The sequence below is a fragment of the Diplotaxodon limnothrissa genome, linkage group LG15 (assembly GCF_057381915.1).
Source record: "Diplotaxodon limnothrissa isolate DT_005_m linkage group LG15, D_limnothrissa_male_GT1.1, whole genome shotgun sequence".
Classification (NCBI taxonomy): Eukaryota; Metazoa; Chordata; class Actinopteri; order Cichliformes; family Cichlidae; genus Diplotaxodon; species Diplotaxodon limnothrissa.
The window spans coordinates 36,271,101-36,392,996 of NC_140610.1; the positions used below are offsets into that span (position 1 = coordinate 36,271,101).

The 121,896-nt window shown below is 41.0% G+C and overlaps 8 protein-coding genes across 8 annotated transcripts; 3 read left to right on the forward strand and 5 right to left on the reverse strand.

Moving 5' to 3' along the window:
• Nucleotides 1-1,895: 1,895 nt before the first annotated feature.
• Nucleotides 1,896-19,090, reverse strand: LOC146617905 (uncharacterized). Its single transcript, XM_085373371.1, has 9 exons — nt 19,021-19,090; nt 13,888-14,027; nt 10,853-10,951; nt 10,429-10,560; nt 3,501-3,587; nt 3,367-3,408; nt 3,202-3,264; nt 2,416-2,494; nt 1,896-2,302 (listed from the first exon to the last, which is right to left on the reverse strand). Exons 1-9 carry the CDS (start codon nt 19,088-19,090, stop codon nt 1,896-1,898), a joined length of 1,119 nt encoding a protein of 372 aa, XP_085229497.1.
• Nucleotides 19,091-38,738: 19,648 nt separating this feature from the next.
• On the forward strand, nt 38,739-41,730 carry LOC146617906 (prostaglandin E2 receptor EP4 subtype-like). Its single transcript, XM_085373625.1, has 2 exons — nt 38,739-39,709; nt 40,967-41,730. Exons 1-2 carry the CDS (start codon nt 38,897-38,899, stop codon nt 41,312-41,314), a joined length of 1,161 nt encoding a protein of 386 aa, XP_085229751.1. The 5' UTR covers nt 38,739-38,896; the 3' UTR covers nt 41,315-41,730.
• Nucleotides 41,731-45,727: 3,997 nt separating this feature from the next.
• On the reverse strand, nt 45,728-58,445 carry slc35e1 (solute carrier family 35 member E1). The gene is made up of 6 exons (XM_085372378.1): nt 58,103-58,445; nt 56,097-56,167; nt 49,002-49,139; nt 48,119-48,244; nt 47,790-48,035; nt 45,728-47,300 (listed from the first exon to the last, which is right to left on the reverse strand). Exons 1-6 carry the CDS (start codon nt 58,428-58,430, stop codon nt 47,061-47,063), a joined length of 1,149 nt encoding a protein of 382 aa, XP_085228504.1. The 5' UTR covers nt 58,431-58,445; the 3' UTR covers nt 45,728-47,060.
• A 2,980-nt stretch (nt 58,446-61,425) lies between these two features.
• On the reverse strand, nt 61,426-66,246 carry LOC146617908 (mediator of RNA polymerase II transcription subunit 26). The gene is made up of 3 exons (XM_085372787.1): nt 65,950-66,246; nt 63,111-63,185; nt 61,426-63,003 (listed from the first exon to the last, which is right to left on the reverse strand). The coding sequence occupies exons 1-3, from the start codon at nt 66,019-66,021 to the stop codon at nt 61,426-61,428; spliced, it is 1,725 nt and encodes a 574-aa protein (XP_085228913.1). The 5' UTR covers nt 66,022-66,246.
• A 2,949-nt stretch (nt 66,247-69,195) lies between these two features.
• Nucleotides 69,196-74,600, reverse strand: smim7 (small integral membrane protein 7). The gene is made up of 5 exons (XM_085373116.1): nt 74,538-74,600; nt 74,275-74,316; nt 74,141-74,193; nt 73,923-74,013; nt 69,196-69,539 (listed from the first exon to the last, which is right to left on the reverse strand). Exons 1-5 carry the CDS (start codon nt 74,561-74,563, stop codon nt 69,524-69,526), a joined length of 228 nt encoding a protein of 75 aa, XP_085229242.1. The 5' UTR covers nt 74,564-74,600; the 3' UTR covers nt 69,196-69,523.
• A 1,090-nt stretch (nt 74,601-75,690) lies between these two features.
• Nucleotides 75,691-82,514, forward strand: tmem38a (transmembrane protein 38A). Its single transcript, XM_085372903.1, has 6 exons — nt 75,691-75,953; nt 78,974-79,130; nt 79,395-79,579; nt 80,458-80,545; nt 81,095-81,212; nt 81,805-82,514. The coding sequence occupies exons 1-6, from the start codon at nt 75,830-75,832 to the stop codon at nt 82,009-82,011; spliced, it is 879 nt and encodes a 292-aa protein (XP_085229029.1). The 5' UTR covers nt 75,691-75,829; the 3' UTR covers nt 82,012-82,514.
• A 2,406-nt stretch (nt 82,515-84,920) lies between these two features.
• On the forward strand, nt 84,921-98,205 carry comp (cartilage oligomeric matrix protein). Its single transcript, XM_085373195.1, has 19 exons — nt 84,921-85,185; nt 88,942-89,015; nt 89,132-89,183; nt 89,414-89,562; nt 89,783-89,920; nt 90,106-90,183; nt 90,968-91,120; nt 91,335-91,439; nt 91,664-91,771; nt 91,860-92,019; nt 92,819-92,937; nt 93,224-93,276; nt 93,379-93,572; nt 93,647-93,825; nt 93,930-93,978; nt 94,190-94,386; nt 96,110-96,282; nt 97,270-97,409; nt 97,842-98,205. The coding sequence occupies exons 1-19, from the start codon at nt 85,119-85,121 to the stop codon at nt 97,898-97,900; spliced, it is 2,247 nt and encodes a 748-aa protein (XP_085229321.1). The 5' UTR covers nt 84,921-85,118; the 3' UTR covers nt 97,901-98,205.
• Nucleotides 98,206-98,968: 763 nt separating this feature from the next.
• On the reverse strand, nt 98,969-121,222 carry crtc1b (CREB regulated transcription coactivator 1b). Its single transcript, XM_085372057.1, has 14 exons — nt 121,088-121,222; nt 119,317-119,433; nt 118,616-118,741; nt 117,443-117,504; nt 117,117-117,211; nt 116,539-116,624; nt 116,414-116,457; nt 110,753-110,976; nt 110,011-110,162; nt 108,681-108,917; nt 107,431-107,517; nt 105,589-105,675; nt 105,331-105,505; nt 98,969-104,743 (listed from the first exon to the last, which is right to left on the reverse strand). Exons 1-14 carry the CDS (start codon nt 121,211-121,213, stop codon nt 104,532-104,534), a joined length of 1,830 nt encoding a protein of 609 aa, XP_085228183.1. The 5' UTR covers nt 121,214-121,222; the 3' UTR covers nt 98,969-104,531.
• Between the last annotated feature and the right edge of the window lie 674 nt (nt 121,223-121,896).

Genomic DNA, 121,896 nt, shown 5'->3' on the forward strand with positions numbered 1-121,896 from the left:
CACAAGTTTCTTAAAAAGATTTTATATTGTGTAAATTAGACTTCCTCAAACTCTGATTTAGAAGGAGAAAAAACTTCCCCAAAATCCCTTTCAACAAGACAGAAAGTCGGAATTCATTTGATATCAGCAAATTTCACAAATCAAATGGTTAAACAGTCCATTTCAAAAAGTCCTGTTTAAAAAACTGAACATAGTAAGTGATCAACATCAAGTCCTCATAAATTTACAGACTACAGGATTTGTATGAAAAAATAAAGTTGGAAGTTCTGAGCATTTATTGACAGATTTCACTGTTCAGCACAAACATTTTATTACATATTCATTAGAAATAAAAATTGTACAGTTTGTCTGTTAGTCTGTTTAAGCTTTTATTAATGTTAGTAATAGTATTGTAATATTTATTTCTTTATTTGCTGTTGCCATGTTGAGCTACAAGAGTTCAAAGATCTGGATTTTAAGAGTAGTCCATAACTTTTCAAGACGTTTAAAGTCGGGGCTTTCTGAAGGCTATTCCAGACGTTTAATGGGGCATTTCTAACTTCTTTAGACCTTCACAAAGGGATGATCCCAGGATCATCCCTTTGTGAAGGTCTAAAGAAGACCCAAACTGTCACCCTCAGATGAAAGGAAAAGGCTCAAGCCTGCCATGAACTGCAAACGTCTGGAACAGCAGCATCACTGTCCACAGTAAAGTGAGTATTGCTGTCTGAGAGGGTATTGATCAAGAAAGAAGCTCCTGCTGCAAAACTGGCAACTTCAACCTCAACTGAAATTTGCAGTTGCCCACATGGACAAGTCAAACAGTTTCTGGAGAAAAGTTTTATGGTCAAATGAGACAAAGATTGAGCTTTTTTGCCTAATGACACTGTACCAGCTGTCAAGCATGGTGGTGGTAGCATCATGCTCTGGGGCTGTTTTGCTGCAAATGGTACTGGTACATTACACAAAGTGGATTGAATAATGAAGGAGAAGCACTACCTCTGAGCTCATCAAATTAATCTCTAATCAACAGTTAGATGCTTGAAACTTGGACACAACTGGATGTTCCAACAGGACAATGATCCTAATGGATAAAGCAGGCTAGCTAAATGACCTTCCCAAAGCCCTGACCTCAACCCTATTGAAAATATGTGGACTACACTCAACAGGTGGATTCATGCCAGGAAACGAACAAAATTAACTGAACTCTGAAGTCTATAAATTCTGCCAAGAAGAATGGTTAAATGTCCAGTCAGAATTATGCCAAATGCTTGATGATGGCTACCAAAAGGGTCTGATTGAGGTGCAACCTGCTAAGGAACGTTTCACCAAATATTAATGGTTGTGTATGTATATTTTTGAAACCCACCCCCAAAATAAATTCAAACTTGTGCACGCAATTCTTGTTCAAATAAATGATTAAAACCTCCAAATTACCACGATATTCATGCCCATGCTGAGTGGATGTAAACTTTGTACCATAACTGTACTTCAGTTTACAATATTGGCGAATGAGTCAACACTGTTGGCTCACAGCAAGAGGATTCAGGCTCAGTCTGGGGGCTTTCTGAGTAGCGTTTGCGTGCTCATGGTCGTGCCTGTGTGGTTCTCTATGGGCTCTCTGGCTTCTAGAGTCGGTTTAGGTTTACAGGTGACTCTAAATCAGCCGTAGGTGTGGATATGAGCACGAACTGTTGTCTGTCTATCTCTGTTAGCCCCTGTGAAGGACTTGAAACCTCTCCACCTCTCATCTCATGGCAGCCCTTGAAGTAGTTAAATATATAAGAAAATGAATGATATAAGAATATTGGTGCTATAATTTAGAGCTTCATTGTAGGTGTGTAGTGGTGTTTTCTTTTACTAAAAATTCTAAAAACAAAACATGAACTCAATAAATTCATATTTCTACACTCATTTCAAAGGAGGGAGGGGTTCTCCAAGGGTGAGGACACTGACAGTGGCGCTGCTGTTGTTCCTATAGGGGTGGAGTTTAAGGAGTTTAAAGGGGTGGAGTAGCTGTTAACACCAGAGGGCGTAGGGGCTGCGTTTCCTCCCATCATGAAACCGGGCACAGGGTTGGCCATGCTGGGAGCCTGGCTTAATGTAGGGGCTACTGTGACACCTGGTGGTGCCCATGGTGAAATGTTGCCAGGCGCAGTGGGCCACGGGGCCGCCCACTGGTTTCCTGGAAGCGCCTGCTGGCCCCAAGGCATGCTGGCTGGAGGGTATGTGGGAGATGAGTATGGAGAGCCACCTACAGGATGTGTGGGGAACATAGAGAGAATCTGCGAGCTGGAGAGCACTTGCTGTTGCTGTGGAGGCTCTGACGGAGGAGAAAAATAGTTTTTGTTTTTCAAATAGCGCTACACTATGAGGTGTACTGTTATTACAAATCTGCTGTTTTTAAGAGGAACGCGTCCTTATGTTTACTGATACCTGGGATCTGAGTTTGTGCCAGAGGCTCCCCCAGTGGGGTCGAAAACACTTCCATCAGCTCATTGGTGGATGAGGGCTGCTGGCAGAAACAAGGAGAGAATAAAATATAAATTCTCACCTACATGTTACCTAAAAGTGAGGAGACAGAAGTGTAGTTGTATTACAATCGTCTTATTTTGCGAGATTCCATAATGCTGCACCAAAGCTATTATAATGAGCTACAACTAAACTAATAAGTGACACTGGGGGTGAAAAAAATTATTAATTAGGATCAAAGCTAGACTTTAGTTAAAAAGTTAAACTTAAACACACTGAGCACCTGTAAAAGTATAATATACAAATAATATCATATACAAGTATACAAGAAAGATGTATACATATAGCACTATAAAATCACAATTTATTAAAGAAACTAACTGTGAAAATAATATAAACTAAACTAAAAATAGTCACGAATAACTAAAAGAGTAAGGTCATGAACCCAAGTGTCTAAAATGACTTTCCTCCTCAGGCAGGCCGCGCTCAGCCTGAGAGAGGGGACGAGGAGTTCGGACAAGCCTCCCTTTGGAGGTTTGGAGACCCCAGGGTAAAACCACAATCAACTGGAGAGATCGCATATCTAATCTGGGACAACTTCAGGATCCCCTGGGAAAAATCAGAAACTGGGAGACACTGCTGCTTAGCCTCCTACCATTTCAACCCAACTTTGGACACTTGCTTTTGTCAGCTATTTCATGTGAAATATGGCTGTTATCTCACATAAAAACTTGTATTGTTGTTTTATACCTGCTTTGTCTGCTGTGATGAAACATCTGGCCGTGGGCTGAACAGATCTTCAAGAGCTGGTTCCTGTAAAGTAAGCAAGTCCATGTATAAAAACACAGAAATATTTTGTTTAAATTTGGGATCACCTTCATTTAGAAAAAGTGAAGATGATTAAAAATAATGAACCTCTGCTGCTGAGCTCTTGTGTAGAACCAGTAAAGAAGCGCCCTGAAACAGAAAAAAAAACCAACAGTGGTGAGTGAAAGCTAACAAATAAACCAACCAAAAGCACAGGGACAAAAAAAAAACTTCTTTCTGACTTGTGTTGGTGTCTCTGCAGGCTGCTGCGAGATCTCTCGGTCCACATGCTGACAAACTTCCTGGATGTCGAGGAACACTGGATGTGCCTGAGAGACACAGATAAAACATCTTACTGCTGTGCAAACTCTTAACAGGCCAATGCAGCCACATGCAAAACAAACTATAGTGACAATCATTCTCGTTCACGATGAGCTGGCTTTTTAAAGTTTGCTTTGCATGCCTGTTTTGAGGAGAATGTAAGTAAGTAAGTAAAATGTATTTATATAGCGCTTTTCACAGATAAAAATCACAAAGTGCTTTACAACACAAGAAATGGAAATATAAAACAATGTAACAGTAAATAAAACAGCAATGTAATACAATAAAACAATAAAAAAACAAAGGAGGAAATTATTCAAATGCTTTTCTAAATAAAAATGTCTTAAGCTTTTTTTTTTAAAAGAATCAATGGAGTACGTGCAGCGTAGAGACAGTGGAAGAGAATTCCACAACCGTGGTGCCACAGTCTGAAAGGCACGATCACCACGAGTTTTAACCCTCTCAGGCTCAAATTAAACTTTTTGTTGCTAATGCACAACCAAGTCCTGCAGTGGTACTTCTGAGTAAAAAAACCTCATAAAATATGTTTGTGGGGTAATCAGGTTGTTAGTTTTTAACTGTTGCAAATCGGCAACGCCTGCCTCAAGAGGGTTAAAACGAGTGCGCGGTACCACCAGCAGTCTCTCATCTAATGAGCTTAAAGCTCGAGAAGATGAATGTGGTTTCAGCAGGTCAGATAAATATTGGGGAGCTTGACCATGTAGGGCCCTAAAGGTTAGAACTAAAATTTTAAAATGAAACCTAAAACTTACAGGCAACCAGTGAAGGGAGGCTAAAACTGGAGTAATATGAGATCTTCTCTTGGTGCCTGTTAAGAGACGGGCTGCAGCATTCTGCACAGTCTGAAGACGATTTAAGGCTGATTTGTTAAAACAAGTAAAAAGAATTGATTGAATTGATAAACTCTTTTGCAAGAATATCAGATTACTCAATTAACTGGTCAAAATCTACAGTCCTACCGATTAATTGCTCCTTCCATAATTCCTCTTCTACACCACTGCAATCAGGAAATATAAAATATTTAGGTATTAATGTTTCTCCCAAGCTTGCAGATCTAACTAAATTAAACCATATCCCACTTTTAAAGAAGGTAGAAGATGATCTGGCTAGATGGAAATGTCTACCCATATCACTCATGGGAAGGGTTGCCGCTATAAAAATGATGGTCTTACCAAAAATAAATTATTTATTCTCAATGATCCCAACTAAACCGCCACAAGATTGGTTCAGATCGCTAGATTCATGTATGTCCAAATTCCTTTGGAAAAATAAAACCCCACGTATAAGCTTAAAAACACTACAAAAGACCAAGGATAGAGGAGGATTAGAACTACCTAACTTTCAGCACTACTTCTTAGCCAACAGGCTTCAGTTTATCTCAGGATGGCTAAAACATACCCTCTTAGATGAACCTTGGCTAGATGTAGAACAAGCACTTTGCAATAATCTAGAGATCTCAGACCTACCATTTATCAGCTCAAACATCCAACGACATGAATGCTTTAAAAGCATCAACATCAGCTCTTCTCTGACAGCATGGTGGGAGTTTCTAAAATTGACGGCGTCTTCATTAATCCCATGCAAACGTACACCTATCTGGAACAACCCTGACATATTACAAAACAATAATATGATAAACTTTTCAGATTGGAGTGATAAAGGAATCAAATATTTAGAACATATACTAGAAGGAACAGAATTTATTTCATTTGACGGACTAGTTACAAAATATGGGATCAACAAGAAAAGATTTTTAGAATATCAACAAATTAAATCCATAGTAAAAAAGAAATTTAAACCGGGTCAAGTTGAACTACAAACACCACTAAGTGTGGTTCAATTTCTTACTCTTAAAACCCCCAAATTACTATCCAAAATATACAGAATGCTTTCTAAAACAGATGAATCAATATCACTTCCTATTGCAAAATGGGAAGCGGATTTATCAGTTAACTTAGACCAAAACTTCTGGTCTCAGATTTGCTTAAAAACCTTTCATCTAATTAGAAATCCCAGTCTTCAATTAATTCAATACAAAATATTACATAGAGTGCACTATACAGGTCATCGGATGTTCAAGATGGGCTTTACGTCTACCAACAACTGCTCACACTGCCAAACCAATTCACCGGACAATTATATCCACGCTCTTTGGTTCTGTCCACCAGTTCAGAAGTTTTGGCGCGAGATATGTGAAGACTTATCGAAGTGTCTGAAATGTAACATTCCAACTTCCCCCTTAGTGTGTTTGTTGGGCAGCTTAGATAATGTCACTTCAGAAAAGAATATCGCCCATATGGTTTTCACTGCCCTATGCATAGCCAAGAAAACAGTCCTCATGAACTGGAAAAATAAAAATAATCTTAATTCTAACCAATATAGAAATTATCTATTAGATTACATTAGTCTTGATACAGCCTCTGCCACCACATCAGATCAATTGCTCTGGGCTCCTTTGATCAGCTCCATCACCTAGTGGGGGTGGGGGGTCATAGTTTGGTCCCGCCTTCACTGTTGTGATTGGTGTGGGGGTAGGGACAGGCTTAGGGCGTCGGGGGGTTCCCCGGAGGCATCTTCCTTGGGGGGCTCAACCCGGGGTAGCGGTCATGTCCGGTTAGGGGCTCTGTTGGCTCTCAGGTGACTGTTTCCTCGCGGCTGCGTGCAGCGGGGCTAGGGGAGGGTCTGTGCTGACGGACGTGGGTTACTGACCTGGTAGCCTGGCTGCCCCTGGGTGGGTCCGGGATGGGCGTGAGGTTCTGGGGGCGCTCCGTCTCTGGGCTGGGACCCGGACCGGGCCTCGAGGGCTTGGGTCCTGGTTGGTGTGTTGCCGGGGTTGTGGGCGGGTGGGTGCATGGGGGCCCAGCCCTGGAGCAGGGTGCCGCCGGTGCATCGAGCCACCTGGGGGGCTCTTCAACTGGTGGGGGAGATTGTCACATCTTGCAGGAGCTTTCCTCTCCTCAGGAGCTCCCTCTGCAGGAGGGGGAGATACAGGAGAGGTGGAGGAAGATCTCAGCCTGGGTGTTTATTGTCTTATGTAGTCTGGAAGATGAGTGGATGGTGGGGTGGGTGCAGTTTTCTCTGTGGTGGGGTTGGGTGGACTGTCCCAGGCTCTGTGGGGCCGGGAGGCGCTGCTGCACTGGGCCCGGTCTGGATGGGCCTGGGCCCCCTTTCCCTGGCGGGTCGCGGAGTATGGGGGTGCCTACTGGGGTCAGCGGGGGAGCTGGCCCCAGGGAGGGGTCACTTGCCCCTCCCTTCCTTCCCTCCCCATCTCCAGCTGCCTCCCTCTTCCCGCTCCACCACAACCACCCACACATGCAGGACCTTGGAGTAGGGGTATGTCACCAGGGTGCAGAGGAGGCTACCCCCCCCCCCCCCCCCCCCCGTCCCCTTCTGGCTGCCTCTGCCTCAATTTTATCCCACAACTTAGACATTCACATTACTCACACTCTCATTACACATACATATAGGATCTTGGGGGTGGGCACGATACACGGAATCCAAAGTACCATCAGGGTGTACACCCCACCCCTGGCGTCGTTGCCCACCTCTCAATTTTAAATACACGTAGACATTGAGGGCTATCAGGAGGGACCATGCGCTTACCTGCTGCTCCTTGGCAGGTAGCTCCAAGCCCTCCTGGGTTTTAATTGCACCTTAGAACACAAATGCATCAACACTACAATGAGCGGGTGGAGGGAGGTTTGGAGTCTTCTCTCACCCCCATTCTCTGCGACCTGCTGGAGCGGGGGGGCTAGGAGGAGGAGTTGGCCGTCCGACTGCGGTCTGGAGTGTGGGGCCTTCCTGCTGCTGCGGAGTCGGGGCGGTCTGCCTCCCCCCACCGCAGGGAAAAGGGTAACACCACCTGGGTCTGGGTGCAGTTCCCCCCTCCAGGGGCAAGGGTACCTAGACCCGGTTTGTAGAGTACGCTTGGGGAGTGTGATCGTGTGTACAGCGTCTCTTTATGTCTGTCTCCACGTTGGTTGAGTGTGGAGTAAGTGCATATGAGAGCATGAGGGTGGGAATGGATGTTTGTATCTGTGTGTGCCTGTATGTCTGTGTCTATATGTCAGGTTGGGTGTCAGGCGCCACCTCTCTGGGGACATCTCAGGCCCTCCAAGGTTTGGAGGCCTATCTCCCCCTACCACCACTTCCCCTGCCAGTGGCGGACCCCCTCAGACATCGGTGCGTTGGTGGTTCTCTGTGTCCGGGGATGGGCGTCCAGGTACACACCGGCTCACTCCTTGGCGGCCGCTTATCGGGGCCTGGAGCCTGGGGCTCGCTCGGGCCACTTCGGAGGTGGGGTGCCCCCGGCCTCTCGGCCTGGGGCTCGGTCACTCAGGCGCGGCTGGCTGCCGGCGGAGCTCACGGGCGCGTCACTGCAACTCCCCCTGGCTTCTGCTCCGCAGCTGCTGGGTGAGCCCTCATCTGGGACTCTCCTCAGCTCTTTCTGGGACAGTGGCGCGGCTGCCCCTCTGTTGGTCTTCCTTGGTCTCTTGTGTTCTGGGGGCCTCTGGATGTCTGGAGTTTTGATCTCCTCCATACCTGCTTCATGCCCTGGAGGACGGGGCTGTGGACCCCCCACACCCTCTAGCAGATTATTACAAGAAGGAACCTTTTAAAAAACAAAAAACAAGCGCGTCCATGCTCACAGGTGTACACACGGGTGATCACACCCACAAACTACACCCTTTTTGGCTCCTACCTCAAAGCACACTGTGTTCTGTTGATCTTATGTGCTGCACAATGATGTTTAATATTTGGTATTTGCTGTCATATTCCCATATATCATTGTGATGTTGTTTGTTCTGTTGCTCTTGTTCTCTTCTGCTTGTTTTCTTTTTTCTTTCTCAGCAAGTGATCCAGGTGATTGATATATGCATTTTTTTCTTCTCTGCCCATTCTGTTGGTTTTTGTCTTTTGCCCTTCTCCCCCGTCCCTCTTCTCAGCTGTTTCTCTTTCCCTCTTTCTTTCTCCCCTTCTTTCCCCCAGTCAAGTCTGTCCCGTATTCAGTAAGTGAAAATAAAAGAAACAATAAAAGGTGAATCAAATGGACCATTACGGCAAGGCTGGGATGGTCAATTTGGTAAAGTAAATCCGTTGGGCATCTTTCTTTGCCTTTAGACAATAATTCTGATGGCAAAAGAGCCAAACAGGACAGGCAAAAAAAAAAAAAAAAAAAAAAAAATTAAAATCGGTACTTTCTATATTGTTTGCTGTGTGTAGACATAAGTTCTATAACTTATGATCAAACAAACAAACAGAATAAATCATCTGACATTGTTCAGGCACACAGGCTGGACTGCAAATAAGTGGAAAAGCAGCCAATGTCCAAAGAAAATCTTTAAAAGACTTTTCTACAGCCTGAGGAGCTATTGCCCCAAACCACCCTTGATTTCTTCAACAAAATATGAAGAAATCAAGGGTGGCTCAAGAGTTTTTCACAGTATTACATATGTATATGTATCAGTAAATTATCTCTTTTCCCTGCCCTTGAGCACCACAACATGTGAACACAAAGGTTTCTCTGTACTGAAGAAATCACAAGTAGATATGCATGACAATTTCTTTAGTGCTTCTTAACATTTTGTCTTTTAAATTTGAATCCCCCCAAAATGAACTCCCTTAAATTAAAGCATTTCATCATCAACTGACATGTTTTCATACAATACCCAACATTAACATAAACACAACTAGTGGTTAAATTGCTGCACACAATAAAGACTTTGACTGACTGCAGACAGCAGAACAGTAGTCTCAGAGGGCTTACCAAAACAAACCCTATTTGTTTGCATGTCATGGAAAAAACGCCTCTCAGCGTGTGATGCCCCATTGCGAAAAAAAAAAGAGAAAAGAAAAGAGAAGCTAAAAAAGAAAAAAGAAAAAAACAAAACAAGTAAAAAGACACAACTATAGTAGTCTAAACAGGAGGAAATAAAAGCATGAATAATCATCTCAAGTTCAGGCTTTGACACCATTAGTCTGAATTTTGAAATATTCCGTAAATGATAAAAACAGTTTCGGACCAGCTGTTTAGAATGCTGCTCGAGCAAGCTAACTGTATTTATTTAGAATGAACTTTAATGCTACACAGATAAATACACTGCACAGAAATTGAGGTTTCTCTCCTCCGTCCAGACTGAATCTGTCAAACATGCACTGCTACTGTGAGCAGTAAATTGCAAAAAAATGCCTCCTGCATGAAAATGTATATTTTCATTGAGCCTGGCTCTGCTGGAGGTTTCTTCCTGTTTAAAGGCAATTTTTCCTTCCCACTGTCGCCAAAGCGCTTGCTCATAGGAGTCATATGATTCTTGGGTTTTTCTCTGTATGTATTATTGTAGGGTCTACCTTACAATATAAAGCACCTTGAGGCGACTGTTGTTGTGATTTGGCGCTGTATAAATAAAATTGAATTCATTTGAATTTCATCTAATTTTTTTAATATATCAGAAGGTTACTGGTCCATTCTGTACCCCACCTCTCACAGCTGCGATAGGGTCCAGCCCCCCTGTGACCCTGATAAGCTGAAGAGAATGGATGGTTTGATGGTTAAATGAAGTTAAATAATGCTGATAAATCATGTCAGCATTAAATTGCATTGCGGTGGCTCAGTATTTTTTTATGTGCTTAAACAACTATACTTGCTATATGTGCCCACTGGAGGAGTTATAGTAAACATTTTTGCTAATAAATGACTTATTAAATCATTTTTATATAATAATCTATTAAATGTTTATATGTTATGTGGCAGTATTAGCAGTATTAGCATTAATATTAGCAGTATTTAATAACACCACCTGTTTCTGCTTTAGTACTGTGTTTCGTTACCAGGTTAGCCATCTTGATGTAGAAGAGGATGTAGTTGTCTTGATGCTGGTAGATGTAAGCCAGAGCTCTGGGGTCAGACTCATCTTTGGTCAAAGAGCTGATCCTGCTCCTCTCATGGTCGTGAAGAACAGCCTGAAATGAGGATTTATCTTTTATTTATTATACAAGAAACTCTAACCACCAAAATAAGAACAGCTTTATGATACTGATCCTCAGCACTTGTGTAAATATCATCTCCACCTCTTAAGATTTTCCAGTTTTGGAAAATAAACTGCAGTGTAATAAAATACTTTTATTATGCAATCCAAGCATGAACTGTCCACTGAAGAATCACAGTCATTTTAAGACTAACTATCAACCTAAAGGGGGCGCTACAATTTGAGGACAACACAACACATGTTGGGAAATCCCTTGCTTGACTCACCCCGGTCCTTTCATCCAGAATTTTCAAGCCACTGGAGGAAATTTTCAACCAAATTCTCCTCTTGTGGATTCCCTGTTTCCTTCCTGCTACCTCAAAGCCCTTTAGCACACACACATTCACACAACAGCACAGCACAGGTGAGCTGAATAAGAAGTAAACATGAAATGACAGACATATATTCCAATGAGATAAGTCAGAGCACACATAAAAAGCGAGATGAATCTCACATTAAGGAGTAAAGCTAAACGAATTAACCGACAGAGCAGTTCTGACATATTTCACAGTCATTGTGTCTACGATTGATGTAACACCACCAGTAAGCATGCCGGGACAGCCGGAGGGAACATTGTATCTGCAGCCAGAAGTGGTCTGCTGAAAGGACCTCTTACAAACCAGGATGTACAGATCATTGCTGCTAACAAAAAAGCAAGTGCTTTCTTTGATGGTTTACTTTGTGAAATTGTTTTAATCCATGATTTACAGCCACAAAAACATTGGCAGTGGATCTGTTTCAGTCCCAATCGATCTGGGTAGGTTTTCTAAGCACTTTTTCCTACTGAAAGCTGTCTTTGCTATTGCTAAGTGTGTGGTTTGGGTGGTTTTCGCAGGTTGCTTTTTATATTATATTTCATAAAGGTGTCCTCTTCTCAGCATTATACACATTTTATTGATAAATTATTATATTTAAATTGTATAAAATATATAGGTCTCAAAACATGCAACAAGTATACCGTGCAAAAGTCTTGAGTCACACTTCCAAGCAGCCAGATGTTCTCGCGGTTTTTTAAAACTGGTCTTGACAAACATCAGGCATGGCTCGAGACCTTTGCACAGTACTGTACACAGCTTACATTATTCATATGCAAAGCTGCGATTCTGCAGTTGCTATCAAACAATCACCCAGAGACCCTGAATTGGCCTTCACAGCAGTCAGATCTGTGTCAAACACATCCTGAGCTACTCCACAGTTACCTGCACAAAGTTCACTCTTTGATTCTATTTGCTGAGTGATTTGTGGTTTGGCTCCTGCCGTCTGTATTTTTATACTCGTTACTATGATGTCCTTCCTGTGACTGCGATCGGTGACTCACACCAGTGCTGTAGTGTGTTTCTTCTAACTGTGTTGTAATGTATTGTGTATGGTATAAACATTTATATTCAAAGCAGTGTGTGTGTGATCGCTGATTGCAGTTTAAAGTTATTCACACTACATTAGATGCATGCTGACACTGACGGTCTTGACAGATCGCACAAGTGTGATTACAATTTTGAGTGATTGTGACCTCGCTCTGTCCGTTCCCCGTGGACCGTGTCTGTTTATCGTTTATTATTGTTTCCCCCCTTTTTTTGACTTTTTACAAAAGCTGTGGCGCGCTTCTCCAAACAAACTCTCACTGCATCATGCAAAGTCCTTTGAGATTAGAAGAACACGTCAGGAGTCAACAGGATGTCAGAGGCATTACAAGCCATTTTTCCACAGCAGGAATGTTCCCACAACTCATTTTCTTTCTGAAAAAACAAAGACACTGCTCATTCATCAAACATAGAGTTAAAACTGTGTTAAGGAAGAGTTTCTTTTTAAAAAATATTTAATAATAATGCTTTGTCAAATTCAAATGCCATCAGAAAGGTCTACAAAGGTCCAAAAACTACACATCGAGTCTGTTTCTGACAGTTTTCAGTCTGCAGTCTGTGAGTATTTAAAACCTTGTAGTTAGCAAATAAACTCAAACACAAAGAAAAACTTTAAGATCTGAACTCACTGATGCATGCTCTTCCACTGAAACAAACAGCAATCAGGAGCTTTTCCTACGTATGACTCATATCATAGACAGTGCATAAAAAATGTGCATGAAACAATACGTGTTAACTTACATCACAGAGGCTTCCTCTAAAAATAACCATAGATTTAACACTCTGCATGGAGCTGGATTTAAGTGGTTAAAGTTAGTTTTTAGAGCCTGTGCAGCACCGTCACATGCCAGTACAGATGTGTTGCTGCTAAAAGACTTACATTTAGCTAACTAATAACACTGATATCTCAGTGGAAAACAAGGAAACTGAAACTAAAAAGCAGTCTAAGGGAGTCCTTTCTGTACTGCCCCCGGCTTCACAGATGGGTTTTATATTAATAAACAAAAAAATGGATACACTGTCCACTTTCACTCTCTGTCTCTGAAGCACTGAGTGGCTCTTCTTTGTTGGCTAGCTGCCTTTGTTAGCTGTAATGTTATATGTAATGTAATGTAATGTTTGAGTTGTAATTGAACTGCCAGTTTAGTGTCTTTTCTTTCGCTGTGACAGTTTTTTAGAGTAGGGCTCTGAGGTGTAAATTAACCTTAACACATGTGATGTTTTGTTTTCACTTTAAAAGCAAGGCAGATCTTTATAATGACCTGCAGAGCTCAAGTCAAAAACGGAGTCAGTAAACCAAACGGTGTAGTGGCTTTGGCCTTCTTTTATATACAGTCTATGGTTAAAAAACTAAAACAGAAGACAGAAAGTAAGTTCTAACTGTCAACACCACTGAATCTGAATACTTAAGATTGGGATCTTTAAGTACAGTATAGCACATGATTTTCTTTTCTGTTGCTTGTCACCTAACTTACTTTAAAGATTTATTCCTTTCTTTTTAGATGGAAGGGTCACCACAAGACAACAAGGACTTTCTTATTTTTCATTTTTATCTTGGAACCAAAAATGTCTGTGATAACTTTCATGCAAATCCTCCATTAGATATTGAGACATCTGAGCGCTGACCGAAATGGACAGAAGGACAGAAAAAATATATCCTCCCAGATCTTGACGTAGCTTTTAAATACTTTTGCTGTGATGCTTAAAAAAATATTGGTCTGTGAAATACAAGTACCTCCAAATGATAACATTAATCTCAGCAGTCATGAAATATTAAACGTCTGGTGTTTATCTTTGATTTTTTTCTCTGATAAAGTGAAAAAATGAAGATTGATCTTACAGGAAATCAACCAGTTTAATCAAGAGCAGACAGAAGTCAGTTTACTTTGGCGGTGGACTACCTTTAGTTTCATCATGGAGTCTCTGCACATCTTTTCTCCGAGGGCGTCGGGTACTGGGTCCATGCCAATCAGCTTGGCTTTGTAGCGAACTCCTTCCCCGTGGAAGCGAGACATAGTATCCATGGATACCATGGTAGCCCCTGGGAACCACGAAGAGAGGACATAAAGGGTCAAATTATTATGAGGATGAATTTGTGTGAGAGCACAGAAATTCTTACATGTGTATATTTTGGTTAATTAACGGATTTAGGATAATGTTTGTGTCATGGTCCTGGGTCGGTGACCCAGCGCTTTTAGTTATCATTTTCTAGTTTATGATGATGATGATTATTATTGTTTGAGTTCTGTGTGTTATATTTGGTCTGCCTTTGAGTCTGTCTCTGTCTATGGTGTCACCCCATCTGTTTGTGAATCTGTCTGGTTAGGTCAATGTCTTGTCTGGTTCCATGTGTCTGAGTTTCCTGTTTTATTGTGAAGGTTTGTGTCATATGTGAGTGTGCTCAGTTTACGTTTCCCCTGTCTCGTCAGCTGTGATTTCTCCCAGGTGTGTTCCCCTCCTGTCTCTCATCCCTTGATTCTGCCGTCTGTGTATTTAAGCCCTGTGTTTCTCTGTGTCAGTGTTGCGTCGTACCCTCAACTAGCTGTGTGTTCTGCTTCTATGTTCCTAGTGTTTGGTCTCCTGCTCCAGTTTAGTGTTTCTTTCCAGTGTTTCAGTCCTTGGTTCCGCTGTTCTGACTTTTGGTTTTCTTTTGGTGAGTTTAGTTGTACGAGGTTTTTCCCAGCAATAAAGCTGCTCCTTAAGTTTCACTTCCGTGTCTGAGTTCTGCATTTTGGGTCCACCACTCCTGCTTGCCTGCCACACAGCGATTCATGACAGTTTGTGTGTCACAATTTCACTAAAACCTATGTGTATTTGTGTATTTGATGTCCGCACGCCTTCAAATCATGTGTTTACAAAGATTGCAGTATTTGTGGTTTATATGAGTAAATATTTGTGTGTATGTATCTAAAACTATGAGTATGTGTACACAGGGCGTTCCTTGTGTGTAAGCAAACTGCAGAGCAAGCATCTAACTGATGCCGAGTCAGTGTTTCAATCCATTTCCTGACATGAAACAGGTAATTTAGCAATAATGCAAAAGTGTGACTGTAGCAAAGGTCGACTCCTAAACGGCTTCATTTGCGTCACGTAACAGTTTTACGGGATTTTAGTCACTGTTTAGTTCGAAGGTGAACACAAACAGACCGACACAAAGCTACAGACTGGCAACAAATTAAAGGGAAATCAACACAATTCAGCTCATTTCAGTTTTATTTCTATAGTTCCAAATCACAACAACAGTTGCCTCAATGTGTTTTATATGTTAAAGTAAACAATCGACAATAATACAGAGAAAACCCAAAGCAGTTGATGACCCTTCTAACAAGCCCTTGGCGACAGTGGGAAGGAAAAACTCCCTTTTAACCTCTGGCAGAACCAGGCTTAGGGAGCCGCAGCTATCTGATGGCTTGATTTGATGCTGGACTGCAGGATATTTTTCTCAAAAGATCAGCCCAGAAACCTGCCCAGTGTCTAGCTGGGCTGACATTTGGTGACCGTGAAGCCCATAGCACATGACTGACTCTCCACTCAGTCTCCACTCATGCCCTATGGGTGACATAAATTAAGCAATATAAATAAGTAAAATTTTATTTCTATATGACCTTTTGAGACAAAGATCACAAAGTGCATCACAACTAAACAGGAAGCGTGTTAGCAGAATTGTCCAGGTAGCTTTCACTGCCGTTGGTATAGAAATGCCTCACCTCTCTGTTGTTGTCAATGGACTATTTCTGCTGACACGGTCAGATCAACCCCTGCACTGACATGCTCAGGCCTCTAGGAAAGGTGCGTTGGGTTTCTTTACATATCAAATCAATAAGGAGCTTTCACTTCACCAGCTTGTGTGCAAGTCTTCTATATTAATTTTTTATTTCTATGTGTTCATTTGAAGACACACATTCCAGCTATAAACGGCTACAGTGGATGACATTTAGATGTTATAGCTACACTGGCAAATAAAAGTTGAACTACCAATCTGTGTCACACTTCATGAACTCATCAGTTCTGATTTATAGTTTTCTTGTGAGAATTTGGTAGTTTTGGTCCTCTAAAGAAGTCGAAGCTCCTGCAACACTCGTGGTATAAACTTTGCTGCTTGACCAGCCCGTTTCAACTTGTGGCCTTCATCGGGGTGCTTGGTAACAATTTCCCAGCTAACACAGGCTGTCGTACTTTGACTTACACCGTAGGAAAATACCAGTGCTGAGCAGTCATAGCATCGTTAAAAAAAAGAGAACTGGATAAGATCAGAACTTAGAAATATGTTGCTTCTGTTGGCTCAGATAACAGACATCTGTGAATGCTTTGGACTTTACAGCCCATGAAATCCAATATTCAATTCAGGGTCCGACATCTTTTTAATCACACTTGCTCTTCTGCTCTTAGCTGCTTCTGACTTAAGCAGTGTTTGATAACGTAGACCGGAATCTTTTCCCAAGAGCTTTGAATCATGCTTCGAATGAGTGAAAGTCTTGGAATATTTCGCAACTTGGCAGATACTTTAATTTAAGACATAGTTTTCTTCTGATTAAAGTCAGAATCACTGAGACTGCATTTCTCGAAAATCTTAATTGCAAATTTATTCAGAAATTGCTTTTGTTCCAGATCAGCTGCAACTCACACGGCTTTAAAACTTGTGATTTTCTGTGCCTTGTGTTTTATTTGAAACTGTAAAGCACTTTGTCTAGAAAATATTAACTACAAAAGATGCAGAGCTGCTTTAGGTCAGTTGTAGCAATGTTGTGCTGACTGTGGAGCCCATTTGAGTACCAAGAACTCATTGTCGTGTTCAAGAAACCAGTCTAAGATCATAAATCCATCTTTGTACCCTGTAGTTATAAAGGGATGGACATGGTCAGCAGCAATACTCAGGTAAGCTGTGGCTGTTTAACGATGCTCAGTTGGTAATAAGGGGCCCAAAGTGTGCCAAGAAAATACCCCCCCACACCATCACATCAATGAGCTGTTCAGCAGCCTGAACTGTTGATATAAGGCAGGTTTGCCCCATGTTTTCATGTTGTTTATGCAAAATGTTGACCCTATCATGTGAACAACAGAAACTGACACTCATCAAACCAGGCAATGCTTTTCCAGTCTTGTGTTGTCTGTTTTTGGTGAACCTGTGTGAACTGTGGTTCAGTTTCCTGCTCTTGGCTCCAAGGTGTGGTCTGCTACTGTAAGTTCAGAGCTCTTCTGCGTACAGTAGCTTGGTTGTAACAAGCTACTGTATGCAACTATGTAACAAGCTTTCTTTATTTGAGTTTTTTCCCAATGTTGTGATTATTTAGAAGATTTGTTAGTTATTTTCATGCTCTTAGTTAAAAAAAAAAGAGTTTCTTGTGTTTCCTTTAGTGTAAAGTTATTGTGTGTATGCATTTGTCTCCTGTGTCCTTGCGTTTAGTTTCACGTCCTTTGTGTCATTATTCATGTCGGTTTCAGCTGTCTCATTTCCCCCGTTTCTATTTCCTCAAATGAACCCTTTGTGTATTTATTGCGCTGCCTTCCTTTTGCTTTTTGTCTTTGAGTCTCTGTTGTCTTCTCCCATTTATTGGCAGTAAATTGGATTACATTTGTTTTTCTTTCACAGATTTTAATTTTGGATCGCAAACTAGCCATCATTCAAGTGCTTTGTGTTTTATTCCCGCCTGCCTTTGGAGTCTGCTTTTGGCTCCCTTTGCATCTGACCAGTCTCCTCTGACCTCTGTCATCAGCAAGACCCTTTTGCTCAGAACTGCCGCTCTATGGATATTTTCTCCTTTCCAGAGAAAGCCATATGGGAAAAATCCCAGTAGATACGCAGTTTCTGAATTATTCAGACTATCTGGCGCCAACATTCAAAGTCGCATAGGTCACCTTTCTGCTTGATTCTAATGCTCGGTTTGAGTCTCAGCAGTTCATTTTGATCATGTCTACTTGCCAAAATGCACCGAGCTGCTGCCATGTGATTGGCTGAATAGATATGTGTTAATGAACAGTTAAAGAGGTGTACCTTATAAAGTGGCTGTGGGTTTTATTTGAGAGCTACAGTCTAAAGTGATCATATTCTCATAAAATCATGATTGCTCTTGATGGCAGTTAATGTGTCAAAGACGTCTCTAAAAAGGATTATGTAATATCTACTGTCGGAGATTAAAGTTCCTCTGACGGTCCGTCATTTTGCTGACCACACAGCTGCTTTGCAAATGGAAACGCCTAAACTGTTGAAATTTACACCTCATAAACAGACATTTATCCGCTTCACATGAAAGCTTCTTGCAGCTGGAAATGTGCCACATGATTTACAGCCACCGTGTAAGCTCATATTTTTCTCCCACAGCTGGAACAGGACATAACAGAAGAACAAAACAAAGCGTTACCTGCAAAAGCTTTCAGTTCCCATCAAATCTCAACAAACTCACTGTGCTAGGACTAACAGCCAAACATACTGTGATATTGTCAGCGCTGTTTATATTATGCATGGAAAGTGCAATTTAGACCCACTAACTTAAAGTAAATAGTGGCTCTTTGGCAGAACTGCTAGTCTGTTTTTAAAAGCTCATAAGATTTTCATTTTACTTAAAGGTTTATTCCTGGTGCTTAGTTTTAAAATCCCATAAAGATCAGAATCTTGGCAGCTGAGCCCAAAATAGCCCAGCTGGAAATGAGCTCTGTGTGCCACAACATGCAATGCCAGTGGAAAAATAAGCAAGCAGAAGGGAGTTCACCTGGGCAGCTGATGTGAAAGCTGAAGATAACTTCTGAGAACTGAGTTAGTCTCTGAGGCTTTATGTATCTGCTTCAAATGTGCAGCGATTAGAGGAAACAGTTTGAAGAGCCTGGATGAAAATAGATCCAGAGCCAGACTCAGTCAGAGGCGTTTAGCACACACTGCAACTGAACAGCAGTAAAATATGCCTTTGCTTACAGTCTAAGCACATCCACGCTTTGCATTGTTAGCCTTTCATGCAGCTTTGCGTCATTCTGGAGGGAGCACTCTTTACTGACATTATTAACTTTGAACCTTACGGTCAGCTGAGACCAAACACTTGTACCTGTTATACTTGCTGTGACAGTGGTTTGGCTCAGCGCAGGAAAACTTCCAGCCGTTTGCTGTGTCTCCATCACGATGACGTCTGCTTAGAAAATCAACGCAAGCAGGACAGAGGATCCCGTGAAAACAGTGAGCCCGTCACAATTGCTGGCTGCAAAACAGAATTTGAAAACCAAAGGTATTTTGTAAAACAATCCCTCTAGTACTTCTGGTAGTATTGTAGATTTTTTGAATCTAAAAGCAGAAGACTAAAACCTTTGATCCACCTCACCTGCTCAGAGTGTGTTTCTGCTCTCTCCCTGCTGCTTGGCTTGTCTGCAATATCTCAGAGTCAAAGGTCAGGCTGGAGATTCACTGGTGATATATTAACATCCGCTGGGAGGCCCAATTACATTGGAATCCTTGTAGACTGAAGAAGGTCTAATAGGAAGGACAGACAGTTCATGGTAATTTCCCTCTCAGGGGATGAATGTGAGGTCATGCCTTTCCCTCAAGGACAGATTTGGGTGGTATTTTCTTAAAATAACAGCTGAGGTTCTCTGAAAAACTCTGCAGGAAGGGTGGTTGAGAGAAGCCAGAAAAGAGCAAATGCTGAAAACAAAGGAAAGATAAGGATAAAAGTTTACAAACATATCAGACAGATATGTTTTCAGAAATAAGTAGATGAAATATTAATTGCGATGTTATGTAATCCCTCATAATACCACAAAAGGATTCCCTTCGTTTAAAATTGTTATTCTGTTTGTACTCATCGCAATGCAAAAACTACCAACATGAACTTCATGAAAGTCGGTCAACAAAAAGATGGACACATTCAGTTATGCCAAGTGTCTGGACCCCTCATTAAAATGCTTTAATTACAATGTTGGGCTTGGCAGATTAAAGCTTTGTGGTTTAAATGTAGCTTTAATGTGATACCTGGTATCTCAGCGTCCATCCATCTTCATCCGCTTTATCCGAGGCCGGGTCGCGGGGGCAGCAGCCTAAGCAGAGAGGCCCAGACCTCCCTCTCCCCAGCCACCTCCTCCAGCTTATCCAGGGGAACACCAAGGCGTTCCCAGGCCAGCCGAGAGATATAATCTCTCCAGCGTGTCCTGGGTCTGCCCCGGGGCCTCCTCCCGGTGGGACATGCCCTGAACACCTCACCCAGGAGGCGCCCAGGAGGCATCCTTGTCAGATGCCCGAACCACCTCAGCTGGCTCCTTTCGATGTGGAGCAGCAGCTGCTCTACTCTGAGCCCCTCCCGGATGGCCGAACTTCTCACCCTATCTCTAAGGGAGAGGCCAGCCACCCTTCGGAGGAAGCTCATTTCTGCCGCTTGTATCCGCGATCTCGTTCTTTCGGTCACTACCCACAGCTCGTGGCCATAGGTGAGGGTAGGGACGTAGATCGACCGGTAAATTGAGAGCTTCGCGTGCATTTTTTAATTTTAAAGGGGCACTCTGAGCATTTTTATTAGTTTGGGGGAACAGACTACTCACACACGTTCACAAGAGCAATACTAACATGCTGATATTTGTTGTGTTTTTCTATGTTTACCATATGCACAACATTAAGCTAGTGTTTGCTATTTGGGAGGATGCGGGTAGATTTGCAATGATCATTACAACCTTACTGAGAGAGGCATGACAATGTGTACTAGATTTCAACAATATAGAAACAGTATGACTAGGACAAGGAGGCAGACAGGACTATTTATACACACTGGGGTGATTATGGGAGATCAGCAGGAGGGTAGCAGGTGAAGTAAATATTTCTCCAGACTCCTTGGAGGACATTCAAAGCTCTTCTTTCCATGTTGGCTGCCTTTTGCTCAAGATGGATTTTGACAAGATCCCCAACAGCTCCGGCTGAAATGTAGCCCTAAACCAAACAGTCTCACCGTGTCATCGTCCCTCAGTCCTCCTGAGCTGCCTGCTGCAGGCTTTGTTTACTCTCTGTCTCCCTCTCCTCTCTCTGTGGTTGTGTGTCTGTGTTCATGGGTGGGACTCATCACGGGTTCCCACCTCTGGCTGAACACACCTGCAACAGTCAATCACCTGCTCCAGATGAGCTCATCAGGAGGCGAGTGGCTGAGCTTTGTTCTTTGCTAGACTGTTCAACTATGCTGTTAGTAAAGCCTCAGCTCTTTAGTGTGGCGTGTGCTCTTTGACTGCCCCCTGTTCTTTCCTTTGTATACAGACATTCCCTGGAATTCCCCCTCCCTGGATTGCTTGGAGAGAGTGCCTGAGCTGAGTGAGGAGAGTTTGGATTATTTGGATGCCCCTGATCCTTGCATCCCAGGAGCCCCTGTTTCCCCATCACAACTTGTAACATCACCTGGGTGTTTCACTGTAAATAAATGCACTTAAGTTGACCTCTCCGAGCTCTGCCATTGAGTCCTCTTCGCCCACTGCTCTTGACTGTATTTTACAGATACCTGCTGTATGTCTCACCTTACCTTTGCCATACATATTAAAAACCATTCAAATCATAAAATTTCAAATTTGGAGTCGGTGAACTGTTAGCATTAATTTTCAGTCCAGTTCTTGTGTAATTATTTGCTAAGTTGTCTATTATAAGTAGACAGCACAGATTCATCTCTTGAGCTAGGAGCACTTTCTTCTTCTTCTTCTTCTTCTTCTTTCAAATTCAAATTCAAATTCAAATTTTATTTGTCACACACACAAATAAAACTTGTGTCACACACACAAACTTCTTATTTTTTAATTGAATGATTGATGATTTCCACAAATTCTTCTGAAAAAGGTCAGATAGATGGAGTAGACAGAAAATGTATGAAAAAGTGGCCAATGTCCTTCAGAAAGCACAAAGAGCTGTTCCTAAAGACCGCTTTAAAAGAGAAGAGGAAGTCTGGCTTCCTGGAAGCCAAATATAACCCAGCGAGGGGTGACAGTACTATGTAACGTACACTGTGGCACCTCAACTCATTCATTAAGCATTCAGTCTGAAATGTGATGACATCACAATGACATCATCATCATGTTTATTTTGTCAGACTGAGGACCTCCCTTCAGTCACACTCATTACTCAAATGTTGTTAAAGCTGAGTACCGCTCCTGATGAGTAACCTGAATATCCGGTGTCCTACGTTAAAGCCCCTCTGACTGCAGACTCCCTCGTGGGCGAGTTTATCAGGAGATGACACACCGACTTTCACACATGCTTCTGAAATGAAATTTATAAAGAGGAAAATAGTCTGAAAGACTACGGGAATGCGAGTCAGCAGTTCTGGGTATTCTAGTTTTCATTTCATTTTAAAAAGAAACAGGTGCTGACCTGCGAAGGGCGGGGATCATTCCTCAAAATGAAAACATTCCCTCAGTATTAAACATTAATTTGATTTTACTTCAATGCTTTAACAAGTCTGTGTCATCCTGTCAGTTTCATTCTTTAAAAATCATGATGCTTTTTCTTCTAGCGAAAGCTCTGCCTCTTACAAGGGTTCAAAATGCAAGTGATGCACTTTCTTGAATAAATATTTATGAACTAGTGCACTTTTATTATTATATTTAGGTTAGCAAAGAGGTTTTAATCCAACTACAGACATTTTCTCAGGGAGCAAGACTGATTTGTTGAAAACCACCCAAAACAGGATGAGTTTTATATCAGATTAGACATGTCTTTCCCAAGATCTCTTCTAAATGAGAGGGGTTTATTTAAAGCCGAAATCATAAACAAAGGCCAGAATATTCAGATCGGACTGGCAGATCTGGCATCATGTTAGAGACTTTAGTAACCGGAGGATATTCAGTGCCCGATTTAATAGGATTTAGGCTTTCTGCAGAAAGCACCAAAAGCAGGAAAAAGGTCACGTGGACTGCTGTCATCAAAGCACCGAGGGGGTTTCAAGTTTCCTTTTAATAAGAACAAGTGTGGGATAACATATGCTGACATTTCCCAACATTTGTACACACACACATACACACATGCTGGGCTGGGCTCTGCCAAATTCTCAACCTTGGGGTGGGACGGTTTTATTAATGTGTTGGTTTTTTTTGGCCTGATTTGAAGTTAATTTCCTATTTTGCTCTTTATACTCACCTAAACAGAGGAACTTGTTTTAAAGAAGAAGTAGCAATATTTAAGCATACCCAATCTAAAAAAAAAAAACCTAGCAAATTAGTTGATTAAATGTATCATTACTTTAGCTTCCAAAAGTCACATAAAACAGCTAAAATAAAATAAAGAGGACATGATTTCAGTGGCTACCAAAATGCCAAGGTGTTGATGTCATGCCAGACCTGTGAGTCATTAATTTAGGCTAAGTGCTGCTAACTGGAGCTGATTCTCACCCAAACTGAGACCACATGTGATTGTAACTTTATATATAGGCCAAAGTTTCTTGCAGTTGATATCGCTGTGCTAAAAGTGCATCAAACCTCAACAAGAGTCACAGGGGTTAAGAAAGTCAGCTGGGACTTACGTCCTCTTTATTCAGCTTGTCCTCTGAGGTGATGGTCATATGTACAGTGCAAATTCAGGAACATTACATTCCGATTAATGGAGAGTGACGTCATAAGCCAGCAATGATGGTGCAAATACATCAGCAGCTTTGATATCTGGATCTGAATAAGTCTCCATCATATTACTGCGATCAATGCGATCAAGTGTTTCCCACATCCCACAAATCAGCTGTAGTTGTGCGTTTCATGCTTAAGCTTTGAAGGATTACATGTTCTTCTGTGTCTTGTGGAAACAGTGTGACCCTTTGAGCAGATGAAATGGATTCAAAACCTCACCGGATGAACTAAAAAAAAAAAGTCGAGTAATTAGATTAGAGCTTTTTTAGTGGATTATCAGAGGTTTGGTGAAGTTTTAGCCCATACAAGCACAACAAGTATCACAACCTCAATCTGAAAAAAAAAAAACAGCTGGGACGCTGTGTAAAACGTAAATAAAATCAAAATGGAATGATTAGAAAACTCATATTTTATTTGCAATATAACTCTGCAAACAGATTGTATGTTTAAATGTACCATTTTAAGAATAGTATTAGCCCACTTTGAACTTGATGTCAGCAACATGTCTCATAAACGTTGGGAAAGCACATTCTCTCTTCTTGTAGCAACAGTCTGGGAACTGAGGACACCAGCTGCTGAACTTCTAGGAGAGGAATGTTGCCTTATACAGGATTCCAGCTGTTCGACAGTGCTAGGTCTTCTTTTTTGTATTTTTCATGTCATGATCCACCAAGGGTTTCAATTTGTCAAAGGTCTGGACTGCAAGAAGTTCACTTCAGCACCTGGACTCTTCCACTATGGAACCATGCTGCTGTGATAGCTAAATTCTGTGGTTTAGGAGTGTCTTGCTGAAATATGTCAGGTCTTCAATGAAAAAGATTTAATCTAGATGGGACTATATGTTGCTCTAAAACCTGATTATGTGTTTCCAGATGTGTAACGGGTATTACTGCACACCCATACTATCAGAGATGCAGGAATTTGAACTCTCCAAAATCTCAGTTAACAACCTGTGTTTGTCCCTATCCTTTTATAGTCCAGAGGGCAGGGTGTTCATGTTTTTCACAAAGAATTTCAGATTTCAAATTGTCTGACCACAGAACACTTTTCCTCTTTGCTTCAGTCCATTTTAAATGAACTTTGGTCCAGAGACTATAGTGGTGGAATATAGAGCTTTAACCTGTGATCTGTTCACAGAAAGGGAGTTCTGGAAGTGTTTCTGTGCCCACGAATGACAGAATCATGCGTGTTTTTAATGCAGTGCTGCCAGAGGGCCTGAAGGTCACGGACATCCAGTATTGCACAGATTTCTCCAGATTCTCTTGATATCATCAGGTATTATTGTAGATGAGGAGATATTCAGAGTCTTTGCTATTTTACATTTAGGAACATTATTCTGGGTTCTGTTTCCCCCTCTGGGGGCGAGGGTACCTGGACCCGGGGTATAGAGTATGTTTGGGGAGTGTGATTGTGTGTACATGTCCATTTATGTCAATCCTTACGTTGGGTGAGTGCTGAGTGTTTGTATATGTGTGCATGAGGGTGGGAATACATGTGTGTGTCTGTGTGTGCCTGTTTGTCTGTGTCTATATGTCAGGTCGGGTCTTAGACTCCACCTCTCTGGGAACTCCCAGGCCCTCCAAGGCCTATCTCCCCTCACCACACTCCCTGCCGGTGACTGATGCCCTCAGGGGTCGGTGCATTGGTGGTTCTTGGTGTCCAGGGCTGGGCGCTCAGGTATGTACCAGCTCACTCCCGGTGGCTACCTGGCGGGGCTGTTGCTCGGTTAGGCCTCCTCCGGGGTGCGGGGGGCCCTCGGGCCTCCGGCCTCTGGGCCTGTGGCTCGGTTCACTCTGGCACAGCTGGCTGCCGGCAGAGCCGGCGGGCACGCCGGTGCAGCCACCTCTAGCTTCTGCTCGGTGGCTACTGGGTGACGCCTTGTCTGGGGATCCTCAGCCCTTCCCATGAGGGTGGCACGGATGCCCCTCCGGTGGTCCTCCTTGGGCTCTCGCACTCTGGGGCCTCTGGATGTCTGGGGCCTGGATCTCCTCCATGCCTGCTTCATGCCCTGGGGGACGGGGCTATGGCTCGCTACATCCTCTTGCAGACCATTACATGTGGAAACCATTTGAATACAAGCGCGCTGATCCACACAGGTATGCACACGGGTGTTTACTGCTCGTAGACTTAAATTACACCTTTCTTGGCTGCTACTTCAAAGCACATTGTGCGCTGTCTGTCCTGCGTGCTGCACAACAACATTGAATATTTAGTATTTACTGCTGTTTACACTTAGCTAGATTAATGCGATGGTGTTGTGTTTAGTATGTTGCTTTGGGTTTTTTTTTGCTTGTTTTCTATTCTTCTTCTCTCAACAGGTGATCCAGGAGATTTTGTTTTTCTCCCCCCCTTTCTCACTTTCCCTCTCCCCTTCTGTTTTTCTTTTCCTTCCTCTTTCTTTCTCCCTTTCCTATCCCTCACTCATGTCTGTCCCGTCTGTAACATCTGAAAATAAAATATAATAAATAATAAAAACAAAGATCGATCAAATGGACCAATACGGCAATGCCACGATGATCCATTTGGCAAAGTAAATCCATTGGGTATCCTTGTTGGTCTTCAGACAACAATTCTGATGGCTAAAGAACCAAATGGGACAGGCCAAAAAAAAAAAAAGAAAAAAAAAAAGGAACATTATTCTGAAATTGCTCCACAATTTGCAGTTTTTGCAGATCGTTGAACCTCTGCCAATCTTTATTTCAGAGAGACTACCTCTCAAAGATGCTCTTTTATACCCAGTCATGTTACTGCCCTGTTGACAATTAACCTAAAAAGTTACAAAAATGTTCCTCCAGCTGTTTCTTTTTAGTGTTAATCACTGAACTAAACGAGATTTGCAGCCTTTTGTTGCCTCCATTGCAGCTTTTTTGAGGTGTTTTGCTGCCATCAATCTCAAAATTAGCTGATTTTTTTTATGAGAAGGTGCATATTCTCATTTTAAACATTTGATATGTTTTCTGTTTTCTATCGTGACCAAAATATGGGTTTGTGAAATTTGTAAATCATGTATATTTATTTATTTTCATAACTATTTACATTGTAGATTCTCACTGAATGCATCAAAACCATTAATAAACACATTTGGAATTATGTAGTAAACAAAAAGTGAACATGTTTAATGTTTTAGGTTCTTCAAAATAGCCATCCTTTGCTTTGATTACTGCTTTGCTCACTCTTAGCATTCTCTCTCTGAGCTTCATGAGGTTGTCACCTGAAATGGTTTTCCAACAGTCTTGAAGGAGTTCCCAGAGTTCCTGAGCACTTGTTGGACCTTTTGCCTTCACTCTGTGGTCCATCTCATCTCAAACCATCTCCATTGGGTTTAGGTCAGGTGACTGTGGAGGCCAGGCCATGGTACAGCAGTCCATCAGTCTCCTTCTTGGTCAACGAGCCCTTACACAGCCTGGTGGTGTGTTTGGGGTCATTGTCCTGTTGAAAAATAAATGATGTTCCAACTAAACGCAAACAGAATGGGATTACATATTACTGGAGGATGCTGTGGTAGCCATGCTGATTCCGTGTGCCTTCAATTCTGAAGAAATCCCCAACAGTGTCAACAGTAAAGCCCCCCACACCATCACACCTCCTTTTCCATGCTTCACGGTGGGAACCATGCACTGAGAGACCATCCGTTCACCTTTTCTGCATCGCACAAAGACACATTGGGTGGAACCAAAGATCTCAAATTTGGACTCATCAGACCAAAGCACAGATTTCCACTGGTGTAATGTCCATTCCTTGTGTTTCTTGGCCCAAACAAATCTTCTCCGGTTGTTTCTTTTCCTTAGTCATGGCTTCTTAGCAGCTATTTGACCATAAATGCCTGATCAGTCTCCTCTAAACAGTTGATGTAGAGATGTGTCTGCTACTGGAACTCTGTGTGGCATTTGTCTGGGCTCTAATCTGAGGTGCAATTTCTGAGGCTGGTGACTCGGATGAATTTATCCTCAGCAGCAGAGGGGACTCTTGGTGTTCTTTTCCTGGGGTGGTCCTCATGTGAGCCAGCTCAGTGGTTGATGGTTTTTGTGCCTGAACTTGGGAATACATTGAAAGCAATTATCCAGACTGACTGACCTTCAGTTCTTTTTTTTCTTTTTCTTTTTTTGACTGATGGACCGTCAGTACTTAAAGTAATGATGGACTGTCATTTCTCTTTACTTAGCTGGTTGATTCTTGCTATAACATGAATTCTAACAGTCTAATTGGGCTGTCAGGTGTGTGCCAACCTGACTTCTGTACAGCACAACTCATGGTCCCAACCCCATTGAGAAGGCAAGAAATTCCCCAAATGAACCCTGACGAGGCACACCTGTGAAGGGAAAACTACTTTCAATTGACTACATTATGAAGCTCACTGAGAGAAAGCCAGGGGTTTGCAGCGCTGTCACCAAAGCAAAGGGTGGCTACTTTGAGGAATCTAAAATATAAAACATATTTAGATTTATTCATCATTTTTTTCTTTGCTACATAATTCCATACCTCTTGCTTCATATATTTGATGTCTTCAGTTTGTATCTACAATATAGACAGCAGAAAAATTAAGACAATCCATTAAATGAGAAGGTGTGACCAAATTGGTAGTGCGTGCAATTCAAAAAGATTTACACCTCCTGCTGGCTCACAGCCATGGTCTCTCCCAGATTAAAGGTCAGCGGCTGGACTGATGAATATAGGTTAAGTTCCCTTAAACCTTCTATTACTCCATTCTTACCTGGTTTACTTAAGGCATGCACAGAAATACGTCATAATACTGCAGGAGTGTTGCTATTCACACCACCGCAGCCCTATTAAAGTCAGTGTTATTTCCCCAACACTTAATCTTGTTATCACAAAAGTCAGAATAATGAATTCCAGACACAGCACAGTGTTACTCTGTCAGGGAACGGAAAAACAGCAGTTCCAGCATTTTTTCTCCCAACCGATTTGCAAAAATCCAATGAGTTGGGTCTGTATTTTAATAATGGAGTCTTTGATAAAATAACAAAATCAAAATGATGCCATATGACTGAGATTTATCAAAACATCTGTTTAACACCTGTTTGGTGTGGTGAAATTTTAGTCTCTGTAGGCACTTATGCAAAATTATATTTAGGCATAAAGTTTTCAGGGGAGTGGCTGCTTCAGGGAACCAGTTTACTAACACAGGATGCCGATACCTGCACGCTGTGCAGAATTTACATTATACAGTCGTGATTGTAGTCCTCCAAAAATACAACAGCACGTTAAACATCGGTGACACTGTGCATACGAGAAATGATGATAGTTTGAGGGAAATGGCTAACCCTCCTCTGAGCCTGGTTCTGCTGGAGGTTTCCTGTTAAAAAGGAGGTTTTCCTTCCCACTGTCGCCAAGTGTTTGCTCATAGGGAGTTTTCTCTGTATTATTGTAGGTTCTTTACACTTTTGACAGTGCACTATAAAACATACACAACATAACAGTGTAACACCTCAGAGGTTTTTACTCCATTTTTGGGAAGTTAAGTTCTGGTTTTGCTGTTTTGGTTCCAGTAAATTGACATGAGGATGAACTTCAGAATCAAGTCTATACCATGGGTACTAATACAGTGGCTACTGCCACTTTTTATCTACAGTCTATTTCTTGACCAAACGCACTAAGCCGATGTGGAGAACAAGACAAATTCATAACTGCTGAAAGCCAAAGTGTTGCCATGTTGACTTTACCAAGCAGTGCTCTGCTTAACAACACACTTAGTAGTCTGACAGCACAAAAGTTTCTCTAAGTAATTATGTCTTGCAGACTGCATCACTTCATGTTTGTTCGCTACTGGATCACAGTTTTTAATCTCATATATTAAAAGAAGACGTCTAAATTTTTCAACAGACGTAGGAGCTGCCCTCCATTGACAAAAGTGTGTTGGCGCCTAAATTACAAGCCACAGTTACGCATTACATAGCTACAATGCCCAACTGAGCACGGTATGACTTATATACTCTGAATTGTGTCTTGACTTTTATATAAAAATAAAACACAAAAAACGTTTGTTTGGCTCATTGCTGGGAAGTGACACAGTAAAACCTCTGTGGTATTCTTTAAAGTTGATCACATCAGTAGAAATGTGCTGGAAAACTGGCTGGGGTTTTCTGGAGATTGAAAGACAACAGGGATTTGCTTTTTTGATTAAGCTATCATCTCAAAAAATATCTTTCAAACAGCCCAACAAGAATTAAATAGAACCACATTTATGGATTCAGCGGATGTTCTCATCCTCATCTGCTGCTCTATGGTGGATGTTTCCTAACTACATTGTTCATCATGAATGTCTTCATGTGGTGTCGCTCTCATCGGAGCATGCAAAGATTAAGGAAGAAATTAATCATGTTCATTAAATACATCATAGTGGTTATAACTGGATGATGTGTCACAGAGAGGCTGACAGAAATATGAGCTGCAGAGAGATTAAAAGGGAGTTTTCTTTGTTATATAAATGTAAGCGAGATGGAGTAAAGCTACAGAAACAACATGTGGTTTTGCAAAAGTTGTTTTTTTTTTCAGTTGAAATTGCTTCGCATGTGGGTCAAGGTGGTTTTTCATTGGAATTGATGAATAGAGGAGTAATGTTTGCGGTCAGTTTGGTGTCATAAGTCTTTATTTAATGAATAAATAAAGAATTATATGTATATGTCATTAAGTATGTATACTTAATGGCTTGCTTTGATAGACTCCATGTCACGGCAAGGTTACAAAAAACCCAGAAAAACAACTAAACTGAAATCTACACTGGGAAAAACCATGACTATCTATGAAGACAATGAAAAGAGACAAGAACATGAAACTGAACAGGAACGTGCAACAACGTAAAATGAAATAATTCAAACTTGAACAGTGGGAATCAAAAACTCGGACTTGACATGAAAACAAACAGACGACCCGACAAGGAACAGAAGGAGACACAGGACTTAAATACACATCTGAACAAGCCCCTAAAAAAGTCAGTGATCACTCTCAAGCTCTCCTGGTTTTTGTTACCACTATTCATCTGCAGCAAGTTTTAAAGCTTAGTTTTTAAAACCTTATGCTGTAACTACAGCCCAGCCCATGCAGCAGTATATTAATGACTAACCTCATATTGATTAATTGATTGATTGTACATTTACAGCATCCTGCCACGCAATTGCATTTGTTCCTAACCTCCTAACCATCGGGAACCCTCACGTTAACTTTTTTCAAGTGGAAAAAGTTGTCGTTCACCCTCTAGCTTCACTTTGGTTATATTATGGTAACCATAGCTGTGTAGGTAGCCATCATTATATACCAGCTAGCCCAACTGCAGTAACCCGACAAATGTCACTGCTGTTTAGTTTTATGTCTTCATTTATGTCAGAAGTGATAGCAAAGCTGTAGTTAATTTTTATTTTATTTTTTTTTTAGAAATCTCTCAGTCAGAACATGGTATATTATATTTAAATAAAAACTAGCGAGCTAACTCCCTGCTAATTAAACTTCATAAACTCTTTTTCGTGTATGCCTGGATGTTAGACTTAATTGTTACACCTGGTAGAGCAGAAACGCTGATCATTTTATTAAAAATGAAAGAATTTATTCTAGGCATGGCCAAGTGGCAGAAGGCTTTCACTTGGGTGGTCTCAGAATGTCATCTCTGCTTTTTGAGGATGAAGTGGTTCTGTTGGTTTCATCAGATGATGAAGCTCGCACTGGAACGGTTCGCAGCTGAGTGTGAAGCCGAGTGTGAAGCTACCCAGCCCCAGATAAGCGGAAGAAGATGGATGGTTGGAAGGAATTTAGACAGTTTGTAACTCTCATTGATGCTGCAGTGTTCGTTTGAATTTGGGACCCGAAGCCTAGTTTGGACCCGGAAACGGCTAATGATGGAACACATGACAGACTGGGGAGACACGAAACACAAGGAGGGACACATGAGAACAGATAAGGGAAGGCACGGGCATAACTAAAAGAAAAAACACTGAGGACAAGACAAACTACATAGAGGACAGGGAAAAGACTCATAAACCAGGAGACACAGGTGAAAGAAAACTAAAACAAAACTCAACTAAATCCTAACTACTAATAACAACACAAGAACTTAACATATTTTCAATATAATATAAGAAATCACAAATCTAAAATAAACTCAAAAAGCTGGGTCACATACCCAGCCCCTGTCACTGCAGCAATCATGAGCGTTAAGGGGATAAGCTGAATAGATTTGGTGTGCACATATCAGGATAAAGTACACGTTTGGTTGCAATGTTATAGTATTGTGCAAAAGTTCTGAGTTTGCCCTCATTTCTGTGTATTTTGCTTTCAACGAGTCAGACTTTGTAGTATTTTTCAAAAATTGGTCTTTGGAAATAAATAATTAAATTAATTAATAATTAATTAATAATTAATAATTAAGTACATTCTCCGGGATTTCTGAAGATCTGTTTCTGCTTATTTAATCATTTCAGTCCAGTTCTTGTACCTGACCATTCAAGCCACGTAACACTTCTACACTACTATTCAAAGAGCCCATTTTAAGTTATATTTTTAAGCACTTTGTTACTAGCACCTTGTCACAATAGCACATCATGTATGAAGAAGAAATGATGGACTAAATGTTTCTTAATAATAGGGAGAAATTCAGCAAAGACCTGACACAGGAGTTAAGACCTTCATCTGGACCCTCAGTTGATCCATCCACTGTTCACTGTCGCCAAGAGAGGTGCAACGGTGTCCTTACAAGGTAAGGACGTCAAGAGAGGTACAACAGCGAGTGTTTACATCCATCTGTAAAACATGGTGGAGGTTTGGAGCTGTATTTCAGGCACTGCTGTTTCAGAGCTTGTCAAAATTTATGGAATTATAAATGCTGAAAAAGTACCTTCAGATTTTGATCCGCGATGCAATACCATCTGGAAAACAAGTGATTGGCAACAGCTTCATTTTTCAACATGACAAAGATCTCAAACACACTTCCAGTGCAGTGGATTGGCCTCCCCAGACCTCAAACTTCCCCATTGTTGAAGAAGTCTGGAATCATCCTGACAGAGAATGAAACAAAAGACTATATATCAAGAAACACGACCCCCCTATTCTTCTTCTGAAGATTTTTTTCTTTCATAATTTCTTAAAGGTTTTCTTTTTTTTCTTTGAAACTTCACACTAACAAGCAAACAAGTAATAATATAATAGTATAATTGATTAATTGATTAAAAAGAAACAAAAACAGAAAAAACTGCAGTTTCAGGTTTAGCTAAAAAGTAAAAGTGAAGTTAGTTTCAAGCAAACTGTAAAGGTAAAACTGACATTGTGTAAGAGAACAGTGCAAACTGCAGTAATACAAAGTGTGTACACTATAAAGCTAGGAAATAACCTGAAGTAACTGTTTTCTGTATGACTTGAGCAGTCTCTTACATCTATGTGGAGGAATTTTCACCGACTTTATAAAGCCGCTCCAGTTCATGAGAATTGGGGACGTTCATTTATGCACAGCATTTCATTTGAATAGGTTATTACAACGTCTTGATTTGTTTCCCCCCCTCTCCGCTCTGGTGCACTTGTATTGTTGGGATTGTTATCCTATTGCGAGATCTGATTTCAGCTCAGCTTTCAGCTCTGATTTCAGCTCTCAGACTAGAAGGTTAGGTTAATACGTTTTTGGAAAATGTATTTTCTGCACCAGAGGGTGTTTAACTAACAGTTTAGCAGCTACAACCATTCTTATACAAAGTCTGATGTTTTCAGAGGATGAAACGTAATAAGCTAAGATCATTTAAAATATAATGACTGTTCTTAATACTTTGATGAAAATCCTTTGCAGTCAGTGACTCTGCACATGACATCACCCCTGGACATGTTGTGTTTCCTCCCTTGACAAGCTCTGCGAGTCCTCCACTGGAGCTGGTTTCAGTTGCCGCTTGTTTGTGGGTCTCTCTGCCTCCAGCTTTGTATTTAATAACTGAAAATCTGCTCCATTGGATTCAGATCAGGTGACTGACTATTTCTTTGCCCTGAGAAACTCTTATCAGTACTCTTGGGGTCAATATCAGTTTACGGTGTGAAGCGCTGTCTGATCGGACGAATCTGCTCGGGGATGTTCCACCATTGTGCACTCATCTCAGATTGCTGAGGCTCTCCTAAAGTGTTTTCTGTTTCTCTGATACGTTTATTTTGTTTTTCCAGCCTAATATTATCACCATCCTTCAAAATCTCTGTGGACCTTATTTTGGGCAATTTCAGTAAAATGCTATCAAATTCAGGTTCAACACAATGCCAGACCCTCCTTTTTACTCCTTAACTTGTCAGGCAATAACAAAGGAACATGTTTCATGTAGCCGGTCAAGAGTCGAATTTACTTACTGAGCCTCTGAAAACAGGAAAGCGTGTATAAAAACTGGATGTAATGTTCCTAAAAAGGTATTGCAATGCTTTTATTAAACCCTCTAATTAAAGCTGAAAGTCTGCACTTCAGTCACATCTGTATTATTTTTTTCTAATTCACTGAAAATGCACTGCAGCGGTGTACGAAGATGAAAATGAAAAAACTAACTGTAACTATCTGGATAACCACTCTGTCCACGTTATGGGCAGCTTTCCCCCAGTTACAGTCACAGAATTTTATATTATATTAATAAATGCTCTCCTTTTTATCCTACATCCTGTAGAGACTGACAGCCATACCTCGGCGGTCGCTTAAACATCACCACTGCATGAGCTCATATTAGGAGTATGAATGCCTTTGCTTTCCTGTTATTCTTCCATCGTTTATTTAGAACACAATACTTCAGCTAACTTCATATGTCCGTGGGGGCTGTGATTTTGTTTTCCTTGATTCCCTGATATTTATTTTATTTTTTTTATTTTTGTTACCGTGGCTAACTTAATCTAATGCTTATGTTATGCTCATGCTTATGCAAGGCTTGACCTTAACTCTGAATTCCTTTGTGCTTTCGGGGACCCAGGAGATAATCTTGACTCACTTCCAGGAAACAGCAGAGTCCAATTCTCCTCAGTTTCCCTCCCCTATAAAATCCCCAAACGCCTTTTACACCAAATACTTTGTGGGGCTTGATGAAACTATTACTTGGAATTCATTTGTTGCTGTTAGTGAGTTTACCAGCCACAATGTCCCGTGGGTCGTGTTTAGACTCGCTGGCATCTCAAATAATCAGCTGTAACTTTTGCCTTAAATCTACATATTTATAACTGTGGCACAGTGGGGTGAGTGCTGTGTTCTCATGCCTGTTAAACTCCACAAAGGAGTAGGAGTGAGGAGGGTCCAGATTTAGAAAGGGTCAGACTAAACAGATATAAGACAACAACAATTTGAAGCTAGATGCACACTTCCTGTCTGCTCCTAAAGTGAGAAAAAAAGAAAAAAAAACAAAAAAAATTTTAAATAAAGAAAACCTTGGGATAAAACCTTTCTTATGTAAAAAAAAAAAGTTAGTTAGAAGCTAGTTTTGAATCCAACACACAGATTCCGGTAACAGGAAGATCCAAAGAACTCAAAGACGCCTAATTCTGGATTATTCTTTAGTCCGTTGAGTGGACTGAATAAAATTTCAAGACTTTAATACAGACTTTGGAGACATGTTCATACTAAAATCTGATTATTTTGCATATTCAAGGGAGTATTTATTAAAAAAGAAAACACCTGTCCTGTGTGTCTGCGTAGGTCATCGGTCATAGGTAATCTTAGAAGGTGACTGGGATTCTTTAAGTTTGTCCTCGGTGCATCAACACCTGTATTGCTGTAGATGTGCAGATGTCACCAACATGGCAACAAATGACCACCACACAAGTTCAGTGTTTGATAAACTGCTAAAAATCTCATGAAAATGTCTTCATAATGACTTTTATGTACAGTGCAAGTCTTGAACCAACCCTCATTTCTTTATATTTTGCTAGCAAGAATCAATGCAGCGATTTAATGAAACGTGCAAACACACATGAAATTACAGCACCACCTCTATTCTTCAGCACAGCCTGAACTCTCTCAGACAAGCTTTCTCGCAGTTTCTTGTGATGTAGTCTTCAGGAATAGTTCTTTACTTTCAAAGCTGTTCTTTGGATGTTGGCTGCCTTTTGTTCTGTTTTATTGCGTTTGGGGTGTGTTTTTAATCTGGCATACCTGATGAAGTCAAATCTGATGAAGCTTCGGTGAACAGAAGATAACTTTAAGATACTGTTCATCTGTTCTAGCTTTTGGGCATTCTTTTATGGACACACTCCAAAGCTTGCTGAAATATTCCTGAACAACACTGTAGAAATAAAAGTACCATTTTCATTCCTGTCACACTTATCTTTGTTTTTGTAGATTCGACAAAAGAAACAGGCATACGTGACGGACTACTAATAACAAAGTGCCTAAAGATATAATTTCAACTAGTTCTTTGTTAAGTTGTCTGTTATTGTAGACACAACACTGCCTCATGCCAGTGTTGTGTGTAGTGTAGGTGACTTTTTATGCTGGAATGATTCATAGGTCAGTATTAAGTGGCTTAAAAAAACACAGTGATTCCTCTGAAATGGTCATGCTTACCGACTGGACTGAAAATGAGTGAAAAAGCAGCCAATGTCCAAAGAAAAAGCTTGAAGACCCTTCAGAAAGTCTTATTTTTTCTTAAATACAAGAAAGTTGGAAGCAAAATATGAACAAATGTGTGGTGGCTCAAGACTTTTGCACAAGGCTGGATTTTTTTGTGCTGTTTCCTTACACGGTGAAGTCACAGACACTTTTATAGCGCCAGACCACAGCTGAGACCACAGACAGAGATAATACATTTTAAGTGCATTTACAATAAATGCATTAACTTTACAGCATTCGAGAAGTCTATAAACCACTGACGTCTTAAATATCCCGTGATTCACTGTAGACTGAGCAACATTGCATCTGCTCTTGGAGTTTCCAGGCTTTGGCATCTCTTAAGTGTCTTTGTTTTTCCAGTCTGCCAGCTCCTTTCTGTCTGCATGAGCAGGCATGGGCAGCAGCAGTTTACCTCTCAGAGAGGTGTTTTGTTTTGTCTTTTAAGGTCGCCTGCTGACAGAGACCCCCTCTCCGCTGCTCCTCACTGTAAACATAAGTCACACTGTAATGAATGTGTGACGGCTGGAGAGTCGGAGCAGGCTAAGTGCAATGACGTCCCGGGTGTTCTTGCTGTCTGTCGGGGCTCTGCTCTTCCTCACTACCATTTACAATAACTTCTGTTTGGGACAGAGGTGCGTGCTGCACCCAGAGGTTCATCACTGGGAAAACAGCACCCTCAGAAACCCTATGGAACAAATGATAGACAAAAGCTTTTCCACTTGATGTAATGTTCCCGCTCATATAATTTCTTCCACTGCTGAGCAAAGAAAGAGCATCACACACAAACAGAAACGTTATTAATTAGTTTGAGTTAAAAAAGAAAAAAGAAAAATAGGAAGTAGTACAGATGTGTAGTTAATTTGCTTGGGATTTGTAAGTTCTGATGTTGTTTATTACATCTGCAATTTCTGGAATGAATTAGACCACATGTGGAAATCCAAGCCACCCATTTCTAGTTAAGAAATACTCCTCAGAGAAAGATGATGACATTTCATGGAAAACAATTGCAGTCAACGTGCTCTTATTTTAATAGCTTTCTGTGGCTGATAGTAGTTGGTGTCCAAAATGTATGGGACTTTAATCATCACTGAATATGAACCAACAAAATGGCAATGCATTTGTACAGAGTACAGTATTTATGCTTACACTCATGCACTGGACTGTTTTATGTGGTTGGCCACATACGACGCACTTTGATGTTAAGTGAGCCAGACCTGTGAAACTCCCCTTCCTGTCACTCTAAAGACAGTTAACTACACATTTACGATCCCTGAGATATTTTTTATATAAGAAACAAAAAGTGCATTTTCAACAGTAAATCTTTTTCTAAATGACTTAAACAGCATGAAGAAATAAATGTGTAAAATTACAGAGAACATATTTATTTTTTCACGCTGCCACCATTTCTTTCATTTACTACAGAATAACAGAAAAGGGCAACATGGTGCTGCAGCACTATGGCCTCACGGCAACAAGGTCCTGTGTTCGACTCCACCATCTGGCTCGATGGCTCTCCACCATGTTTGAGTGGGTAGTCTGGTTTCCTCCGACAGTCCAAAGACATGCAGTTAGTGGGGTTAGGTTAAGTGAATATGATAAAAATTGCCCATAGGAGGGAATGTGAGTGTCTCTGTGTTGATCTGTCCGGGGTGTACTCCACTTCTTGCCCTGTAAAAGTCCTGATAGGCTCCAGCCAACCTGTGACCCTGATAAGGATAAGTGGAACAAAAAAGGTTCTGTAAAAGAAAGACAAAACAGAAATTTCTATAGTAAATAAAAAGGTAAAGTAAAGAAATAACAGAAACGTTTCTGTCATTTAATTATTGATTCGTTACTTTATTACTTTAGTGTATTATGATTGTCAGTGGGAGAGATATTTATTAAAAGCTGTCAAACGTATGAAAATACTGACAAAAGTTCAAAACTTAAGCCCATCATTCATTTTTAAAGCCATCCATGGGGCCAAATTGGAGTCCTTGCTGGGCCAATTCTGGCCACCAGGCCTCATATTTGACACCCCCACTATAAACGATTTTTAGTATTAAGTTACTTTAGCAAAAGGTTTACAGTAATATGTGTGGATTATTAAAGACAAAAGGTTTGGAGTACCATGCTCGTAAACATATGTTGCATTTCTTTCATTTAAATATCCATCATCCATCCATCCATTATCAATTAACCTCACATTCATAAAAACAAACGTACAGTGTTTGGGTGGGGCACACTTTAAACGTGTAATTGGCATTTAAATTTTATTTTATTCTTCAAACTGAAAACTTTTCAACAGTGTTATTGGAAGCGGCTATAGGCACAGTTATCATATTTAACTTTACTGTTTGTTTTTGCGCGCATCGAACGCACATCACTTAATCTAGCGGTTGCCTCAAACGTTTAGATCTTTGTTTGTAACCAAATGTGACTCATATCTAACACAGAAAATTCCGCTGAAGTCTCATCTGTGACACTGTCGTCTCTTTACCCCCTTGTTCAGTTCACTTCCTGACAGACATCACTGACGGCTCACTGACAAATGAGAAAGGGAACGGAAATCCTATCCATCACTTCTGTCAGACTGCTGGATGCTTCAGTATATTAGAGACAACCCACCACTTTGCCCACAACTGTGCGCCACGACCTCTCGGTAACTTCTGGATTACTGGAAAGCAGAGGGGATGAGACTACCAGAGAACATGCCCCTGCTGAGTCATTATCTTTTCTTGCAGTAGGCTGAAGAGGAACTGCGCTTCCAAACCCACAACACACCACAGGTAGCGTCTGTAACTAAGGCTATCTCGTGGATAGAAATGGAAAGCTCAAACTCTACGCACGGACCTTATTCAATAAACGAGACCACGACTCAGAATTCACAAACAGACCGTGTCGAGAAATCAATCAATTTACCGATTTTTATGTTTGCTGGAGGCGCCGTTGGGAATTTAATTGCAATAATCGTTCTTTCGGTATCAAGACAGCAGCGCAAATCTTCAGCTTTCTACACGCTGGTGTGCGGGCTGGCGGTGACGGACCTGCTGGGCACTTGCCTGGCCAGTCCGATAACTATAGCCAACTACCTTAACCCCAATGTGCTGTTGGACCAACATGTCTGCGAGTTTCAGTCCTTTTTGTTGCTGTTTTTCGGTTTGACCGGACTCAGCATCATATGCACCATGGCAGCAGAGCGATACCTGGCCATATGCTGCCCGTACACCTACCAGCGGTGGGGAGTGGACCGACGCTTCGCGCAGAAGCTTCTGCTCTTCATCTACATCAGTCACATCTTCTTTTGCTGCCTCCCAATGATGGGCATGGCGAATAGCACACTGCAGCCGTCCGAAACCTGGTGCTTCATCGACTGGAGGAAACACGACCCCGTGTCCACCACCTACTTCGTCCTGTACAGCGTCGTTAGCCTGCTGCTGATCCTCGGCACCATCCTGCTGAACCTGGCGGTGTGCGGCGCGCTGCTGATGATGCGCCAGAGGGTCGTGCAGCTGCCCGTCACCAGAGGCAGCGTCCGCGAAAGGTGGAGAGCTCTGTCCTCGGCCGCAGAGACTCAAATGATCGCGGTGCTGGTGATGACTTCTGTGGTGGTCCTGGCCTGCTCAGCCCCACTAGTGGTAAGAGAAGTCTTTAATTAACGAGTGGTGCGCAGAGAAACTTTGTTGTAACACTGCCTGGCACTTATAAACACGAGGATTACCAGTATTGTACTGATTAGTATCGACACAGCAGTGCGAAACATGCATTTTGACGCCGTTAGCTTTAATTAAAACTGGCCAAAAATAATTTTACCCACTTTCCATCTTATTTTTCCTCTAAAGCGATGCACGCAGTTAGCCTGAATTTCACAGGCAACAACTGCCTGTGAAATAACGAGGAACTACTTAAATCTGTAAAAGGACCTAAAAGTGGACGAACGTAGTGCTTGATTTGCTCAGTTTGCTTGATTCCAGCAAATATGTTCAGTACGTTCAGCATCAGATACTCCAGAAGTTCAACCTAATATAATTGGATAAATATATATCCCACACACACACAACAATATGTATCATTAAAATGACTACAACTGAAAACTTCTGGTGACAGTTTAGCAGGGCTACCTTCACATTTTAGGCATTTAACTTGCATGCCAGTTCATTAAATATTCTTGTATATTTGATGAATATAATCTATATTGTTTTCTAAAGTCCAGTCATTACCTGGTCACAGTGGTTAGCACTGTTCCCTCACACCAATAAAGTTTGAGTTTGAAGTTTGAAGCCTTTCTGTGTGGAGTTTGCTTATTTTGCCTGTGTACTGTGGTATTAAGGCTTCCTCTCACAGTCCAAAGACAGGAGGTTAGGTTCATTCTAAACTGCCTATAGGTGTGATTGTGAATGGTTGTCTGCAACAGGCTGGTTACTGGTGCAGGGTGTAATCTGCCTTTAATTGGATAAAATTTGATCATTTCTCTTCACCTCATACAGGAACTTTATATTTTGGCTTTTCAGAAAAGCCATGAAGTGTTTACACTGTGTTAAACAATGTGGATTTTATTGTGTTAGAAAATAAAGTCCCTGTCTCCAGAACAGACTTTATTAGTCATTTTCTGCTCAAAGCTAACGTTTATTTTTTATACTTACAATGTCCAGCTAAACCCAAATAGCAGAAATTAATAATGCAACAGCTTGCAAAATATTTGTAACCAGAGGTGTAGTCTACATGAGGACAGCGCCTTAATGTTGAGTTTGCTCATTCAATCCAGGAATCCAGGAATTTGATTTGATTTGACAAACTTTTCTTTTTTAAGATGACAAAACAGGAAATCTTTCTGCTTATGAGCTGTTAACAGTCTAAAGAAATATATTATAACAGCTCCTTTCTTCTGTTTTAAGGTCCGTGTGTTTGCAAACTGCTTCAGTGATGAAAAAAACTTCAAAGCAGACCTGGCTGCCATCAGGATAGCCTCAGTTAACCCCATCCTTGACCCCTGGATCTACATCCTCCTCAGGAAGTCCCTGTTCCGCCGGTTCCTCGGTTTATCCAGGCGAGGCAGCAGCAGCCGCAGCAGCTCCCCTCCTTTAACGCAAACCACCCTATTTACTACCAGCATTGTGAAGGACAGCAGCGTGTTCACCCAGCTGATGTGCAATGCCAGCATCATCACTCAGCTCCCCGCTACTGTCACATTCACTCCGCGCGACACGGAGAGAGCCTCCAGCAGACTTGACTCTGCTGAGTGAGCACATATTTGACACCGATGAATGTTTGCTGCGTTATGGTGGCATGAAGAGCTTCACACGCGACTCTCTCTCAGAGCCGCTGATGATGAAGATGTGGTGGGCCCACAGCACGGAGGGATCCCCAGAGCACCTGGAGGATTATTTATTGACTGAAAGAGTTGTATGTCACGGGGCTGACAAGAAAAGAGAAACAATGTTTGATTGAGTTGTTGTTACTGAAGTGCAATGATAGATCGAGCCTTTCCATTCTGTCCAACCTCCCCTTGTGGCTTCCGCCTAGCTGAGACACTCTTTCGCTAGATGAATGTCATCTCTCATGGGGCTCACCTCCACCTTTCCCCTTCCACCTTCCTCCAGATGTCTCTGACAGTGCCAAAGAGCCATCAGATGGTTCTTGTGATGGACAGGATCCTCCCTCAGCTCCAACAGTGTTTATGGAAAACTCCCCGATGGTTTGTGTGGGTTTCGTTATTTCTTTTTCATCAAGAGAAACATATGAAATTAATAGAGCACTGACCAAAATATGCCGATGGCTGTTTGTAATAAAGACTCATGTTTGCACTAGAAAATCAGTCAACTGTCTTTGTCCTGGAATGAAATCATGGGCGCAGAAAGAGCCAAGTGAAATAGTGAGAGGTCACATCAACAGGTGACATCAACAAAGAAAAAGTACATAGGATGAAAGAGAAGCAAAAAACCACATCCACTTTATCTCTTTCTTTATGACAAATACATTGAAAACAAAACTAAAAAACCCCACCACGCCAAAAAACAAATGCAGGGAAATCAGGTCATTAGTCATTGTGTGTAGGCAGCTAAGCTCTAAAACACTTTCGCCTTAATGCTAACAGTCTGCACTCCTGTGTAGAGGAACACTAAAGAGCTGTCACTGGTGGCTAACTGAGGCTGCCAGCATCCATCATAACATGGAAAGAGGAGAAAGTGAGCTCCGTGTGCCCAACAAAGACACGCTGCAGATGTGCGTCCTCCTCTGAAAGATCATGTGGAGCCACATAAAAGAAACTTGTGCCTGTTGTTACCATACCGACTTCTTGTAAACACAGTCTGGTGTAAACAAACATGACAGCGTACACTCGGAGCTTCAAGTAAATCATTCAGTTCTACTTAAAAGTGCTGACATTTGTGCTGCATTATTAATTTGTGCCCACTAGGGGGAACTAACTGACATTTTTTTAAAAAAATATATCATCAACATGTGGTTTTGCCTTTGGGAAACTGGGAGATAAATAAGGTTTTAGCTCCTAATCAAATACCAAATTGCCATTTTATTCATCACCACTTTGTATATTATCTGCACAACAGTGGCAGAGATACTGGAAAGTTTTTAAGTGAAGAAGCACACATTTGAGGCCAGGAAGAAACATACATGACAGAACAGAGCAACTGAAATGTCATGTTAGATTTATACACGCTCTCCTGAAATTAAGCGCTGCACACACATAATCAAGATACTTGGACCTGATACTTGAAACTGTGCATCAACAGGGAAGAAAGGTGATTTAAGGGACGTTAATCGTGTTTCAGAAACTGCTGATCCGCTGGGATTTTCCTGCACAAAGATTTAAAACATCCAGTCAAGGGAGTTTCTCTGAGTGTAAATGGATTGTCAAAAACAGAGGTCAAAGGAGAACAGATGTTTTGAGATGACCAAGGTTGTAGAAGAACATGTCTGAATGAAAATTGCTGAACCCTGAGGCAGATTTTATACAGCAGCGGGACAACAGGAGACTGGAAATACATTACCTCAGGGGTGGGCAATTCCAGGCCCAGAGGGCCGGTGTCCCTGCAGGTTTTAGATGTGTCCTTGAACCAACACAGCTGATTTAAATGGCTAAATTAGCTCCTGCAGTTCTCCAGAGGCCTGGTAACGAACTAATCATGTGATTCAGGTGTGTTGACCCAAGGTGAGATCTAAAACCTGCAGGACACCGGCCCTCGGGGCCTGGAATCGCCCACCCCTGCATTACCTGGTCATTACCTGCTGCAGTATTTGGATGGACGGGTCAGATTTAGGCATCAAAAACACAAAAGCATGGAATCATCCCGCTTGTATCAGTGGTTCAGGCTGCTGGTAGTCTAATGATCTCAGTGCACTTTGACCCCAGGAAAACCCACTGAGCATCGCTTAAACGCCACTCCCTATCCAAGTATCGTTGCCGACAGTGTCCATCCCTTCACGAGTACAGTGTACGCTTCAGAGGATAAAAATCTCAAATCGTCTCATACTGGTCTCTTGAACATGACCGCGAGTTCACGGATTCACCAGATCTCAATCCAACAGAGCATCTTTGGGATGCGGTTTCATATCATGAATAATATATTTCCCTATAACACTTTAAGCAATAGATGGTAATCCTTAACTGCAAGACACATTATCAATATTTAAACCTTATTAGAAAGAAACCTTTTTACTGCAGAGGTATTTTAAGAATATTTGGCTGCTAACACTTTTACTATACTGGGATTTTTATTCATACTATTCATTATTCATACTTCTTTTATCAAACATTTATCAGTTAAGAGAACACGCAAACATTTTCAGTCTTCAATTGTGTATTTATTTAAGCAGACAAGACTGTGCACCCCCCTGTACAACATTTCTGTACACAGACACCATAAATAAAAATCTAAAAACATCAGTTAAGTAAAAATTCTTTCTAGAGATCCATTGAAGAGACACAAAAATAATTATACAAGTTTTACAAAGTATTCTCCCCCTTTCTCGTCAACATTTAGATCCCTTTAAAAAGCTTTATGACAGACAGAGAGAGGAAATTTAAAATAATTCGCCTTTCAAACTTTCTCCCACTTTCAGAAACAGAGCCGGCATGAACCGTCCACGTGTCCTACGCGTTATCGTTTAGGAATTTCAGGTCTTGTGGCCGAGCTGACAGAAGGCCTCTCTCTGGTGGCACGTCAGCATCAGAAGGATTACACCCTTTCTTTTGGCAACAGGAAGAAATAAGTGAGGAAGAAAAAAAAAAAGCACGAAGGAAAGGCGAGATGGTCTAAAACCGTTAGAGCTGCACTCTGCATGTGACTGGAAGCAAAATATTCTTGAGCCGTGACGCGATCGTGTCAATTTCTTTGTAAATCACACTTCTAAAATTTTCTTGGCTCTTCATCTAATACGATACTTCCCATCTGAGATCTGTGAATTACTGCACCAGTCTAGTAAGAAGATGAGTCATTTTCTTAATGGGTGAAGAGTTCCCTCCTGCTGTCTGCAAAAACAATTTACACTTGTATTATTGTAGATTTAAAATCATGCCCGTGCATCTTGCAAGACTGAAACATTTCAGATTTGTCAATGTTCACATTAGCAGTGGCAGAAACTGCAAAGACATTGCAGTGAAATAATAAATAAAACCGCACGTTTCTTTATCTTTAAGCTCCGTTTTGGGCTCCACCAACTCATTAAAACATATCTGGATCTTTATTATAAACAAAATCTCCCCTCCTTAAAAACTGATTTTTATTAAAACTACTTTTTAAACATCTGCAAAACCACTGAGCGCTTCCATAGAGGTAAAGAAATGGGCTCTTTAATTTGCTGCCATCACTCCACTATGAGTGACACAATCACATTTTTCCCATCGGATGCAAAACTGAAACTATGCTTCTCAGTAGATAAAAGCTGAGATGATTAAATCTAACATTTGAAATGGACGCTGAAGTCATAGAAGTTCGAATTCATCACTTTGTTTGTTTTTATTTATGGTTACCGTTTGCGGTGGGGAAAATGTCACGAAGGCCAACACAAACAACAGACAGCCTCAAAGTGAACAACAGACAACAACACACAAACTATATTTCAAAACAATGGACAGCGAGTTTGGTTGTATTGCAATGTTTCTGATTAAAATTATTCTTACACTGAGTAGAGGACTTAAATTTCAGTATGTAATCTAATAAAAAATAAAATAACATGGTGGCAGTTAATAGCTAGTTTTCTCCATGAATCTAGAAAGGAGTAAACAGACACGTTCTGGAGACACTAGATGTGGTGGGGAAAAACCCACCAATCACTGAATACCGTGACAGCATTTAATTAATAACCCTCCCCAAAAACCAAAAAAAGAAAACAAGCTCACAACCGGCGCTCGATTCGAAAGCAACAGAGTCAAAACAAAGAAAAACTGTCTTCCTGCACTTTACAGTAGTGATGATAGAAAGCCCACCTGAAATTACAGGTGAATCTTTCATTGCACAATCCAAACCTCTGTCCAGTGACTCTATGACGCCAGTGTTGACAAATTAAAAGAAAACGCATCAAGTGGTTTGAAGACGTGCAAACTCGACACGGCGTTCTGTTTTTAAAAACTGAAACATGACAGAGGAGCTTTTGGTTCAGGCTGACAGAGCTTGAACCAAAGCTTGAAGCTTCGCAGACTGATAAATACAAATAAACCAAAAAAAAAAAAGAGTCTCCATGACAACAAAAACAACTCCATTATATTTTATGTGGTGGGATACAGAAGAAACAAATACATCCTTCATGTATGAAGCTGCACATCTTTTGTTATGCAAATCTAATTTTAGGCCTTATTCATTCATTCAAAGACATAATCATACAAGCGCTTTTTCTAAGCTAACATCCACGCACACACAAACTGGAGTGTCGGTGTGTTCAGGATACTTTGACGAGCAGCCGGGAATTGAAACACCAACCTGATTAGTAGACGACCCGCTCAACCTCCTGAGCCACATTTATACCAACAAATAATACAGTAAACTATTTTCTGTTTCACCAGGGAGAAGCACAGATCTGTATGAGGTCACTGACCTTTCTAGATAACAGAAATGGTCTCGCTCTTCGTTCAACGATGTGGTTTTCATAAGTGTTTGGCTTTATTAAACATTTATGAACATCAATGGACTCATCCGCTTTTAATTTGGAGCATTTTTCCTAATTGGGCACTTTTATTAGTGGGAGTGTGGATATCGATTGAATGTATACAGTCTGTGGCTACGCTAGAGGCTCTGTGAGGTTTTTAACTATATAGAATATCATTACAACCCATCTTGAGTGTTGATATGTTTCAATCTGGACAGAAAGAATGAATGACTAACACCTGGTGTTGAAAACATTGCCAATCACAATATCAGATCAAACCTACAAAACCCACTATATTCCCAAGAACTCCCATCAGCATTAAGGCTATAATTTATTCACTGATGACTAACTCAACAGTTTGTATCTCCCCACATTGTCTCAAGTAAATTTTAAAGAGAGAAAAAAAAGACATGAAATGCCAAAACCTAAAAATTTTAAGGATCTTGACTGAACTAAAAGACACGACAGACTCGTAATTCGGTGCACGTCAACATTCACAGTGATGGTTACACATGACGTCCTTTCCTCTCAAAGTAAACAAACTAGAATGTTATGGCTGGTAGTGAAAACAAAAATCAAACATCTGCAAACAGTTGTGTGGAGATCCTTTTCCAGCTACCTTCCTGGCCGATACAAACCGATTCTAACCGTCGCGTTCAGTCAGTACCAAAAAAATAAATAAAGACCTACACCAAAGCTGACTCAAAATGAAGTTTAGACAGGGAGAGAGAAGGGGTGGGAGGTCACATGACTGGCCCGTGATGTCAGACACCTCATTCTTCAACACAAACAGCCCTCAGTCTCCAGGTGATTGAGACCTGCCTCTGAGCCGCCGGGCTACACGCAGTAATGTCTATGACAGCTACCAGAGTGAGGACGAGTCCTCCTTTACACCACATATTGGTGGTTGCTGCTGTAGTTTGTCGTGTAGGTCTGCTGGCTGTACTGGAAGTGGTCAGTCAGGACGTGGTTCCAGCTGTGCTGCTGCTGCTGCTGCTGCTCTGGGCTGTGGGGGAAAGGCACTGACCCGTTGGCCTGGATCTTCTCCAGCGCCGGGTTGTCAAAGGACATCAGGTCCTGTTTGGAGCCCGGCAGCAGCTTCTTCTCCTTGTTAGCGTCATACTTGGCCTGTTGGCAAAGGACAAGAGCAAAAAGATTTGAAATCAACCAGGTTTTAAATGTTGGATCACCTGAACTGACCACGTAGGTCACAATGGTCAAAGAAGATAAATGAGTGCAAAAAAGGAAAGCAGCTCAAGTTGGATTGATGGTAAAACTACTGGAAGAAGTCCTTTAAGGGTGAAAGCAAAGCAGTCTGTGGACTGAAAATAAACAAGGACAGGAGTGTAAGTGGACTTGGGGGCTGGTAGAGAAGCAGATCACTTAGAGACAGTAAGTTCCAGACCCTGAACTCTAAGTGCAACATTTGTATGTTTCTCTTACCCCACGACGTAAGAAAGGTGAAATTATTTATAGCGTGTGTGTTTTGACAACAATGACATAAAACAGGCTTTGCATCACATCCAATTTAAACAACAGAAGCAAGTGCATGTTGCATCGTGCCTTAATGGATTAAATGCACATCTTTATAATGAACTTTCGCTCGGGCTGACTGACCTTGTTGTAAAGGAAGACTCCGACGATAGCAGTCATCATTCCCAGGACGTTTGTCAAACTGACGGGATTTCGCAGCATTAGCAGCGAGATGCTGATGACCATGATCCTCTTGGTGGCGTTGGCGACGGCGTAGCTGAGCGGGCTGACGATGTTGAGTATACTGAAGGCGATGACGTTCTGAGCAAAATTGCAGAACCCACTGATGAGCAGCAGGATAATGGTACTCATGGACCCCGAAACATCCGTCTGAGACGAAAGGAGTTACGTCAGATAAAGCTCACGGTCACCGAAGCGGCTCTAGTTCACGCCAGACTCTTACTGCTACTCACCAAGTCTCCATTCACCAGAAACACAGAGAGGTCCACCAGAACCCAGGTGGGCAGCATGAAGATCACAGCGTTAAAGCCCAGGATGTTCAGCAGCCTCAGGTGGTGGACCCGCGTGTCACGCAACACCTGTAAAAACACAATAAAACCTTAGGCTGCAACTCTGTTAATGCATCTTTAAACTGATATAAAGAACTCTGTAAGCATTTCAGCACACTTTCAGAAATCTCCATTTCTTTATTATACACTCAAGAGATTTAAAATGCACCACTCTATTTTTTGTCCAATCTGGGAAGACCTTTCATCTGTTAAGAAAACTATAGCTGCCTTTTTGATAACATGTGAGACTTTGTCACACCCGACTGATTATTGTGAGCAATCCTGTGTCGTCACAAAACCTTTATCCGGCTAACGCACCCAAGCCTATTTAAAAAAAAAAAAAGGCACCACAGGTTTGGAAAAAATGACATGTGAGATTTCCAAGACTGGGGCAACCTGAGTGGGATCGTGCCACTGGGATGCTGGAGGAAAAACCCGTGAAGTTGTTTGAATGCAACAGGACAATCCTCCTCATCAGACTCAGACACTCAAAAAAAAAAAAAAAAAAAGTAATACTGCGTTATTAAATCCCTTGAGTGCATTTTCATTTCCTCTCTGTTAATGTGTCATAAGTAGGAAGGAGAAGGAGATCCTACATTGACTTTTTTCCCACCCTTTGAGACTCAAAAAGTGGCAGTTAAACTGTGGCTATGATTTGAATGAAAAAACAGGAAGTCTCTAACAATGTCTGCTGGTTCATTTGGACATTTTTCAGAGAAGAGAAAAAAAACAAAAAAAAATCAGCAGATCAGCACACGTGGCACACAGCAACATGAGGGTGGATTACCTTTTTGGAGAAGATGTTCTGCAGTGAGAAGCAGAGCGTGGCAGCCAGAGCGCTGATTAGTCCCGTCATATTAAAGGACAGCTCGGTCACTGTGGCCAGCAGCACCCCACCAATGATGGGAATGAGCGATACGTATACCTAAGACCACACAAAGCACAAACTGTTTCATCACTTACATCTAAAGCAACACATTTAGGAAATCTCATTTCCAGCGCAGGAAATATTTTGCACTCTCTAGCAAAGATGGCAGGTTTATAAAAATAAATTAGCAACCATGTTTGTAATCAATGAACTGCTTTAATTCATTCATAAATATGCATCCAATCAATATAATGGTCTAACAGACAGTAACAGTAACATAGAGAGAGAAGTATTTCCCATGACAAACTGTGCTGATGTACTGCTGGCAGTAACGCCTGTAGCTTATCAGGAACAAACTCAAAGTCTACAGATGACATGTGTTTATAAATATCTGTTTTGGCTGAACAGCTGGTGAAACTTTGTCTTGAAAATAGTAAAATTGACTTTTAACATAAACAAGTAGAGAGTTTCTGTTGTCTCACAACATCCAGATGATTCACTGATTGAGCTATTAGTGAATACATTTTGTAGATCAGCAGTCCCCAACCTTTTTCGCGCCACAGACTGGTTTATGCCCGACAATATTTTCACGGACCGACCTTTAAGGTGTCGCGGATAAATACAACAAAATAAAACTAGTACCGGTACCAAAAAAAAAAAGATTTATTCATAACACACATGAAAAGACCCAGGAAAACCGAGTTAACGATAAAAACGATAACAAAATAACGCTGAAAACCCATAAAAGCCCTGAAAACCATACATTTCACACCTGAGCTTCAACTCTCGCAGCCCGGTACCAAATGAGTCACGGACCGATACCGGTCCGAGGCCCGGGGGTTGAGGACCGCTGTTGTAGATGAACTGAAAAAAGAAAGTAGTAATTGTAGCCAAATGAGTAAGAATGTGAGCAGCTTGGTGCCTCCTAATGATACAGTGATGTGAAAGAAACGTTTCACAGGCCTCTATACTCCATGATTTAATCGCTTATAGAACCACCTTTAATAGCAATAATTAAAAGTAACTGTTTTCTGTATGACTAGGGTTGTTCGATATAACGATATATATCGGATGACGATATAAAAACGTCTATCGTTTCATTTTACGCTATCGTTTGTTTTATGGTGTCGCAAAATAAACTTTACGGCAATATTTTTTTTTCGTTTTGATGATCACTGTAGTGGCTATATTAATTTCTTAAAGTTCTCTCTTTCTCTTATATTTAATATAACCACACTACCGACGGACAAGCGCCTGTTTTTATGGGTTGTCGTTAGCAACAACGACAGTAACAGCATCGCATGTCCGCTTGTTTATTTTCCACATAAACCTTTCACAATAAAGCTCAAGATCCTGAGACTATTCAAAATAAACGGAATCACGTGAAAGAGTATTATTGACGGATGAGAAGCAAAAAAGAAGTTGTCAGGTGCTAAAAAATAAATCTTAGACTCAAACGTTAGAACAGGCTTTTCCCCGTAGCACGCCATGTAATAAATACTCACAAAGAAAACGGCGGCTGTTACAACTTATATCTAAAAATGTGGAGTTTCATGCATTGGTTAAAACACTCGACTCCAGGTACACGACGCCCAGCTGGAAACGCTTCACCTACCCGAGATTCACAGAATTTACAGAAAATATTACATTTTTTTGATTTATATCGTTATCAGATGATAGATGTTTTATATCGGGATATGAGATTTTGGTCATATCGCACAACCCTATGTATGACTATCATTGTGGATGAATTTCTTCTTCACAACATTGCTTCACTTAATTGAGGTGTGTGTTTTTTTTTGTTTATGCACAGCTCTCTTTATGCCCTGCCACAGCACTTCAGTCAGGTTGAGGTCTCGACTTTGGCTTGCGTGATGCAATAACTTGATTGTTTTCTTTTTCAGCCATTCTGCCTGTTAACTCAGTTTGGGACTGGCTTTACTGTCAGACAGGTGGCCTTGGTTCATGGTTATTGTTGCCCTCCTGTTGCTGTAAAACAAGCCTAAACCATCACTGCTCCACCACCATGCTTGACAGCAGGTATGAGGTGTTGGTGTGATATGTTGTGTTTGGTTTTCGCCGATTGTGGCGTTGTGCATTATGGCCCAACATCTCCACTCTGGGCTCGTCTTTCCAAAGGACACTGTTCCAGAAGCCTTGCAGTTTTTTTAGATGTAACCTTTTAAGTTGGGCCTTAAATTTCTTTCTCCTGGGAACCCTTCCAAACAAGTCAAAGTTGTTCAGTGTTTTGCTAACATTACTATCATGAACTGGGGTGAATCTGATGGGACTTCTACTCCTGGGAAGCCTTTGCACTGTATTAACAAACACCAGACCAGCAAATTGCCAAAATGACTGCTTTTATAGAGGCGGTCACACTTGCTGAGGATCAGTTATTGAAGGGCATTTGATTAGTAGCTCCTGGCTGCTACTTATCCTCTTAACTCCTATGAAAGCAGTAAGCGTGTAGTGCATGGAGTCGTGTAAAAACTCTTTCATATGACTGGATAAACATTGGTTCGTGTTAATTTGGTCAGCACCTCAGAGAAAATGTGAAGCAACATTTCCGACACTGAATTAATAAAACCCAAACATGACCACATTTTCACCCACTGAAAAATAAAGAGATAACAAGAAGTGGAAAATTTCCAAAAATGGTTGCTGCACAAGTAGACATAATTTCACATTAATGTGTGTTAGTGTATTTCTAATCTTCAGCACAGCGATTAGTCCAGAGTGTGCAGCTGGACCTGGTAACTCTGCTTAGACATACACTTGAGGAGAACAGCTCATCTACAGATTCATTTGCATCCTGAAATACAGCATCCATCACTTGTTATGAAACCCACTTGTGCACCTACACACTCACCCACTCAGCCCCCAACAAACCACTCTGAAACTAAAAAAACAAAACAAAAACTAAACACCGAACAGCAAATAAATGCTCTCAAGCTATCAAACCACTCTTCATCTCACATGAGCAAAACGCACAAGACCAATAAGACAGCCTCCAACTGAGCTAAACCCCCCAAAATTTCCATTGGTATCATTGTGACCCAAACTGAACTGCTGCAGCACAACATACTTAAACTAGCTCCATTAATGTGTTGTTTAATAATTAACCAGTCTCTTAACTGGATGCACTACAAGGAAACAGTTCCCAGTAAAAACTTGTTCACACACCCTCATGTTAAAAGTTAACTTCTGATAACACACCAAAAGTGCAGGTGCATCCACAAAAAAAAAAGAAAGAAAAAGATGCAGGTCTACTTACTGGCATCACAAAAATATACAGTGGGGACAACGTTGAACCTTCAGGGAGGAGTTTTCTATTTTGGTAAAGGCCCAGATTTGTGTCCTAATTCAGGTGCTCCAAATTATTTTGGAGATTTAGACTAAAGCTTAAATTACACTCCACAGTGGTGTTGCAGTGGCCTGCATTGCATTGTGCTGACAAGGTGCTCTCCACATAAAACCCATCCAATATCATGTAGTCTACCAATTTTACCTAAATTATAACCATAAGCATAATTAAAGTCCATGTTTTAAACATTACACATTGATAAAGTGTTTTATGAGACGTATTATAATAAGTCTCATACAACTTCAGTTCTCACACGGTCATCAGAGCCATGTTGCCTCCCGTCTCAACACTGAACTGGAAGATAAACATTACGTGCTAATCTCAGACTCTGAAGACTTTCACATGACGCAAACTCTGTGTAAACATTTCATTGCCATGGATCCAGTTAGGTTTTGAACACTGCATCTATGTTTAAGTTTAGACTTAAAACTTCCCTTTTTGATAAAACATATAGTTGGGCCTGAACAAGGTCAACCTGAATCCTGCCATAGGCTCCTGCTGCTGGGAGCTTCTCATGATGCACTTAGTGTGTCTTATTTACTCACTGTGTGTTTACACATCAATTTGCATTTTAATAACTGTTAAATAACTGTTTTACTAACTATTAAAATGCAAAGTGATGCATTCTGGCTCTATACCACAGACCCGTCTTCCCCTTCTCCTTTCCATTGTCGCCAAGAGCTTCCTGGTTGTTGGGAGTTTCTATATATTATTGTATGTTCTTGCAGTATAAAGCTCACTGTTGTTGTCATTTGGTGCTATAGAAATAACATTGGATTGAAATGAACTGAAACTAAACTGACAGCTCAGTCTAAAGTCAGTAAATGGATGCTACACTTGAAAGGAATTCTGGGATTTGTGATACTGGGCAATGTAGATCCCACTATCAGTAGTTAGAACCTAACTACTAGAGTTAGGGTTTTTTTTTTAGATGTTATAGGGTAAATATCTGGTACTACAGGGCTAGGAATGTAGACTCTTAGGAGTGTCTGATCTCAGACAGCAGATATGGAAACCAGTAGAAACATGTTTTCCAGGTAGGGGACTGATAGTATATTTATTCTCATATATACAAGGCATAGAACATTCCTTAAAATTATTACAATTAAGCGCCTGGTTTTTATGTTAAAGCCTGAATGTAGAATGAAACACACACACTTTTATATCCAAGTTCAATGTGATATTGAAATTAATATTTTTCAAAAGCCGACTTCTGTTGTTATTACATCCAAAAGTTTCAAGGTATTATCTCTAATGTTCCCAATATGAATTTTTGAAATACTCATATTTATGTACGGCAGGCAGAGCACAAGGTTTTAGTTTGATTTATGCACCTTCACATCCCTGCAGGAAGTTTATCTTTTACCAATAAGAAGACAGGATATGTGCTGGGTGCCATTACAATGTGTATTATAATGGTTTCTACAGACCTTCAAATCTGCTGCCAGAGATAACAGATCCAAATATTCGAAGATTTCAAGCATCCATTATTCTATGTCTGCAAGCTGCACTCCAGAGTGTCCGCAAATCACATTTAAAATACTTGAAGCACGGAGCTCAAGTAGTTTTATTGATAATGGAATTTAAAATAGTCTTAAAGTGGATCGTTTCTTTTGAATATAAAAGATTTATTTGATGAAGAAATATAAGAAACTTGATCGGTGTTTCACGAAGGGAGTTTTCTCATTTAACTCTAATTTAATACAAGTCTGATCAAAGTCAATGCAGCTTTCTCTTTTTCTAAGGAAATATGAGCTCAGCACTAATATGTTTATATGACACATCAACCAAACAACTAATTACTTAAGAACGTCATGACATTAAGGACTCCAGGATAACTCCCACATTACAATCAACAGTTGGACAGCTTACTGTACTCCTACATTCCCATCATGCTTTGTTTATTATTAAGAGCTGTGTATACTTCGTCATGAGCGAGGGGCGATTCCTGCACCAAACTATTTTAATCATTGCTATGTGTCTGTCAGTGAGACTTTGTGGGAAGGTGGAGCACAAAAACAATGGAAAGTTGTTACAATTTGGAGGGGATTCATCTCCTTTTATTTGGAGGATGCACTCTACATGTGTCCTACTAGTTTGTTCTTTGCCTTCCACAACCAGTGCAAAAGAAGAACCAGGCATTACTTGTGCTCAAACGCTAACCAGTCGATTCTGAATTTATGCTTTGGATTTAAAAAAAGAAAAAAGAAAAATTAAAGCTAAACTAAATGCTGAACAGAAACTGTTTCCAGCATCTTCATTTTGACTCACCACTAGGGCTGGGCCATATCATACCGTTCACGGTAATACCGGTATAATGTTGGGCAATGATAAGAAAATGAAATATCGTGATAGAATATGGGTAAAACGCGCATGCACAGTGCCTTTGTTTTCATACGCACATGGCGGAAAAAGCATGGCGGTGACGGAGAATGAGAAGGGCGAAAGCGGATCGTTGAATGAAACAGATGAACCAGAATTGGTTTGTAAAAATGCTGCAACTTCAGTGGTGTGGAACTGGTTTAGCTTTCGTCCGTCACATACACATCAAAGCACTATTTTTGGTAGACCATGCTAGTCGTTATTACCGTGTTTTTTCGGAAACTACGGCACACTTAAAATCAATCCTTTGATTTTTCTGAAAATCGACGATTTTCTGCGGTACACGTCGCTCGAAAATCTGTCAAATGTTTTAGTACGACGATGCTAAGCTACGAACCCGCACCGCTTGATGGATTGTCGGAGCATTGCGGCTATCGTAGGCAGGAGCCTCGCGGAGTGATACGTACTGCGCTTCAACATAATATTACCATATTGTGTGTGTATAACCTCTTTTTAAGTTTTGTGGATATTATACATGGTTATGCTGAGGATATGTCCGCCAATTTCCACTGTTAGCAAGGAATTTGCATTTGCACTGTTAAATTTTTATATAACTTTACTGCACATAAAAAAACAGCTGCTTGTTTAAGTGAAAATACATTGATGAGGTTTTTTTGCACTAATAAAGTTGTGGAGTTGTAAAGTATTTTGTCTAGTGTCAGTTATATCGTTATCACAAATTTTCAAATGTATATCGTGATAAATATTTTTGGTCATATCGCCGTGCTCTACTCACCACTACTGTCTCACGTTTCAAAGCGCACTCGATGAATGGCAGCAATTACCAATGCAGATCATCTTTAGTTGCAGTGCAGTTCAATCATTTTAATTGTGATATTAAAGTGCAACAATTTGTTGTTGCACAGACTGAGACAAAAAACTAACAAAAAGCCTTAATGCAACCTTGCAGTGAAATGCAATCCAAGATATATTTAATTGATATTAGTTGAACTACCAATTGACGTACTGCTAATGCACAGTGTTGTGGTATGCATGGCCCCAAACACAACTGTCTAAATAACAGAAGAAGTGGGGGGTTAAATGGGAATTTATTAGGCGAGTGTGGTCACCTGGTATAAGAAAAAAAGCCCCTCTTCCTCTCTCACCTCCACCCTCCCTCAGAAGGTTTCATCAACTTTGTGGACAAAAGCCCCTACAGATGGCTGTAATATGAGATCCAGGACAGACACAGCAGCACTGTGCCACATCACCACTGCTGAGTCTCAGACAGAGCAGGCCTTGTCGTTAGCCGTGCTCAACCTACTCACCTTTGTGGTCTGCTTCTCTCTCATGATAATTCTCGACAGCAGCACAACCCATATCGGCATTGTAGCTTTGACTGTAAAAGACATGACAAGGAACGACGTCAGTTTCTTTTTTCTTGAACAAACATGAACTATTAACAGGCAGCAAGTAGGCACGGTACGTCAGAGCTAGGCCCACACCTCTGTCAAACATCCAACCTGTCACAAACCTTGGGTTTGCACACCTCCCTCGACTGCACTTGTTTCATTTAAACACAGACTAAAGCGCAACTCAGTTTATCATTATGTTTTTTCTTCTTCTGAAGAACAATGCCAGAGTAGGCGCTCAGTACTGGCGTCACACAAAGTAGATATAATGATCATTGTGTAGGTTCACAAGGTTAGAAGCTCATTCCTAAAGTAAAAACACTGATGCAACTGCTGTGGCTCCAAAACTCAGGTCAGAGGCGACAAAGATATTTTACAGTGACATTTTATTTACAGACTTGCTCTAAATCAATTGTTATTAAGTATCTGCTAGACTTAATACAGAAATAAGTAAATAAAATTGAGACTTTTAGAGTTGTTTCAAGTTGGAACGTGTAGCTACATTACAGTGCCGTGGAGTTTGAAGGCGCAATTAATGAGAAATTCAACATGTGTTGCTAACTTGCAGAATCTGCAGGTAATAAGAGAGAGAGTGGAGAAATCAGAGCTGATGAAATTCATCTGCCACAAGTCCCAGGAGTCAGTGGAAACTAAATTAATGGAATAATCTTTAAATGACACAATAGATGCAAAAGGTGAAAGTAGTTCAAAAAGGTGAAGTTGATACATACCACGGGAAATATTTGAATTGAACTTGAGGAGGGTTTAATATGTGTATTTCCATCTTTCACAGGATAAGAGGCACATGCTTCCTGCTTTTTTTCTTAAAAATGCAGATCAACTATATAGTTCTTTTGGGGGCTATAATTTGCGGTCCTATTAAATGAGAAGGTTCACCTTTTATTTGCAAAAAAAGAAAAAGAAATAGGGTGGGGAAAAAAGACAAAAGTTCCATACAGGGTTTTTAAATTTACAACATTTGTTTGATAGCTGTCTGTAAAGATTAGCCTTGTGATTCAGATTAGTATTAATACTTTAATTTATGCATCTTGCACTATATTTTTCTTACATGTGCATTTACTTTAGTTTTGCATGTAGAGTATATTGTGGTTTTATACAGTTAGTTGCTGTAAATCCATTGTGCTTGTATAATGTGGTTGTAAAAGTCCAACCAGAAACAAGGTTGAGTTAGCAACAGATAATAACTGTTTTTCATGCTTTGTACTGGAAGTGCCAAATGGCTCTGTCCCTTAAGACAGGGACTAAGAAAACATTCAGATTAGTGACATGATAGTATTATTATGATACATTTTTATAGATTAAGCAGCCTGGTGTACATTTCCTGGGTGCAACATAATCACAGCCGGATCTTAATATTTCCTTTACGTTACCAACAGTATTCCTACACTATTATATAGTGGCTTTCGCTTCTTTCAGCTCAATAACAATGTTTAAAGGACTATGTGTTAGTATTAGCCGGTTTTTTTTTATTTACATTTATCAGCAGGTAGCCTCACAAAAATGTCACTTCAGCTTGTTAAAGGAGAAAAAATCAGTTGCAGAGGCTCGCATGTTACATGGTGGTTTAACATCTAAGTTAGGGAAGCACGGCGGCTCATTAATGGACCCTCCCCCTTAGCTATGAAGCTAGCAAACAGCAGCTCATTAGTAATTCTTTGGAGAGTCTAAAGCTAATTAGTTTATATTAAGAGGACACGAAGCGAGATTAATTAGCCTCATTAAAACAAGACCTACAGTACACAGATTCTACGTGGGGCCCACAGCCTGGTTAAATGCCGTACCACCCTGCGTTAGCCGCGATGCTAACATCGGCTGACAGGACGGACACATCATCAAGTTACCCCGGCTGACAGGCTCCAGGTGGCGGCGCATTAAAACGAACACAAAGCCGCTGTACTCACCGGTATGCGCGTACGACACGGGCACTTTCCATATGCTGAAGTGAGCCGACACGGAGGCAAAGTATTTTCCGAAAGCTAAAGGCAGGATGTACCACCAGTAGTACCTGCTCGGCAGTTCTGTTTTGGGGACTCCCCAAGCCCGCAACAGCGGGGGGAGGAAGACGACGATAGAGATGATATGAAAGAGAGAGACCGTGACCGGGTACGGGAATCCATTGAGGATGATTTTGTTGACAACATTTCCCCCCGAGCTGACCGTGTACCAGCACACACACAGCGAAACTATCCGGATCCCTTCCCTGACCGGGGTCCGCTGCACCGCAGCCATCTTCCAGCGCGGAGTGACGAGTCACCGGTGGTGTGGATGCACCGGAGAAGCTCATCCGTCACACTCACAGCCGCGAACGCTTCCGGGCGTACCCTTCAAAATAAAAGACAACAGTGTCCGTCGAAAGATGTTCACCGTGGGCGGAAGTGTACAGCTCACATCTGTAAATACGCGTTAAAACCAAGGTTTTTATAGTAAGTTTTATACTATAGTTTTAACTTTAGTATTATTTAAATTAATTTAGTGTTACTTTGGTTTAAAAAATATTTCTTACTACTTGCTTGATTGATTGTCGTGTTTATTGAGATTCTGGATGAGACTGTGAGTTAAGTGCTTTCAAAAAGTTCAATGTTTTTATTGCAATACCTGGATTGATTTTTCTAAACCTTGCCTCTGACATATGGTCTCGATACATAAAAATTAAAAAGACTGAACATTTTCAAACAATAAAAACTAAACTGAAACAAATGTAACTCTGGAAACAAACTGAATTAAAACCAAGAAGTCAAAATGAAATAAAAATAAAAGCTAATTTAAAAAATACAAAACTACGATAACTCTAGTGAAAACTTTAAAACAAACACAGCTCTGTGCCTTTATCAAAAAGTACTGTCATGCTGAGTATAGACATTTTAAACATAACCCATTATTGTACATGTTTATTGTAAAAAGCCAGTATAACTGTCAGTCTCAGCCTTTTCTCTTTTATTGTCACAAAGTTAATGACCATCATTGACACTATCAGTTTGTAAACATATAACATTTATTGTGAGGAGATCTGAGTTCAGGAAAAATTACCGCCCAGCCCTGATGTAGATGTTAAGCCTTGGTAGAAATATGCAGTCTCAGACTGTTCGTGTTTAAAAAGGGAACTGAACATTCAGATTTTAGAAGACTGATACAAAGTCATTGTCAGGCAATCTAACACAATGGTATGGTAATTTCACATGATTTTTAAAGGCTGTATTTAGAGCTGCGACTAAGTACAGTACACGTATATTACTTTAGTGTAAGAAAATGTCTAAAAAAATCTGGTGCCAAACTGAAAACGTAGCAAATTCTTGTAACCAAGATTCTTTTGAAATTACATGTAAAAAAAAAAGAAAAAAGAGAGAATTATTCAATCAGTTGCCAGTTTTTTTTGTTTTTAACTAAATGATGAATCAGATCAGTTCCTTTCCATTTATAGAGGACAGTATCAGTTAATTTTATTAGGAACTGTCCAGTTATATTATGAAAATATCATGGAAATCGTTTCTCTTAGTGATGAATGGAAATGTACATAAGTGATTTACATGCAGAGACAGTACTGAACTTGTTCTGGATTTAATTGGTCAGGAACATCAGTAACTGCAGAGCCCTTAAAAAAGGAAAAAAAAAAGGAGTGAGTGTGGGTGTGAGTGGGGGGGTTAAAGAGATGACATAATAACAATTCCTTCATTTTCTTTTTATTAACACATTACATGTCCATTGAAAAGGACTAGGTAGCAAATATATTGTCTTTTGCATTCAAATGAACACAAAAGGATCATACCTGTACATTCACTAAGGCTCTGTCTTTAGGGAAAACACGGGTTTCCATAAGGCAAATAATATTTAAAGGAATGCTATTAAGTATTATCCAGCATGTCAATTTATTTCTTACTTCTTCCTGACAGTACAAGGATGCAAGCTGGTAGCACAATCTGCTCTGCCGTGCTGATTCATATTTTACAACCTTAATACACAGTAAAGGGAAAAGGCAAGCCCAAAAAATAAAAAGTACACAGTATCAGGATGTGTTATTTGAGTGTGTAAAGTACAGCATGTTGATGGATCAGTAGGTAAAGTCTGGAATGTCAATTAGTGAACTGATTCCTAACCCTATTATGACACTGCAACAGATGAGATGCCAAAGTGTTGTCAAATCACAAACCATCAATGAATCTGGCCCCTCATTTTAATGTCAGCTACACATCTGTAAAATCTTGCACTACTGTGACGTTGCCGCTTTGACAGCATTTGCCTACAGATTGATAAACGCCCGCCAAAACAGCCAAAGCCACGTTTGTGTTAGTTCCTGTGACGGTAGGTGTCTTCGAGATCACACAACACCGTAGCAGCCTCACTGTTGTTGCTTGCAAAAAAAAACAAAACAAAACAAAAAAAAAAAAAACTAACAAGATGATTCAATACAGTTTAAACATGTATGCAAATCTCAATATGTAAATAAATATACATACAGCCAAATTTCTCTATCAGCTTGTATGCAAGCCTTCTCCCCCTCTCACCACAAACAGTGGTCACATCTGGAAGTTTCACATCACATTAAAGAGCAAACAAGAAAAATATTCAAATGTTTTAAAACCGATCCGTCGGTTCAATCTGCTAGAAGTTACAACGAGAGGCAGGCGTGCAGCTGCGGGAAGCAGCAGTTTTAATTTTAAGAGCTCAAACGCTTTGTTCAAAAAGCATGAACAAACGTTCCAATGATGTATCGTGCTACTGCCTGCTGACAAAAGCAGCAACCCTGATTTAGTCGGTTAATGCATAAAAATTACATAATAACAATTAAAAAAAAAAAAAAAAACTATGAATGACTGCATGAAATGCAATAAAGTCACATTCTGTGAGGCATGTGGATAGAATAAGATAACTTAAGATGGATAAAATGCATCTGTATATTTAATCTCCTCTCCAGTATATAAACTCGTGGGTATCAGAGCCGCTCGTCTCCCTGCTTTGTAAACTCACTCTGTACACTTGTTAAACATTGACATCTAAACAGTCAAAGATGCATAGCCTTTCCCCTTCACACTGTCCTCACGTTTTGTTCAGACTTTTTCAAAATAAAACACTGATTACACCTCCTGTGCTCCAACAAACACTCGAGCAGGCAGCGTATTTACTCCAACAGCAGCATACACGGTGAAGAAGAGTCTTCACGCATCCCGGCCCGCTCTGCCGCGCAGGGAAGGCAAGGATCGACGTCTCATTTACCGACCTGACTTCAGTTTCAATCCAGGCAGACGTAGGGCAGTATGTTCAGCCTGCTCTCATCTCCGTGCGGGTCCAAGGAGATGCACTCGGTCCAGTCGTACCATTTATCCATTGTGTCATAGCAACCATTTACCCCGGACCAGTGCTGTGTGTGTAACCTGCTCAGGTCTTTGCCATTCACCTCTCTGCTGACTCCAGGGATCTCTCCAGGTGGCGAGTCTGAAACCAGCGTGTGTGTTTTCTTAGCATCTTTGCTCCGGTGCTCCTCCTTCTTCAGGAACTCTGACATGAAAAAGTGTGCACCGGGGGTGTGCGCGCCCGACGACGTCAGCACATTGCTTTGCTGGCTAAGGTACGACTGGATGATTTCGCTCCTCGACAGCTCTTTCCAGTCCGTCTGCTGGAAAGGACTGGGAGGAACTGGCGGATTTTGCTTCGGCTGTTCTGACCAGTTATTCTCAGGTTTGTGATTCGGTCTGTCCTCGCCCTCTGGGAAAGAATCCTTCTGGAAGGAGGTTTTGATCTGCCCCGTTACAGGATCGAACGTCAGCCTCCTGTCTTTTAACCTCACTGGTTTTGTTCTGTCTTCTACAGTCAGCCCTTCTAAATTAACAGAGCAATCCTTAGGTCTGTATTTCTGTCTTTTTCTTTTCCCTGTATTAAAAGAAGGACCCTCATCTTCCAGACTCTCCACGCCACTGCAGGGGGTGACAGTGGAGCCGTGGAGAGACATACTAGGAGGCAGGTGGTGAGAGTCCAAATCAGCAGACCCTGAACCGTCAGTGTGAAAACCCTGAACAGATGCGCTGAAAGGCTGAGGAGACAGTCCGAGCCCAGAGTTATCTACAGTCCCAGGTCTCACGCTGGGGGTAGGAATACTCTGTGCTTGGGGTGCAGTTTGTTTCACAACAGCTTCCTGTTTTAGAGTCTGAGGACTGTGCAAGGAACAGCGTGGGCTTCTGGGTCGACACTTTCCCCCAGAGGCAGCTTGCTCCTGTCTGGCTTGCTGCTGCAGAACTGATGCTTTTAGCAAAGAGGAAGTGCTAGGAGGCTTGCTGCATCCTGGGAAATTTGAGTGAGGTTTTACAGCATGAACAGGGATTTTATTTAGCTTGTCGTTGTCCAAAGCCTCAGGAATGTCCCTGTCCAAAGACTGATGTGCACAAATATCTGCAAAAATTTCTGTGCCGGTACCAATTCCATTGGTTTGCAGCTGCTTTGAGTTTTGGATTTTATCATTAAGAGTTGTTTTAGGTATCTTTGCTGGTAAAATCGGTCCTTCCTTCTGCTCGCCCTTGCGTTTTTTGTTGCTCGGTTTTTCCACTCTCAGGGAGCAGTTGTTGAAATCATTTCTGTTCTTCAACTCTGGGCCCGTTTTACCCGACGGTGGGTTGGTGGCTGGAGCAGAGATGCAAGGATGAGCACCGCCAATGGAAGACCACGACGCACTGGTGCCGCCTTTTGACAACACCTCAACCTTCCCTGGTTCGATTAGCTTCTGCCAGTTCCGCAGAAGCTTCTTGGCTCTCTTTGCGAGGTCCTCGTTTTTGGTTTTCTTCCGGACGTCGTTGATGAGCTTGCCCAGGCGGGTTTCCTTTAAGAGGAGATAAGATTGATGATTGTTTAACAGCGGATGAAACTTGACTGCTAAAAATCTGCATTTGATTGCTTTATTTGCTGATGGCACATGTTGTAACTTACCTCCAGTGCCTCTTTGGTGATAGGATATTTCTCCAAAAAGGAGATCACCTCCACGACGACCACCATGTTGCATATCTGCTGGAAAAGAAAGACCAATTATATACAAAAATACTGAGAGACAGGGGTGGGCGGTAAAAACGGTATATGGTAGAAACGATATAAATTTGGCCAACGGTAGAGATTTTGACTAAACCGCTCTACTGCGACAGCGCATGTTGATGGTGTCATCAAGCTGCGCCTGTTTTGGTCGAAAGCATTGCAACGGCTGCAAACAACATCATCTGCAAATTATGCCGGGCGACAGTAACAGCAAAGAGATGAAACACTTTTGAAACACTGTGCTAATGTTATGCTAATGTGGCTGTTTTGCTAGCGATCACATAGGACATCTTTATATACCAGCTAGTCCGACTTCAGTAACCCTGTAAAAGTCACTGCTGTTTAGTTTTCTGTCTTCATTTATGTTGGAAGTGATAGCAGAGCTGTATTTTTTAATTTTTTCAGAAATCTCTCAGTCAGAACATGCTATATCATGTTTAGGTGGAAGCTAGCGAGCCAACTTCCTGCTCCGTTAAATTTAATAAATTCTGTTTTCATGGATGCCTGGATGGGGTTAGTAAGCACAACCAGAATTCATACATAAGGCACACTGTCGATTTTTGAGATAATTAAAGGATTTTAAGTGTGCCTTACAGTGTGTAAAATACGTTATACAGAAGAAAATAATATATCGTGATATATATCGTTACCGCACATGCTTCAAATTATACCGTGATATGGATTTTAGGCCATATCGCTCAGCCCTACTGAGAAATCACAAAAACAGCATTAAAGGAAGACATGTCTGTATCTAGATGTTGCCACTCCACCAAACACATTCCTCAGAAGGGGAAAAAAAGAACTTATCAAAAGGTCGAGAAATCATTTGAATAAACTTTCAAATGTGCACCTGTACGTTTAGAAAACATTTACTAGTTTCGGGCTCAGTTTGTCAAAACGAGAAAGCATGCAAATGTGCCGTTTTAGTCCACCAAAATAGTAGAAAGCCCACGTATTCAGATGATTGTTGTCTTTAATCTGCAGCCACTTCTGCAATGATCAACAATGTGGTTATTGGTTAACATGTGTTGCAGCGGAGGATTTCCTTTGCAAAGCCAAAGCCCAACTCTAGCTGTAGTGTGCCTGCGATCAAACTTATGACATTAAAAAACCCCTGATCGAAAAACGTTGAGTGAGGAGTCGTTGGCAAAAATGTAACACGTAGATGCTTCTGGAATAAAATGCGTTACATCACTGTGGACCACAAGCCCTGACTTCTGATTGATGCAGTGAATCACGGTCAGGTCTGCTCTTGCGTTTGCATTACGTGTTATTTACCGCATGGTCGTCTCCCGGTGTTTTATATTTGGTGTCAGCCGATAGAAACTAATTTTCCGTCCTAGTGGAAAATTCTCTTTGTTGTGGTCAGTTTTATTTGGTGGCAAGCTTTTCTTTGTACATTCTCTCACATGCATCCAAGCAGTTTCAGCAGTCTGCCAACATTTGTGAATCTTTATACTGAACCTATGATTATTATTCTTCATACTATGGCGACGCATCTGAACAGGCCAATGGCAATAGTTGCGTCAGCCAACGTGTAGTTACATTACTTGCGAAGTGCACATCAGGTTACAGCATTGATATCCTGCTGAAGCATAAATCAGGTGTAAACTGTGTGTGGGATGCTGGGCATTTCAAGGCTTCCTGGCAGGATGTCACAGAGAGCACCCCCAGTGCATGACTGCAGGTAAGCATGTTGAAATAAGAAATTGTAAATAGGGATGTCAAACTTATTTTACATTGTGGGCCACACACAGCCCAGTTTGATCTAAAGCGGGCCAAACCAGTGAAACCTCTCTTTCTGTCAGTGTAAAGAAGTTTAGCTAAACATTTAATCCCATTTAATAAAGAAATGCTGCTGCTGCAGTAAATGAAAGGCACCTATCAGCATGTCTAAAATTACAGAAAAAGATCGTTCACCCTCCACCAGGCAACCACCTTAATTATTTTAGGTGTAGTATGAATGACAACAGGGGAGGTGCTTTATCAGTAGGACAAGCTGTAAAACTCATGAAAACACAGTTAACTCATTCACTGCCAATGGCTGGCAGTGAATGAGTTAAAAGCCCTCCTTCACATTTTCCAAAACCATCCAGTTTGGCCGGATTGGAATCTTTGCTGACCGATTCTGGCCCCTGGGCCTTATTTTGACACCCCAGGCATGTGGATAATCAGGCGTGTGTTGGACACTCAGCAGTAACACACTGGGAGTACTTAAATGACACTAAACAACAACAGCTCTGAATCCATTTGTTTGTAATGGTCGCTGGTGCTGGGTAGCTCACTGAGAAGCCATACATGTTTGTAGGTTGCTGACTAACTCGGCTTGGCTGTTTATACTGCTGTAACACACCTAAAGTAATCCCGGGGTCATCTTAGATAAAGGCGTTACAAACCTCGGAGCCCTGCTGGAGGTCTCCTCTCTGCAGAGCCTCTGTGTCTAAAGGGAACTTGCACTACATTCAGCACGTCCCCCTCTCTTGCCCTGATGAACTCTACTGTAAGTGCACACAATTGTCGCCAGCATCAACTTAACCGGGCTCTGGCATGCCTGCTTCATCACTCACTTTCGCTAACTAGACGTTAGCCAGCTAATTAGCAAGCAAATACTAAGTGTCCAGACGCTGAATGCCTCCACTCTGTCAGTTCCCCTATAGCGACTCGAGGCCACCAGCTCGACCACCATTGTCTGCTCTTCTCCACCCAGTTAATTCCGCTTAAAACCAGTGGACATACTCACATTGCTCTGGCCGTCGATGGCCTGTAGCAGCCGGTCTCTCATCACCTGCGGAGTGGCTGTAGCCGCTGTCATCGCCTGGCGGTGTCGCGGGTCGGGACGGAGACAGACAGCAGAATCCCCCGAAGAGCCGGCGATGGGAAACCCGCTGACACTCACAACTCCGACGGAAGCTCCCCCGAAGCAGCGGGCATCATGCTTTATGATGCTTCTGTCTTTGTTTCCAATCGCCACCCTCACCTGTTTGGTACCGCTAACTGCAGGAGACAGAACACCCTCTCCGGGAATCGGCTACCCCCTCGGCTGGTAGCCGCCTCCTTCTCGGCCTTCTCACCGAGCTTTTTGTGAGGCAGCAGAGCATTGTGGGAAATCTTTACGTAACCGGCTTCGACCCGCGTCAAATCCAAGTGCTCGCAGCAAGCTGTAAATTTAACAAAAAAAAGAAAGACAATAAAACCGGAAAGGTGGTCCTAAGAAATCGATTAGAGCAGCTGTCGCTAAAACAAGGATATATACATATTCTGGAAATCTATCAAATGAGTGTAAAAGAAAAAACTGTATTATTTATTACAATCATAAGAAACTGAATTCATGTCAATCCAATGAGTTGTTCATCGCCACACGGGGCTTCTCTTAGAAGTAAGGAATTATATTAATAAAACATAACATTCAACCATTTTTTCTACGCAGGAATGCAAGTAAATATCTGTATTTTGTATCTTAATGTATCGTAAAACAATAATTATATTTTAGCATTAAATACATTCTGTTAGATTAATCATGACAGAAGCATAACAAATGGAAATGACAAATACTGTTAGAGCATCTGTGTAATAAACCGTATACTAGGCGGTGGTCTAATAAATTTAAAGATAGAAAGCGAGACTATGCTGTATATAAAAGGACTCCATAGTTAAAATTTTCTTACACAAAAATAACCTTTAATAATACCAAATTCATATTTTTGTCTCGTCTGAACGTCCTCCACATCTAACTAATAAATCAAGGTGCCTTCCAGTTCACTTGAAACTGAAGCTTGATGTTGGAGCCACCTTTGATGATATCTCTTCTGTCAGGGACGGTCATCAAAATCTCACCATACAAAACAAGTCTTATTCACTAAAAAATGATTATGGAAAATACGTATGGATATTTCAACTGAAAAATACACTAAATTTAAAAAATCTTGTGCATAAACTATTTATAAATGAGAAACAGTGTATGCCACATGATGTTGCCATATAGTTGATAACCAAAAAAAACCTCCTCACCAAATCTCTTCAGTTCTCTGCTAATAGACAGGCCGAGTTTGCAGTTGATTAAATCAGCATTGTTGAGAAAGGCAAAGAACAGAAAGAGTCATGAACACACCCTTAAAAAGATTTCTTAATTTTATAAACACATGATTGCTTCAGTTTTATTCAGATTAAGGTTGATACATGTTTGTTTTGTTAAACTAAATCTTTTCCCCAAAACAGCTTAATCTCTTTAAGCTGGGATAAGCTTTGTTATAGTTATATTTTAGTATTTAAAAATGCACAACTCTCTATGTTTTCCAAAACAGATACAGTCCTATTAAAACTAACTCCACCCTTACTGCTTCCACTGGAATTAAAAAGGCAATTAGCAGCAAACTGCTGATAATCAAACACACTTGATTATCTGATCATCAGCAAATGTGAGCACCTATGTAAAAGCAGACGACTCTGGAGCATTCAGGTGTGTTAACACAATGCCAAGGAGGAATGACATAAAACCCTGATTGTTGCTGGCTGTGTCAAGCCTGCTCAGAGGCGATAACAACCACTTGTCTTCTCACACGTCTGGTAAGTTACTTGTGGATTAGAAGAGAATCTCACCAACTGTTTGAGTCACTAGAAGTACACAGAGACGATGGATTCTTTGGGTAGTAATTTTCTATTTCACCTAAGATGAAGAGCTGCTGCATGAGGAGAGTTTGCTGGTTGTTGGTCACCATAACATCTCCAGAAACTGGATTTCTAGCCTGGATAAATATCTCTTCAGACATGCTGCAGCATGACACTGAGACATGTTATGGTTTAAGATGTTTTGAGTTTTGTGACATGGTTGTTATCCTGCTGGATGGGCACGGTCAGCAACAATACTCAGGTAGGCTGTAGGCTGTGGCATTTTAATGATGTTCAGCAGGTACTACGGGGTCCAAAGTGGCAAAAAATGTCCCCCCACACCATCAAACCACATCTAATCTGAACTATTCATACAAGGCAGAATGGGTCTGTGCTTTCATGTTGTTTATGCCAAATTCTGAGCCCACAGCTTGGATGTTGCAGCAGAACTTAAAACTCATCAGACCAGGCAACACTTTTATAATTTTCTATTGTTTAAATTTGATTTGGTGAGCTGCTGTGAACTGTAGCCTCAGTTTCCTATTACTGGCTGACAGGAGTGTGGTCTTGTGTTCCTGTAGCCCATCTGCTTCAAGGTTTGATGTGTGTTCAGGGATGCTCTTCTGTATATCTTGGTTGTAACGACAGATTTTTTGCGCTGCATTGATTGCATTATGTTTCTGCAATGTGACTGGCTGCTTTAACAAGCCTCTTAGTTGTGTCTAATGAAGCTGCCAGTGAATGAATATTATGCTGCTCTGTTTTGTAGCTGAAACCCAGATGCCTGGAAGCATCGAGTCCACAGGCCCACTCCAGATGTCGTGCAGAATCGCACATTAACATGTTAGCAGCAGGTTTCAAGGGGCCTCCATGAGTCTGACTTGTATTTCCCATACCCCTTACAGATGCTCAAACTGAGATATGGGCGGGGTTGAAGGCCAGGACAAGACCTTGAACTCTTTATCTGTGTTAAACTACTCATGAACAAATTCTGCAGTGCGACAGGGCACATGATCCTGCTGAGAGAGGCCGCTGCAATCAGAGAATACTGTTGACTGGATGCAGGTGGTCTGGAACAATGTTTAGGCAGGTGCAGCATGTTAAAGTAACCCACATGTACACCAAGACCCGAGGCTTCCCAGAATATAGCCCAGAAAATCACATTGCCTTTTTTGACTTGCCTTCTTTCAAAAGACAGAACATATTTGATAATAAAACTTTATTTTTTATTAAGAATAAGGTCACATTTACAGTGAATATATATTTAATTACAGCACATGTGCTGCTGAATAAAGAAAATAGCACAATTTCCCCCCCTAAGAAGTTGAAAACAAACACATAAGTGAGTAAAATAATCCTATTTATAACTCACAAATCAGATTCAGATTTTTCTGTGGAATCTGGATGAACTGAGCCTGTGCAGGAAAAAGGAATAAAATGATGTTTCTGGTGTTTCTTTACCACTAACTACAAAACCACAAGTTTCCAGCAAAGGTGTTATAGTTAAAGAAAGATCAATAAAAATGTAACAAGAGAAGAATAAATACAGCCATTCATAAATTCCTGTACAGCACAAAGGGTTGTAAACCAAAAGGAGTATAATTACTAGTAAAAGGGTCAAAGAAAGAGAAAAAGGACATTAAGGAGAAGCTGACAGCATCCATCTGGAAAGGGAAGCATCTTGGAGGAAGTCCACTGGCCACACACGATCATGATCCAAACAATCTGTGCAGATTGAAGACATTTGGCTAGTTAGAACAGCAGCACACTTCTGCTAATTTCAGGAGAAGCAGCGCACATCTAAAGGGCATAAAAACGTTTGATTTACACACACACACACACAAAAAAGACAGGACAGCACAATCATCAAGCACTTTATAGGTTTAACCTCAGTAATGCTGAGTTGGGACTTCATTCACTCTCAGATGGACTCATGGATTATACAAGTTGTAACAAAAGGACTCCTGGTCCATGTCTACATGATTGCATCACATATTCTGTGTTGATTTATCAGCTGTGCAATCATGGTGTTATCCTCCTGATTGACCACATCCTAAAGGTGCACCACTGGATTTAGATCTGGGGATTGGGGAACCCATCATCAGGTTTATGAAAGCATTTTGAGGCAATTTGTTTGGTATGTTGGCACATAAGAAAACCGTGGTAATAACAAAGTTAGACGTGGTCATCAGAGATCCCCAGAAACACTGACTGATATAAACAAGTGTCTGAAGTGTTCTCAGATTGGGTCCACGGCTTCATCCTTTAAACGCCAAATTCAAGTTTCTTCACACCAAGCTTTGGTTGTTCAGTGTTTGTCCAGACTGCAGACTCAGACTAATAATGTGAATTGTAAGAAGTTTCTTCTGCTCCCAGTTGTAAAGAATTGGCTTCTGGATTACTTTACCCCCCTTCAAAGCAGTAAGACTTCATTGGCAGCAACAGTCACATTTTTTTCTTGTTATAATGTTTAACTTGAAAAACATGTGAAGGTGCTGACTCATGTCTGCAGCTTACTGCTACCCCACAACCGTATTTTACCTTTAAAAGCAAACATGGCGTAATCCTTAAATATCCTCCCCAAATATAATGCATTTATATGTGTCAGTGAAAACTAATACAGTATCCCAGAAAGTTGAATTTGTTCACATGGACTTGCATTTTCAGAAGGAGAAACGTTCTCAGTAATTCAGGTCACAGTAGTCTTAACTGGTTGAAAAACAAGGCAACCAGACTTTAAGTTTGTGAAGATGTTACACCTCTCATCCAAGAGGGTTCTTCATTTCTAAAAACAAAAGGTTAAGACCTAATTATATAATCTATGCATGGCACACCATAGAAGAGTCAACTCAACAGGACAGGACTCAGCTGTAAATCTATACCGAAAGAACAAAGGTCACTCTATCCTCTGATTGGCATCGAGGATGCCAATGTTCACACTTTGGACAAAGAAGACAACTGGTACACATCCTGGACAGGGAGGAACGTTAGTTTGAGCACATTCCCTATTCACCCATTTACGTGAATAGGGAAAGACCATCTCTGAATTGAGGAGGTGGCCTATCTTTCGCCATCTTACAATGCACACACTGGTGATGGAAAGCTACATTGTAGCCACAGCCACCCTGGGGCGCACTGACAGAGGCGAGGCTGCCGGACACTGGCGCCACCGGGCACTCTGACCACCACCAGTAGTCAACGGGTGAAGTGTCTTGCCCAAGGACACAACGGCAATGCTAACTAATGGCAATGCCAAGGACACAACGACCGAGACTGTCCAAGCTGGGGCTCGAACCAGCAACCTTCTGATTAAAAGGCGAACTCCCAACTCTTGAGCCACGATCGCCCCCACGATCGTGATGAAGAAACAGACCTTCCAGTCCATTGTTCCTTCTGTGGGCTGGCTTCAGTCATTATGCAAATGTACTGTTTATATGATTGGGGAATCCTGCAGTCAGCTGAGAAGTCACTTGGATGAGTAACGAAACGTTTCTCCCACTGAAAACGCTACGTCCAGATGAACAGAAACAACTTTTGGAGAGGCCATGCATGTCCACTGTGAACGACCATCACTTAACAGAGGTGGTGACAATGACAGCAGCTATCAGCCACCTACAATTCAGTTTTGATTATCCTTCCCAGGTGCATCTCCGCCCGTTCACACCTCGTCTCAGTTGACCTCAATAGCTTCCATGGTAGGGCAGGGCAGGGTGTCACAGTGGTTCCACTCAGCCTTTTTTTTTCCTCAAACCTTGTGATGTGATGACGCACATGATCAATAGTGTCAACGGCCATCTCCTAAGGGACAATCTAGGGGTTTAAATATCTGCGACTCCTCCACCTTTTGTTTTTAGAACTGAAGTGCCCTCTTGACTGAGAGGGGAAAAGTCTTGACGAACTTCAGCTGCCTTCTTTTGTTAAGCTTTTAGGAGTAGCACCATTGCCTAACAATAGCTCACGAGGTCAGTTTCATGATCATTGCATGATCATATGCAAATTGTCATGACCGTTGATTAATGGCCAGAGAGTTGGGAAGTAGCTGCAACACACTATTAGAGCTACAGCACTGGTAAAATGCTGTAGCTGTAACAGTAACAGCTCCAGAGTGGTGAAAGATGTACCCCTGGGCCTCCTCCTGGATTCAGAGATGGTCTCTACCTTTCCATGTAAAGGTTTTTGCTTAGGTAGTGACTGTCCTTCTCCCCTGAATTGCCTGCAGCTATTTTTAGGCGCCTTCCCAGCTTTGACAAATGTCCAGCTGGGACAACCACATTCCCTCAGGGCCATTTTTCATACGATGACCTTCAGCTTCCCAAGCCGGTCTGTGTGGTGATGGTGTTCGCTCTGTGTTGTAGTGTCCTGATGACACCCAGTTTGTGTTTTAATGGAGAACGAGAGTCAAGAATGAAATACTGATCCGTGTGCATTGATTTAAAGTACACGTCGACTTTTAAATGTCCCCAATTACTAATGGCAATTTGACAGTCTAAGAAAGCTAGCCTGCCATTTTTCATTTCCTCCCTGGTGAACTTGATAATGTGAGAAATGCTTTGTGGTACATCGTGAAATTTGATTTTTCACCCACGTATAATCCACATACCTGAACCAATTGCTCAACAGTGTTCCAGGATACAATAACAGAGCCCTTTATTTCTCCACTTTGTTCTTTTGGCTACAAATTAGCCAAAGTCGGTGAAACTGGGGATTTCACTGCAGACCCGTGTTTCTGCTTCTATGTGAAATATGTGGAATGAGAACAGAGTTCCAAGAGCAGACACTTTGGCTTGGTGCTTAGAGTTCTTCCTGTTACTGAGAAAATGTACTGTTTACAAAGTTCAGAAAGAGTGAAAAAAATTACTTTGATGAGCAACTAAACTATTTGTCCCACTAAAAAAAAAGCAACGTCCAGATGAACGAAATGAACTTTCTGGGATTTTTTTTTGATGTGTGAAATGTCAAAAAACCACAATTAACAAAAAAAAAAAAAAAAAAAAAAATCTAATCCCACAAGAAGACCAAACTCAAAACTTCGGACTTTTTTGTCGTGGCAACCATTACTGTCACTGGTCTAGGTTTCTGGCAACAATTGGAATCTGTGTCACAAAGAAAGCTTATGTGGCTCAACATCAGTCTTCAGCACGTTCTCATATTTGGAGCACAACATATGAAACAAATATCTATGCATCTTCCTATGCTTATCCAAGTCGGTGCCCAATTCAGCAGCTGGAGCCTATCCCAGCTGTCATAAGGTTGGCAGGGTACAGGGAAAGGTTGCTAATCTATTGCAAGGCTAACACTGAGAGACAGACATTCACACTGGTGTTCACCTTTTAGGCCGATTTAGAGTCACCAATTCACCAAACCCATGCATGTCTTTGTGCAGCTATGGTGGTGGTTGTCTATCAACAACTAAGCTGTAGTGCCTCTTCACCTCACTGTACAATACCTTGTGCAATACTTTTTTGTAAATAGTCAACAGTGCAATAGACTCAATACTTGAAATGTGCAATTCACTTGTATTTTTTATTCCTATTTATTCTATTTATCCCCTTTGTATATTTTATTTATATTTGTCTCTGTATTTATATATGTGTGTGTGTGTGTGTGTGTGTGTGTGTGTGTATGTATGTATGTATGTATGTGTATATATATATATATATATATATATATAACAATTCTGTAACTGTAACTTCGGTCGTTGCTGTGCTTTTTGGAAGTCGAATTTCCCAGAGGAACCCACCCGAGGGATTAATAAAGTTCTATCTTATCTTATCTTATCTTATTTTATCTTATCTTATCTTATCTTATCACATGAGTAAGATACTGAATCGCGAGCTGCTAACGATGTGAGAGTGTCAGAATTTTAGAAAGCCTTTAGTCGTAGATAAAAGTATAAGTATAAAAAAGTATAACTGAAGTACACAGTGAGAACCCATGCAAGCATGGAGAGAACGTGCAAACTCTACGTTCTCCACGATTTGAACCATCATGCTCCCTATGAAACAAACACTAGGATAAAAATAGCTAAAGCCCACAGCACAAGTAATTGAGTGCCTCTCAGTAAACTGCATCTGGTCCATCAGCATCGACTGACACAGTCTTACTCACAGGATCATGCAGAACATGATGAAGATGTTCCACAATGCGATGAAGATCCGGAAGTACCGCAGGCTGAGCAGAAACTCTCTGATGTTGTCCCCTGAGAGATAGACTGTGAATGTTTGTGGCAATACTACTCACTCTCTCTCTCGCTCTCTCTCTCTCACACTCACACACACACACACACACACACACACACACACACACACACACACACACACACACACCTGTTGTTGGTGATCCAGAGTCATCTCCAAATCCCTGCGACTCCTTCCTTTTGCTGAAAAAAAGACACCCACAGTTAACCTTCAACATTCTGCTAACACACAAACCTAAACTAATGACTGAGTACAATACTCACAGCTTGAAGTTCAGCACAGCCCCTGCGTTCACCAGTAAAGTCCTGCAGAGCACAAACACGGAGAGTTTGGTTGTCAGCTCAGCAGCGTATTAGCTGCTGAGCTGGCATTAGCACCAAGCTAGTTAGCTTGTCATTTTACGCCACACACGGCTGACTGACTAACACAAAATTACACAGCGACACATAAAGACACATAGAGAACTTATTATCTCAATACAAGATGTGATTCCGTGTGACATCTGCCACACGACTCGATAAATTACCCGAATATCAACAGATCCCCGATCATCTTGATCAAATCACATCAGAAGCGCCTCACTTCCGCGTTCGGCACGTAATCAGAAATGTGACCAATACAAATCCGGTATCCAGAGAAATACGAAGTGTTGTTATTCCCCGGGTTTAGACTGTAAGGTGCAACCTTACCAAACACTGATCGTCTGCCAAAATTGATTTTCAATGTTTTAGTGTATTTTTATGTGTAATGTCTTATGTGTAAATAGACTTTGGTGAACAGGATTTATAAAGAGGTTATAAAGAGATTTATAAGCACTCAAGCACTTTAAAAACGACCACGCACAGTTAGCCAATTAAAATATGTTTATAGAACTGTTGTTGTATTTGTTGAAAATTTTCTGCTGCCCTCTACCTCAGATCTCTCTTTAAAAAGACATTTTTGACGTAATTGTGACCTTTTATCTGGGCAAGTAAGAGATATATAAAAGCCACTTTGCCAAAAACTGATTGCAGCTTCTATTGTGACAGGTATGTGTGTTATTGTTTTTTCTGTCCCTTCCTAGTGGGATAAATAATTTCTTTGGTAGCTCTCGAACTTCGTAGGTTCTTTTGGGTGTTTTTGTTTTGGTGAAAGGAGCTTTTTTTCGTATGTCTTTGGCTCCCCTTTTTGGAGAGAGTAAGCACTACATCCATTATCGTGTGAATTTAAAGCAAATACAGAGAATAGTAAATTAAAAACCATTAAAAAAATACATACTTGAAATCTTGATTTACTTATTAGTGTTATTACGTTTACCTCGACATCTCTGCACTCCCGATGAGTGTGAACAATGTTGGGATTAATTAAAGCATCATCTGGCCGTGAGTCAGAACGGCTCCAGGATCAGATCAGGATTGTGGGTGTTTTCATGAACGAGTGAATAAATATTTGTTGATATGAAGCCTTGACGCTTTATTTTTATATATTTATTTTCCCTCCTGCTGTGTCTCAGAGCTGCAGTAAACCCCCAGCAGCGTCTTATGGCTCGCCTGAGCGACGATCTCGATGAAGACAGCAGAGCGAGCCTTTTGTTTTTCAGCTGAAGCGCCTGAAAGGTCGCCTGAAAAAGCGGAGCAGCTGGCACTGAGCGCAGATGACGATGACGATATGCAGAGGCCGTGGAGATGAGTGGTATTAATAGGAGGGCTTGAGTGTCACAGGCTTTCACAGTCGAGACCAGGGGGGCTTTCTGTGGCGGACAGTCGGCGGAGCGGGTTTTGGGGGGTCTTCCAGACTGCGCAGTCGGAATAAAACAGAAACGCAGCTCAGACTGGCAACATGGACGTGCTGGCAGTTCTTAATTTGGGCGATATTGCCCAAGCTTTCTCCAAAATGGGAATGTTTCCTGTGTTTGATCTGGCTTACTACATCGTGTCCATCCTCTACCTCAAATATGAGCCAGGTGAGTGTGCTTGACACTTTTCTGCTTATTATTCATGTCATAAGTATGTTAGAATATAAGTCTGCGTGCTGTTTGTGCAACAGTCCACAGGCTGTTAAGTAAAATATATCCAGAATAGTACGTTTTATACACCTGTGACTGGAATTTAACCAGGAAGTAACGAATGAGGCGAGAAAGTCTATGACTTGCATGATGTGTAATTTCATTGTGAACAGAAGGCTTTATTTGTATTACATTTAGCTCACACTTTGCCTAAATACCCTTACAAGGACTTTCTCTTGCAGTTATCCGTATAGTCCTTATAAAGAATGACCTGTTACATAAACTCCAGCAGCAGCTCTGCTTTGCTTTATGTGAGGGAATGTGTGTTGCTGCAGCAGCCTGACCTCCTTTAGGAAATCACTGGAGTAGATTAAACCCCCCAGCTTTGGTTAAAGCCCATTTTTTCCATTAAGATTTAACTACTTTGAGTAACAGAGCCCGAGGAGGATGAAACCTGAGGCCTGTGCATACCAGTGACTTAAGCAATAAATAGAAGGGCCTGAAATAGACGGTCAGTAGGACCTCCAGAGCCAACTCCCCCGCCACCTTTGCTGCACACTTGTCCCTGGGAATGTGTGCGTGTATTCTTTGAAATAACACATTCGCCTCTCCACAGAGTAAAACACGCACTGTGATATTGATATGATGGTTTGGTCTTGTTGGCAGGTTTCATCCTTGATGAAAGGAGCACAAAATGCATCTCACCCTCATAATAAGTTTAAAAAGAAGCCCGCCATGCCCATCGAGCCCATTTAAAACTGTTTGCACAGCATGATCAGAACAAACGCATCATCTCTCACATTTTCCTCAGCTGGAGGAGTCACTCGTCACATAAGCACAGCTGTAGGCCACTTGGAAGCCTGTTTTAGACTAACAACTTGGATAAAGTTAATCGATATAAATGTTTTTATCAAGTTTAGTGAAGTCAGCATGTTGTTAAAAGTCTGTTGTTGGGGGACCAAAGTTTTATATGTATGCTGTATAAGGTAGATCAGGGAATCTCCCAGCTGGCTCAGGGTCAAGATGTACTGGCCAAAAGACTGCAATGTGTGGAGTAAACGAACATACTGCAAAAACGTAAAAGGCAGCCAAAGCAGAGGGACTGCAGTTTGTGTGTATTTTAAAGTTAGAAAGTACCAGCCAGCACGAATCAGGCCGACTTCAACTGTAAAGCTTGCCTTATTTTCATGCATGCAATTTCACAGTCAAATGAGTCCTGCTGTGGCTCCCACAATATCACATTTATCCTGCACACGTCTGTGCCTAAAATTGCACCAGAACTTTGAGCTTTTTTCTTTTTTCGGTTTATGTGACAGGAGAAAGGAGAGAGAAGTGTAGGGTCAAAGGTCATGAGTGGCCTGTCAAAGTTGCATACAGGAGAGGCCAGTGAGCAGGATGTATTTATAGGGCAGTATTTCTCAGGATCAGGTTGCCTTCAAATTGAGGAACGGTTGAACCGCTACACCCCCACCCACCTGTTGGTGGAGATTTGCACTCTCATCTCGACTTACTGTAACAATGCTGTAACGCCGTCGAGGCTCTGTCCCGCACGAAATGTGCGTACAGTCTCAAAACTGACATGTAACCTTTTGTGTGGTCACACGTTTGCAATTTTTCCACTTTTGTATTTCTTACTTATAGCTGCATCTGTTTTCTTGTTGCACCTCCTGCATGCATGCCATGTCTAACTTCCTTTTCTTCTTTGAAATCATTTGGGCACCTAGTTTTGCTTTTGTCCCGTTGCTTCACCAGCTTCATCAGCTGTAGCACAACATGAAGCAGAAACATTTTTAGCTGCAGCGTCCTGAACACTGGACACTGATTTAGAAAATGTGGAAAACTTATGACGGTGTCAGTTCGCAGAGTTTTAAAGTTTAATTGGCGCCTGCCTTGCTGTTACTCACATGGATACAACACGTGAGTCCACAACATGACTGTTTGTCATGCAGGCTTTCTTTGTAGCATCTTTTAAGATATATGCATCCAGTATATTACAAAGAGCCGCTCTAGTCTGTATCCTTAAGCAAAGCAGCCATATGTCAACTCAAAAGTGACTGTAGTTATCCTGAGTCAACACTGACTGATGATAAAGATGTGTACTATCAGGGCGTGACCTGGAATGATAAACTGGGTGTGCACAAAGATACAGCACACACGGGATCCACTGATATTAGCATTTGCAGGCTGCTGGTAACAGTTAGGTCTGCAGGAGCTGGCAGAAATGATCAAAGATTAATATAGTTAATAAGTTAACATTCTGCCCAAAGTGCTGACTTTAATTAATTTAATTATATGCACATTTTACATAAGGAATCAGGAATCTGCTCACATGACATTTATTTGACTGGTATGCATTCGGTTTATACTAAGCACATTTTCCTCTGTTTGAATAAATAAACCTTTGATTTTATACCTTTCAGTGGTGTTTTACTCAAAGTTATTGTTTCATATTGACTGAGTGTTTTAGAGGAGCAGGGGGTGGTCCAACACAGCCTCCACGTTTTTCTCACTTGACAATTATAACAAGTATTATTGTCAAGGACTTTTTGCAAAGCATTTAATAGATCAATCAACATCATTTTATTACATTTACAAACAGATAAAAAAGGATAAATAATGACTGTATTTTTTTTTTACCACCACCAGGAGTCGCCAAAGTTGAATAACTTTCCTCTTTTTCTAAAGAAAACTATTGACTTCCAATCAAATATATAAACTGTTTGTAGATAAATCACCTGACTGATCCTATAGTTACTTTAGTTGGTGAGTTGCTTAAGTTTGGAGGATTTTGTTAAGTTTTTCTGTTTGTATAATCTTGGAGAAAACAGAAGAATGCGCAGCATCTGACTCTTTAATAAAAGCACAGAACACATCATCATCATCATCAGCTTCATGCGCACACTGAGAGCACTCATTGACCAGCTGCTGTGATGTTTGGATCTTCACACCCTTCTGACAGCTCGTCCTCTGTGTTGCAGGCTCGGTGGAAGTTTCTCGCAGGAGTCCCGTGGCCTCCTGGCTCTGCGCCATGCTCTACTGCTTTGGTAGTTACATCCTGGCAGACATCATGCTTGGAAGCAGCCCCGTCGACTATTTCCAGCACAACAGCCACATCCTGCTGGCCTCAGCTGTCTGGTGAGAAAACCCCCAGAACCAGTTTGCTCATCACTCGTGTTTTTATTTAACTTTCAAGATGACATTTATGATACAAAGATCTGTCTCTTCCATTAGACATCAAGGATAATGAGTTGCAGCGTGGTCAGGAAACCAAACGCACACAATGGATTTATCCATTTATTTTATTCACAGGGAGGAGATTTATATGTAACAGGAATAAAAAAGTAATGTTTTATGTTTGTTGAGGAATAAACTCACAAAGGTTGTCAATCTCAATTGCAGGTACCTCCTCTTTTACTGCCCGCTGAACCTCTTCTACAAATGTGTGAGTTTCTTGCCCATCAAGCTGGTGTTGGTCGCCCTGAAGGAAGTTGTGCGCACTCGTAAGATCGCCGCAGGGGTTCACCACGCCCACCACGCCTACCACCACGGCTTCTTCATCATGGTGATCGTTGGATATGTCAAAGGTCGGTGTGACTGGGCTTTTGGTGCGTGTATAGTCCCTAAATCACCAATGTTTACATTGTGATGGAAAAGTGATTATGCTTGTGAGGAACAAACTAGTCTGTAAGTGAGTCGTGGCAACTGCCAACTCTTTGGTACTAATTTAGTGACGCATACATAGATACACATACTCGATGCATCTACAGTCTTTGTTACTGTGGCTGTTGGATCATCAGTCGCATGATTTAAACATGCATTAGTTGTACTTGTGCTTGCCTCTGTGGATGGATTACCACCAAGGCAACTGTGCCTTGAAAACTCCAGGCTCAAGTGGTTTTCACTAATGTGATAAATAATTCACTCAGGAGTAAATGTCCAGTGTAACAGGATCATAGCTAGGGTTGTGTTTTGTGGTTAACCATAATGTGGGCCATGCTTTCCGAGCCAACCTTTGGATCCTGTGTGGAAACAGAGATTTATTATGTGTTTAAAAAGGGTCAGGAAACTATTTTAGTAGATAAACTGTGCACAGTCTGAAGAAGAGGTTCCAGCAACTCCTTTTTTTTTTGTATTTTTTGTAATATCCAATCACAGCTGCCCAACAGCTAGAAAAGCTGCGTATCAAATGTTAGGTGTGGGTTCATTCTGGTCTAACTTCTTTTCCAGACATGAACCTGCCAAAGAAAGAAAGAAGCAAAGCCTGACAGATGCGGTTGTGCAAAATGTTAAACCGCATTTCTACTTTGGCTCTTTATCATGAAAGCCTCCTGTCCCAGTTACAATAAGGAGGCCCTGCAGGTGTCCTTGTTGAAAATGGGCGTAAGAAGCTGAAGTCAGATAAGAGCAGTGACTCACAACATAGACTTTTTTTAAATCCTCCTTTCTATTTTTATCCTCACAGGATCTGGAGTGGCTCTCATGTCCAATTTTGAGCAGCTGCTGCGTGGTGTGTGGAGACCCGAGACCAACGAGATCCTCAACATGTCATTGTAAGTCTGGGGGGGAAATACAATGATCAGTGTCTCCTCAAACACAAAACCTAAAGCTGAACTGCACATAACGCTGAGTTTGCTAAAGTCATTCGTGTGGCGCTCTAAACATGTTCTGACTTCTGGTGCCCTCTGGTGGTGGGACCTAAAAAGGACACTCTAAACACCATGGTTCCATGGTGAGTGGGTAACCTGTTTGCTTTACATGTGAAATACCCCCCACTTTAGACACAAACTGAGACTTAGGAGTCACAAGGTAGTGTAGTCCTAGTGACTTCCCCAAGCCTGAATGAAAATGCAGTCAGGGCGTAAAACCTGTGCCAAATCAAAAATGTGCTCCAATCTGCTGAGGTGACCCCTCGTGAAATAACGTAACAGCAGAAAGCACCCACTTACAGTGTCAAATAAGAGTTGAATTCAAATTAAATAGCAGGCTTTGCGCCAGCCTCCACTCCAGCCCTTTCTGCTCTCTGTTTTTGCTGCCAGCGTTCGTTTTACCACCAGTTTGTGTTTTTGTTTTTTTTTGTTTTTTTGTTTTTCTCTCTACAGCCCAACCAAAGCCAGCCTCTACGGTGCCATCCTCTTCACCATGCAGGAGGCCCACTGGCTGCCAGTGTCCAAGAGCACCCTTATCCTCATCTTCACCCTCTTCATGGCCACAAGCAAGGTACGATCAGCAATTCAATGACTGAACTCAGAACCATCCACCTCTGTGAACACATCTGCACTGTGTCAAAACACTCTCTTTTGCTTCGTTGGACTGATGAAACATGTTTTGTACTACACAAATCAGGGTTTATGGGAAATACACAACTAACCTGTTGGTTTTAATGTGAAATACATAAGTGTTATTATCACAGGAGATCTTTTACCTGTAACATCAAGTGTATCACATTTGAAACACTTAACCTTTGGCACACTTAATCAGTGTGATAAATTGCGCAATACATTTTTAACCAGCCAAAGTAAAACAAATTAAATGTAAAATTAACATTTTTTCGTATTATGTGGTTAGTTTTTTCCGTTGGAACTTTTCACTTAATAATTCTGAAACATAAAACTCTAAGGCTGCTTTATTGCTGAACTTAAAGAAACAAATTAACACCAACTAGGCACAATGAAGGAACACAAAGCAAGAGGGAGAACCCGACAAAGAACAGAAGCAAACTGAGGGTTTAAATAAACAACATAGATTACTGAAGAGCGGAAACACCGGGGGAACACTGAACAGAATTTATCAGACTGTTCTCTCCTCTCAGGTGGTGATGACCGCCCGGCACTCTCACGGCTCCCCCTTTGCTCTCATTGAGTCCTGGATCTGCCACCTGCTGTTCGGCTCTCCTCTGGCTGGTGGTGAGGAGGACCACCATCATCCTCCTCCTGCAGGTGCTCCATCTTCACCTCTCAAGACCAAGGAGGATCTGAGCGAAGGTGCTCGCAAGAGGAAGGTCAAGAAAGCTGAGTAGAGCGCCGTGCTGCACTGCCGAAACGATCGGACTTCCCATTCCTTTCTAAGACGAGGGGCAGTTTGATGATGTTTGATGTTTTGCCAAGTGAGAGCCTTTCTATTAGAGCAACATGGTGCTTTCGACATTTGACATCACCCGAGGACTCTGTAAATACCACAGCAAAAGCTTCACACCCAACCTGGACCTTTGAAACCTATTTATTTATGTGTCTGTGAACATCTGCATCCGTGCAACACTGTGTGGCGATCCACGGTCAGGGGCTGCAGCGTGCCCTTAGGACAGCTTTCGTTCCTCATCAGTAGTTGTTACCAGGAGCAAGTGGTTTTTATTTAGTTCACCAATTCTTATTTTCATGAAGGAAACAGCAGAAAATGTTAATTAATTTGACTCTTAATCTGAAATTCTAATGTGAATAAAGCATTATGTGAAAGAACACGGATGATTTTTACACTGAAATGAAAGCAAATTAATATCTTTCAATAAAATCAGGAGAAACATGGTGTCTGTTTCGTGTCTGTGCCATTCGTATCCTCTTAATGCACAAGTGGATCTGCATGTTCTGACTCTAATAATGACCATGAAATCCATCTATCTTATCCAGGTCTGGTGGCAGGTGGAGACACCATCACATCACACACTAAACCATAACTGTAACCCAAACTGTAGCCCAGTAACCCTAACCTTAACCACAATCACAACCTAACCCCAAACCCTAACCAGTCCCTTTTTGTATTTTTTTCCTAAATGGCCATCAGCAGGATTTTTTTTCCAAGTTGTAAAGCTACAACAAAATAACAATGAACTTGGTCAGATGCAATGTTGATCCACAAACAACACAAGGACATCAGCTGTATCATCCTGGGTCTATCACAGGTCCTCCGCTTGGAAGGACACACCCAGATCATCCTGGAGACATCCTAGGTGTTCAGGTAATCCCTCTGAAAAAAAGAAAACCAAAGGACCAGGGTTACTGGGATTGATCCCAGAGCCAGGCCCGTGGAGGGAGCCTGAAGGAGAGTCTCTGGTAGAAGAGGCCTCAGCCCATGTGGCCTGCCCTGGGGGTCTGATCCCTGGCTGTTGAAGCTAGCTTGAGGGACAAAATGTACTTCAGTTTATTTAATGGGACATGAAACTAACGACTGAGCCCATAAAACTGTCCATGAAGTGTTTACTGAGGTCAGACAGCAAGGGTTTTAGATGCAGATATATTTTACTGCCAGCAGGTGAGGCACTTAGACATCGGCTTCACTTTTCTGGAAGCTACATCCATCTTTTTACCCGGTCTTTAGGAGGTAACAAGAAGCATTTTAGGCTTTCGATGTTACATATGTAAGGATGTGACACAGTCAGGCTTCAAGTAAACTGTCCTCAGCATATATTTTGAAATAACACAGTATACAATGAAATTGTCTTTTTACTATGAAAGGGAATTTCCTCTCTGGTGGCAAAGCCCCATAGACAACTGTACAAGTGATCAACTCCCATATCAACTCGAGCTTTAAGACTGCAATTGACTCGACTATAGAAGGTTTCAGAAGCTCTGCCCTAAGCAGGGGCCGGTCCATGTCGAATTTTGGGAATTCTAATTCAGAGGTACACCCTGTTTCTCCATGTTAAGCTTTTTTGTGCTACAGCGTGGTGCAAAAGCCAGTATTCATTACTATTATTCCTTACCTTAGTTCTCATCATTTAAAGACATATCCAGGGCCAAAATATAATTCTTTTTACATGCAGCATTGGCACTCAGTTGATATTATGTAACCCTGAAGCTGCTGGAAGGTTAAAAAAAGAAACAAACAAACCCAAAAAAAACAAGAAAGAGAAAACAGAAAAGGGCAGAGGTGAACCTCGAGTCATGTCTTCAGAAACTGAGAAGCCCCCTGATGTGTTCACAAACTGTTGTAGCATAGGCAGCAAACCATCACTAATGAAGTTTGCAGGAGGTTGTTCCACTCGGCTTTTAACCCTAACATTCCTCACATTCCTAAAGATCAGAGACGTAAAATATCTGCTCGATGCATTTTCTATCTATCTGTCTGATTTCTCACACATACAGACTAGAACAAGCAAGCATTCGTATTGTGCTTTGACTGTATGAATGTAACTTTGACTGCTGTCAGCTTTTAAGTTGATCTGGAGCAAAACATCCAACATCTGCTGATCTCATTACTGACAACTAACCCTACTGCAGGAGTAAAACAACTCTGACAGTCATCAGTGATGATAATACAGTTCCTGTAGACGTAGCTGATGTCATTGCACGTAATTATTAATGATGAAAGTGTTGGTGTTTTATTCTGCACGTGCTTCCATGTATTAGGATTGATTGCTAGCTTTTAATCTCATCTGCAGACCATTAGAGGTGTCTGTGTAAGTGCTACAGATTAAAATGGTACTGTGAGTAAATGTGCTGATATGGTGACAGCCTGGGGTGTTCTGTGGGGAGATTACATGTTTGATCACCGTACTGAAATATGAAAATGGATGGAAATTTTAATTTCCTAATAATTTAACTGATCTTGGTGTTTTCTTCTTTGGAGAGTTTCTTTCATTTTGTTCTAATCACAGTTTAAACAAAGTTTGAAAAAATGTTGACCTTTTTTGTAATGGAGCAATCCACAAAAGTGTTTGGACCAGCTTCAGTACATCTGCTCATTTCTTTTCATTGTACTCATTATGTGGTTAGTTGAACCTTGGATCCTTGGATATTCTAGAAACATTCAGCCATTTAAGGAATAATCAACACAGAAATCCAAAAGCAGCAGCCAAACAACCCTCGAAACACTTTCTTCAGCATCTTTACTTGTGTCGTTTTGGAGTGACGTGACCAAAAAACACAGCAAGTAATGCCGCTGTTACACCGCATTGTGGGGGTGTATTTTGTTGTGTAACCAGACGCCTTCTTCTTCCTTTTTCTTGGAGCTTTAAGGGAAGGGATGGAGATGTAAACCACAGGAGGGGGGGTAGAAGGTGGCGTATAAAACCTAAAGTAGAGAAGAAAATACCCCAGAACCTTTGTTGGGTTAAGGATCGCAGGAGGAACAGAGGGAAGGAAGAGAGTAACCTGCTGTACCTGAACTGGTGCTTTTTGCAGAGGTGAAGACATGCTGTGGTTTCTGGGGCTGACCTGTGTGCTCTGCATAGGAGGGAGCGCTGTTGCAGGACAGAGAGGTGAGAAATACGTTTGATATCGGAAGATTAAAGAGCATTAGCAGTAAATATGAGTAAAGGGTAAAGTTTCAGAGTTTTAATTTGAAAGAAACACAAACAATATATGACGACTGATGTGGAGACGCAGCAGAGAAAGAAGGCATAATTTAAAACATTAGAAAATATAAACTGATTTATCCATCTGGGGAAGATGTTACAGCTTTTGGTAGTTTCTGGCGACAGGTTAGTGTTTTCTTAAGTAATTAATCTGATAAATGAAATGTTATTAATGGAAACTGCTATGCAGAACAAGAGAAAGGGGTGTTACATAAGACAAATGACAAAAAGCTGCAAATGAAATGAATTCAAAGCCAGATTTTATTAATTATTTCAATATGATTTTTTAAATTAATTATTATATTTATTTTTAGGGGAGGTAGAGCTTTTTGTTATGAAAAATTAGAAAAATAGTCGGGCAGGAACACAAATTGACTTAAAGGAGCTCAAAGCTCACGAGGGCTGGAAAGTTCTGCGCACACAACAAGGGAAAACAATCATAGTGAGATTCCTGTCGTCCAGGACTCAGCCTCCTTTCCATTAGCAGAGACAGTGATTTATGTCGAGTATCTCTTCTCTCTGCTGTGGAATTCATTCGGTAAACACAGTTGCCGCTAACGACAAGAACACATTTCCTGCTCTACACGCTCAGGAGATTTCTGCTTTTGGTGCCCGGTACATGCGGCTGAACTGACCTGCAAATGGTATTTTTAAAACAACAATAAACGTATGGATACAGTGTGTCGTCGCCTGCATTATTATTCAGACTTATTATCAGGTCTTTCTGTCTTTTAGCCGCACTTTAATGTTTTGCTTCACTCTCACGGCTCTCATCGTGTTATTTATGGCCCCAGCAGGAGGTTGTTTTGAGAGGAAAGCCTCCAAAAAACACATTATAGAATTTGTTCAAGACAGATGCTGTTAGTAGATGAATGTTGTGAAGAATCTCAAAAGCTGGATATATGAAGAATCAACTGCTGATCAAAGGTTTGAAAGATCAAATTTAACTAAAAGTTATAAACTGAATTGCTTTCACTGAGTGAAAGTATTTGATCCCCAAGCAAGCAGGGTGTCCAACTCCAGGGCTCAAGGGCCTGCACGTTTTTTGTGTCCTTAATCCAACACAGCTGATTTTAATGGCTAAATTACCTCCTCAACATGTCTTGAAGTTCTCCAGAGACCTGCTAACTAATCATTTGATTCAGGGTGAGATCTAAAACCTGCAGGACACTGGCCGTTGAGGCCTGGAGTTGGACACCCATGACTTAATACTTAGTGGAGAAACACCTGCTGGTAACCACAGCTTTCAGATGTTTCTTGCAGTTGGTCACCAGGGTTGCAGGAGCGATTGTGGCCCACTCTTCTTTACAAAAACTCTCTAAATCCTTTAGGTTCCTTGACTTTCTGTAGGACTGAGATCTCTAGTCCTTCATGTCCTTAATCTACTTTTTCTTTAGCCCCCCCCCCCTTTGTTGCCTTGGCACTGTGTTTTAGATCACTGGCATGATGGAAGATCCATTCACAAACTCTCTTCAGTGTTCCCAGAAAGTTGATTCTGTTCATGTGGATATATGGTTACCTGGATTACTAAGCATGCATTAAGACATCTTCAGTGAGTTTCTCATCCCGGATTCTATGCTTCATGGCCCCACCCATTGTCCCCTCAATGCGCTGAAGTCATCCTGGACTCCCAGCAGACAAACAGCCTCAAAGCGTAATGTTTCCACCTCCACGCTGGACTGTGGGAATGCTTTCTTTCTCCAAATACAGCGGGTCAAGTTGAGCACAGCACTTTCTCCCAAGCCTCCTCTGAATCATTTAGATGTTCACTGATGTAGATGTTAAGACAGGCCTGTACATGTGTCTTTCTGAGCTGGGGGAACATGGAGGCTTTGCAAGTTTCAGCCGATCATGGTGTGGTGTATCATCAATGATGTTCGTAGTGTCTGTGGTCCAAGCTTCTCTTGTGTAGTTTTGAGCTGATATGACACCTTTATCATGATCACTGTCAGTCCATGAGGTAGAATCATGCATGGATGCATTAAGGGCAAGTAATAGCCATTTTATATTTCTTCCATTTCCAAATGATCCCACCAACAGTTAGCGCCTTCTCAACAAGCTTCCTGCTGATGGAGTTGTAGCTCCTTCCAGCCTTGTGCAGATCTACAATCTTGTCCCTGATATTCCGTCTTTCTCCAATAAATGAAAAATTATAGACTGTTTTTTTGTGAGGGAGTAAATTTACAAATTCAGCTGAGGATTAGATAATTATTTCCCCCACTGTGAAATTTTGTTAACTAGGCTTTGTGAAAAAGTGAGATCAAGTCACTATATGTATCCTCTAAGAGACTATCAATATTATCAATACTGCTTTGGCTTCATCTTATTGCCTCTGAATGAATCAGATTACAGGTTCTTAATTAGGTTCTTAATTAGAGAACAGAAGTTCAATATAAGTATAATAAATATTATATATATATATACACATACATATATATACCACTGAGTTTCAGTTTGATAGACATATTAGACTTTAATATAACTATTCCACAAACATAAAAGTAATTCAGAAACCTATAACTTCTTATTCCTGCAGTTAAAGTCCTGTGATTATATCTATAAATTAAGCTTCCCACTCGATAGTTGATTTGTAGTTAAATGAAGGCAATTTGCACCAAAACTACAGATCATACTGAAACCAAGCATCCCAGGATACCCATAAGCTTAATTCCAGAAAGCATGTGAGCAGGAAAAATGTCCCATATCTTCCGGATAATCTTGTGTCATTCTATTTCTCGGAATATTTTTTTTTTTTTGACTTCTGACTCCAGTTAATGTGTGGGCTGTGGATTCGAATGAGTCCTGTGGTGGTGGAGGAATGCCAGGCATTAGACTTTGGCATTAAACACGCAGTGGATCATGTTGTACAGGACCCTCCACACACATATCAAAACACTGCTCCCTAGCTAGCTGCCAGTTCATCCAACAAAACAATTCCACAGAAAAAGTGAAGCAGTGCAGCAAGAAACCAAACCTGCTCCGTGTAGTTATAACTTGAGTTCTTGTTTTTACTGCAAAGTTCTTATTAACTGTTTCTTCGAATTTGTTCTGTATATAAAATTACATTGTCTAAACTTTTATGTTTTCATTATTTTTAAAGGTTTTCTGCTTGTATTTGTTCGTGATTATTTATTCTTATTTTTTCCTTTTGTTTTTAGTTTCAGAGAATCAGGTTGTACATTTAAGGTCACACTTTTTTTTCCTAGATCATGCTCCGAATGATCAAAAATCAAATTTTTATTTAAATACAATACTTCAGTAGGTAAATTTTAACACTAGTTATTTCTAGCTAACTGATCTGACTAAAGGTTAGACGAGAGAAAAATGGGTAATTGAAAACAAATTATTCCTGTGAATAGGTAAAACAGGAGAAACTTTGAAGCACTGTAGACAATGTTGGGCAAGTTACTTTGAAAAAGTAATTAGTTATAGTTACTAGTTACTTCCTCAAATTACTAGGAAAAGTAACTATCTAAAATAAGACAAAAACATAAAATCTGAGTAGAAAAGTTATATTTTTTACTGTAACAACCACAAACATGTTTAATGAATTATTTTCATAACTTCAAATGCAAATATAAATTATAAATTTTAAAAACCTTGCATGGGGAATATAAAAGATTTCCTTTACTAATTGGTTTGTTCTCTCTTCAAACCCAGATGGAGAAATTATCAGTCAGATTAAAATGACTAATCTCGTCTTGGGTGAGATTAAAGAGCTTTTGAAGCAGCAGGTAATGCTCTGTCATAAAAATATATTTAACTACCTTTACTTGCATTTGATAACAGTTTGACTCAGGGTGCTGAGGAAATGCAAAAAGGTATTTAATCTGTTGGTTGTACTTTCCAGATTAAGGAGATTGTATTCTTAAAGAACACAGTGATGGAGTGTGAAGCCTGTGGTGAGTTCACAAGCTCGCTTATCAATGATGGAATTATGTTTATGTCTGAGAATACACACATTATTACATCATTATTGAAATTTAATTATCTTTATCGAAATTGAGCCATTATCCATAATTTTCCACAACTATGAATATTATGATTATGTAGTCCATTAGAAGAAATGGGAGAGAGATTTGAAGACAAAAGGAAACAACTAATAATTTGCTTTGATGTAATCTTTTCTCAGCAATGGGGGGTATGCAACCTCAACCCACCTGTGTGCCCAACTCCTGCCACCCTGGGGTGAGCTTTGTGGAAACACCAGAGGGTGTAAAATGTGGACCCTGTCCTCACGGCATGGAAGGAAACGGTACCCACTGCACTGACGTGGATGAGGTACGAGCAGAGATTTGATAAACTGTTGCTGACAGTACAGTGTTACAGGTATAACCATTGTAAGGTCAGAAAACTCTCTGCCTGACTTCGTCAACTAGAAGGAGACGAAATGGCTAAAATTTAGACTTTACTAGAAACCCAGTAAAGGGCTCATCTAAATGAATGCAGGTCCTCATCCTAAAAACATCCTGACGTGTGTGTGTCTCCTTATTACGAACAGTGCACTGTGAAACCGTGCCACATGGGTGTTCGCTGCATCAACACATCCCCAGGTTTCCGCTGCGGCTCCTGCCCCGCTGGATACACTGGCCCGCAGGTCCAGGGCGTCGGTCTTGCCTACGCCACTGCCAACAAACAGGTCGGCACCATGCAGCAGTTTATGGTTCCATTCAACATGAGATCAATTTGGACTTTACGTGGCCACCCAAAACAAACTTCCTTCTCTCTCCGACTTATTTTTCTTTTTGCCTCCTTTTTCAGTCTTAATGGTAAAGACCATTCAAGTGACTTTGCATTTGTCTTTAAATCTCTGTCCTTTTTAAGGTATGCAGAGATATTAATGAGTGTGATGGTCCCAACAATGGAGGCTGCGTGGCGAACGCCGTGTGTCTGAACACCCCCGTAAGTATGAACAAAGTGAATTTCCATGAAATTGCTGATTAGATCTAAGCCTCAGTTAGAGTCATTCTTTGTGTTGGCTGAATATTTTATTTATTTTCATCCTTAATCACTTTTGGCCGTAGTAGCAGCAGTCCTACCTTACAGCTGATACAGTATTGGAAACACAATCCTCTGGGTTAACTGCATGTAACTGTGTCCAAGACGAATTGCAACAGAATGTTTTTGAGCAGTCTCTTAATGGTTTAAACTTTATTCCTAAAATGGTAATTTAAATAGAAACAATTTCCATCCATCTATTTTCTTAACTGCCTACTCAGTTCACGGTTGCAGGGGTGCTGGAGCCTAGAAACAGGGTACAGCTTTGGCAGGTCACCAGGACTAATTTGTGGTTGTGCATGTGCTTCAGCTTGAACGGAGAGCGGAGAGGGGTTTTTACTCACTGCAAACATCCTTCTAAAATTCCCAATGCACATCGCAGGATAGTGATAGCTGATAATTGGTCCCATGGAGAAGGTGTACACTCCACATAGAAAGGCCCTAACCTGTCATTAGTGGATATGCATCAAACTCCAGTCTAGGGTTATCAGTTAGGGTTAAAGATTGCATAGTGAAGCCCACGGTGAACTCAGTGTTTTGTATAAATGCAGTATATCCCATGCCAAATGTATGTGTAATCTTAGGACCAATATTTCTTCTTCGTTTGCTGTCTGAAGCACTGTGTTTTAAGTTCCATGTTAACACTACCAATGTGGGCACCTGTGACTTGGTGGGATGGTTCTATCAGGGCTCTTTCAGATGTGGTCCCTGTAAGACAGGCTACACTGGGGATCAGCAACAAGGCTGTAAGCCTGAGAGAGCCTGTGGCAATGGCCAACCCAACCCCTGCCACGCCAGCGCAGAGTGCATCGTCCATCGAGAGGGGACCATCGAGTGCCAGGTGAGCAAATAAAACTTTTATGTTTTAGCTCCTTGGATTTAGCTTTGATGGGTTATCAAAGCTATTACAACATTCCTTCCTCATCATGTTATAACAATAATAGCAGCTATTGGGAAATAGCTGTTTGAGCACTTATGCTCATGTTGTGCAGACCACAAAACAGAGCCAATAAAAGCATTATGTACAGCTTCTAAAACATTTTCCATCCTTATAGTGTGGAGTCGGATGGGCTGGCAATGGCTATGTGTGTGGTCCTGACACCGACATCGATGGTTTCCCAGATGAAAAACTGGACTGTCCTGATAGTAACTGCAACAAGGTAAATCTCCTTCATATCTAAGAGAACTCTTTGAAAGTTACCCATATTAAAACAGTTTATTTAGCTGTGAAGAAGATCAAAGATCTTATAAAAATGTGACATAAAAGAAGATGTTGTCATACTTTAAATTCAAACCTCAATCCCAGATCAAAGAAGGTCTTTATCACTTTATACAAAACAAAAGTATTAATTAAAACTTACCCATCTGCTTATGTTTCTTCCAGGATAACTGTCTCACTGTTCCAAACTCTGGTCAAGAAGATGCTGACAGTGATGGAATTGGAGATGCCTGCGATGAAGACGCAGATGGGGATGGGATCTTAAATACACAGGTTCATACACAAAGGATACTGAGGTTGAAAGAAAATATAGTAAAATCATGTAACTTTGCTCTCAGGGACTAAAACATCTTTTTCCCAGGATAACTGTGTGTTGGTGCCCAATGTGGACCAGAGGAACATCGATGAGGATGACTTTGGCGATGCCTGCGACAACTGTCCTGCCGTCAAAAACAATGACCAGAAAGACACAGACGTGGACAAATATGGAGATGAATGCGATGAAGATATCGATGGCGATGGTAAAGACTTTGTGCAAATAGATTTTAAATCTATATTAATTACAAGACCTATTTACTCTGGCTGTTAATTAGAAACACTGACATGTATTGATATGCCTTTAATTTGAGATGTGATTTGAATGTGAATTTGATACATGAGATTTTTACAACCTATCAACTGGAATCATTTTCATGTTATGACTATGAGTGTGTGAGTGTGTGTGTGTGTGTGTGTGTGCACATGCACTTGTTTAACCATCTTAGTGAGAACCATTTTGAACTTTAGACAGTTAGATTGGTGACATTTTGGAAAATAAGGACCTGTGGGCCACACACACTCCTGTAAAGGCCTGGTTGAGATTTGCTTTAGGTTTAAAATTAGAATGAGGTTTTAATTTATGGTTATGCACGTAGATGGGATGGTTAAGATTACGATAATGGGTCAGACAAAGATTTTGTATTTATTTATTTATTGGGTCTGTCATAGTCAAATGTGTGGAAATGTCTTCGTGTTGGTAGGTGGATTTGGTTTCCTTTAAACATACTTTATCAGCATGGTGGTGCTACAGGTGTGTAGTTGAGAATGAGTATGGTCTGACCAACCAGACTGAGTAATCGTGAGCATTAGAGATGCCAGCAGGGTCAACGAATTAATCCACAAGGCTGGAACCATCACTGGCCAGAATCTGGAGACATCTGAGTCAATGGTGGACAAGAGGACAGTGAACAAACTGCTGTCCATCACTGACAACACATTAAAGCTATGTGCCTGTCTTCGGGTTACTATAATATTTTCTAACATTCCCAATGTTAACCCCAGGAATTCCCAATCACCTTGACAACTGCAAAAGGGTCCCAAATGCTGACCAGAAAGATCGAGACGGTGACAAAGTGGGAGATGCCTGCGACAGTTGTCCCTATGATCCCAACCCTGACCAGGTGAGAAATGTCTTCACACGTTACATCAATATCTTGCAAAAAGGCACGAGAAGTTAAGCAGTTAATCTTAAGTAGAAAATCTTTCTTTTAATGGCCTCTAGTGGTTTAACTTTTTAGTCTGCAACAGTAATTTGGTATAGCGTGTACTCCAGGATGTAGCATCACACTCATGGTGCATTATTCAGTCCACATTGTCTTTCCTAGCTGGGATTATCATTGCCATTGTCTGCTTGTTATTCTTTGGAAAATTTCATATCTGAAATTCGACTCAACTTATGTTTCTCAGATGGATGCGGACAATGATTTGATTGGCGACCCCTGTGACACTAACAAGGACAGGTATTGTGTGAGCTCATCAGTCAAGTCACTTGTATTTATCTGGATCTGTTTTCATTCTCCAAGTCAAATTTGCACCTGCTATAACATCTGTCTCTTGTCCAGTGATGGCGATGGTCACCAAGACTCTCGGGACAACTGCCCAGCTGTCATCAACAGCTCTCAGTTGGATACTGACAAAGATGGAAAGGGAGACGAGTGTGATGATGACGATGACAACGATGGGATCCCAGACCTGCTGCCACCTGGTCCTGATAACTGCCGTCTGATCCCCAACCCTCTACAGGAGGACTCTGACGGTGTGGGACACTGTTGACATATTAAAATAAAAGTTTGTGCTTTACTTACGCCTAATATCTACCTATCCTCCCAGGTGACGGCGTGGGTAATGTATGTGAGAAGGATTTCGACAACGACACCATAATTGACCCAATAGACGTCTGTCCAGAAAACGCAGAGGTCACCCTCACTGACTTCAGGGAGTACCAGACAGTCGTTTTAGATCCAGAAGGAGACGCACAAATCGATCCTAACTGGGTGGTGCTGAACCAGGTCAAGCGATTATGGCTTCTTTGATTTTTGCTGTTCTATTTTTTTGCCAGAATAACATGTCATGAAATAACATTTCTCTACAATCCACTGTTCTGTTTGTACAGGGAAGAGAGATCGTCCAGACTATGAACAGCGATCCTGGATTGGCTGTTGGTAAAAAACTGTTTGACATTTCAAGAAAATATAAAATATAAATATTAAACTGCCATCTGAAATGACCGAAAATGGCATGGATTTGTTTAAAGGAAACCAAATTCACCTACTAATAGGCCCCTGGCTGTTGCTTTAATTTACTGCACATAGAGCTATACGTCTATGCTACATTTTAAAAACAAAATCTGATGTGAAATAATTTGTCCTGCAGGTTACACAGCTTTCAGCGGAGTAGATTTTGAAGGAACATTTCATGTTAATACGGTAACGGACGACGACTATGCAGGTTTTATATTTGCGTACCAGGACAGCTCCAGCTTCTACGTGGTGATGTGGAAGCAGGTGGAGCAGATCTACTGGCAGGCAAACCCATTCAGAGCCGTGGCAGAACCAGGAATCCAACTGAAGGTATGTCACTGCCGTACTGTTTGCAAGAAATTCCAGCTCCACTTCAGGATAACGGATTAGTCGTAAAGAGACTTTGAGCTGTAACTAGTAGTTGTATTAATATTTAATCTATGGTTTAAATGCTTTATAGGGTCAAGGTTTTGCAGCACAGTCCATTTGAAGAAGTGTCCATAATGAAATAATGAGCTAAAAGACGATTATTTTCACTGCCTTGTGGCTTACAACCAACCAGTTAAACCTTAAAAACAATTTTAGTTGCCATGGTCAGAAAATGGTAGTAAATTTGTTGATAATCTGTAGATTTAGTAGAGGCATACAAACAGCCTCTTCTTTGGCTCTCGGAGGAGCCGGACACACTTTTTCTCCTCTCCCTTATCTTCCCTGCTTATGTCCTTGTCTAGTCTCGTTTTTTTTTTTTTGTATTTTTGTATTTTCCCTGGAACATTCTCTCACAGTCTGTTCTCTAAAACCTAAAAGAGGAATTATGGATTGGATCAACTGGTCCCTAAATGCAATTGACACCCCTTTCTCAACGAGAATTTTGGGCTTGGGTGAGCCTGAGTGCTGAAGATATCTACCTATTCGGAACCATGGTAACAGGGTTCTGGCTGATCAGAGCTGGCTTGGCCCTGACTTATCGAAGAATTAAGGAAGCGGAACCGGCTGTTCAAACCCCCACAAGGCTGCCCGCTGGGATTGGAACGATGGGAGAGGCGTGAGTTTCTCAAAATGGGCTCATTGAGTCAGCACGGATAAGATCTTGGAGAGGCTACGGGTGCTGTGAATACTCAGAATAAGATCTCTGACTGCAGACTGGATACATCTCGGAAGGGCTAACCCGGAATAACATCTCTGGGCGCAAAATTGGATGACATCTCGGGGAGACACACTGCCGTGAGTTCTCAGAAATCGGCTCCTTGAGCACAAGAAATGACAACACAGAACGCAAGTATGGCGAAGCTCGCGGCTCTCCAACGGGAGATTGAGAGACCAGTGTTGGACTGTAGAACTGCTTTGAAATTCATATGAGCTGTTCGCACTAAAGTAAAAAATACCATCACTTATGCGGATACCCTCTTGGCGCCAGCTGCAAGGCTGGAGCTGAACAAAACACCCTGATAATGACTGTGTTTAGTCTGTTTCTTCCCATTCCATGCAAGGCCACCAGGGTTGGCTGGAAGACTGTTTACTTAGCCTAGCAGGGCGAAGGACACTGTCTCAGCTGAACTATGGACACGCACACACATACATATACTGATAAGCACTCACCGACGCATCACCCTCCCTACCCCGGATCCAACGCCACCTCCAACGCTTACCTCCCCTCTGATGTGGACATCGGGTCAGTTGGAGGCGCAGTCGAAAGATTGCAGCGGTCCCAGATCAGATGTACACACTGGAACTCTTTCCCATGTTGCTTGTCTGTGTTTATTGTGCTATGGTGTGTTGATTGATATCTGTGCATCTTTTTGTGTTACACATTTCGATGTTTTTTCCTCGCTACCTAGCCTGACCTGTCTCCCCAATGTGATGTTTGTGTATTGTATGTACGGTCGGCAAGGTCTGTCATCTCGGTTGTGGGCAAAAGACCTGCAACTGACAAATAAAGGCTATCTCTCTCTCTCTCTCTCTCTCTCATATGAGTTGTGAAATAATCTATAATAAAAAAACAAAAACAAAACGTGATCGCAAACACGTTATCCCTTTTTTTACTCTTCTTAAGGCAGTGAAATCAAACACAGGTCCAGGTGAAAACTTGCGGAACGCTTTGTGGCACACGGGCGACACCACCGATCAGGTGAAGCTCCTGTGGAAAGACGCTCGCAATGTTGGCTGGAAAGATAAGACCTCATACCGCTGGTTCCTCCAGCACCGGCCTGCTGACGGCTACATCAGGTACCGTGACACACAATTAACGCTGATGTTTTGTAGGAGCCACAGGCTGGAAAATAACATTCATCTTATGATAGAGAGTGTGTGTGTATATTTGTTTAATCATCTTAGTGAGGACCAGTTCGAGCATTGGACCATTAGAATGGGGACATTTTGAAAAACTGAGGACCTTGAGATTTTCTTTAGGTTTAACATTAGAATAAGGTTTTAATTTATGGTTATGCATATAGATGGGATGGTTAAGAGTACGATAAGGGGCTAGACAAAGGTTTTGTATTTATTTATCTATTGGGTGCGTCATAGTCAAATATGTGGAAATGTCTCTGTGCCTGTGAAAATACTTTCTCAGCATGAAAGTGTCACAGGTGTGCGTGTGTGTGAACTGGGTGAGGTCTGATCAACAAAACTGAGTAATCATGAGTATCAGTGCCAGGGATGCCAGCAGGATCAACAAATTAATCCCTAATGCTGGAACCATCACTGGCCAGAACCTGGAGACATCTGAGCCAATGAGGGACAAGAGGTCACTGAACAAACAGCTGTCTTGCCCAAGGATACAACGACCGAGACTGTCCGAGCCGGGGCTTGGACCGTCAACCTTCCGGTTACAAGACAAACTGCCAACTCTTTGAGCCACGATCGCCCGGCTTATGTAGCTGGGATGGTTACGGTTATTATAAGGGGCTTTCCAAAGATATCCATGCAAACTCGTGTGTATTTATGTACGTGTGTCATAGTCAAATGTGTGGAAACATCTGTGTGTCTGTGGAAACATTTTCTCAACATGATAGTGCCAGAGGCATGTAGTCGAGAATAGATGAACATGTACAGTGAATACATGCAACCGTTTTATAAATATTTCAATAAAAGTAAAAATTTGATTACATTGGTGGTGCTAGAGAAAAAGAATCAGCCATAAAATGTAATTCTGCAAGTGTTATTAACACTTTGTTAATGCAATGTTGGTTGCTGCGCTTTGTTGGTTTGCAGAGTTCGTTTCTACGAGGGCACTCAAATGGTAGCGGACACGGGCGTCATCATAGACGCGACCATGAGAGGAGGCCGACTGGGAGTCTTCTGCTTCTCCCAGGAGAACATTATCTGGGCCAACCTGCGTTATCGCTGCAACGGTGAGTGAAACATTCAGAAGAGTTGAAAGGCTGGACTGCAGCCACAAAGCGTTTTTCATTTATTCAACAATGTTCCTCTGCCAAGGAAAGAACTAGTGCCATTTGTTTCTTTGTCAGCAGGAAATACCGAGCCAAATTTCACAAAGCAATCAAACATAAGCCATTTCAGTTTTAGTGGCTATATTTAGAACACTTTCTTAAATATGAAAAATATTGCTTTTACCTTGCAGAGGATTCGCTCTCCAAGTGCCCTGCTAGCTTTTGAAGCCAGTCATGACTGATGTTGGATAACTTGGTTATTTGGTGTGTTTTTGTTAACCAGTTATGCACTGACTGGAAGTATGCTATTATTAGCAGAGCCATGAATGCTGCCACAAAATGTGTGATTTTTCAAACTGAATTGTGAACTGGCTTTCCACTGTGTTTCTTCAGACACTCTTCCAGAGGATTTTGATGCCTACAGAGCCCAGCAGGTCCAGCTGGTAGCCTGATGACAACAAACAGGCCCAAAGAGAACGCTTTCCAATGCACAGCTGGATCTCAGAAAGAAGATCATCACGGCGATAAGTTTAATTAAAAATCCAGCAGAAGTGTTGGAAATGTCTCCAGTGAAAATTGATCGATTGTGGTGCAGAGCAACGGTAATATGTGTTCAAAGGGAAGTGGTATAATGTTAGATTAAAAATTATATAACATTTTCCACTTCAGAAAAACCACTTGAAAAGATTGGACTGTCACTAATGAATAAATGTTGTTGTTGTGTGGGAATCTGATGTCTGTGCATACTGAAACCATGGATATCAATGCATCTAATATCCCTGTTTAGATGCATCCACTTGGGGATTATAGCGCTTACCATCTTGTTTTTTTGTTTTTTGTTTTAAACTAGATGTCATTAAGACACTGGACATTCACCATAAGGGATCTGTATATGACAATGTAGTCACTCCCCAAAGCAGGCTATGCTTTTCTCTCAATTTTACTCTAAATGGGTAAATAATTTACAAAATAAAAATTAAATTGTATTAAAGAGAACCTGAAGCTAGCAGCTGAAACAATACATTTATGAGTAAACTGTTTACTGTGGGCATAAATCGAGTGAGCAGTAAGGTCATGTTTCTTATAGACTTCTATACAAATTGGCTAGAAATAATGCAAGTTTAAAGCACTTAAGAATCAGCTCGACTTCTCAGACCGAGAAGTTTTATAGCACAGTCTATAACAGAGAAAGGTAAATTACATTTACTTTAGTAAAATTACGTTGATGATCATTCAATTTAAAATTGGCTTTATAGGTATTATATGTTATTAAACAGGAACAAGCCGAACGTGATTTTAAGTAACAGACTTGACTGTTTGTTTTCAAACTCAACAGCTTTTAGTGGAAATTAACATTCTGAACAAGTCACAAGCATGCACATATCCAAAATAATCTTTTAAATTTGCATTTGGAAATACAGATTACAAAATAGAAACAATAGCAAAGACAATATACAACAGGGTTGAAACATCATGCATGTCCACAGCAACACGCTGTGATGCGACACTGGACAGTTTCTTTTTAATCGGCATATTCTGCAAATCAAGACTATGTGCAGAGAAAAATCTGTCTTCCACATTCAATTTAATTTGACTTTTTTTTTTCCTTATAAACAAATGGTCACGTAAAGAGAATCACATGGCAACAAATAAATAACTACAGTTCTGTTACTACGACTTACAGGACAACAGTGATATAATGCTATTCTCACTAGAAGCTTTAAGTGGAACTTAAACTCTGTTTTATTTATTTTTGTTTACACATTTTAATTAACTGTAGAGTCATTTATAAAACCCCATATTATTAAAGGGACATTTGAGTCAAACCTAAAGTCTCTGGGAACAAGCAGCAACTCTTTCCTTGTATTCTGGGACTGAGGGCACACCTTTAATCGCACGCTCCTGTTTGAGCATCACTCATCAAACTTTTTTCAGTTTGTGACAAAAATGCAGTTTGTGCCTTTTTATGGCAAAAAAAGGGAACGGGCTGTGCCGAGAAGTACCTCAAGTAAGTGACGTCTCAGACTAAAATAAGCAAAAGTCTCAAAACTAAACAGTGTATCAGACATAAAAAGACATTTTCAGATGACCTGTGCATCTTATATTTGAAATAAATGGACCCCCAGCTCTCTGCATTTCACCATGTCGTCTCAGGATGGGCCTATTTTGTGAAATTACTTCAAATCTGATCAACAAACCTGACATTTTTAGTCTCTTTTACTAATTTTAAACTAAACTGTTAGCTGCCTTGCATGAAGTCAAGTCTATTACCAGAGTTCTAATTACTTTTAGATAAAACCACAAAGAAGGCGTTAACACACCTCATCAGCAGTTTCTAAGTAGTGTGAGTTCAGCACGAGCTCCTCTCTAGTACATGTTCTTGTTTTAACTGTTAGGCTTGTGGGTGGATATTTTAGACAGGAAAAAATATGACAAACCAGTAGTTTCGAGTTTTAGCTACTAGAGTAAAGTCAGACTGTGTTGCAGAACTGTTATTGGCAGCATATGTATTTAATGGCTCAGTCACAGTAGAGTAAAAACAGGATGGAACCTCCTTGCGCCTAGAAAAGGAAAATTGGTGGTTGCCCCATGAATGCATTGACTTATTTATTTTCTGTCGGAGACCAACCATAATTAGTTGCACCCGAGGCTGACCGCGCACCACCTCTGCACAGATCGCCTTGTGGGGGGCAATTGGTCTCTAATTTTCAAATGCAGCCAAAACTGCCACCACGGTGCAATCAATCTTAGTCGGTCTGCGGCGATGAGCACAACTCATCTGTGAGTTGCCACAGTGGGCTCGACTCAGCTGGTTGCAAACTGTTTGTATTCTGTTCATATCGCTGAGGTTCTCACTGGACTCTAAATGCCCAATGTGAAGTTTTATATGTAGCCAAGTCTCATTATCACCAACAGACTGCATGTAATAGTCCCTTTGACCCTATTCAATCGCAAAGTCATACCAGCCTGAAGCCATCTTAACAGCAGTAAGTTCCTGTGAAGATGGCAACGCACTCTGAGTGCTTGCATACCACTTTCAAACCACTGTTTACTCTAGTGTGACTGTGACATATGTAGCTAATTAGTGTTTGAATCAGTGTGTGTGTGTGTGTGTGTGTGTGTGTGTGTGTGTGTGTGTGTGTGTGTGTGTGTGTGTGTGTGTGTGTGTGTGTGTGGTGTGACCAACAAAGAAACACATTCGGAATGCCTATCCTTTCCAACACAAGCACACAAGCTGCACTGGAGTAAGCCCTTTCTAGTTTTGCATCCCCTAAGATCTTCACAGATTAAAAAACAAGACAAGCCAAAATATAGTTTACAAAGGAAAATAGAGAATTCATCTTTTCTTTGACATGAAAATATTTCCGGAGTATACATCTGGTGTGAAACAGTCAGCATTCACGTCAGGCAGAACAGTCTCTGCTCAAAAGCCAGGAAATCACAAATAAAGTGCGAAGCAACCAGTGGACTAAACGTTGCACACACATACACAAAAAAAACAAAACGAAGAAAGAAACCAAGAAAATAAAAATAAAAACCCAACACACACAGTTGCTTTTTACCCAGTCCAGAACGTGACATGATAGGCAACAACAACAAAAACTATCATATCCGGTGTCTTGAAAAGCACTCCACTTCAGCATAGCGAGATCAAAGTCCTGCACATAACATGTTATAATAATCTGCTCGACGTGTCTATCATGTCATGCGGCTGACTGCGTAACACAGAAGCGTCAGAAGAGTCAAGTTCACATATGCAAACGATCAGCGCACGTGCCAATCTGCAACTTCCACGGGACGGATCCCGCATCAACAAAGCCAAGGAGAGGGCCGGAACGACCGCAAGGTCTTTCTATACAAGAAGGGACCGCTTTACACTCGTACGCAGAGAGATGCTACAGTAGTAGGAGAAAGCGTGGAACAAGCAACAGTCTGATTCCTTAAAAGGAGAAAAGGGGCAAATGAAAGAGTGCAGAGAGAAATGGAAGCCTGGTCGCCTTCTCTGACAGACCAAACGCACCAAACATCGTCGGGTTCATTTGGCAAAGGGTTAAAACTAGGACACTGCCACTTAAAATACATTCTTTTATCATTCATCAAGTAGCATTGTACAGAGATGGAGGTAACAGAGTCACTGAACAGGAGAAACCCTTACATGCATCCCTTTAGACTTTGTGGTAGTGTTACGTTACACAAATCAAACCTGCAGAGCTATAGAAGGCCTTCATTTAGAGGTTTTGACTGTCAGGTAAGTCATGCATTTTGTTTCAGCTATAGCATATGTACAAGGTCAGTGAATCAATGACTTCAGCAGGACGAAGGAGATGGCAGGAAAGCTCAAATCACTGGCGTTATTGGCAGCACGACAGTGCACGTGACGCTTAATATCTTTTAGGTACACAAACCTTTGGAAATGTAATCCGTAGAGTGTGTTTTCTACACGTTTGTTTCGGAGGCTTGAAGGAAAAATCCAACGTTAGCTGCTTTACACGAAGCAGAATTAGTGTGTGTCGCATTTTTCTTCGTGTGACACGGGTTCATTTAGGGTCAGGGGCAAAGGGTGTCTTTCTAGAGCAGCAATGTTGCACCATGTTCAACAGTCGCACAGGACGAAGAGGGAGATTCAGGTAATTAAATAAATCACAATTTACAGTTTTTGAGGCCAAAACTTCAAAAGTAAGCTGGATTTATGCTTCTCTGGTATCGAAATGAATTTGTATTCCACTTGTTGATTGTCATTAGCACCACCACGACACACTACAACATCCTACACGCGCACACTCCCAATAGTGTCAGTTTTCTAGCGTAGAGCCACGATGTTTAGTCTTTAAAAGAGATGCCGCCCAATTCCAGTTTTTAAGTGAGGTGATTTTTAATTCTGTCATAAACTACAAAGCCCTTAAAGTCTTAAAATATTATACGGCCTGCACGACATTTACCATGTTTGACATTTTAGGTTCCATTTTAATCTGCAATAATGTTTCTCTTTAAAATAAAATTGACATCTCCAAAGTCTACCATCTGTAATACAAGAGTCACACTGCTTGCTCGCCTGCAAAAAGAATAAATCCAGCTTAACGTGCAAACTCTGTTAGCTAATAAAACACCAGAGGTGGATTTTTTCCTTCAAGCATCTTATTTGTCTCATTTTGCATAGGAATCACAGGCCCGTTGAAGGCAAACAAAAACCATTGATGGAGGTTTACAGCAGACAAGAAAACACTTCAACTGAGACGAACCGTCCAGCTGTAGAGGTAAACCAAACGTGATTCCTTTTTCTCTTTTTTCAGCAAGGGGGATTTGGGAACTCTTCCCATCAGCGCTGTGAGTAAAAATATTAGCACATCTGTACACAAACGTTACAATATAACAAACATGATCCCACAGACTGCACGTGACTCTCAGGGAAACTCTGACAAAAGATTTAGGCGGGCTGACTGACCCCTTAAAGTCTGTCTGCGTATTCAAACGATGTGACTCTGCTACACCGCCGATTTGTGTAGTGTTCAGATTGCACACAATACTTAGCATATAAATAGATTTATATAGCCATATTCTACTTTGTCTACTTTATCCCATCCTCTCATAAACTAGAAGCGTGGAGCTTATGAAAACCAAGTAGTTCAGTAAGAAATACCCACGCGTCGAGTCAGCTGCGTTTTTGTTAGAGCTTCCCTGTAAAGGAGCAAAAAGCCTCCCCACAATTGCGCTCCATCTCGAACACTTCAAACACGCCTTTGACTTTTTTTTTTCTCGTTTTTGCCCCGCTTTAGAAAACATCCAACAATTTGGCTATAAAGTGTACCGCTACAAAATACAGTACATTGATTTGTCAAACCTTACACAACATAACCACAAACATCACTGACCAAAAGTTTCTCTCAAATACGAGAAAACGTTACAGTAAGTTACGAAAATACGCTGTCACGTTAGACACTTAAGTAGAACAGTAGAATACTCCCGTAAGGCAAAATCAGGTGATTTCACAGTGACGACTTTAAAAGATTTCAGTGATCTCTGGTTTAAAAACAGACACCTTCCTTCACTGAGAAGAGGGTCGGCCTGAACGTGTATATATGTATGTATTCTGGCTTTTCATCAGGAGAAAATAAATTTAGATGCTTCTGTTTTTCTTCCTGATGATTTTTCTCAGTTAAAGATCACGTGTGTGGCTTTAAGCCAACGCATTTCCGGAGCACGCAGCATTTTTTGGAGCGGTGCTAAAAAAAACTGTCGTATCTGGATTGGACTGTTGGGCTGCAGCATGGTTAACGGTCTTACATCAGAAAATGGCACACTGAACACCGAAGGGCAACTATGGGGAGGTTTTGCACTCCTCGATAAACCAAAAATAGCTTAATAAACACATTTATAAATATGTTAGTAATCAATAAATAGACACAAATTACATCAGTGCAATATTACACGATGCCTACAGAAAACATTTTGGCATCAAATTGAAATTATGAAATGGAATATAAAATCTTTAACCAAATAAATAAATAGAACATATAAATAGATGAAGCATAAAAACACACAAGTACACAATGAAAATAACATTTGGTTGTCAAAAATAAAGCTTTGAGTGTGAAATAGAAAGCCGTTATAGCATGATGGGAAAACCGTTCTATTTCATTGCACGGTATTAGCAAAGCGACCATGTTTTTTTCGGTTTCTTTTTTCTCGCTCTCTTTTTTCTTAAAAACACGGCCGCTTATATCGGGTGCAGTTTCGCCCAATGTCCTAGCAGCTTCCTGCTACAAGCAAATATCAACAAAATAAATAATAAAGTGGATATGAAAAGAAAACCGCCAAATGTGCGTTTTTGGAATATATGTGGCATGTAATGGTACACTGTAAACACAGTAGGCTAGCAAAAGCACTGAGCGACCAATCTCATTCAAAACGACAGCGAGGCATTCCCCCCGGCGAGCCGCTGGATGTCTTTTTTCCCCCCTGTTGTCTTTTGGTGCCGCATTGTTTCAAAGGGCAAAGTCGGACAGCTGGACGGCCATGCAACGAGGAAGAGGGATCATCCTGCCCTTTGGTTCTCTCCATTAACGAGTTTTCTTTTTCTTCACGTCACAGCCTGTCCATTCTAAACGTGTCCTCGGTGGCGGGGTCGGCAAGCACCATGTCGGGGTCGTTGAGCATGTGCAGTCCGTCCAGGGTGAGCGGGTCGATCTTCAGCTCGTCCAGAGGGAATTGAGAATCTGCGTCGAAGCTGACGTCGCCAACTCCCGCAAGAGAGTTGGTCAGCTCTTTGGACAGGCTTGGCGGAGACTCACCTGTGACTGAGAAATACAAGTGCTGAGAACAACGTGCACGCCTGGCAAGAATCGGGTTAGAGTTTTTACTGATTCAAGCGAAATTGGGACAAGTATTTCTACATGTTTCCCTACCACAGAGATCCTATTTTAGAACTACTGCACAAGTGGATTGCAAAGTACCTTTAAAACCCAAAAACACAACATTCAAGTCACTGGAAGGTTTACTTTGATGATAGTACACCAACTCTGCACAGACGTACGGTTTATTCTGCTATCGACTCTTATTTGGTGTTGTTTATTAGACTGGATGATAGAAGTGTATAAAACAAGAAACCCTGGCAATTTAGTAAAATGTGGAAGTGTCTAAAAGAAGTTGTTCCCTCGTATGGTCTCTGGAGAATTCTGCTGTTAGTTTCGGCTCAGTTGCCTTTAGACTTCTTTACCTTAGCCCAGATAGAGCGTATATTGACTGAAATCTCAGTCATGTGCAACACACCAGCACAGGGGGGCCTCGTTTCTTGCTCATCACCGATGTTTTGACGGATGCTTGGCATTTATGCAAAGAACCTTTAATGTATCAAAGGGCAAACACACACAGATGCTGTGGCTACCTGTTAGGATGATGTTGGGGATGTTGCCGTGGCTGCTGTAGCCGAGCTGCTGAGAGTCGGGTAGGCTGCTCCCAGTGAGCCCCATCATGGCTGCCTGCGTGTAGTTGAGGGTGGAGCACTGGTTGTAAAGGCTGGTGGAGCTGATGGGGTTTTCGATCATGTTGAACTGCTCGAGCTAAAAAGCACAATTGTATGCGTTACACACATTGAAGTCAGAGAGAATCTAAAGAAAACCTTTTACTTAACGTTACGTGTCACCTGATGAGAGAGAGCGTTGGTCTGCCTCGATGCCAGCTGTTGATCATAAAAGGAGTCGCCGAATATGCTGCCCACCACGGGGATGTGCTGGAGGAACACAAACAACCCCCAAAAATATATATGAGAAATACACCATTGCAGTGGCTACAATAATAACACAAATCTTTACAGAGAGAGAAAATATCTGAGTTCACAAGCAGACACTTTCAGCGATGGAGTAACAAAAAACACAAGCAGCACACAAAGTCACAGCTGTCAGAGTGAGCAGCGAGCAAAGCAAATGGACCTCGTGACCACGACTGTCATGGTTAAACACAAAAAGAGGAGGCTAACAGAAGATGCAATAGCGCCACTCTTTAATGATTAGTTTATTATTAAAATTGAAAGCACACTTTACAGTTTTATTATAAATGACAAACAACCAGGGTGCTTCAGTTTGTCCCATCCTCGTAGATAGGACCACGACAGCCCAGCTCAAGACAAAAACTAATTCAGATGGGTTGTTGTCATCATACTACCGTGGCAACACTCAACTCACCTCCACTGTAGGGACTCCAGTGCAAAAAAGGTGAAGTTATTTATTTTTTTAAATAATATTTATTATATTCTGGTATATTTGGAAAGTTGTCTGGGCTCATTGAATATACACACCTACCTAGGATTTACCTTACAGCAGAAAGTGCCTTGAGGCGTTCGTTGGTGTAATTTGGCACTATATAAATAAAGCCGAACTGAACACATATGTAGTTAGCAGGGGTAGTGAATAAAATGCTACTGATACTACAAGTGGCATCCATGAATTACTGTCTCCACATAGTAAGTGAGCTGTTGAGAATATGCTGAACTGTTAGTAGCAATGCCGTTTTTGCCTCATTTAGCTACTGTTAGCCTCTGTTACCTGATGTTAGCCTCTGTTAGCCCCTGTGAGCTTTACATCTAGTCTTTGTCTTTATATAAAGTCCAAAACAGAGGCAAACAACATAAGATCCCCTTCCACGGTTTCAAATAATAAGAAAAAACAATAGAGATGAAACAAGGATGCATGTTCTGGAAACTAACTGTAATTAAACTGCCTTTTAAAAAAAAACTACATTTACACTGTGTTACAGTGTAAATGTCCAAATCACTGGGATGGAACGGCTAGGCCAGGGGTAGGCAACTCCAGGCCTCGAGTGCCGGTGTCCTGCAGGTTTTAGATCTCACCCTGGGTCAGCACACCTGAATCAAATGATTAGTTCATTACCAGGCCTCTGGAGAACTTCAAGACATGTTGAGGAGGTCATTTAGCAATTTGGATCAGCTGTGTTGGATCAAGGATACATCTAAAACCGGCACTCGAGGCCGGGAGTTGCCTACCCCTAGGCTAGGCCAACAAGGTTATCTCCCTAGCATAAAGTTTGCATGATGATGACCTGACTATGTGACAACAAAGCAGATATTTTTTCCTGCACGTACGTATCTTGCCACCTACATGCTCCAGCCTGGCATGTCCCCCACCCATGAAAAAACAAACAAACCAAGACTTTCCTCAGAATATATCTGACACAGAGAATATAGTTTGGGTGAATTACATGTGAGAAACTGTAATGGTTGAGGATACAAGATGAATATTTTAAGGCTACAAAGTGTCAGAGCCTCCATCAATAGGCTATCAATATGTTGCCATGCACGCTGTGAACGATGGCAGTGCTGATGAAGAAATGAGCTATGCAGCTGTTGACGGCATGAGTGATTAAGTGTGGACACAGTGAATGAAAAGCAGCCTAACTCTCTACAATTAGCTTTCCCCCAGGAGCAAAGCCCTTCCCCAAACAGCAGGTAGCTCGGTGGGTGGGCCCTTACTTGAGGTGAGCCTCCAGGGGAGAAGCCTTGATTGGAGACTGGGGAGGTTGGAGACTGAGTGGCTGGTGAGCCAGTCTGATTGCGGTACTGTTGGAGGGAAGAGGGTTAGCTAGCACTAAGCTTCATGCCTGTCATACACAAGTCTAAAAACGATGACATGTGAGAAGGCATCAACTTAGGGTCTGCTCAAAACATATGAGGTAGGACTAAAAAGCTCAGGAAGCTAGTCCATGGAAATCAAAGACCTTAGCTGATTAAACTTTGATCTATTAAGAATTTAAAATCATATCTGAGTGCATCTCTGGATCACTTTCAGCAATGCTGCAATTTTTACACCGGTCTCTGGAAATGTTGTTCTGACCTTTTCATCAACTTCTATTTCAAGCTCAAATGTGTGGATGTTTTGTTTGTGGATGATTATCGGTGTTGAAGAGAACTAGGTACTAGGTAGGTTTCCACAAAATACATGTTTTCAGCTGTTTACACCTAAAGCCACATTTTCCAAGGAAAAATTCAAAAGTCGCCACTGTGGAATATGTGTGGGAGCCCGCATGGAAATGTACATTTGCATGTGCAAATGTGGTATAAGCTAGAATAGACTATAGTGAAGTCCGGGATGTTTGGGATCACTTCCTCCTGTTAAATTTGACTCCTTAAAAAACCAAGTTAAAGAAACACAAGTTTGATGCACTGTTCAGGCACAAAGCTCAAAGTCTGTGCTTTGAGCACTCAACAGTGAAAAACAAAACACCTAGTCTAGTGCAGTCCATCTAGTCCAACCATTTACAAATGAAAGGGAGGCGGAAAAAGAGTTCCAGGTAAACCAACTAAATAAAATACCAGCTGGGCTTAAAGTGATCCAGGATGTTCTTGAAGAGACTGGGTAATGTTCAGTTAGGGTAAAGCCTAAACATTCTGATTATACCTCAAACACTTGTGTTTTAAAGAACGGCCAAATGCATATTTCTTTTTTCATAAACCATCATTTACAAAGATGTTAACATCAAACAACTTTACAGTGACATCGTGTAGCAAAGAGTAATATGTGTTTATGCTTCTTAGCTAAGTTAATCTATATAATTAGAAATAAATTAGCATAGAAAGGATGTGCAGATATTTACTGCGATGTATTTAGGGTAGCATCATCAAAGTGGTAAAATTAACAGCAGCTTAAAAATAAGCAAAATTATCTCAATCATGTCATCAGATTTTTATCTATGCTTCCACGTTCTTGTTAAACTGCATCTTACCGAGCTGATGCTCATGCTGCCAGTGGTCTGGCTGTCTGGTGAGGGACTGCTGGCAGTGGCAGACGCTGTACCAGCGGAGGCCAGAGTTGGCAAGGTAATGAGCTGGATGCCTTGTGGCAGGGCCTGCTGCTTCTGGAGGTCACTGATCAGCTGAGCCTGAGCCTGAGCTGTCAGCTGGTTGAACAGAGGGTACTGAGAAAGCTGCTGTTCCAGGGTCAATGACTCTGTTGGCATGACCTGCAGAACGATGGGGATAAATTAGTCCAAGTAGCAGTGATTTCTGCTGCATGAACTGGAGGGTAGGGGTGTGGTGTTTAAATGTTTTATCTTATCTTTAACCACCTAGTATGTGTTGAATACTCATTAGTATACAGCTTGACGTTTCAAAAGCACTACAATTTATGGATCTGTACTAAAAGCATAAGGACAAAGACACCGATATCATTAAGAGCCTGTTCTCAGCATCCAACAGTGCTATTTACACATAGGAACACATTACTGCAGATGATTTCAGTCACTTAGGGCCTAGCGACCCCCCTGGCAACCTCTAGCTGATAAGGAAACGTATGTATTCTCGAACCAGTTGAAAGTACCAGGTGAAATTATCTGCAAAGATAATTTGCAAAGATAATTTGTTGTTGGTGCAGTGCTGCACCAACAACCTCCTTGCGATTGCTTTGGTCTTCGGCACATGCCTGCAATTTGCCGACTTGACTGCAAAGACTCAACTGGAACTGTGAAAAGTCTCCTTCAAAGTAAAAGTTTGCTAAAATCAACATAGCCATGTAGTGTTTCTTTAACTTAACCAGACTGCAAATGAATACTGGAAAAAAAAGAAAGATCAACTAAGCTGATAAATATGTAAATGTGTCACGCTCATCCACCACGGCCTCCCTACAATACCGACTCTGTTGCTCTCTCATGCCTGACTTTGTAAAGCCACACTCTTCCTTTCTACTGATGACTATCTGGACATAAACAAATACTGAACCAATGAGAGTTTGACCATAATGTAGCATATCCTAAAATGCAGTATTTTATTCTGTAATTTATTCTGTGCACAAAACCTACAAAATATAATTAATCATTAATGGAAAAAGACTTAAAACGGCACCATAGACTAATGTGAAAAATCCTTAAGGGTTAATATAATGTGACCTCTTTTTGCAGTAAGTGATGACACTTATTTGTTTCAAATTCAATACATCGGGATGCAAGTGCAATAACTATTTTTAAATTTCTGACTTCATCCATTTTTGGTCCAAATACCTTGGATATACAAATACATTGTTCCTGAAAGAGAATGAAACTAATTTTAATTAATCCTTACCTGTGTAATGCTAACTGGTGAGGAAAGGGTGGGTGAGAGCTGCTGAGGAGATTGTTGGAGATGGAGGTCAGAGGTTAGGGTAAGCGGCACCACCGGTGGCTGCCGGCGCTGTGCAGTCACGGTCATGGTGGGCTGAGAGGAAGTGGGGATCCCTGGGAAGTCAAAAAAAAAAGAAGAAAAGAAACTATGGATGTACACGTACCTGTTTTTTGTCTCCAACTTAGCTTTAATGCACCAACTGGTGTAAATAAGAAACATCAGAAAAAGTAAAACAGCAAAAACCACCAACTTTAAATGCCTGCACGGTAGGGACTGATACTGAGTGCAGAAGAGTGAGTCTAAGTCAAAGTAAAAGTCTGTAAAAGTGCATAAATGTGATAAAGCACAAGCCCCTACATTTGGTATTTTACACATTAGGTGTTACAACATAAGAGACTGTTACAAACTGATGCTGAACTAGATCCTGTTGGCCACACTGCGTGCCGCCTGCAGAGCTAGACTCAACACTTGTGGAGCATCAAATTAAATCCTGCTGTTTTGTTGTCATTTGTATGAAAACTACCGGCATGTTTTTATGTTTTCTTTGGAAAGTTGCATAAGTGTTTAGTGGTTCTCCTTTGTAAACAAACACATTCCACTTAAAGCTAAATTTCTGTGCTACAACACTGGTCGGTACAATACCGACGCTTTGTTAAATTTACCCGTTTTACCCCTTTTATGAACACAAAATGTTGATTATTACCGTGGCTGGCGGCGCTTATACCCAGGTGGGTGAGGTTGGTGGTGAGGCTGCCCGTGCTGTTGGCTGTGCTGAGGGAGGGGAAGGCCACGGTGTCCTCGGGGTCCAGCGGGGTAGAAAGCGGTGGGGGGAACTGAATGTTAGTCAGATCGGGCAGCGAACCGCCGGTGTTATGTGCGGCTGGGAGCACGGATGGGTTCAACTCCTGGTCTGGCGAGGGGAATATGCTGAAAAGAGCACATTTTCTATCAGACATAAGAACAGCTTGTGCGAAACAAGACTGTGACCAAGCATATGAGCATTTTTAATAAAAGGCAACAACAGCTAGGTGACAGTGGGTAGCATGTTTGCTTTAAATGCTATTTTAAATACTTCTTATAACCCACCTACAGTGGGTGGGTGCCACAGTATGACAGTCGATTTTCATTTTTCTGTATAATTTGAATTATAATACTCAGATTGTGCTTCTTATGCAATTTTTCTGTTTTTAAATATATATTTTTATGTATTGTTCTTGTTAATATTATTATTATTTTTTCTTTTTGTATTTTTAGTTGTCCTTAGCATAAAGCGCTCTACCAACAAGCTCGGCTAAACTGAAGCCTGTTGTGCTTTCACTCAGTGATGCCCACAGATAAATAATTCCCAGCCGTGCTAGAATTTTCCATCAGCTGACAATCCTTTCTCAGTGTGTATTCTGTGTCTCGTAAGTTCACTTTCTTGAAAATGTTTTTAGTTTCTAGCAAGGAGAAATCATTGCAAGACCTGTTTCATGCTTTGCTTTGGTCAGTTTGAACCAAATACAGCAAACACAAGCAGACTTCGTTTAGAGAGAAGCAGGAATGATAATCTATTACTAATAATAGGAAATCTAAAAAAGGCTCTTTTGGCTGATTTTTTGGTCACAAAGGAAGCTCATCTGGCAGATTTTGATGCCAGATATTGTTTCTGGTGCCAAGGGATTTGTGTCTCCTGGGAACGAGTATGTGTAAGCCACTCCTGTTACATCACAACATAATGATCTTGTAATAACGTTTCTTCTAGATTAATTACCTAATGGGTATTGTGTCCCACCGAAAAGTTGCTTTTAGCAATTTTTCCAGTTTTTTTCTAGCACATAATTGTAAACTTGTAACATGGAGGCTTAACACGAGTTACACAGAAGTGCACAGCAGGAGTGACAGGGTTTCATAATAGTTTGCTTCATTTTTGACTAACCAAATGAGCGTGCATTTAGTTTTTTTGTTTATTTTCTTGTATAACCTTTAAACGTGGATATTATTTGAATTTAGAAGCAAAAAAGATGCAAATTCTTTCGTGACGTCTCTGAGAACTGACAGCACATTTCGTGTTTCTTTTTATGTACAGCTGTCAAAACATAATTTGTGATTTGTGAGCCTATAACAGAAAATATTACAATACTGTGCAAAGTCTTAAATTTGTTCTACTTTGCTTCCAAGGAGCCAGATTTTCTTTGAATTTGTTGAAAGTGTTCTTGAGCAATAGTTCTGCAAAGTTCTTATTTGGACATTTGCTGCTTTTTCACTCATTTTCAGTCCAGTCCTTGAACCTGACCATCTTCAGACAATGACCTTTGAATCATTCAAATAAAAAAAGGGCACCCCAGTCAAGGTTTTTTAGCAAAGAAGCAGTTTTAAAATATCTTGATGCATGCTCAATCATCCAGGTAAGTAAATCCCAAGAAATTTCAGAAGATTCTGTTCATCTGGACGTAGCGTTTTCAGTGGGAGAAACATTTTAATGACCGTGAAACTGACATCACAGCTGCAGTGGGCTAGTTTCAGTCATTGTGCAAAGGTAATGTTTATAAGGTTGGGGAAACCTGCAGGTAGCGGAGACTGAAGAAGTCACTTGGATGACTGACGAAATCTTTCTTCCACTGAGAACACTACGTCCAGATGAACAGAATCAACTTTCTGGGAACCAGTTTTAAACTTTATCTCTTTAGGTGCTTTGTTAACTAGCAGCCTGTCACGAAAACAAAAGGCGGCAAACACTCAAAGAAGAGCTTCTTAGAAAGTCCTTGAAGAAGCTTCAAGGACTATTCCTGAAGACCACTTAAAGAAATGATAAGAAAGCTTCCGTATTAGAGCTCGGGCTGTGTTTAAGAATAAACGTGTTCATACAAAAAACTGAATGTTGACTGTTTTTGCTCTACCTAATCACACGAGCCAAGGTGTGAAAACGGGTGTAGGTCACTATCAGCCAAGGTTTCGGGTGAACTCATTGTGAAACTCCCCCCTATCATGTGATTTCCGGAGGTCAGAAGGCCCAGGATGTGAGTGGGCATTAAGGCATCTGGGAAGGATCTCAAAACTGGTTTATAGATGGCAGATAGTTGGTGTCGTAAGCCACTACCTCTATTCAAAGATGGTCATTCACAGTGGACATAGATGGCTTCTTTTACTCGTCTTTCAAACCATGTGAACAATGTGAACATTGGCATCCTCAAAGGAGTGACCTTTGTCCTTTAGATGCAGATGGACCGCCAGTTGGCTCTTCTATTTTATGCCATATGTTATATTATGCTATTTTTTCATTCCTGTCTCTTATGTATACATTTGCATATCTAAAGATACATCAACATATGCCTGCAACCCCCCAAAAAGAAACAAAAAACAAAAACACATCCAAGCTTCACCAGTACGTTTAATCACATAAAACCCCCCAGTAGCTTAAATAAACCATCCACGTATTAACTGTTTACTTAAATGCCGTGCTGAAAAACAAACAAAAAGATAGATATAGATTGGTAGCTACCTATATATATCTATATAAATATAGATATCTATAGACATAGATATAGATATATAGTTATATAGATAGATATAAAAATCACATATACATCACATCATGTTGTTGATACTGGCAAGAAAAGATGGTCAACCAGTTTTACAAGTTGTGTCTCTGTTCAGCACCTGATGTCATCGTATCGACATTGTGCAAGTATAAAAGCTGCAGACCGTCAGAGATTAAACAACAAACAGCTGGAGTTGGTGAGCATCGGCACGACTGAAGACAACTCAGAACGATTAAACTGTAAGTTTTCAAATCTAGAATATCTGACTAAACTTTAGAGTCAGGGAAAGATTTACTGAAGACTTTACTTTGTTACAATATGGAAAATAAAATATGACAAATTAGTTCATGACCATCTTTTCTGTCAAGCCAATGTGGTTTTTCCTGAAAAAATAAAAAAATAAATTGTGTTTTGCTTTAAAGCAAAACTATGGAAGTGATTTGTTTTTATTTAAAAGTTACATTATTATAGAAAGAGCTGTATAATGACTGCAGTAATTAAAAAAAACCAAACGTTTATGCTGTTCTAAATTAAAGATGATGTTATTGCATTATGAATTAGAAACATATAGAAAAAAGACACTTCTGTCATTTAGAAAATTACACTAATAAGACAATAACTGAATGTATTTGGTTTAGATTTTTATGAAGTGAGTTTTTATTGTATTTATTTCACTTTTCATACTTGATTTACTTTGTTGAGCTATTGTTATACTATACTTTATTTATTTAAACTATGTCATTATAGATTATATTTAATGCTATTTCCAAATTTTTGGGAAACACAAATGTGAATTTAAAATTAAACAATAATCAATCATTTTATTTTTGAAGGTTCAAGGACTTTTCCACAATGATTCTCAAGATCTGTTTCATTCTGCTTCTGCTTGTCGGTAAGTGTTAGCAAATAACAACAAATTATATTATAAGCAGTCGAAGAATTTTAGGAAATGAGTCTGAAGTTAATCCATCAATTTCAATGTCAGCCATTTCACAGATACCAGAAGTGAATGCAACTTCAACCACCCCAACCCAAAGTGCAACCACCCCAACCCAAAGTGCAACCACCCCAACCCAAAGTGCAACCACCCCAACCCAAGCTTCAGCTAACACAACGCAGAGCACAACAAACAGCACAGCAGCCATTAACAAAATCAGCCTGACTTCTGTCACAATGGCCGTCGTAGCTGCTGTGCTTCCATAACATAGTTACAGTTGTAACTATGTTGTTACAACTAGCTTTTTTAACCATGCATTTGTCTGTGTATTTTTCATATCCTATCAAAGTAGGGAAGTTTCAATAAGGGGAGGGATGATAAATAAAAGGGGATCTAAACTGTCTTTTGAACACATGTAAATGATCCATTTTACTGTATGCTTTCACAAGATTGTGACTTTCTTTGTGGCAAAGGTCAACAAATAAAATGTTTACCAATCAGAGGAAATTGATTCAATCACACATATTAAGATTTATTGTGATGACCATCTATTGTGAAAATAACTGTACCTAACCTGATTTAAGGGAGAATATGTTAACTTCCTAACCAATAAATGACAATAATCACTTAAGTTTTGCTCTATTTTGTGTAATTCTGTATGTTAACCAGCCTTTTTATTTATTCAGCATCTTTGCACTCCGCCACTTTGCACAATAAATATGACTGTGGCTGATGTATCTGTCATGTTATCAACTTTATTATGGACACTGAGAGCAAAGAAAAAGCCCAAGGTTAATTCCTTGTACTTGGTCAATAAAGCTGAACCTGATTCCATTAAACAGGTCTCACGTCTTTGCATTAAATTGGATTGAACATATTAAGGCGGTTTGTCGGGAGTTCCTAACCCACTCCGAAGCATTTCAAGAAGCAAGTCCTGCTTTTGCTGTTATTTTGACAGATCATCTAAATTAACTTTGAACTGGGACATGGGAAAGTACATGGACTTTCTCACCAGAGAAATCAGATAATAAAATGGTTAGAAATTGCTGACTTTGCCCCCATTTTCTTTTTTTTTTTTGTGGTCCATCCATGTTTGGTCTTGCAAAATTCTCCCATTTATTTCCAATTCTTTCAGTGCCATTTTTCTAATATCCAACGTTAACACGAAAAAGGATTTTTGCTTTAAATGTCATTATGAAGCATTTTATGTTTGTACTTTATAGTGCTCGTAGAAAAATAGCACCTGATTGCCTATCACTACAGGACTTTCCCCCAGCCATACCTGATCTGATTTACTGGGGGCGGGGGAGGAAGCGCACCAGCAAAATAATCCTGAAAGGCGATACTAGCAACATCTATGATTTTCCTCACAGATGCTGGAGGATTTCCTCAGTTACCTGACACATGGGGAATGCACAAAAAACTTCAGTCAACCATCCAAATGAAAAAGAAAAAAGCAGTTATAGAAAAAAAAAGAGTACCGGTAGCAGATTAATACTGAGCTGTTGTTTACTTAGTCCAGAGCGCTACAAAACACACCAGTAATAAAACCTGGCTACTTATTAAGATTGAGATTTAAAGGATTATATCTGGTTGATGGTTATTCTTCCAACTAAAGGAAAAAAACATGTGCCAAAGTTTTCTTGTCAATTCTTAGGTCACAGAAATTCAAACTCCAAAGAAATCACTAGGAGCACAAATCATTTGCAACTCTTTCACCCAGTGAGAGCCAACAACTTCCAGGAATGACCGCCAACCAATTGGGGAACGCACATTTCTCCCTAGCAACCTAGCTGTATCACGTCCAATATGGCAGACAACTAATGTCCACATATTGCTTCATGCACAATACTTGAGTGGCATTGCTCTTTGAAGAATAATAAAACAAACAACATAAACCACTCACTTGATTCCTGGGACATCACACGTGTTGGGCTTTGATGAATCATCCTGAGAAGAAAATGCAATCATGAGACACAAGTCTTGCGTCACTGGTGTACACTCTGCAGCCCTTCCCTGTCCCATTGGTACCTTCTCGTCATCCCACAACTGTTTCTGCACATCGTTGTCTGCACTTGTCTCCGAGTTCTCCGTTCCAGGCACTGTTAGCAGCAGTACTAATTAGTGAAACAGCAAGACACAGTTGCTTGCCATGACAAAAATACATAACAAACCAAAAAAAATGAGTCATCAATATCGGAGCCAGTCATGCAGAATTTAGTGCTGTGCACCAGATTCTAGAGTGTAAAAATAGAAGGTGACCATCAGACAGACTGAAAGGATGCCAGCTAATCTTGGCTTCGCTTTATCAGAGCTTCACACATAAAAAGACATAATCAATGCATAATCAGTTAATTATTGATTTTCCTCTCTAGATCCTCCTGAATCAGCCTCATTCAGAGATGCTACTCCTCCACATCCAGCCGAGGGCTGAACCAGAATGCAGAAACTTTGCTAGAGATCCATTTACTTTATAAATATTTCACCAAGAACTACTACTGTGTGACACCAGCCCCTTTATGTCTTTTGAGGTTTCCTGTCTGCATTAGTACATTCTACATTAATAAATAAAAGCAGCTCTGTGTCCTTGTAACGGGATCTTCCTCTACCTCGTTTAGGCTGCAGCTCCTGTGATCCCCCGGCAAAGACCTCCTGGGGCTTTGGATTCATGGCGCTCTGGTGTAAGGCAGAGTCTGAATTTGTCCTGTACGTGAGAGACAGATGAAATTCAAGCAAAACCAATGCCAGCTCATGAATACTGGCAGAATTCAAGCTCTGCAGCATCAAATCTATCAGAAATCTGTTCTAGACCTTCTGGTTTACTTTAGAAGTTGTGCATCAACTAGGCTGCACAGAGTCATGTCATTTAATCTTTGGAAGAGCGCTGTGTGTCCTAGTTCTTATTTTGGCAAATGGACAAAAGGAGGTGCCTTACCTTCTCCAGCTAGTGTCTGGCGGTGGGGAGAGGTAAACTGAGCTGTAAGGACAGCTGTCAATGTGAATTTAGTCAAGGGAAATAAATTTGTTTTCTTACCCTAATCAGCCCAAAAGACCTGCTAAATAATAAATAACCACACACAAGCTTTACTTTGATACATTTACTTTGATATCTTGTTATCTAATAGACGAATATATTGATGGTCTTGTCAACTGTCTACAACGCATCGTGTTACATAGTTCAATATCAGGCTGTCAGTACATGCAGCATAACAAACACTCACTCTCTTAAAATCCACTCAGCACCATTACTGACAGATGATATCTTAACACATCTCATATGATGAATAGTAATTGCGTTCCTTAAACAGCAATCATTGTTAACCAGTCTGGTAGCAATCTCTGGTCCATATGACAATATAAAAACACAGATGACTAAATAACCTTAACCCCTACTTAACCACTTTCCAGGCAAACTACAGGCAACCACTGCTCCTGGAGGTTTCTGGTGTGGGGCCCTCTTTCCCATCCATTTTATCTGGTCATTGCAACCTCCAGGAACCAACGCCCAACTAGTTGGGAAATACACATCTTTCCCTAGCAACAAAGAAGTTGCTAGGGGATCTCAAAACAGTCTCTAGGCCTGTGCAACTGAGGCCTTACTTACATTCAAAACTATTCATCCCACAAAGTTTAGCCCCTATCTCAAGGCTGCATATTGGCATTTTAAGAGGACAAGTAAGAGGACATTTCCCAACATCAGTGGCTGATGTCTATCTGTTTTGTTTCTGTTTATCATCAATGGCACTGGCTAAATGTTTAGGAATAACATGACGACAAGCTAAAAGACTTTAAAATAGTCCTGATAGTGTCAGCAATGAAAACTGTCATTAGAACAAAAGGCTATTGTTTCAGAATTTCAGTCATTCATTATTCTAACTATATATATATATATATATATATATATATATATATATATATAAAAAACGTATCACACAAATACATGAAAACTAATGAAAGCTGATCAATTAAACAGCCAAAAGCTTAAATTTAAAGCAGTCTGCTACGCTGAAGTAGCTTGTCTCCAGACACAAATCAGAATTTTGACTTAAAAATCAGACCAAAACAATAACACATTCCTCATCACAGTGCGTTTGAAACGAAAGGATATCTGGCGTCCATGTTTGTCGACTGTTAGCGGCCGGCGGTGAGGCGAAGTGATGCGGTTCCGGTCACGGTAAACACGGTCCACCAGCCCGTGGTGCCTGGTTGTCCGACTGGTATCCAGCACTGAGTTCTGGAGGTGGACACATCAGGTGAATGAGGCCCCGCCCACAAAGAAAACAAAAACAAAAATTGCTTACACTATAAAACTGTGTCTTAGGATAATGTCTGAGGATAAATGGTGCACATGTGTTTGTTTCAAAATGAGTCAAGCCATGGGCCCCCCATACTGATGCTTGAGTTGGCAAATGTATTAAAAATGGAAAGCCATGACAAGCAATGGTCTATTTAAAATTTAGGAACCAAATTACGCATCAGGGTGAAAAAACCCCAAACAAAACAAAAAAAAAAACAAAAAAAAAACAGCTGTAGTGCACGTCTTCTCCTTCACTCTTGGACCCTGATAAAACCTGATGCTTTATGCAGCTTTGACGATGAGGTAATGTCTAAACACTTTACTGTCAGCACAGCCATAAATAAGCCTGCAGACTTTCTTTAATGGCTTTAGAGGAATTTTCTGGGTTCTTTCACCAACACCACAGACACCTGCAACCTTTGCATGTCCAATAGTATCACCAACAGCTGAGAAGGGCACACTGGTCTACAACAAACCATTGATTTACCAGCCGAGAGAGGCCAGGGGCTCACCTGAAAAGGCAGGTCAATGTTGCCATTTCCAATCTGATTGACATTGGGCAGTGAGCCTCCATAGTACTGTCCACGATTCTGCCCTAGTTGCAAATACTGGGTCTTCTGTAACTGCAACTGTGCAAAGTAAAATTGCATGAAAGCATGAGTGAATGACTGATCCAATACACAAAAAAGAGATGCTAAAAAAAAATGGTGCATGCCAGACCACAGTGTGGGATATGAAAGACTGATGAATTCATTAACTGACAGATGAAACGTGATGAGCCAGGCAGATGTGGCGGTACCACGAATAATCAGGAGGCAGAGAACATATTTTAATAGCAAATAAAAAGAAAAGAAAAATCACATCAGCTGATGTGAATGACACCTGACTGACAGCTGGTGTAATTACAGTCACACTTTCCATGTAACACACCTGGCTACTACATTAACCACACAACAGTAGTCAAAACAAAACCCATATATGTTATTAAAAAACAAAAACAACACTGTGATGGAAGGCCTCGAATATGAAATGAAATGCGTGAGGATAAATGATCAGAACTGATGCCATGGATGGATGTTTGGATGGCAACACAAAGAAATCAGGCAGAGACCATAAAACTGAGTAGTAAATTCAATTCCCCCCACCCCTCCCCCTTTGCAGTAAATAACAGTACAGCTCAGGTTTACACTGACGCAGCGTGGTAAGTGGGCATCATTTCCAGCAACTAGACCAACAATTAGCCCCAACGTTTCCTGGCAACAATATGGTTTATATGTTTTGAGACGAACAGCCCTGAAACAATTAGTTCATCATCAAAAATTGCGAGAAATCGCCAACAATGATGACAAGTCATTCTGGAAGTTATTTTAAAACTTTAAAAAAAAAAATCCCATTTCAGCTCCATTTTACTGTTTTTTTTTTTTACATGATTATCATCTGCTATATCTAAACCAGAGCTTTTCATCCACAGTTATATTCACTTCTGTAAAATGACAACAACAACAAAAAAAAGACAGACAGTAAAACGAACATCATGTCTCAGCGTTAGAAAAAACCCCCACATTTTATTCATCAGCAGTGGACTTGCAGCTTCAGTTAGAGCCAATTGAATTGGCATAATAAACAGCAGCCTAATGAAAACATCTGCTCCACTTGTAGTGGTTGAGGCAACCAGTGCTTTCATTGTAGTGAGAAAGCTGCCATTCACACTTTGCTAAAGATAGAGCGAGTAAAACGAGACATGTGGATCATTTAGTCAGAGCTGACTTTGCTCTCCGTAAGTGTATGCTATGAAAATAATGTTACGGGTAATGTGGGGGTTACCCTCTTTCCCCTTAATAAATAAGAAACACACACACACAGCTGGTTAACATCTGTTTGGCTAATTTCTCTGTCAACCAACATTGCTTCCCATTCCGTTTCTAAATCGCAGCTAACTTTTCCTAACGTGCTCTAATGCGGTCACTACCATGCCAGACGATTTGTCTATTAGCTAACGAAATGTCAGCAGCCACAGGCAGGGGAGAACAGGTGCACATTATCCACAGCTCCAGCAGGCGAGGCTAAGCTGGTTAGTGCTGCTGGAAGTCAAATAATGCTGGCTTGTTTTAACAGGCGCGGGGGAAACGTCGCTCCGCAGCATTGCACTGATGCAGCAAAGGACGCTAATATGAACTTTAGCTTACATAGCATCCCAACCTTTCCGATACATCTCCGCAGTGTTCGTTAGCTGCCAAACAGCGATGCAACGAGAGGTAAACAGCCCCTCTGTGGGGGTCTTACCCGCGCAGCTCTGGTGATGTTCAGGTCTTTCATCACTTCTTCAAACGCGGCGGTCTCTTCCGCCTGCTTCTGATTATGCAAAGCGATTTTTTCGCTAAATTTGCGAGGATTGTTAGAGGACGCCATCTTTCCCCTCTTCTTCTCAATGGAATGTTACGCTGCGCACCACTCCGGGCTCTCCCGGTCGTCATCACGCACAGTCAACGTGTCTGTTGATGTTTTTCTTTTTTGCTTCAGTTATTGCCAGAGTTTGCGGCAGGGTGAGTTGCAGATAAAATACACACTGCCACAAGGGAAATCGTCTGCCCCAGATGCATGCTATAAATAGTTAAGTAAATAAATAAGTTCACATAAAAGAGAACAGAATTTTCAAACAGAATAAAAACAGCATGGAATGAAGCAGTAATGAATGCAATGGATACAACAGAAAAAAACTGCGCATGAACTATCCAGAATGGAAGGAAAGTCTACATATATCGCATGAAGCTCTAGTTTATGACGAGAAAGTTGGATCATATTGAATTAAACTAGAAGATATGCAATGGAAGTCTGAATATACTGACTAAAACTTGCATATATCCAATGAAAGTCTGAATGTATTGAATTAAACTTCACTATGTGAGATTGTGAGCTGTTGTGGTATATTTTCATTGGTTTTTGTAGATTTTCTGGCCATCGTTTTATTGGATCAAGGACAATGGTCTAATTGTTTGAAACTTTTGGTATGACCCTGTCTGGAATGCAACCCTGATACTGGATATTGGACTAAAAGAGTTGAAGAGGTAATTGCAGGCTAGCCAACGAGCTAT

Excerpts from the sequence above, each read along its gene's own strand:
- LOC146617905 (XM_085373371.1), bottom strand. The coding sequence starts at position 19,090 with ATGGAGACACAGCAAACGGCTGGAAGTTTTCCTGCGCTGAGCCAAACC. Across the intron at positions 3,588-10,428 it reads ACATCAAGATGGCTAACCTG|GCACATCCAGTGTTCCTCGA; the intron begins GTAACGAAACAC and ends TGTGTCTCTCAG. Across the intron at positions 3,409-3,500 it reads CTGCAGAGACACCAACACAA|GGCGCTTCTTTACTGGTTCT; the intron begins GTCAGAAAGAAG and ends TTTCTGTTTCAG.
- LOC146617906 (XM_085373625.1), top strand. The coding sequence starts at position 38,897 with ATGGAAAGCTCAAACTCTACGCACGGACCTTATTCAATAAACGAGACC. Across the intron at positions 39,710-40,966 it reads CCTGCTCAGCCCCACTAGTG|GTCCGTGTGTTTGCAAACTG; the intron begins GTAAGAGAAGTC and ends TTCTGTTTTAAG.
- slc35e1 (XM_085372378.1), bottom strand. The coding sequence starts at position 58,430 with ATGGCTGCGGTGCAGCGGACCCCGGTCAGGGAAGGGATCCGGATAGTT. Across the intron at positions 48,036-48,118 it reads TTCTGGTGAATGGAGACTTG|ACGGATGTTTCGGGGTCCAT; the intron begins GTGAGTAGCAGT and ends CTTTCGTCTCAG. Across the intron at positions 47,301-47,789 it reads GAGTCTTCCTTTACAACAAG|GCCAAGTATGACGCTAACAA; the intron begins GTCAGTCAGCCC and ends CTTTGCCAACAG.
- LOC146617908 (XM_085372787.1), bottom strand. The coding sequence starts at position 66,021 with ATGACAGCGGCTACAGCCACTCCGCAGGTGATGAGAGACCGGCTGCTA. Across the intron at positions 63,186-65,949 it reads CCATCGACGGCCAGAGCAAT|ATATGCAACATGGTGGTCGT; the intron begins GTGAGTATGTCC and ends CTTTTCCAGCAG. Across the intron at positions 63,004-63,110 it reads TCACCAAAGAGGCACTGGAG|GAAACCCGCCTGGGCAAGCT; the intron begins GTAAGTTACAAC and ends CTCCTCTTAAAG.
- smim7 (XM_085373116.1), bottom strand. The coding sequence starts at position 74,563 with ATGATCGGGGATCTGTTGATATTCGG. Across the intron at positions 74,194-74,274 it reads GCTGTGCTGAACTTCAAGCT|CAAAAGGAAGGAGTCGCAGG; the intron begins GTGAGTATTGTA and ends TCTTTTTTTCAG. Across the intron at positions 74,014-74,140 it reads CTCTGGATCACCAACAACAG|GGGACAACATCAGAGAGTTT; the intron begins GTGTGTGTGTGT and ends TCTATCTCTCAG.
- tmem38a (XM_085372903.1), top strand. The coding sequence starts at position 75,830 with ATGGACGTGCTGGCAGTTCTTAATTTGGGCGATATTGCCCAAGCTTTC. Across the intron at positions 79,580-80,457 it reads GATCGTTGGATATGTCAAAG|GATCTGGAGTGGCTCTCATG; the intron begins GTCGGTGTGACT and ends TTATCCTCACAG. Across the intron at positions 81,213-81,804 it reads TCTTCATGGCCACAAGCAAG|GTGGTGATGACCGCCCGGCA; the intron begins GTACGATCAGCA and ends CTCTCCTCTCAG.
- comp (XM_085373195.1), top strand. The coding sequence starts at position 85,119 with ATGCTGTGGTTTCTGGGGCTGACCTGTGTGCTCTGCATAGGAGGGAGC. Across the intron at positions 89,921-90,105 it reads ACGCCACTGCCAACAAACAG|GTATGCAGAGATATTAATGA; the intron begins GTCGGCACCATG and ends GTCCTTTTTAAG. Across the intron at positions 92,938-93,223 it reads ATGATCCCAACCCTGACCAG|ATGGATGCGGACAATGATTT; the intron begins GTGAGAAATGTC and ends TATGTTTCTCAG.
- crtc1b (XM_085372057.1), bottom strand. The coding sequence starts at position 121,213 with ATGGCGTCCTCTAACAATCCTCGCAAATTTAGCGAAAAAATCGCTTTG. Across the intron at positions 119,434-121,087 it reads ACATCACCAGAGCTGCGCGG|TTGCAGTTACAGAAGACCCA; the intron begins GTAAGACCCCCA and ends TACTTTGCACAG. Across the intron at positions 116,625-117,116 it reads GGAGCTGCAGCCTAAACGAG|TACTGCTGCTAACAGTGCCT; the intron begins GTAGAGGAAGAT and ends TTCACTAATTAG.